Source organism: Neofelis nebulosa, chromosome 9 (assembly GCF_028018385.1).
Source record: "Neofelis nebulosa isolate mNeoNeb1 chromosome 9, mNeoNeb1.pri, whole genome shotgun sequence".
NCBI lineage: Eukaryota > Metazoa > Chordata > Mammalia > Carnivora > Felidae > Neofelis > Neofelis nebulosa.
In genome coordinates, this window is record NC_080790.1 from 27,497,053 (window position 1) to 27,641,231 (window position 144,179).

The 144,179-nt window shown below is 39.8% G+C and overlaps 2 protein-coding genes across 9 annotated transcripts; one reads left to right on the top strand and one right to left on the bottom strand.

Moving 5' to 3' along the window:
- Positions 1-405: 405 nt before the first annotated feature.
- Positions 406-108,456, top strand: RASGRP3 (RAS guanyl releasing protein 3). Of its 8 annotated transcripts, none has more exons than XM_058683016.1 (20): positions 406-700; positions 32,929-33,074; positions 44,928-45,010; positions 63,715-63,847; positions 67,429-67,623; positions 68,855-68,957; positions 70,150-70,212; positions 70,777-70,908; positions 72,155-72,302; positions 73,747-73,920; positions 74,302-74,418; positions 76,431-76,706; positions 83,054-83,131; positions 86,930-87,043; positions 91,566-91,681; positions 94,740-94,887; positions 97,823-97,859; positions 101,043-101,168; positions 101,494-101,858; positions 105,431-108,456. In XM_058683016.1, the coding sequence occupies exons 5-20, from the start codon at positions 67,554-67,556 to the stop codon at positions 105,437-105,439; spliced, it is 2,076 nt and encodes a 691-aa protein (XP_058538999.1). In that variant the 5' UTR covers positions 406-700; positions 32,929-33,074; positions 44,928-45,010; positions 63,715-63,847; positions 67,429-67,553; the 3' UTR covers positions 105,440-108,456. The 8 variants fall into 8 exon arrangements, with proteins under 8 accessions (XP_058538999.1, XP_058539001.1, XP_058539000.1 ...); XM_058683017.1 differs by having other exon boundaries at positions 408-700; positions 70,777-70,869; positions 86,927-87,043; XM_058683011.1 differs by having other exon boundaries at positions 410-700; positions 86,927-87,043.
- Positions 108,457-120,204: 11,748 nt separating this feature from the next.
- On the bottom strand, positions 120,205-136,205 carry FAM98A (family with sequence similarity 98 member A). The gene is made up of 8 exons (XM_058683019.1): positions 136,046-136,205; positions 132,727-132,875; positions 130,509-130,643; positions 126,693-126,877; positions 125,597-125,677; positions 124,925-125,041; positions 122,087-122,254; positions 120,205-121,997 (listed from the first exon to the last, which is right to left on the bottom strand). The coding sequence occupies exons 1-8, from the start codon at positions 136,096-136,098 to the stop codon at positions 121,329-121,331; spliced, it is 1,557 nt and encodes a 518-aa protein (XP_058539002.1). The 5' UTR covers positions 136,099-136,205; the 3' UTR covers positions 120,205-121,328.
- Between the last annotated feature and the right edge of the window lie 7,974 nt (positions 136,206-144,179).

Here is a 144,179-nt window from a genome sequence, read left to right on the forward strand (position 1 = left end):
CTATCCCTCATTTCCCCCAGGAAATTCTATTTTTAAGCCATTCCTTTGGGAAATGAACGAGGTGACACATGTTTGCTGATGGTATTTTATACAGAAAATGATACATCTCCAAACCCAAGCTTTCCTTATGGGAAATGTCAATTTAGCGAAGTGTAGATGATAGGAAATTAAACTTTGACTCTGGTACCATTACGAACGCTGAATTTTCCTCAGCTTGTATTCACTTGAAAGAAACACACACACACACACACACACACACACACACACACACACACACCTCAGACTTTTTGAAATCAAATGCATTTCCTGCCTTCTTCTTTCCTCAGTGCTCCTACGACCAGCCTATTTATAGCCCAGAAAAGGAAAAAGCTCCACTGGAGGCAGGAAAACTAAGTTCAGAAAGAATAGGAGGAAGTGTGCCTGCCATTTAGCCAAACAACCTTTAATTCATTGAGCTCAAAGCCTAGCAGCTTCACTGTCGTTGTTAGGCGTAAACAGCTTGCAAATTTGAATTTTTTTTCTCTCCCCACTTTTGACCAGCACTGGGGCATTGAAGGTGATGGCAGTGTTTCAGAAGCCAGAACAGAAATCTCTAGGTGTTTGCACACAGGGAAGAGAAACTTGTTAGGGGTTGGTGAAGTGGAAAGAGAAAATTCAAGAGAGGAATGAGCTTGATATGATTCCACGTCTGTGAGTTAAGGTAAGTGTCATTTTTAAGACTGTTCATTGTTATGTCTATAAGGGATATCATGAGCAATGGATAGTAGCCAGAGACAGTATATATGCTTTGAAGGCAGGTCCTCATGAAAAGCTCATAAGCTTATTTATATTTCTGAAGAAATATAGAAATCAGTCTCAGTTATGACATATTCAGTCTTTAACAATGATATATATATTTTTGAAATAGTATTTGTTTCCTTAAGATAGCTTTATCTCCATTAAGCTTTCTTCAGTTTCGTGATCACCAGGGGATTAAATAGTATAAATACTTTTGCTGAAGATCATTTTTGAAAAATGATTTCTAGGATTTGTCTGTTTATTCTCTTCAAAGTGCTGATTAATGATCATGTACCATTTCTTTGATCAATACTGGTTTAGAATATATTTAAATCAGCTCTCAAACTTGAGAAAAGTTACTTAACTAAAAGTTAAATTTTGTAGAAAAGTAAGTGAAGATAAAGTTGTTGTTGTTGTTGTTGTTGTTGTTGTTTTCAACACAAAGCTTCTTCTCTGGGACATTCATTTTCAGACAAAGGAGGACTTTCTAGAAGCACCAAAACAACACTGAACAGCTATGGTGATAGAAACTGTTCACCCTAATTTATTTACATTTAAGTTAGGATTTCAAAACATTCAATTAGCATGCATTTTCCGAGTGACCTGAAAAATGCCACTAGCTTTGGAAGTGGAAAGGTGGAAAGGTTAAATCCAAGAACAGTTGATGCTGCCCACAAAAACTTGGAAAGCTCCTAGGGACATTCCGAATTCTTTTAACATTCCTTGCCATCAGACAAGCACATTTGTTGAAATGATGCACCATATTTGCATCCACCACTGATGACTACCCCCCATTTGTGTCCTGCAGTAACTTGATTGATGCCACAATGACAACAAAGGGATACATCTCTAGTGGTCTGTTGAAAAGAAAGAGCAGAAGGAAACGTTGGCTGTTATTTTGGCTTATCCCAGTTCGAGACTGGTATGTTTAGAATCTGTTGCAAGAAGATAGCAAAGCTGGAAGCCAGAAAAAGCTGAGCCAGCCAGATTGTAACTGGTGCAAGGAGCCAAGACGTGGCTGTGGCTCCATGTGGACTTGACTGGCTGTTCTCCTTCCTAGGAGAGTTTAAGCGTTATTAGTATTTTTTTTTTGTTTGTTTAGAAAAATTACAATCCATTCCTTGGAAACTGTAGCAAAGTATAGTATTTTTGAATAGAGAGAACCAGTTTTCTTAGTTGCTCTGAAACCATAAAAATAAAGACAGAAATAACATAAATCTGGGTAAATATGATAGATCTGAAGAAACAAGTAAAACAAACTCTTAGCACTTGTTTCCAAGACACTCCAGTGCCACAAAGTCAGTTCTGCATCCATTGTATTTTTTCCACCAAGTGAAATCCAGGGTAATCTGATTAATTTCCACTCCACGTGAGACTAGTGATAGAGATGCTGCTTACAGTGGTCTTGGTTTCTGTGAGTGTTGAACTCCCTGCCCTTACAGTTTCAAAACAACCTTTTCATTTGAAAAATGTATATTTTTCTTTTTTTAAAACATATTTTTAATGTTTATGTATTCTTAGAGAGAGAGAGAGAGAGACAGTACAAGCAGGGGAGGGGCAGAGAGAGAGACACACAGAATCCGAAGCAGGTTCCAGGCTCTGAGCTGTCAGCACAGAGCCCGATGCGGGGCTCGAACTCATGAACCGGGAGATGATGAAACTGAGTCGAAGTCGGTCGCTCAACCGACTGAGCCACCTAGGCACTCCCAAAATGTGTATTTTTCACTTGTATATTTACATTTTGAGAATAGAAATGTTTTAAATACGATAGAAGATTTAACTAATAGAGACAATTAGGAGTTATGTGTTTTATTCTAAGAACATATTTTTTTTTCACTTTGAGAAGTCGTATGCTTGGTCATTGGTTTCTGGATGCCCGCAGATGGTCATAAATGTGTTCCTGCAATGCTAGTTATTTAAAATAGATTTGGGGGGGACTGTTTAATAGTTTCACCAGCTTCTTGATTTTTTTCAAGCTCCTGAGTGTATTTTATGTTAGAGTTAGCTAATTTTGAAAACAAAATTAGGAGCTTTTTTTTTTTTTTTTTTTTTTTTTAGCTTTTCTATTAATCAAATAGAAATCCGTTGTTTGGTTTCCAGCATGACTCTTTTTTTTTTTTTTTTAACATTTTTATTTATTTTTGAGACAGAGAGAGACAGAGCATGAACGGGGGGAGGGCCAGAGAGAGAGGGAGACACAGAATCGGAAGCAGGCTCCAGGCTCTGAGCTGTCAGCACAGAGCCTGATGCGGGGCTCGAACTCACGGACCGTGAGATCGCGACCCGAGCGAAGTCGGACGCTCAACCGACTGAGCCATCCAGGTGCCCCCAGCATGACTCTTATTTACTGTGTGTTAATAGGTGACGTTATCAAGCCACCTCTGGCCCTCACATTTAAATATAAGTGAAATCAGATTATTGAAGAGATAGTGTGAAGTGGTGACAAATTGACATGTCACCATGTGTAACCCATGACTTGTAGGATGCGTTGAAATGGAGTGTGGGGCGAAGCATGCCAAGGTCAGGCAGCTGGACCCACCTGGCCTGATGCTGTGGGGATGGGGGGGTTGCATATTGGTTTTAGTGTGTCTGGGAGCACCTCAAATCCAGGTAAGTGGCCTCTGGAGGTTTTCTTTCTCCTCTGCCCTCATCCCTTCATGCCCTATGTTACAGGTTTACAGCAGCCCCACACCACACAAGCATATTTATGAAGTTTTCCTACTTGCACTGCAAACTTTACCTTTGATAACTCAACATTTACTCAGAGAAATGGAATTCTATAGGACACAAAGCATCTTATACCAAATTAATGATTAATATTAACCAAATTAGGGGCGCCTGGGTGGCTCAGTCAGTTGAGCGTCCAACTTCGGCTCAGGTCATGATCTCGCGGTCCATGGGTTCGAGCCCCGCGTCGGGCTCTGTGCTGACAGCTCAGAGCCTGGAGCCTGTTTCAGATTCTGTGTCTCCCTCTTTCTCTGACCCTCCCTTGTTCATGCTCTCTCTCTCTGTCTCAAAAATAAATAAATGTTAAAAAAAAATTAACCAAATTAGTGATGTACATAGTGGGTACCAGTAAGGAGGTTCTCCTGACTCAGGCAGGTTTCACGGAGGTATGAGGTTGAGCTGACCTCGCAGGCAGAAGATCTGATGGTACTGTGAGAAATAAGTGTCCGAGACGAGATTGGAACTGTGTACGTGGGCAGGGATGGGAATATTCTTGGTGTGCCCAAGGAATAGTGTTGTCAGTTGAAAAACAGGATTCCCAGTTACATGTGAATTTCAGACAAACAACAAACTTTTTTTGAGTGTAAGTATCTCCGATTGCACTGGTGTGTATGAAGCCTACTGCATGGGACTTACTTATTCAAAAATATTGTTTGTTGTTTATCTAACATTCACATGTAACTGGGTGTCCTCTGTTTTCATTTCCTAAATCTGGCAACCATACCAGGGAGCTGTGTGTCAACAGTTTGACATAAGCAGGGGCAATAAGCATAAGGGGCAAGAGAGAAGCGTCTGGAGGAGGTTGGGGTCAGACTGTGGTGGGACTGTAATGCCAGACAGAGGGGTGCAGAATCTAATTTGAATCCCCTGGGAAGCCAGTGAGGGGCTTTGAAGAAGGAAATGACATCAGTGAGATTTGCCCATTCAAGGCAGGACCTGGTGGGTCAAACAGAGCAGGTTTCTGATGCCTGGTGACAACAGAGAGAAGGAAACCAGATGGAGACACATTAGAGAACAAATCAACATGTTTTGTAAACTAATTGGCTATGGTTATAGGAAGAGAGGAAGTGTTACAGAGGATGTTATGTTTTACTGTCTATTCTAAGAAATAGCCAATCAGAGAGGTAGCAGCAGGTCAGGGAGTTAGCGGGGAAGATGAGGATTTTGGTTTCAGGCCTACTAAATTTGATGCTGTGATGGGATAGTCAGGTGGAAAGAGTAAGTGAACAGCTGGAAATGGGAAACAGCTTAAGAGGGAGGTGAGAAGCAGAAGAGATAACGGCCAGCATTTCCTTTTCTGCTAAGCCTTTCATGTCCAGTGTCTTGTTGAATGCTTACAACCACCCATGGGCAGGTTGTATCACTGGCCTCATTTTATGAATGAGGAAACTGCAGCTCAGAAAGGTTAAGTAACACGTTCACCACCAGCTAGCTAGTGAGAGACAGGTAGAGAATGGAACGCAAGTGTGTAAGAGGCCAAAGCCCACATGCCTGCTAATTCCCATGGAGAACAAGGAGGATCTGCTCTGGATTCATTTTTTGCATCTGCAGAGATCTAAAGGAACCAACTTTCCATGCTGTTATCTGATTATTATTATTATTTTTTTTTTTTTGAGAGGGAGAGAGAATGCATGAAGAGGGGAGAGGAGGGGTAGAGGGAGAGAGAGAATCTTAATCAGCTTCCACACTCAGTGTGGAGCCCTCCGCAGGGCTCTGTCCCACAGCCCAGGGTCATGACCTGAGCTGAAATCAAGAGTTGAATGTTCAACCAACTGAGCCACCCAGATGCCCCACTGTCACCTGAGTTTTAACTGGATTCCTGGTCTTCAATTTTTTCTAAGTGTGGTAGCTCTCAGAGTTATGCACCTTTTAGTTAATCTCCCCGAGGAAAAGGGAAGAGGTTATACTCAGATTTTTGTGTTTATTTATTTGCACATTTATTTCCAAAATTGGTTTTCCCTTCAGTGCCTCATTTTTTACTTTTCGTCACCTACCTGGTGAATTAAAGATTATGCTGCAAACAGGCCAGAGAATGTTGAACTCCTTACTCTATCCTGGGTTGCCCTCTAGTGGCTGCCTTAGGTAACGACGCTCAGGCCAGGCAGGGACCACGCAGGCAGCCCCTGCTCCTTAGGAAACCAATAGTTCAGAGAATCACTGCAGAATCATCTGTGGGTTCCTCAGTGGTTTGGAGGCTAGTTGTGCTAGGAGGTTCTGGAAAAGGACTTCGTGGCATTACGTACCCCCTTCCAGCTGGCTGGCCTGAAGGGCATTTTGAATAGACCAGTGTTATATTTATCTTAAACTTCGTAATCATTAAAAAAAAATCACTTTTTTATCTTGTTAGGAAGGCACATATTATCAAGTTTGGTTATTAAATAGCTTTGAATGCACCTATGTGATTTTGTTGTTAATAAATTTTCCTTTTATTCCAAATATTTACTTCAAGATACACAATATAGTTTTTAGTCAAAAGTGAATAATCTGTCTTTGAGGAATACAGCCTAAGGAAATATTCATAGATCCAGACAAAACTGTATATAAAAGAATGCTTACCTATTTGTAATGGACAAATTTTGGACAAATATACAGTAAAACCTTGGCTTGCAAGCATAATTTGTTCCGGAAACATGCTTGTAGTGCAAAGCGCTTGTTTATCAAAGCGAATTTCAAGAACCGTTGGCACAGTTGTGATCATGTGATGTTTGGCGTCCCATACTACTCGTATTTCGAGACATCATTTGTTTATCAAGTTAAAACTTATTAGAAATGTTGGCTCATCTTGCGGAACACTCGCAGAAAAAGTTACTCGCATTCCAAGGTTTTATTGTACAAAACAAAAATAAGGAAATTGTTGAGTAGTATTCCACAATGTGGAATTTCATATAGGCATCAAATTACATTAAAATATTTAATGTTTATACTAAATGCTGAGTGAAAAAGAGAAGGCAAAAAAAGTATATACATGGTATGATCTCACTTTCTTTTTTTTTTTTTTTTTTTTAATATTTTTTTTTCCAACTTTTTTATTTATTTTTGGGACAGAGAGAGACAGAGCATGAACGGGGGAGGGGCAGAGAGAGAGGGAGACACAGAATCGGAAACAGGCTCCAGGCTCCGAGCCATCAGCCCAGAGCCTGAGGCGGGGCTCGAACTCACGGACCGCGAGATCGTGACCTGGCTGAAGTCGGACGCTTAACCGACTGCGCCACCCAGGCGCCCCTCACTTTCTTAAGAAATATATATGTTTACATGAAAAAGCTGAGAGCTGAGCATTTATATACCAAAATATTAACAATAGAAGTCTCTAGTTGGTGGGATAATGGGGATTTTTATTTTCTGCTTGTTTCCAGGATAAGCATGTTCCCCAAGATAAGCATGTACTACTCTTATAATCGGGAACAAAAAAACAGTTGTGTTTTGAAAAAGCGGAGAGCTGAGTGCCAGTGTTCTGATTTCTTGCTGTCATGGCTGACAATCATGTAGGTGCTAATTCAGCTCCATTTACGGCCTCTCTGCCCAGTCAAGAGCTGTATCCTGTTTGGGACAGCATAATTCATTGTAATGGAAAAGATGATGATGCACTAGCCTGGTCTATGACTTCACTATATTCATCAGCAACAGGAAACAAAGACACACACTTTTTTTTCATTATTGTTTTAGTAATAATTGACAATTGGAGGAAATGAATGGCAGAAAACAATTATGGGCAGACAAGATGGTCAGCAGATCAGACTGGGAAATGCAAAGGGGCCAGTCTCAGTTTTGTTCCTACAACGATTTCAGAACATTACAAAGATTTTATTGTTTTGTTTTCAATCCACTCCTGAAATCACTGTTGTTTTTACCAGCAGTTACACAATTCTTTGCTGGCAGCAGTGACCCCCCCCAATATGTTTTTGATTCAGTAATCCGGTAATCACACATCAAGGATTTGGAACTGAATTTTTTATGTATATCGATACTCAGGGCCAGTGTGAACTTCTCCCTGTGTGTGTCCACTAATAACGCTCCTTTTTAATAAACTGGCCATTTGTGGCCCATACATGAAATTTTAAATGCTTCATTTTCTATTAAACTTTAAAATATCAAATCCATATTTCTCTTTTCTGTGAAATGATCCCTAGTCTTCATTTGAACAGCAGAGGGTTGGGGGTGGGGGTGGGGAACAAACAACCAAAACTCAAAATAAGTGAATTCATGATTCACTCTCTGGTGGAATGAGCACAATTAGTAACCGCTGAGCTGAAAATGAAGGCTGCATTCTCAACTAGGAAAGAGCTAAGTAAGGTAGGTGTTACATACACTGTGGTAACATTTCTCCACCCTAGTGGCTTCTGTCTGTGAGCATAACTTAACTGTCCTGCTGGGCACTGTTAAAATTCTTAGCATGGGGGAACTACACATGCAGGGCGTGCTTTAACCTGTACTCCAAGTCATATTCTTCTCAGATTAGCCTGATTTGGAGTAAAATTCTGCAGCAGCTCTCGCTTCCAATCTTAAAAACCTCTCACTGGTCATGCTCTTTGTTGTGGAGACCTCTAGACCGGTGCTGCCCCATAGGAATATAATGTGAGCCACAACTGTCATGCTATGTTTTCCAGTTGCCACATTACAAAGATAAAAAGAAACGGAATTAATTTTTTAAATAGAGTTTATTTTACCCAATATACCAAAACATTATCATTTTGACACACAATCAATATAAAAAGCTATTACTGAGGTAGTCTACATTTTCTTTTTTCGGTACTAAGTCCTTGACATCCAGTGTGTACTTTGCATGTGTCTCAGTTCAGACAAGGCTCATCTTACATGCTGAATGGAGTCAGGTGCCTGGTGGCCACTGTAGTAGACAGTGGGAATCTAAACAGAAGACCTATAGTGCAGCCACAGTAATGTAAATGGCATCTGAAATTTGGGCTGTGAGATCCCACTGTCTGTCCAGGACTCAGCCTTCTCTTCTGTGATGTACTAGCAAGCCACTCGAACAGGGATCATCTGCAACTGAATAGTTGAATAACTGAAGAGCAAGAAAAGATGGCCAGTTTTTGACTTTTTGCCTATTAGATCCAACTATTTTCCCTGTTAGAACAATCCAGCTGTTCGTTTAGACTGTGTCTGTAATGGATTCCTCAGTTGAGGGTAGATAGGGGTAATAGAGGTTTTTAAAAACTCCCAATTTTTGAAATCTGGACTATGTAATTGTTAAGAAACTTTATTTTATAACAATGTTTTCAAGTGAAGTTAGGCATAGGAATAGATTCCATTACACAGCCTAAAACTAACTTCCAGAAAGCATTATGAACATCGTGTTTCTAATAATGCATGCAACTTAGCACAAAGAAAGAAATCTTTAGTAATACACACACACACACACACACACACACACACACACACGCACACACACGCACTCACACACACACACTCCTAACATTGTGATTGCTTGCTGATGTCTATTGTGCATTCTGCCTTGTCTTATTTGAAGAGAAGGAAGTATGCTTCAACAATCTTGTATAACTACTATGCCCTGGGGACTCTCATGCCAGTCAGCTGGAGCGATAAAGATAGCTCTGTGTGCTAAATGTAGGGATCCAAAAATAGAACTAGTGGAAGTGGATAAAACTACAAGACATTGTAGGTTCTTGTGGCCCCACCAATGGCAGGAACCTGGACACAAGAGCCCCAGAAGTCCTGGCGGCAAGTCCCAGCTCCCTAGAACGATCGTCGTTTGGGTTCATTGCTTATTCCGGGAGGGTTTGTTTAGGAAAGCCAGATTTAAAGCAGTCAGAAAACTCTAAAATCAAATGTACATGATGACCATCCATCGATTTACAAATTGGTAGTGCTCCAAAAACTTGTTTGTAAGAATTTTCTTGGCCTTCGGAAGTAACTTTCCATTTTCCCCATAGAAACAAAGTCATAAATAGTGACTGGGTATGTGCACCTAAAATAACATATATTCTCAATGAAATTGTTGCAATGTATTTACTATATATTTGCAATGTATTACATTAAGTAATTCTTCTTTATTAATCATTATTATTTTATGAATACATGTTAGTTAAATTATTACAAGGCATTAAAATTTTTTTTGAATGCTTATTTATTTTTGAGAGAGACGGACAGAGCACAAGCAGGGAAGGGTCAGAGAGAGAGGGAGACACAGAATCCGAAACTGGCTCCAGACTCTGAGCTGTCAGCACAGAGCCCAAGGCAGGGCTCAAACTCGTGAACCGTGGGATCATGACCTGAGCTGAAGTCAGACACTTAACTGAGTGAGACACCCAGGCTCCCCTATTCCTATGCATTTTAGTGAAATAAAATTATTGTATCACTTCTACATTACTATATCATACATTAATAATATGTTAATAATTACACTACATTAATCCATAAATAGTATATGAATAATTAAAACAAAAAATATGCTGAATTAACTCAGAGTCACCTTACATCCAAAACATGGAGCACTGGAAGAGGAGCTAGCAAATGTCTGGTGTTGCACCAGGCTCGGGAACAAGCATCAAAGATATATCCTACTTATTTTGTCCCTTAATGTTGGTAGGAAAGCAAATTCACCAAGGAAGAATGAGGAAATAGATGGAATTCTTTACTAAGGAGGGTGCCTTACCTATGAGACTCTTAGGGGGAGAAAGCCTTTACATTTGTATGTCTAAACTTAGGATTTGCCTTCTCCTTAAGGATGAAGTACCCCTAGCAATGCTTTTAGTGCGGAGCCATAATTAGGATCCTTTCTCACTCCCAAATAGGGTGAGATTTTCCTGAGTAACATTTGGCCAAGAGGGAAGGTGGAGAGGAAGGCCACAGTGAAAGAGAATATGTGGGCACATGATACAGAGATTCGTGCACAAATGCCCCGTTCTCCTGCAGGGAAAGAAAGGCAGAGAACGATGGACTCAACTTTGGATGGTTCTCTGTGCTTTTCCATGAAGCCTTCAGGGTGGGAAACAGGAGGGGAGGGAGGGGTGTGCAGGTGGTCTTTGCGTGTTGGGTACGATTTCCAACTCAGTTTTTTGTATCTTCGTGAGTGCCATGAACACTTGGATTCTGTGGATACCACCATGGCTCTTTCTAATCACCAGTAAATGAAGAGCAGGTGGTGTAGTCAGGCATTAACTGGCCTTTAGGCAAGGTCAAAAAGTCTGGGCTGAATGGGGCCACTGGTTGGCTTGACAAATCAGCAAGAGAATTCAAGGGCATGTGGGTCAGTTGACATTATGTATGTAGCTCAAGAACAGGAGTCTGGGCCAGGAGAACAATGGATTCCTATGACTTCTCTCTTTTGGAACACCTTCCAATAATTCCTTCTGGCTGTGAACTGGGGCTGTCTCTCTGGTAACGGAAGGCAACTAACAGAGATCAAGGCATGTTGTGCCACAGGCTGCTCAAAGAGGCATGCTACATCTGGGGCACTCACATCTGTGTTCTCTGTATCCCAAACTATCCCTACCCCTCCCGACAGATGAGCCCATCCTTCTTCGAAATCCTTTCTCTCAATTTATTTTGCTTCTAGGACATTTTCTTTAAAACATCCATGATTTGGGGGCACCTGGGTGGCTCAGTTGGTTAAATGTCTGACTCTTGATTTCCAGCCTTAGGTCATGATCTCACGATTTTGTGAGTTCTAGCCCCACGCTGGGCTTTGTACTGACAATGCAGAGCCTGCTTGGGATTCTCTGTCTGCCTCTCTCTCTGTCCCTCCCCTGCTCATGCTTTCTCTCTTTCTCTCTCAATAAATAAATAAACAAACAAACAAATAAAGCAAGCAAGCATCTATGATTTTTCTTTGCTCTGAGAACTACGACTCAGACTACCTAAATCCACTGCCCACACTAGGTACTCATTTGAGCTCTCAAATTCCACTGCTGAAATTCTCAGCATGTATTCTGGCACATACCACCTTCATTTTCTCATTTCTCTTTCAAAGTTTTAAACACATAAAATCAGATACTCTGTCCTCAATCCCATCATACTGAAAATATAATGTCAGAAACTTTCTGACTGATGTGGGAAATGATCTCTTCCCATTTTTATTCCTCTTGATCCCTGTACCATTTAATATCCTACAATTTTCCTCTGTTGAAATCTGAGATGCCACATTGTTCCCGATTTCTTCCAATCTTGATAAGGGTTTTTTTTTTTCTCTGCCCTCCATTGTAGCTGTTTACCAGGGGTCCTTGTCATCTGTGTTTGTCTAAATCCTTTCTCCCTCAGAGATCTTATTCATGGCTTCCATCTGTAAATAACTCTGAACTTGCTTATCTAACTCTGAGGGAATTTTAGCCTCCATTCTAGGTGCAGGTCTCTGTCTGTCTGTTTCTACTTGATGTTCCATCATCGTTTCAAACTTAGCACTTCCAAAACAAAAACCCTACCCTGTTTCCCTTATCTACCCGGCCTCCCTGTGTTCTTTCCTTTGATGGTGACATCATCCCATCTGGGTTGGAACCATTTTTCCTCTAACTTGTTCTTCACCTCCAGGTAACCCCATAAGTAGATCATCCTTCCTGTTAAATGTGTCTCATATTCCATTCCTCCCTTCCTGTCACTACTGCTTCCATTCTTGTTTGTTTGTTTGTTTGTTTGTTTTTACCTCAATCAAGGACTCTGTCAGCAGCCATCCAGCTGATTTCCTTCCCTCAGGCTCTCCCCTTCCCTCACACCCACCTCTCCATACTCCTGGGAGAATACTCTGTCTTGGAGAGTGTTAGGACTTTGTTAACAATTGTTAAGTAGACCCCTGTTGCTGGATGGTGAACAAAACGGAAGTCCATACCAGAAACTGAAATAGATTTACTACTCACAGGTCCTGGAGGAGGCACTCTGCATACCTTGAGGGTCTACACGGGGAGGTCAAGGTAGGGTACAGGTACAGGACGAGGGCACATGCCTTTATTAGAGTCTGTGAGTGGAATGCTTTGGGGTTCCTGGGCTATGGCCAGATTGGTCGATTCAAACCAAAAAGATTTTGGTAAGCTCCACCGGGGTCTTACCTAAGGGTAGCACGAGGGAAGGCCCTGGGAGCCTGGGGGGACTGTTTATCACAAGGGTCATTAGGGAAGTCCTGTTAGGAACTTACATGTACCTGTGACTCTGCAGGATATTATCCCCTCACATGAGGGGCTAGTGTAAGGTCCGCAGGCCACTTGGCCAAACAAAATGGATGCTGAGGCAGCAACACCGTGGAGTAACTTAGCTAAATTCCTGACAGAAGCCTGCAAACTGCCTGTGGTCTTAGACAAGCTTCAGTGAATGGAAATTCACTCAACGTAGCTATACTGGTTTTAAGAAAAATATGTCCTGGAAGCACCAGAAGTGAAGTTGAGAACGGCAAGGACCTCCCTCCAGAAACCAGGTGATCAGGGCCTGAGGCCGTGACTGCTGGAACGTGATGGGTTTTGCCATTCCTCAGAGGCTCTGCTCTCCTGGCCCCCTTGCTTTTCCTGTCTCACTGAGCACAGGAGGAAGGAGGATGTCCATCACCTCCTCAGTTTGAAAGTTTTTTGTTCAAGCACCGATAGAAATGGATAGATCTCCTGCTTTGAATTCCCAATTCTCTTGAGAAAGAATCTAATAATCAGACTGACCTAAACCTGCTTCAGGTGTATCAGTTCCTTGTCTGGTCATTTATGACCTTGAGAGAGGAGGCACGGTAGTAGTCCTGAGGACGGGGACAGTTTTCAGAAGAGAGGCTTGTGCTATGTAAACCATCTCTTACACATCTGGCCTTCGGATGTAATAGAGCATTTTATTTTATTATTTTACTTCTCTCTGCCAGGTCCTAACCAATAATGTGTCTCCTAACTTTGCCTAAACATGTCGTGTGTTTTCCCTCTCTGCAGATTTCCCTGTGCTGATCTAGGCAGCTCAGGTTCCACCACATCCCCTTTTTTCTCTCAATCCAAATCCTGCAGGCTTCCAGATGTGGTACACATCTGCCATTTTTGACAAAGCCATCAGCAGTCTTCAGGGACCTTGACCTCTTCAGAAATGCTATAACACACTGTCTATCTAATATATTGAATCACAGGATGTTTGGTATATTTGGGATATTTCATTTTTTCAGTCATTTTATGCCTCCCTAGTTAATTTTCCAGGAGTTTCTCCTCTCATCAATTTAATTATAAATTCCATGAGGTATAAGTCATATGAGGGTCACTGGATACCATCTTTCTGCAGGTTATCATACATGTACATGAAAATGAAATTTAAGAATGGTGTGATGACAGTCGATCTTATTTTTCTTCTTTGTGCTTTTCTGTACTTTGCAAATTGTTTGTGGTGAACATACATGAGTTTTGAAATCACACACGTACAAAGAACATAAGTCATTTTTTGAAAACCGCAACTATTCCAAATAGGATCAAGTCAACCCCTTGTGATACATTGACATAAACTTGGGTTATCTGTACTTTTCTAAGTTGGGTTGTATAAATAATCTTGTGAATTAAGGAAGTTGCCTGGAAAGAAGAATAGTTTTGAAATCTGGAGCATAAGACTGGAAAGGGTGGCCAAGGTAGAGAGCCTGGGGTGGGCCTGGCCCCCAGGGACCACCAAAGAGGGTTGCATATTATAGAGTGATGAGTGTATTATAAAGACCCTGAGGGGCGCCTGGGTGGCGCAGTCGGTTAAGCGTCCGACTTCAGCCAGGTCACGATCTCGCGGTCCGTGAGTTCGAGCCCCGCATCAGGCTCTGGGCTGATGGCTCAGAGCCTGGAGCCTGTTTCCGATTCTGTGTCTCCCTCTCTCTCTGCCCCTTCCCCGTTCATGCTCTGTCTCTCTCTGTCCCAAAAATAAATAAAAAACGTTGAAAAAAAAAATTAAAAAAAAAAAAGACCCTGAGTTTTTGGCTAAAGAAGGGTGTAACACAAAACTTTAAGTCTGAGATCCCATTCAAATGAGATCAGTGGGTTTTTTTTTTTAAGTCACAAATGCACAGTGACAATATTTTGAAAGGTGGAAAATAGACAGCTGACTAGTAACTCAACAATAGAAATCAGAAAATCAATCCAGTTTGCCCTGGAGAACCCAGGAATTCCCCTGAAACTGTAGGTGAAGATGAGGCTAACATCAGGAAGACTGGTTGAAAGTCTTCCTAATAAGCAGATTCCCAGATCCCTTCCCTTACTTTACATAGTTGGGAGTTGCCCCCTCCCTTGGTGTAGCAGGATTCTGGAGGTTTTTTTCTCTCAAGAAGTTAAAACATGGGGTGTGTAGACTGGGGACCCTGGTCTTTGGATGGGGTCCAGCTGAAAGCATGGATTTTATATTTAAAACTAGAGGGGTACCTGGGTGGCTCAGTCAGTTAAGTGTCCGACTTTGGGTCTGGTCAGACTTTGGCTCCAGTCATGATCTCACGGTTTGTGGGTTCGAGCCCTGCATGGGGTTCTCTGCTGTCAGCACTGAGCCTGCTTTGGATCCTCTGTCCTCCTCTCTCTCTGCCCTTTCTGTGCTTGCCCTCTCTCTCTCAAAAATAAATGCTTAAAATTTTTTTTAGTAACTAGAGGTTAATTGAAGTTTGACACCAGATTTCTACTCCCACTTAGATCCTAGAATGTTATGGGCAGAACAGAAAATGTGATTGCTAATAAGTTCTAGGTTTTGTATCCTAAGACTTAGCGACAGAAAAAAGATGTTCTGGCTCCATGTCTGAAAAGCATGGGGAAGTGACTCATAGGTTAGGGAATCATCTGCCTGAATCAGATGTTCACCCCTGAAACACTCGAATGTGGCCAAAGCAAGAGAGGTACTAAGACTACAGCAGTTTGGATCACATGCCTATCCCTGGACAATGAACTTTGCCCCAAATACCAAAGAGTTTCTCAAGGTGGGAGGGGCAGATGAGCTTGCCCTTGAGAGTGGGCATGTAGGCAGACATCACTGGAGATGTCAGCTGAAACTCCTCAGCCTCCCCTGTAGGCAATGCTATGATGGAAGCAAAGGTCCTATGAAGGCTTAAAGCTGTCTTCCAGTGTAAGAAATGAGTACACTTTGCATTTCTACAATATATTATGGGGTTTCAAAGTACTTCATTTCATTAGCTTTCCAGAAAAACCCGTGAGATGGATATTGTCATTCCTACTTTATTGATGATTATGGGGGACTCCTTATGGTAATGTGGTCGACTCACTCACTATCCCTCAACTAGATTGAGCAGAGCTGGTAGCAGAAATCCTGTCTTTTGCTTCTTAGTCTGATTGGGTTTGTATGTTAGCACCCCAGTGATCAGGCCCAAATCACAGATTCCTGGATAACTGGGCAGGGGAGGACATGTGGAGGTGCCATTCACAGCCAGGGGACTGTATGACTGACTGTCCCCTAGTCACCTAGGGTCTCCCCCACGACTGCCTGCACAGCAACCCCAACACGTGTCAAACCAGTAGAGGCTTGGAGGGCGCTTCTAAGCGCACACAGCCAGAGGAGCCACGTGGCCTCCTTTTGGAATAAGACTAAAGAATTAACTTCTGGGAAGAATTTTCCATCTGTTTTCCAGATAAGATTGATTAGAACCATCTACTCAGTTTTGCAGATTCCATGAAAGAATGGATGAATTGTCCCGTCTGGCCTGGCTATGTTTAGTCCGCATTTCTCAGAAGAGTGCTAACTCCTCCAGGCAGGGACGGCCTCTTTACCTTCAGACCTCTCGAGAAGAGGAGTTAGATGTCCCGGATGTGTGCTCCACGCTGGCCAGAGGGGAGCATGTAGGCTGGAAGGGTGGCCCCATCTGGTGTCAGCTAGACAGCTCCCTGTGCGTTTTATTCACCCTCTGGTGAGGTTATGGTGGGGAAACACTCTGTATTTGCCAGTCCTCTCTGCGTCCCTTACACCTCCCCCACCCTCTCCCCTCCCAACCAAGTCAGTTCTCTTTGTTATTTTTGGTGTAAAGAACTTTCCTCCCATTAATTTCAAGGCTTCAGAAAAGCAGTTAAAAGATTGAGTTGAAGGAAGCTATCTGATCCTGCTTTCTCTATACACACACACACACACACACACACACACCCTCCCTGCCTACACCTGTGAAGCTGAACTAATTAAAAATGGATCCATCCTTTTGCTTGTTATTTAATAATAGTCTTTGCATTTTAACGGTGAGTCCAGACAGTCTATACTGGTTGTGGTTATTGAGGAATTAATAATGCTGTTTTTTATTCCCTGTTTACCGCTCTTTTTCTCTCCTCTCCTGCTTCTTTTGGATCTTTCAAGTTTTCCTTATTCCAGTTTCTCTCCTCTAGGGCTTTGGAAGTTAGGTCCTCTGTGTCTGTTCTTGTAACTGGGTGCATGTAAAAGACATTATTTGATGTAACAGAGTCTAAAGTTAAGATCTCCATATTGACATCTTCTGCATAGCGCATAGATCTTGCAAACCTTTCGTTTTGATCGCATTCTCCCATCTGCCGTCTTATCACAGGAAAATTTTAGCTCCGCAGTTTTTCTCTTTTAAGCAGTTTTATCAAGGGATAATTGACATAGAATAAAAGGTGCGTGTCACAAGTATACAGTTTGATGTCTTGACACGTGCATACACCCGTGAAGCCATCACCACCACCAAGATCATGCGTGGCCTCTTAAAAAATAGATTCAGTTCACACTCGAGCTTAACAGGCTGCATGTTACCAACGTCTGCTAGTTTTCAGGGGCTTTGTTTTGCTTAAAAGTTCTGTGGCTTCTGGACAGAAGTAACTGTGATAATTACCGTTCCTCAAAGCCCACTGGGCGTTGTGCCAAGTGCTTTACAGTAATTACTTCTCATTGCTTTCTTTATTGCCTTTAATTTTTAATTATAAAAACAGTACAGGTTTATTGTAAATAAATGTGCTTGTCAAAAATGGATAGTGTAACAAAGGAAAGACTGGCAATTCTTGAAACCCTTTGTTTTCTTCAGAGTGGATATACGTTTATTACTTGTCACTGCAGATGTTTTCTATTGAAAGCATATATGATTGTGGTAAAAATGGAGCTAAATACATAGTGGAGGGGTTTGGGGGCTTAAAATAATAATCATTTATGCACAGTGCTTTCTGCAGCTTGCTTTTTTCACTTCTTACTACCACACCATCTGCCCATCTCATCTTTTTCACGGCCGTATGACATATGTAGCATTGAATTAATGGCATTGTGATTGTTTTTATTAACCTCTCTTTACTTTAGGCTATTTTTTTTTCTTTTTTTTTGTTGTGATTACAGGTGTCTCATGGAGTTTGTCTTAACATATGTCTTTGTGCACTTGTTGAATATTTTTATAGGATAAAATCCTGAAATACAGTGCATTATTCCCAGCTCATATAGCCATCTTTCGAGTTGGGTATTATCATTTCCTTTTCACAATTGACGAATTTTATGCTTAAAGGGTTAAGCTTACTCAGCTGGTGAGTGGCTGATAAGGGCATGAGAGCCCTGATTTCCCAGGGCTCCAATGTGTCAACATCCTCAACTCTCAACTCACTGCTTCTCCTACTAGTTTGGAAAAATGGTCAAAAAAGAAAAACGTTATTAATGTTGGAATTGTCAGAAGGATTAGCAGGGATTTTCAGCTAATGGTAGTTCTATGGAATTAGAATGCAGGACGTATTTCAAGCAATTTATATTTTCACCTGGCCCTTCAGCTGAGGACACTAATGTGAGATCTGAGGGGCTATTTTTAGCAGGTTGCTTTAAGCCCTTTTTGGGGGGGGAGGGGAGTTGTGAAATAGCCTGTCCATCACAGGCAGCTAGGAATTGCTTGCCCACTTTTTTGTTCCGAAGGAAAGGACACACACCTTCTGGGCCAGTAAGTGAGGTCCAAAATTGGACTCATGTTTATTTTACTTAATAAATGTGCTCTTGAATAATATGAGTTGAGTTTAGGTTGGTCAAATGCCATTTTTAATGCAGCAAGAGTGCACACATTTCTTGTAATCCTGCAGTGAGTGGCTTTCTAAAATAAAGAATGCTTTGGTAATGTGAACAAATTCCCTGAATTTATGTTGATTATAACTTATTTTTTCTTTTCTTAAGGCAGGGAACTCTATGCTTGGTTGCTTGTGTCTTAGAGTGTGTTGGATGGTATGGCGATACTCGTTAACTATAATGTGGAGTATATGTGCTGTTATTAGGAACGTAGAAAAATATAGTTCAACTTCTCACTCTCAAGTCCCAAATCAAATGACATGACAAAACCACATAATTTTGAAGAGGTGGTTTTAGAAAACCAACTTCCGCCGGGAGGAGTGTGGCTGTAGACCGTGGGCACTCCTATCCTTGTGTGTGGACTGTGGGCCCTATTCCTGTCTCACGGTGGAGCCGTAGGGAAGAGCTGGCTCTTCGCTTACTCAGGCCACAGTCCAGAGAATAAAACAGAAACAAGTGAGGTTTTGACTAATCCTCTTTCACACTAGCACCATCGCATTCTTTGAAAGTACACTGAAATATTTTTGGTCCAGTGTGAACATTTTTGTTCTTCATAACTTATTCACATTTGCTCATGTATTTTTTAATGTTTATTTATTTTTGAGAGAGAGAGAGAGAGAGAAAGAAAGGAAGAGGGGCAGAGAGAGAGGGAGACACAGAATCCAAAGCAGGCTCCAGGCTGCGAGCTGTCAGCCCAGAGCCCGACGCGGGGCTTGAACTCATGAACTGTGAGATCATGACTTGAGCCGAAGTCGGACGTTTAACGGACTGAGCCACCTAGGCGCCCTGCTCATATATTTTTTAATTAATCAGTAGTTGATTCTACAACTGGAATGGCCTTTAGAGTTTGTGGAATTTTTGGTGTGTGAAGACAATAAGGACTAGGCTCTAACTTTTAACTTTGACCCATTTTAGTTGATTTAAGACAATTTTGGTTTAAAATTTTTTTAAGGTTTATTTGTTTTTGAGAGAGAGAGAAAGAGAGAGAGAGAGAGAGAGAGGCAGAACTTGAGCAAGGGAGGGGCTTAGAGAGAGGGAGACACAGAACCTGAAGCAGGCTCTAGGCTCTGAGCTGTCAGCACAGAGTCCGATGCAGGGCTCGAACCCACGGATCGCGAGATCATGACCTAAGCTGAAGTCTGATGCTTAACTGACTGAGCCACCCAGGCTCCCCAAGACATTTTTGGTTTTAAAAAATAGTATTATTCGTGAAAAGGAAGCATCTTCAAAATAAATAATTTAGTTAATATACCTGGTGGAATATAATTCTGAGAGAAATTTTTAGTGCTTTTAATATAAAAATCTTGATCCTCTAAGTTGACATTTATCAGGTCTATTTTAAGGCCTTCTTAAGGCCATAGACCTTTGTATTGATTTTAGGTCAGCTTTGGGAAAATGACTGAAAATGTATAGTAAAATGAATAATTTTCCAAACCCAATAATCCCAGTTTTGGATATCTATACTTTGGAATTAAAAGCACCAGAAGCTAAAGATAAACATGCAAGGATGTTTAGTGCAACATTGCTTAGAGAAGCACAGAACTGGGAGCATCTAGAATGTTCATTAATAGGGTGAATAAAGTATGATATACACTGTGGAAAAGTATGCAGCTATTGAAGAGTACAAATTAAATTATATTATTGACCTTGGAGCCAATATATGTGTTCATGATACATTAAGGGGAAAAATCAAATACAGATTCTTTTTTTAATGGAAAGAATAGAACCCCATACATCTATGTATGTAGCAATACATTTTTTGTAGGTGTGTATTATCTTGGCAAGATGGGAGTGGACAGGAGAGAGAGGTTACTAAAATTTTCTTTATGTCTATCTCTATATCATTTGATTTGGTACAATGAGCAAATTTCTTTCTAAACTTAAATATTTTGGAAAGTAAAAAAGAAACATAGGAGTCTTGCTCTTCCAATTTTGCAAAAGGAAACAAGACTATTCTTCTATGTGATAATGCAGTTATTCTGACCATTAGAATAGAAATTGAAGAAGAATTTATAGGCATTCAAATACCTATCAAAGCATCATCATGTAGGCTGGTATTTTTCAGCTGTTTTAGCTTGAGCTCCCCTGCATTTGACTGCGCCCTCCCATGTGTTTATCTCCAGGAGCCAAGAAGTTTTCCAGAGTTCTTACTTCCTATAGTTATAAAGAAGCAACACCCACCTCTCAGTTCTGACCTCTCCCCTTCACCTGCCTCTCAACTAGAGTTTTAGTACAGCGTTTTTGGTCTATTGCTTTTCACTAATAAGAGTGGCAATCACAAAGATGAGCCCTGAGAACAAAAACTTCCTGTTTAATTAAAACATGAAGGAAAACTGGAAATTTTCATACCACTTTTTTTTATGTGCTTCTTAGAGTGCTTTCTTAGTTTACCCCCTCTGATGTACAAATGAGAAAATCTGGTTGCAGTAATATTAGATTCCCATTACTCAGTGGGTTCCTGCTCTGTCTGTGGTCACCTTGTGTGCTCCCAGGCAGTCGTGATGAAGAACATCTTATCCAAAGGCTTTCTATACACAAAGGGTGTGAGTAACCCCAAGACTGCAGCCAAGAGTTTGAGCAAACACAGTGTAAGAAAATCATGGCGATGTTTAGTGGAGCGTGTGATAAAAGGAATGAAACTTTAGGAAAAGATATGGAAATGAGGTTAGAAGCTCAGTCCTCACAGATTTATAACCTAGAAGTGGTGATGGTTGGATTAAAACGTGAGCAAGTAGTTTGGCACAGAGGACTGGAAAACAGGACTTGCAGTTAGCTAGCTGGGTTTGGATAATGTGATAAAGCGAAGAGCGGAAGCGATTACATAGAACACTGACATTGTTTAGAATTATAGATTTCCCCAGCTATTCAAAAGGAGAGAATTCCTAAGAAACCTTTTGTAAGCCAAAAATGGCGTAAAGCAATGAAGCACTTACCACTAACGTATATGGAAAACTTTTCCAACGTTCCCACACTCCAAAAATAACCTCTCTTAGGCTTTTCTGATACCACATCTTACTAATGGATGCACAAAATAAATCGAGAAAAAACAGAGGCTCACGGAGGCAGTTCAAAACTGCGGCAGCAGCTTGATACTGAGATGCTGGAGGCAGCTCCCGGGGAAGGAGCTGGGCAGTGCAATCTTACGCGCTGCGCTGCCTCTGTAAAGGCAATGTGCCAAATGCTGAACACCATTTTCGCTTCTCACTTTTTTTGGATTTCTGTTGGTAAGCAAAAGGAGGTGCTAATGTAGCTCTTTTGTAAAAGTGAAGTGGCATAACCTGAACTTTCAAAACGTTGGAGGCCCGCACGCACAATGTTAGCGGATGGATTTAGTATCAAAATAATATGGCTGTTTTATAATTACAACCATGGTGTAGCAATTCCTTCCTTCATACACTGAGCATCATCTTCCAGCCAAGGCTCGTGGGCTTTGGTATGAACCCAGTACAGTTCAGCAGACTCAGTGGAGGATGGGGAGAGGGAGGCAAGGGGGTGCCTCGAGTTCACAAATGAGAAAAAGAGGATTTGGAGCTCCTAACTGTGCTTTTCCTCTGATGCCTGCAAAGATCAAATTGTGCCCGCCCCGTGTATTTCGTTATCACATATTTCGAGAAGAAAAATTTTAATTTTTTTTTTTGGTCTCATTTTCCCTGAATCAGCTTTGTATTTTCTGCTTTGAAATAGCAACGATGCTGAAACTTGGATAGAAAGGAAATTATAAATCTGAAACTGCCTTTCTATTATTTTCTGTACACTAAATGATTCTCAGAAAAAATGCACAGAGGCAGGCTTAGGAAATTGTTTTTCTCCTCTAAGCAAGCAACTTCTTCAAGAAGTAAAGCAGTCCTGGAAGCAGCAGTGGCATTGTGGAAGATTTAGATTCAGATTGACCACTAGTCTGTGGTTGATGGGGGTGCGATCCTCAAATCTGAATGCCAGTTGGTGTCAAATCAGGGTTTAGAAATAAAACTACTGGAAAAGTTTGTTATGGAAGCAATTATGCTAAGTAAGGTGATTTGTGTTGAGGGTGCTAACCTTTCCTTCTTGTGTTTACTGAATCCAGCTTCAGCTGGAAAGCTAGCCTAGTTTAAGAAGCTGATTCGATGGAGGGAAAAAAAAAATCTGCCATAAAGGTAAATTTAAATTAATTAGATTAAGTGAACACAACTTTACCAATATGTAATAGGGTTTTAAAAACACAAATGAAATTTTACAAAAAGGGAGAGAGAAGAGAGATAAAATATAGGAAAAAGAAAGAGACCAAAAGTAGAAGTCCATTTTTAACCTGGGCTGGTTTGTCCAGAAATTTGGGGATTCTCCAGAGATGCTGAAGAGGGGAGGCAGGGTGCTGAGACTGGGCTGTGGGAGCAGTTTCTGGTGGAGGCTGTCCCCTTTTTTCAATCTCCTTTTTATTTCTATGCAGCCGGTCTCCAGTTTCTGAATGGCTTGTGTTCAAAAGGTTCCCTTGTAAATCTATAAATTACAACTACTGTTGTAATGCCAATAATTAGACCCCAAAGTGCATTACAGTTGACTTGGCTATTGCACATGAGTGTAAGCAGGTTTAATTAGAGAAGGATGGGCCAGTCTATGAAAATTTCTGTGGCCCCTAAATCATTTGGTGGGTGGGAGGTGGTGTTAAATGTGGAGGGTTTGGAGTCAGATGGACCTGGGTTCTTTTACATCCACATTTCTCTCTCTTTCTTTCTCTGCTGCTCACGGGTTGTGGGCAGGCTAGTTAATCTCATTAAAGGTCATCATCAGGGGTGATAATAGCATCTCCTTAGAGCTTTGTTGTCAGAATTCAATGAGTATTGTGCACAGATGTTAGCTTGTTATATATTAATACTACATTAGTATAAAATGTTACAGTATTAATAGATACTAATTGTTATATGATCGTTATTATTCCTTTATATGGCTTTCTGCATACTCCCCTTTTCTCCCAGAGAGATTATAACCTTTGAGAGTAGAGAGTTTCGTTGTGTATTTTGGTGAGTCTTAAATGCAATGCACTTTGAACATAGACCCTAGATGTGTTCATTTGTTGACAATGATTTGCTTTGTTTAAGGGCTTTAGAGACTAAAACTCTCCACTTTGATTTTTCCACATTTTCTTTCTCTTTGTTACAGGCATGTAGTGAACACAATTCTTATGATAACTCATTGTGCCTGGGTATTTATTTTGGCTCAAGGGGAAGAACAAGAGTGAGAGAGAAAATTCCCCATGATACCTAGACAGATGTTAGAAGAAAAAAGAAGAGAGAAGGAATCCAAAAAATGTATGTATTTAAGAAAGAGAAGACTGGGTAGAATTTGCCAAACTTGAGAAGTAAGAAAGTAATGTTGTGTACGCGGTCCCCTGAAAGGAAATGGAGGTGGGGTGGGGATACAATATAGCCTTAGTACCTCAATTGACCAGCAGGTGGTGTGTCCCCAACTCGGAGCAGCTTGTTTGGAATTTGGCACAAGGCGGACAGATAGATGGGCCGCTTCGGCAGGGGGCAGCTGGCAGAAGAGGTTCCTGCTCTCTGAGCATGTGTACATGGGATGGGTACCATTTAGGAATTTCTACCTAAGGGAATGCCTCGTGTAGGCATAGAGGCCCATCAGGGCATCTCTGAGAGACGGAATCCAGCTGCTCAAGCAACACCATACTTCTTTCCTCTTCCCTCATCCTTTGAACCTGGTGGTTCCACTACTTTCAGTGATTTGCTATTGAATATTGGGTCCAGGACCAGAAGGGTAGAGAATTGAGACTCGGTTGGGCAGATATGTGTAGTTTTATTAATGGATGGTGAGACTTTGCTGCTCTTGGTCCTTTTTTCTTGATCACATTTCTTGACAATGGCTTTCTCCTCTTTGTGGAGATAATTAAAACATTTAAGGATGATTGCATGTCTCTTTATATAAAAAAGATGTCATTTAGGGGTGCCTGGGTGGCTCAGTAGGTTGGGCGGCCGACTTCGGCTCAGGTCATGATCTTGCAGTCCATGAGTTCTAGCCCCGCGTCGGGCTCTGTGCTGACAGCTCAGAGCCTGGAGACTGCTTCACATTCTGTGTCTCCCTCTCTCTGACCCTCCCCTGTTCATGCTCTGTCTCTCCCTGTCTCAAAAATAAATAAACGTTAAAAAAAAAAATTAAAAAAAAAAAAGATGTCGTTTAAAAATGAACAACTGGGAGTGCCTCGGTGACTTAGTCAGTTGAGTGTCCGAGTTCGGCTCAGGTTCCGTGGGTTCCAGCCCCACGTCAGGCTCTGTGCTGATGGCTCAGAGCCTGGAACCAGCTTCGGATTCTGTGTCTCCCTCTCTCTCTGAGCCTCCCCCCTCGTGCTCTCTCTCTCTCTCTCTCTCTGTAAATAATGAATAAATGTTAAAAAAAATTAAAAATGAGTAACTGATACACATTTATAACAGAAACAGTAGAAAAAAGGTGATAAGTGCAAAGGGCTTGGAAAACACTGACCCCAGTTCCCAAAGATAATCACTATTAAAAACTTGATATATAGTTGACCCTTGAACAACACAGGTTTGAATCTACTTGCATGTGGATTTTTATCAATAAATACAGCACTCTAAATGTATTTTCTTTATTATTTTCTTAATAGCATTTTCTTTTCTCTAGCTTACTTTATGGTAAGAATACAGTATATAATGCATCTACAATGCAAAATATGTGTTAATTGGCTGTTTATGTTATGAGAAAGGCTTCCAGTCAACAGAAGTCTATTAGTCATAAGGTTTGGGGCAGTCAAAAGTTAAATAAGGATTTTCGACTGCATGGGGGGTCGGCACCCCTCACCCCTGTGTGGCTCAAATGTCCACTGTATAACATTTCAGACTTTTACATATGTTCACATGGTTTTTTTTAGAAAAATGAGATCATACTGAATAAACTGTTTTATACATTGTGTTTTCCGCTTAATCTATGCTGAATATTTTTCTGTGTTAATATACTGCAACAACATTACTTTATAATGATTGTGTAGTGCTAAACCTTACAAATGTATAGTAATTTATTCAACTATTTTTGGTACACAGATTGTTTCTAATTTTTCACTAGTATAAACAATGCTGTGAGAAACATTCCTGCACATATGAAAATCAATATTATTTTCTAGGGATATATTTCTAGGACAGGAACTGATGAATTAAAGGGTATACATATTTTAAAAAGCTTTTGCTACATATCACAAAGTTATCTTTCTTACAGCTGGTACCAATTTATACTCTTGCCCCCAGAGTATAAAGGTGCCATTTTCCAAAACCTCCTGCCAGCATTGGGAATTATCAATTTTTTTATCTTTGTTATGATTAGAAATACTAAATACTATCCTATCATTTATTTAATTTGTACTCCATTTTAGGAAGCTGATTTTTATTTATACTGGTCATTTATATTTCTTTACTTGAAAAGAGATCCTTTTTTAAAAATTTATTTATTTTGAGAGAGAAAGAAACTGAAAGTGGAGGAGGGCAGAAAGGAGAGAAAGAGAGAGAGAATCTCGAATAGGCTCTGAGCTGTCAGCACAGAGCCCAGTGCAGGGCTCAAACCCATGAACAGAGAAATCGTGACCTGAGCTGAAGTCGGATGCTTAACCGACTGAGCCACCCCGGTGCCCCAATATATTTCTTTACTTGTAAAGTCTTTTTTTTTAATGTTTATTTATTTTTGCGAGAGAGAGAGAGACAGAGCATGAGCAGGAGAGGGACAGAGAGAGAGAGGGAGACACAGAATCCGAAGCAGGCTCCAGGCCCCGAGCTGTCAGCACAGTGCCTGACGGGGCTCAAACTCACAAACCGTGAGATCATGACCTGAGCCGAAGTCGAACACTCAATGGACTGACCCACCCCGGCGCCCCACTTGTAAAGTCTTTATCATATTCTTTGCCAAGTTGTTAATTATAAACACTACTTATATGTTAAGGCCATTAACCCTTTACCATACAGGTTTCATGTTTTAATCTCATTCTGTCATTTGTGATTTAATTTTGTTTATAGTAGGGTTATTTTTGACATACATAAATTTTACATTTTAGTTATTTAAATATTTAAAACTTTTTAAATTGGCTTCAGCTTTTGTGATCATAACTAAAATAAAACAATTTTCATGATAAAAGTATTTAACCATGATTAAAATAAGTTTCAGATTATAAAAACAATCACATGATTTTGTTCAAATCTGTGTGTGGTCTTATTTTCACATTTAGCTCTTTTGCCCACTAGGCATTTACTTTGTATATGGTGTGAGGTAATAATTGCATCTTTAATTTTTCCTAATACTTAATTATTCAACCAGCTATTAAATAATCCATTCTTTTCCCACTGGGTTTAAATATCATATTTAACAAATAAACATTTTATTTTTTTAATTTTTTTTTTTTTCATTTTTGAGAGAGAGAGAGAACGTGAGCAGGGGAGGGGCAGAGAGAGGGGGAGACATAGAATCTGAAGCAGGCTCCAGGCTGCAAGCTGTCAGCACAGAGCCCAATGCAGAGCTGAACTCATGAACTGAGATCATGACCTGAGCCAAAGTCAGACACCTAACCGACTGAGTCATCCAGGCACTCCAACAAACATTTTAACATAGTACTTGTATTTATATTTTCTGGCTTTCTGTTCTGTTTCATTGCTCTGCCTCTTTTAGCAACAGAATCAAATCTTTAATCCTTTTTTTTTTTAGTTTATTTATTTATTTTGAGAGAGAGAGTGCACACAAGTGGGGGAGGGGCAGAGAGAGAGAGAGAGAGAGAGAGAGAGAGAGAGAGAATTCCAAGCAGGCTCCTCACTGTCAGTGCAGAGTCCCACATGGGGCTCAAACCCACTAATCATGAGATCATGACCTGAGCGGAGATCATGACCTGAGCGGAGATCATGACCTGAGCTGAGATCATGACCTGAGCTGAAATCAAGAGTGGGACACTTGGGGCGCCTGGGTGGCGCAGTCGGTTAAGCGTCCGACTTCAGCCAGGTCACGATCTCGCGGTCCGTGAGTTCGAGCCCCGCGTCAGGCTCTGGGCTGATGGCTCAGAGCCTGGAGCCTGTTTCCGATTCTGTGTCTCCCTCTCTCTCTGCCCCTCCCCCGTTCATGCTCTGTCTCTCTCTGTCCCAAAAATAAATAAAAAACATTGAAAAAAAAATTAAAAAAAAAAAAAAAAGAGTGGGACACTTAACTGACTGAGCCGCGCAGGTGTGCCCAAACTTCTTTTTTTTTTTTTTTTTTTTTTTAAATTTTTTTTTTTTTAACATTTATTTATTTTTGAGACAGAGAGAGACAGAGCATGAACGGGGGAGGGTCAGAGAGAGGGAGACACAGAATCTGAAACAGGCTCCAGGCTCTGAGCTGTCAGCCCAGAGCCTGACGCGGGGCTTGAACTCACTGACCGCGAGATCATGACCTGAGCCGAAGTCGGCCGCTTAACCGACTGAGCCACCCAGGCGCCCCTGTGCCCAAACTTCTAATTCTTGATGTTTTCAGCCTACTTAATACCCAGTACCCCCCACTCACTGTTGTTTTATAAACTTCTCTTTTAAAAAAAAAATTCAGGTTTTTTTCTTTCAAATAAACTTCAGGATTTCTTTTTGATCTGTTTTTTTTTTTTTTCAAATTTCTGGCATTTTAATCTAACTGTAATTACATTTATAAATTAAATAGAGGAGAATCGACATCCGTACAATGTTGAGTCTTCCAGTCTTGGAAAATCGTATAATGATCCATTTATTGAAATGTTTTTTTATTTTTTCAGTAGAGTTTCATACATTTCTTTATATATTCTTCATTTTTCTTGTTTTTCCTAGAAATTCTGTTATTATTGTTGCTATTGTGAATAAGATTTTTTTTTTCCTGATGTTTTCTAACAGTTTTAGGCTATTATGTGGGGCACTCAATTAATTTTATTTTGTGACTGTTCACCTCACTGACATTTCTAATTATTGAAAACAGTTTTAGAAGTTGAATCTATTAAGGGATTATAACATATGCAAGTTAGATAATTTTGTCTCTTGCTTTCTCATAGTTCTTTAGTTTTTTTTTTTTTGTTGTTGTTGTCTAGTTGCCTTGGCTTGAATGTCCAGAATAGTGCTAAATGATACTAGTGACAATGAGCATCGTTTTTTGTTCCTGATTTTAACGTTAATACCTCTAGGACTACACCATGAGGTATGATGCCTGTGTTTGGTTTGGGGTAATCTTGATCATGCCAGGAAAAATTGTCCTAACTCCATTTCATTAATTAAAAAAAAAACAAAAACTGATATTGAATTTTATCAAAAGTCTTTTCAAGAGTACCTACTGTGCTAATTCCAAGACTGTTTCCTATCATGGTATCTTAACTATTGAGATTATTCACATCTCTATGGTAAACTATGTTTATATGTGAGGTTCGTCTGTGGTTTCCATTATTAATCAGTTTGTTTGTTTTTACATCAGGGGTATTATGTTAGATTTCTGTTACTTTTGCACATTTGAACATTTTATACAGCCAGGAAATTATCTGTGGCTTGAAACTCAGGGAGAACTTGATTGTGTAAGTAATTTGGACTAAAAACTTTCCTCGGGAACAATTTCTCAATACCTTTTACATTGTTCCATGATTATTGATCTGTTGTTTTTCAGCTTTTTGAGTTAGTTTTCTTCTAATTAACTCTTTTGGCTCTACTTACAATATTTGGTGTGTGGTGTTCTCATTACTGAAAACTTCTAAGCATTTGATAATTGCCTTTTTGATTTTTTCTCAATCGATGATTTTTCCATTTTTTTAATGTTTATTTATCTTTGGGAGAGAGAGAGAGAGAGAGAGAGAGAGAGAGAGTAAGCAGGAGAGGGGCAGAGAGAGAGACACACACGGCATCTGGAGTAGGCTTCAGGCTCTGGGCTGTCAGCACAGAGCCCTACTAGGGGCTCGAACCCACCAACCACGAGATTGTGACCTGAGCCAAAGTTGGATGCTTAACCAACTGAGCCACCCAGGCACCCCCCAATGCATTATTTTTTAAAAGAAGAGTTATATAATTTTTCCAACAGCTTTGCTCTTTTTTGACTTATACTTTTGCAATTATATTATAGTTTTATTCCAGTCTGGTCATAGATTGTGGTGAAAATAATTTCTTTTGGGCGCAAATCACTTACAATTTTTGGGTGGCCTAATATAAAATTGGTTTTTGTAAACTTTTCTCATATCTTTTCTGAGCGGAATAAACAGAAGACCTTTCTCTTTAATCATTCATTTATTCAGTCAGCATTGTTTCAGCTATGTGTCTCCTGCAAGAGTCAGGCATGGTATTAGGTACTGCAGGATATAAAATGAACAAGTCACAAGCTTTCTTTAAGGTTGTCAAAGTTTGGATGGGACATAGATACATTAAGACCTAATTTGACACAGACAAAGAAATGCAATGGTAGCAGAATTTACAAAAGAAGGGCTTGAACCCTATCACAGCTTCTGGGAATGCAAAGATGCCTACGATTTTACCATGGTTTTGGGGAAGCTTTCAGCATGAAAGTGTAAAAAAACAAATGAATTAGTTGAGGTCAGAGGCAGACTTTTGGAGGCCAGACAATTAACTAGGAAACCACTGTAATCATTCAGTAATAAATTAAGACATGTAAAAACTGTTAGGAAACAGGAAGAAAAGGGGGGATTTTCACATGTGAGGGCGGCAGGTATTAGAAGAGTCCACACAGGAGGCTGAAGGAGGTGGAAGTGAAATGTTGCAGAAGCCACAAGAGGACACATTTGGGAATTCTTGGCCACTTAGGTTAAGTGCAGCTGAGAGGTCAAGTAAGATAAAAGCAACAATGTGTCCAGTAGCATCAGTCTTTGGTGACTTGGGGAAAGCAGTTTCGGTAAAGTTGGGAGAAAGAAGCCAGACTATAAGCAGATCTCAATGTAAATGGCTTGTGAAGATGACGGAGGCATGAGGTGTTTCTCCAGAAGCTTAGCTGTGAAGGGAATGAGCAGGTTAGGGCAACAATGAAAGGAGCAAAGGATCAAAACAAATGGCTTTTAAGACGTAAAAATAATGTGAGCATATTTGGATAATGAGGAAGGTGAGTGGACAGGGAGAGAAGGCATGATTGTTGGCCAAAGGATCCTGAACAGGTAGGGGTCCCAGGGTGAGACACAAAGTCCAAGGGCTGATGGCCTTTGATGGAAGGAGGGCTCTTTTTTTTGAGTTGAAGGAGATGATTGGTACCCATAGGCATTTGGGACAGAGAGGTGGGGTCTCCCCATTTCTTTGCAAGGCTGAGTGTGTTTGTGGAACCTCAGTTACACTGCTGGATATTGTCAGAAGGGTCCAGGGTCTTGTTCTGCACTGACAGTTCACTTTATATGTACGATTTGGGGTCCGTCCCTTCTTCTCATAGAAATGAGAGAACTTTTATGCTTGCCTTTCTTGAGGCTGTTTCTCTCTCTCTCTCTCTCTCTCTCTCTCTCTCTCTTTCTAATGTTTTATTTATTTTTGAGAGAGAGAGCAGGAATAAGGGAGAGACAGAGAGAGGGGGGATAGAGGATCTGAAGCTGGCTCTGTGCTGACAGCAGCCGGCTCGATGAGGGGCTTGAACTCATGAAGCGTGAGATCATGACCTGAGCTGAGTGGTATGCTCAACTGACTGAGCCATCTCGGCACCCTGAGACTGTTTTTTGAAGGATTTTCCAGAAGTCTCTGTCTCATTAACTATGTGGTATGCAATAGACCATCAGAATAACACTGTTAGTTGTAAATAAAGTGATTGATGGATGCCATAAGATCACAAAAGTTTCCAATAAATAAATCAAAATAACATTTCACATCTTCAATATGCCTCCTTTTCTGTGTCTGATTAATGATTGTCACACGAGGAGAAAGTTTTATGAAGGTGACATATTTTAGCACACTGTATTTTGATATCTGTAGTTTATTACTAACTTTGAACTACAGGGGATTGTTTTTTTTTTTTTTTAACTTTTTTTTTTTAACTTTTTTTTTTTTTTTTTTTTTTTTTGAGACAGAGAGAGACAGAGCATGAACGGGGGAGGGTCAGAGAGAGGGAGACACAGAATCTGAAACAGGCTCCAGGCTCTGAGCTGTCAGCACAGAGCCCAATGCGGGGCTCGAACTCACAGACCACGAGATCATGACCTGAGCCGAAGTCGGCCGCTTAACCGACTGAGCCACCCAGGCGCCCCCAGGGGATTGTTTTGAAGCTTGCAAAAAATTTCTGGATTTACACTTTGGGCATTCACATGTTGGTAGCAAATTAGTCCCCTGAAAAATTGGCAAGCCTGAGGAGTTTTGGTCTTTGTTATTCTGGAAAAACACTCTATCCTCTGTATGGAGGGAACTGCTGGTTTAATTCTGTAAATAATTATGAGACAAAACCCGCATATGAAAGATTTCCCACATAAACTCCTCTATTGAGTAAGAGCTCACTTATTAAAAATCAAGGTTGACAGTTTAACAGGCTCATTATGGTTCAGAAATCCCCTGGGGCATTTTAACCTTTTAAAATCTTTTTTGGATGTTCATTTTGCCAAATGAGCTGACTCCCTGCCATATCTCCATTCTGCCCTGCTTGGGCTCTGATCTTAGAAAGTGTCACTCTTACTATAGCAGTAAGTCAGGCGCTACCCAAAGTCAGATAGTCCGCAGGCTTTCCTTGGAGAGGAAGATGAAGAGGACGGGGTGGGGAAATCTGCTAAGGTGAGAGGTCTGAATTCAACTAGGTGCCCAGATGGTCTGGCACCTTCGTGAGCAGCACAGGAAACACCACGTTGGTTCAACTTCCTTGCGCCAAAGGGGGCAGCAGCACATCTATAAAATGGCTTGTACATTTTGTGATCGTTTCTGTTTCCACTCTGATTCCCTGGCTGATCATCTCAATGGCTCTGCTGTGCCCCGAACGTTGATACAATCCAACAGGTAACTAGAGTGTGTGGAGGTTTGGTCTTAAGCTACCTGCAGTCATTTCCAATGGCTGTCTAGACGAAGCTGTTTCTGATATTCTCCATTAACCCTCACACGTCTGCCCCTCAGCATCACTTGGCACAGCAGCCCTGGCCTTTGCAGTTAAACTTAAGCATTCTTAGACAGTCTGCTTTCCTCAGAACAGGCTGCCTTGTGAACAGCTCTACCACCAAAGTGAGCCCAGGATGTGGAGAAAACGAAACCAAGATGGAGCACTGCTTTGCTGTACTCCCAGGGGCACCTGGGATGCAGCACTGTTTCCACCTGCTGGGCCGTTCTGTGCTTCCTTCCTTGCTGTTCTAGAGCCCCAGTGAAGACCTGAGTGAGAGGGCAGAGCACAGGGACTGCCAGCCTCCCCACCCCACGCCCTACCCCACCCCCATCAACTTTCCACTTGCAGTGACCTGCCCTCCAGGGTGACTTATCAGATGTTTGGGGTTTGCCACTAAAAGAAAACAAACGGTGGAATGTCCTGCCCTGCGTGCTAATGAAACGGCTGAGCCAGCTCAGGGGTTACGAGGTTTGCGAATTAGGAGAATAATGATCTTCAGTTTCTGACCTCCTGGCGCAGGCGGCAGTATTTATCAGGAGGCGCATGTGACTGGTTAAGAGACAGAGCCCCAGCTTGGAGGAAACAGCTGCTTGCGGCATGCTCCTGCATTTGGCAGCTGGACAGGCAGGGTGCTGATGTGAGGACTAGGCGACAGAACCGCCCCAGTAAGTAACTGGAGAACTTTTGTGTGTGTGTGTGTGTGTGTGTGTGTGTGTGTGTGTGTGTGTGCATTTTGTAAGGCACTGACAATTTTTAATTTTGATTTTGGTTTCCCTCTGGCACTAAAGGAGGTATATTATTTGTGTTACTTTTGTTGTCTGTGGCAATAGCCATTTGTATTTTTACTGATTTTTTTTTTTTTAGAACCTGTCATTTGCAGCAATGTTTTCTGACTTAAAGTGTGAATGAGGCATACTGCTTGATTCCTATCTAGGAAAACAACAAGTTGATTTCCTGGTGCCTGGGATGTTCATGATCCGTGGTGTTTAGGTTCAAAGTCAAGTTTGAGATTATGAAGTGGAGAGTGTATTAAAGTGAATTGATGACTAGGTTTGATTTTAATCAATTTTTACCATTGAAGCTTGCAAAATAGTGTTTTGAGAAATTTGTATGTCTGACTTGACCATTTCTACTCAACTTTGAAAACTCTTTCATTTAACAATGCATAACAATCTGCAATATAGAAAACTAACAAAATAATATTGAGATTTAGATTAGAAAGCATGTTTGGGTTTCAGGCAAGCTTCATAACTCATCAAAGACATATTTTCTAGCTCTTCTCTTGAACGAGCTTTTTCAACTTCGTTGCTTTGACGCTGAAGTTTTTAGTCACCCCTGGTCTTCCTTACTTTAGATAAAGGAAAGTTAGTGTTTTGATGATGCTCAGTGTCCTTCCTCTTGCCTGGATTATTAAAAAATGTTACCTGAAGTTGATTATCAACTCTGGGGGTGGAGGGGAGGGCTTCCAAATAGCTGAGATCTCTTCTTTCTCGGGTTCATTCAGTGGTGCTGGGTCTTGCTCTTAGGAGAGCACAGAGCAGGCATTATGCTGGAATTGATGTGTTGTTTGGAGACTTTTGTCCTTCTGGGGTAGTTACCAGCCAGAATGTTTCAGAAAGGAAAAGGGGAAAGGGAGAGGACAGCACCCGTAATGGATGAGGTAAACCTCTGGAAGTGACAGGTCTCTGAATCAGAGCATTGAGCGAGATAACCAAATCAGTTCCTTTTTCTGGATTGCCTGGACATTAAGGAAGGTGGGGGGAGGGGGAGTAGGTTGTTTTGATTTGAATTCTTACCAAACAGTTATTTTGCTTGTGACGAGCACAGGGCACCCTGAAGTGTGTTTGCTTCTCCAGGTGACGGATGGATTGTCAGCTATGCTCAGGCTGTCCGGTTTTCTTGCAATTTCCGCCCCCTGCCTGGATGGAACACAGCTCTCCCCACCCCACCTCCCTGCCCTGGTATGTGGAGGGCAGACTGGAAATGACCTGGGGCACGCTGGTCCCGCTGCAGTTTTCCTCAACACACTTGGTCTGGAGTAGCACACTGGCCAAAGATCTGGGGTGGAAGCACTTTCGGATGACCCTCCGAGAAAGTGGCTAGTCTGGCGCTGGGAAGTTTCTCCCCTTCTTTCCCATAAAGTGGAAAAGATTCGACAAGACTCAGAGTGTTCAATGAGACAAAAAGTTATTTCTAACTCCGCCATTTCTTTTTATGACGCTTGTGTGAAGTCCTTGATTTAGCCTGTGGCCACATGGCCCAGTGACTTCCCTATTTGACTACAGGGCCCTAGCTACCCACTGGGCCACTTTTTTAGGGAGTTTGCTGCTGCTGTAGTTTCACTTTTACTGCGAGTCTGTTGGAAAAGAATTATGAGGTGAAGTTGATTTCTCCAGAATAATAGAGACACCTTCAGTAAAATGGAGGGTCTCACTGGCTATCTCTAGAACAGCCTTCGGAATTATTCAAGTGCCGATATTTTGAAGGCCCACAGACTATTTTGAAAAATCCAATGATATCTTGACTTTCAAAATATCAACAGAATAATAAATAATTATTTTACATGTAGGTAGTATGTCCATAGGGTCAAAGACTTTCAGATCTGGATAGGAATTTTAGAGTGTGCAATTGAGCGCATTTCAGAGTTGAGAAAATTCTAACCAATGTGTCTGGGTCAAAGTGTTAGTCGCAGAGCCAGGAAAGAGGGCTAGAGGCTTCTGCCAGGATTATTATATTATTATTATAACATTAACACTGATAATTATAACTTGAATTTATTGAGCACTTTGCCAAATGATGTGCTAAGCAAATGTATTTATTTTCTTATAATCTTCAGAGTAAGTCTATGTGCTATATATTATTATTCCAGTTTTATAGGCAAAGAAACTGAAGCTTGGGGACCCCCTTAGCTGGGCAATATGTAGCACAGACCCAACTGGCTCCTGGAATGGACACTGGAAACTGCACACATTAAAAGACTTAACGTGGAACACATACACTAATTCCACACATTTAAACTTAAAAGCTTAATGCTTAATGACATGCTTAACGGGATGCAAATGAGAATATTTCAGTGCAATACAATTAGACACACAAAGTGTGTTAAGGCTCTTTCGAACGGTCCCTGGCAGGAAGGGCGAGGTTTCCCCTTGTGACAGTCCAAGCCCAGGCTGTGCAGGGTCACTGACCTGCAGCCTGTTTTTCTCGCTGAGAGTAGTTCAGTGATGGCTCCCGCATTGGTCAGAACAGCAAGTTTGAGCTTTATGATTACCCTGGAATACACCACTCTTGTTGCCCTTTCTGGCCTTTTCTCTCAGCTTTTCCTGTCACTCCTTTCCTTTGGAGGACAGCCACTCCACCTGTACCCCACACCAAATAGCTGGCTTGGTGGTGATAAAACTATGAGGCAGACCTGTACATTGTTGTTCAACCTGGAACGTTGGTTGTCCAAGTAGGGGGTGGTTGTTCATGAACAGAAACAATGTACTCCTTTTGTTTGCTCCATTTGTTCTGAGCTGTGAGGGGAGATGGTAGGCTGGGGCACTGAGGTGAGGGAGGAGAGGTGTGCTTTTCTCTGCACACTTCCCCGACCTGCATATGGTCACCATGCTTGCAGGCCATGAACCTGCAGCTTCTCTGGCTCATCAGCCAGAGACCAAGCTTTAAAGAAATCTTAAAAAAATCTCAAAATTTCATTTGGCTCTCCATATTCCTCCATGTGGTTCAATGTCAAAATTAGGACTGGCGATAAGAAAGAGCACTGAGTAATGCACATGTAGCAGAAGGGTCCTTTGCTTAATCAGGAGGAGAATTAAGTATGTAGACCAGTCATGGATGTCTTTGAGAAAGTGGTCAATGTTTTTTCAAGGCTGTTATATGACAAAATTACACATTCTGAAGATCAAGCTCCATATAGCAAGAAGGGGGAATTTTTAATCGACTTCTCACCTACTGATGCTTCTAAAACTAAGCCCAACTCCAGAGAAATCAGCAATATAGTCTGCTAAAACAGAACCACTGGAAATTACCTCCAGTCCTTGGTGGGAATGGCTTATTTTCATGGCAGTTGGCATAGTCCAGTGGGTTATTTATACAAGAGACACATGAGACAGACTCAGAATCACTGCAGAGTCTGTAAGGTATACTCCAGAGCTGGTTTAAAGCAAGATAAAGTGTTTGGTTATCTTCTTGGGACCTTTTAGGATGAGGAAACAAAATTTGTGATGCCATGTCGGCTGCCTTTGTTTCTTTGTCTTTTCCAGACTGTGTATTCCAAAGAACCTGTTCCGGAAGAGTTAACTCCCTTGGGTCTCATTTTCCCTTTGCAGTGATTGCTCATTTACAAGCCGTAGAGTTGTTCAGCTGTTTGCATGTCACATTCCCTTTGTTTTAGGGATTTGAAAATCTGGGTTTTGTGGGGTGTTGTTGCATTTTCAGATGATCACAGCAGTCTCTCTGGAGTCCGTGGCGTAGGTTCACTGTGTTGGATCTTGAGCCCTTTTGTAGTATCGAGAAGACAGATTCCTGCATTTATGTAGGAATTTTCTGGTGTAAGGCGCTTCCTTGCACTTTGCCACAATTCTATGGAATGAGGGAGGACATCATCACCATCACCACTGTTTACAGTGAGGAAACTTAGAATGAGGGAAGGTGAGTGAACTTGTCTGTGGTCATGGGACCAGTAACTGGGAGCGCTCACCTAAGTCCTCTGTCTTCTGACTCTGAATAATACCTGTAGAATTGTCCTCTGTGATCAAAAGTGCTGTAATTTGTATTATCTTCTGATGGGCAAAAGTTAAATGAGAGACTGATTTGTGATGTACCATCCCATGCATGTCAGTGATGGTATTTCCAAAGCCTACAGATATTTGGCCTCAGAAACAAGGTCAGCCTTAGTTATACACATGGTAGTATTTGCTTGGGGTGGTATTTCTAAACAAACTTGGTAATTTTCCTCCCTGCAGATCCAACGTAAGTTGGAGTCATACTAACTACGGTATGATGTAATATTCAACTTTTATAAGGTATCTGGGTTTTTTGTTTGTTTTAGATATAAAAAACGCAGTCTGTTGTCCAGCATGCACTCCATTATCCCACAAAAATCATTATTGGAACAAAATCATGGAACAAAAGCATTATTAGAAGTTCTGCCTGGTTACATTACCCTTATTCACATGGGAAATAGTATACTCTGACTACTAGCAACAGTGCCCCTGTGACCATTTCCCTCTGCAAAGTTATCTGCCCACTACTGAGAGAGTCCTAGCTCTCTAGAATAATTGAGACTCTTCACTACTAGTCAGTTTTCTGGTATGGTAACCCAGTTCATTGTATAACAGTGCTATCTGTATGTTGGTAAGGTCATAAAAATGACAGCACAAGTGCCTGATGATTTTATGATGCAGCTGCACATTTTAATGGCTATGGCTTTGAGGTGGGGGTGTGGGGGGACAAGGGACAGCTCTTTGACCGTAACAGCTATTACAGTGTTGTTGTTTCTTTAAAGTAGCTTTTTTTTTTTTTAGTATGAATGTGAAAGGTAGCCTTCTTTTAATTTAAAAAATCCTGAACAACATTTAATTCATGAGTTGACACAAAGAGCATTTTTCCTTAGCAACTACTGTAGTAATCAGAACTTTCTGCACCTTTCAAGAAGACAAAGGGGGAAAAAAATTAGAAAGAAAGAAAGAAAGAGAAAATAAGATGGTACGTTAAAGGCTTAGCTTCCTGGATTCCAGCCTGTAGAATAGGAAGTAGCCCCTATTGTAAGTCGAGAGTTCAACTCAATATATGAATGATTTGCGTGCCTGCACATACCCTAACATCTTGGAAGTTTCTATGTGATCAAACCAGTCATTTTATTTCTTGAAGACTCGTCTATTCAAACTGCTGCTCTATCTTTACTCGTAACTTTGTGCTGCTTTAGGAGTATCTGTCCCCACCCCACAGAATATTCCAAGAGCCTTGCCTAGATCATTATGCCATTGATTTGCTTTTGCATTGTAAGTGTTGTAAGTGAATGTGTTCCAGGTACAGTCTTTGACAGAAAACTAGTGATGGGGAAAATAATGTGGAAAAAAGTTTGTCATTAGTTCCAGAACTTCACTTTAGTCACTTTGCTGCTGCTTCATTGTTTCAAAAATCACAGACAAGGGGGGTACCTGGGGAGGGGGGGGCTCATTTGGCTATGCATCCGGGGTTAAGCATCCGACTCTTGGTTTCAGCTCAGGTCATGATCTCATGGTTGATTTGTGAGTTCAAGCCCCATGTTGGGCTCTGTGCTGACAGTGTGGAGCCTGCTTGGGATTCTCTGTCTCCCTCTCTCTCTCTGTCCTTCTCCCACTCATGCTCTCTCTCCCTCTCTCTTAAAAATAAATAAATAAACATTTTTAAAAAAGTGTCTTAAAAAAATCACAGGCAAGTAACTACATTTGAATGTGTTTACATGATTTTAATTGCTTTTCTTTTTCCCTTCTGAAATATTTGTACTGTGATTGAGACCTTAGCAACTGATGAACTAGGAAGGCAAGGGGCTGGAGAAGAACTTAGGCAAAGAGGCCATCAATTTGCCATGGAATCAGACTCCAAATTAAGAAAGAGAGAGAGAGAGAGAGAGAGAGAGAGAGAGAGAGAGAGAGAGAGAATGGGGTATAGGAGAAAGAAAGAAAGAAAGAAAGAAAGAAAGAAAGAAAGAAAGAAAGAAAGGTGAAAAAAAAGTCTGTTCAGTCATGCCTCTGTTTTATTTTGAGAAAATAATTATTTTTCATTTCATTTAACAATTCAAAATGAGCAGAATCAATTTTCCTTGGAGACTTTTATATAAGTTCATTTTAGGAAGGTACCAGCTAGAGGTTCCTATTCAGGAACTGACACACTGGTTTGATAGAACTCTTTGGACCCAGAATCGAGGAGCTTGGAAGGACAAACAGCCTCATCTAGCCACACCCTGTCAACTTGCCTATGACTATCAAGGAGGCATGTTCTCAAATATCAAGTTAACATAGAATTCTGGAGCTCAAAAAGTACTCAAGAATTTAAAACTTTTTTAAAACGGAAGAACTGAGTATAATTTCTGGAAAAATCTGGAAAAATCATACCCTGGTTTCAATTTGACTGAACTTTGGATTCTGTCTTACTTTCAGTTCTGCTTTCTAAACGTAGAAAGTATTTCGTGTATACATGGAATGCTTGCCATTCAAAATCATATGAGTTGACAGGATGTTTTGCAGATCACTGTTTATGGCAAGGATAGTGCTCAACTGAATGGTGGTGCTCTAGGTTTCTCTGTTATCTCTTTCTCTCCCTACTCATTCAGATTCTAAGATGAATCTGTCTCTCTTTTCCTTCTGTAGTTGGCATTTATTTTTTTTTAAGTTTATTTTGAGAGAGAGAGAGAGAGAGCGAGAATGAGTGGGGGAGGGGCAGAGAGAGAGAGGGAGAGAGAGAGAATCCAAAGCAAGCTCCATACTGTCAGCAGAGCCCAACATGGGGCTCGAACCCACAAACTGTGAGATCATGACCTGAGCCGAAATCAGGAGTCGGACACTCTACTGACTGAACCACCCAGGTGCCCCTGTAGTTGGCATTTAAACAGAATCTGCTGCTGGGAGAGGAAAGAAACTGATGTTTATTTTCACAACGTCCAGAGGTAAACATTATCATTGACATTCTTACAGAAGAGAAAACTAAATTTCAGAGAGGTTGAGTATCTTGCACATGGTCACAAGCCAGGGAGTAGTGAAGCCAGGGTTCTGGTCCTAGTCTGCCTGTAAACAAAGTGTGTGCCTTTTCTACTCAACCACACTTGTCTCTCACTATGTTTATGTTAAAATCTGGTGCTCACTATGGAAAGGGCAGCCATTCTGTGGAGTCTGGATTCTGCTGGCCTTGTCATGTAACCAACATTACATCATGCCCAATACCTAGCCATTTCCATTAGAGGAGTGCCATAGCACAAAGAGACTTCCTAGGAATCTGTGGATTTATGATTGCATCCCGCAGTCTCCTTGTAGCCTGCACCCAGAAAACACTCATCCTGCTTGCATTGTTGAGGTGTTCTCTCAGCTGTGGCATTCTGCACCGTGGGCAGGGTTCTCTTGCAGAGCTTAGCCTCTGGCTACACTCAAAAATCATTACACGATCTCAGATGATGACAAGTATAAAGAAGATCATGACTGGAGGACCTGGCTGATTAACAAGCAGTGACCGTTTGCTTTAAGTTATATTTGGTTTTTATGAGAAGTGACATAATGTTGGCATCAAAAGAAGCAATCATACTCGCTTAATAAATTGTTTCTTGGGGCCATGATTACAAATAGATAAAAGGGCAAGCAGACCTTGAAGCAGGACCAGTGGAACATATCTCATGCTATTTTAATTCTCTATGTTTTAGAAGAAATACTTCCTTCACACTCTCTTGGAAGCTGCAGGAACTGTGGTCGACTTAAGCCAGTGATGGTGGTTTTACTGTGTAAGAATTGAGGTTTTATCTTTTCAGCTATCACGATGACTGAGAAATATATCACACATAGAATTCTGCAACTCTTTGGAATTTTCTCTCACATCAAGCTTGTGTAAGAGAGGCTAATACGTTCAAAAAATTGTTTTGAGTTTTAATTCTCAGATACAGAGATTTTACTCAACCAAAAGTTATTAAAACTTCAGTAAGTACAGTCTAGTTTATGGGACTTCTTATGTGGAAGCTGGAGTTTACATTTAGGTAACAAAAGTTAAAGAAAAAAAAAGCCCCAAATATATTTTCCTACAATTAATTTGGCAAGTATTTTTAAACATATGCTTTCTGTTGCCTATTGCACTAACCTGAATAATGGCACAAACTTTACCCTGTAGGATATTACCACCTATATTAAGCATACCAATATATTTTTTAAAATCACAATAATCATAACACACAAATATCTGGTCTATAACAAAGGCTTGTGTAGAGTTTTGTGGAAGCTGGGGAAGAGAAGATGACTATTTGTGTGAGTTAAGGAATGTTCCTTAGATTTGGTGACATTTGAACTAGGTTCAAAAGGACAAGTAGCCATTGTTCAAGAAGAAAAAACTGTATTTTAAAAGTCTTCTTTCCACAAATAACATGTAGCTTGGTAGAGCTGAATCAGAGGGTACATGTTGGAAGAGGAACTGGAGAAAAGGCTCAAAGATAAGGGTATTCTGATGGCTGAGGTAGTGTTTGCCCTTCTGCAGCATTTAGATATTTTTGAGGATGATTTAAAATTAAAAAAAATCTTTTTATTATAAAACATTTCCAACATATACACAAGTAGACAGAGTAATATAATGAACCCCCATGTATTCATTACCTGACTTCAACAATTTTTGATGACCAATCTTGTTTCATTTCTATCCCCATGCATGTTCTCTTGTTCCCATATTAGTTTGGACACGAATCTCAAACATTTAATCATTCCACTCATAAATATTTTAGTATGTATTCAGTATGTATTTCTAAAATATAAGTTTTCTTTTGAAAAATCCATAATGTAATTAATACATCTAAAATAATTAACAATTTGGGTGCCTGGGTAGCTCAGTTAGTTAAACTTCCAACTCTTGATTATGGCTCAGGTCATGATCTCACAGTTCATGATATTAAGCCCTGCATCTGGCTCTGCACTGACAGTGTGGAGCCTGCTGGGGATTCTCTCTCTCCCTCTCTCTCTGCTCTTCCTATGCTTTTGCCCTGTCTCAAAACAAACAGACAAACTTAAAAAATAATAATTCATAAATATTATTTTGGCTTGTCAAGTAAGGAAGTGATAGGAATATATTTGTAATCTAGAAAGAAGACTCTAGAGGCAATGAGGGGAATAGGTTGAATAGAAAAAAGACCAAACCAATAGAAGACTCCAGAGATGGATTTGAACCAAGCCAATAATGATGGAGAAGGTGGAAGAATTTTCAGAATACTTAAAAAGTAAATTGATAGTTCGTGAGATCAATTAGATACAGGGGTGAAGGTGAGAATGGAGTTAAGGAAAATTTGGACATTTTAACTTGCATAACCAGCATATGAATATGCCAATAACTGATACAGTGTAGGGATTCCTTGAAAAGCAATTTAGCCTGGTTTTTCATTAGCCAGAGATGTTTGGAAACAAATCCAAAAATATCTTCCTATTACCCTCAAACAAAGCTTTCAGACCTGGAACATTTGGAGTAATTTTGATTGTTCCAACTTAAAAAGTCATTAACAAAAATTAAAACATCCAGAGTAGCATCTAAAATGCTCAAGGGTCTACAGGAGCCCCTTGGACAGACTGATGACTGAGACCTCTTTAGTTAGCACACAATAATAGTTGTAAAATCACAAAGGCTAATAAACATGATTTATTCATCAAATCCCTGAACACTAAAGGTTTGAAAGATGTAAATTTAAAATAATTGAAAGAAGTTTTTCATACTGTATGATGAAAATGTTCAAACAAACAAAAAATCTTGGAAGAATTGTACAGTGTATGTCCATATACCACCAATTCAATTTTAACATTAACAATTTATCATGTTTTCTTTTTCACATCTATTCATTTATCTTCTATCCATCCGTTGTTTCATCTTTTTTTTTTTCCAAAATAAGTTGCAGACAGCAGTGCACTTCATTTATAAGTACTTCATCATACATATTATTAACTGGAGTTCAATATTTGTTTATTGAAAATTCATATTTTATACAAGAGTGATTGATCTTATACATTTATTTTGCCAAAAGGCTGGGACTCAAGAAGGATTAACACAATTCATGGCCGACTCTTACTGGGTTATTGATGAAAACAAGGAGCTGTTTGAGAACTTCTTGATCCTCAAAAGTTGTGGCCATATGGAGCAGCCATACTCGACCACCAAACAGTCTTTGAGGCAATGGCAAGAATTGACTTGGCAAAACTACATGCTTCCCAGTAAATGTTAACTGAATTTGAATGTGAAGAAACTGACCCCTAGAAGCATACACACTCTGCCAGTAAATGATTGGGCAGGTATGAGAACAGATCACCTCCAACAGTTTCACACTGAGCATCCCTGCCTGCCTGTAACAACTCTGCAGAACAGTGTAACAGAGTAGATGGTTTATTAGTCAAAACTGTAGTACAGGCGATGCATTCTATCTAGACCCATCCTGAGATTACTCAAGAGGAGCCAGTTCTTGGGCAATAGGAAAGAAGGTAACCTATTCTCACAAAAGAGAACTCTTGATTCACATATTGAGAAAAAAAAAAAAAGTACTTGTGTTCATAAGTCCTCTGACATTCTCCAGAAAGACTTCATGTGGCTTATGGTAAACAGCAAAAATAAAATAAAGCTGAAAATGATTAACATAAGAATAAAACAAGGGCCAAAATATGTCAGTTAGTAGAATGATAGACAAACTTAGACTTAGAAAGCTTTGAAATGTTCTAAATTAAGTCAAGTTCTGACATTTTAAAACCTTCCAATTGGCTCCAGAATTAAAAATCAAGTGGAGATGATGTCTAGAAGATGCATTTGTTCAAATGCTTATTGTTGATGAAGATGTCTAGGATTCATTTGAAGACCGAAAAATTCAGTTACATAATCAGGCTTTGCTTACACAAAAGGCAGACATTCTGATACTAGGAAGAAATTTAGATGTTTGATTAACTTTTTCAGTTTCCAGTTTGATGTTCAGACAACAGCCTGTTTCAGTGGTTTTCAACTGGGGACAATTTTGCCCTCTGGGGACATTTGGCAATGTCTGGAGACATTTTGGGCTGTCCCTACTGGGGATGGGGGTGGGGTACTACTGGCACCTAGTGAATAGAGGCCAAGGATGCTGCTAACCAGCCTGCAGTGCATGGGATGGACCCTACAACAAAGAATTATCCAGCTGAAGTATCTGTAGTATTGAGGTTGAAACACCCCGATCCATATATGTCAGTTATAGATCTAACTCTAGTATGCCTTGAAAACACTGTAGATGATTTACATGTGCCATTTCATCTTGTGACTTGTTGAAGAGTATGTGGTGGTGACCTATATCCTTAAGAAATGCTACTGCATTGGCACCATGGCAAAAACGGGGATGTAAAATGAACAGTCCTTCAGAATAAGATCCACAGAAAGCTGAATTGAGTGGTTGGCCATACAAGTCAAAAGCACTCTTTGGTATCTAAGAGCATCAAACGTTGGCAGGCAAGAATGTAGATATTTAATTACTAAAAAAATATTCAAAGGAATTGGGGCTCTGCTGTTTAAGAGAGCGGGGGAAGGGATCATTAGATCCTAAGTCATAGGACAGTTCATCCTGGGACTTCTCCCTCTGGGACTTGGAGAGCTCATTTCTCTGCTTCCTTCTTTCCTCTTCAAAATCTCAAGAAGGAGAACTGACTGTGTCAGAAGCAGGTGGATTAGATAAACTCCTGTTGGCAACCTGATGATTATGTCTCTGATTTATGTTCTTCTTCATCTTGCCCTTGGTAATTATATACTCTATCTATGTTTACAACCACGTTCTCTTCCTTTCTTCATTCATGTTCCAACAGGTGCTCAGACCCTTGGTTAGTCCTTCCTCCTCCTGATTCCTTAACGTCTTCTTCTCTACAAGATCATCCCCATCAGGATACAGGTATGTTTCGGCAGCTCTCATCTTGTAAAAATGACCCTTGATCCCCGCATCCACTGCCAATCTCTCTTCGATTCTAGACAGAGTTATTAAATTAATATTCTCCACAAGCTGTCTTTGTTTCTTGATCTGCCATTTACTCTTCAGCTCACGGCAACCTGGCTTCTGCCCACAGCTCCACTAAAGCTGCTCTTGTCAAGGTGACCACTAACCTCCTTGTAGCAAAAATTTAAAAAGCAGAGTTTCCCATCTCTCTTGTTTGACCTCTCTCAGTAGCATTCAACACAGTTAATGGTTTCAGCTTCCATAAGCATGTCCTTCTCTTGGCCTCATGGAGCAACTTGCTTGACATTTTCCTTCTGTCTCTCTGACAACTCCTCATGACGCTCTGCTGCTTTACCTCCTTTTTCTGACCTCTAGATGTTGGAATGCTCAAGGTGGAATGCTCTTGTCCTTTCTCTTTATACTTTCCTCCTAAGTGATCTGAATCATTTATGTAGCTTTAGATTCTGTTCATATGGGGACAATTCCCCAAATTAAATTCCATCTCAGGTCTTTCCATGTTTGTTTAAATAACTACACCTTGAGACCTGCACCCGGGAGTTCCACAGGCATCTCAACCTTAACACATTCTTTTTTGGTTTTAATTTATTTATTTTTTTATTTTAGAGAGAGTGTGAGTGGGGGAGAGGGGCAGAGAGAGAGAGGGAGAGAGAGAGAGAGAGAGAGAGAGAGAGAGAGAGAGAGAGAGAGAGAGAGAGAGGGAATCCCAAGCAGGCTCCATGCTCAGATCCATCCCACAACCCTGGGATCATGATCTGAGCCCAAACCAAGAGTCAAATGCTCAACCAACTGAGCCACCCAGGTGCCCCTCAACCATCGCACATCTTAAGCACTCCTGCCATCCTGCCAATCTTCTCTATCTCAGTTAATGGAGTTATAATTCTGACGGTTTTTCAGGCCTTTCAGTCTTTCACATCTCTTACTAACTTAATCTCCAAGTTCCAACTCTTCAAAGAGATCTGTCCTTGCTACTTACCTAAAATAATTGCTCTTGTCATTCTCTATCTTAGCATACTGGGTGAGTTTTCATTCCTAGCTCTTATAACAGCTTGTAATTATATATCGGTTTGTCTACACCATTGGGCAGGGATCGGGTCTCTTTTGTTCACCAGATACCCAGGCCCTGGCATAATATCTGGAAGGTAGAGGTATTGTGTTCAGTCATTATTTTTTTAATCAGTAAAGAACTATTTGGATACTAAGCCTAAACAGACACTTTTATCCTGATGAGATAAGAATCAGATCCTTTTGGGGCACCTGGGTAGCTCAGTCGGTTAAGGATCCTACTCTTGATTTCTGCTCAGGTCGTGATCTCACAATTCATGAGTTCCAGCCCTATGCTGGGCTCTGTGCTGACAGCACAGAGCCTGCTTAGGCTTCTCTCTTTCCCCTCTTTCTCTGCCCCTCCCCTGCTCATTCTCTCTCTTGCTCTCTCTCTCAAAATAAATAAACTTAAAAAAAAAAAAGAGTCAGATCTTTTTTTTTCTGTTTGAATCACACTTTTAAGTGGATTAACAGATAATAGTTACACATCATTCAGAAATAAAAGAGAAAAAAGTTAATCTTTAATAAATGCTTGTTGATTGGTGAATTGATTGAGTAGCTAATCGAAAATTTACTTAATTTCTTTGTAATCCTATTTATTTACAACAAAGAAATAATACTACTAACTCTTTTTCAGAATTATTTTGTAGAGTGAAGTTAGATTATTGCCCTCTAATTCCTTTTGAAGAAAGACATTAAATAGGCACACAACCCCATTCGAGATGGTGCAGAGATTACACGTATTATCAATTTCCTTTGTCTGAGAACTGCAGTGCACTGATGTCTGAACTCTTGTGGTTTGTGGGTCAACAAAATGTCATCCTGCTTCTTTGTCATAAGCCCCAGAACTGCTTCAGATGCCTAGTACCCACCAACAAGGGATTTTAGCTTCTTACTAAAACCTCATTATCATCTTAGGCCCCTGAATACAAAAAATATTTTGACAAAGGGAGATGATTGGTTAGAAGTCATATTTGTACAAAGAGCCAAAGTCTCTTAAAATTAGATTGCTGAGTAGAAATTCCATGACAGACGGCAGATAGCTGCCTCATTTCTCCAAGTCTAAGTGGCCAAAGGCTGCTTCATGTTGGAAAAGTTATACTTTTTAAGACAGATGCATTAGTTCAAAATCAGCTTTCTGACACATGTACTTTTTATGTCCCAGGGACCCCCGTATGAGGCTGGATTCTCTGGAAGCTCACTGTGATGATGTGTTTCCCTTCCTTCCATGAACTCACTGTTTAAACTTGGGCAAATTATGTTATCTATTTGGCCTTGGGGCTCTCCTTTAGAAAGTGAGGTAGTTTACCTGGTGAATAAAAGGTCCCCTTGAAAAGTAGAAATGTTCTCTGTCTCTCCTGCACCACAATCTCTTTCTCTTTTTAGAACTACAGGGTTTATTTGTAGTAGACAAAAAAGGCACTATCAGAAGACTTGAATGAGCACAATGATGAAATCAGGTGTTTAGAGACCAGGCCTTGCAGCTGCACTGACCCAGTAAATAACCCTTCCTTGGTTTCTGGTTTCTCCTTTTAGAGCAATAAACAACAACAAAGGAAGAATACCAGCTCAACTTGTATAGTCTCTAGTTACCCAAGTGACTCATTATCTAAGTGCCGGAAATTATCCACAGGAAGCTATCCTGAAAGCCCACAGTGATGAGTACCTGTGTATTACTCAAATCTGACATGGAGGAGTAAGCTGTTACTAGCTGTAGTCAATAGATCCAAAGCAACATAAGGAGGAAGTGGGGGAGAGTGAAACTAGATATTCACTATAATGTGAGGAATCTAAAAATGTATTATCCACTAAGCATGGGTAGGTACATTTTTTTAAAATATATAGACGTTCCAGTATACGTTCTATTTTCCCTTAATCTTTCCAGAATCTGCAAAGTAAAGCGTTGAGAGGGTATTGGCACCAAGTCCCATGCTGTTTGGGAATCATTAATGAACATCTATTTTACAAGAACTTTTCTACAAAAGGAAAACACAGAAATCTGAGGGAATTGCAAAACTTGGAAGTAATCTAGACATTATAAGCATATTATAAATGGAAATAAGTAATAATCTGCTAGCCACAGCAAGCCTGACAAATGCTGTAGAAATTCTCAAACTTATTGCCTTGCTTGGGTGGGAGGTGAAGTTTGTCTTGCGATCTGAACCTACTTTTTGAATGAAAATATGCCAGAAGGCATAGTAGCTGTGGTTCTTCTTTGTTTAATCCATGAGTAGTAACATTCTGAAGACCTGTACAATGAAGAATCCCCCTTAACCTTTGCTTAGCATCTGTAATGTCAAGAGGGAGCCTGATGTGTCTGAATTCGGGGCTCACAAATGCAAATATCTGCAGGCCAAGAAGACACTATAATGAGTGAAGTAGATTGGGATAAGAATCTTCTTTATAAATCTACTTCCTTATAAATCTGCTAAAAAGAAAAGGCACATAAATGGCAATGACCCTTGGCCTCAGCTGGGGAAACAATAGAGGGTAGTTGGAACTTTGGGGAACTGGAAGGCAGTCGCTACTCAGCTCCAGCCAGATGTTGCCTCATGGGGCAGATAAGATTTCTCCACAAGAATCTAGAAAACTGGATTTTTAAAAGGTAAAGTCTGGATTTGTACATTTTGCAAATAATGCAAAGATTTTGAAACTTTGTGAGGGCCTAACAAAAAAAATAACATTGATGGGCCAGACCTCTGTCCAAAGGGTCACCATTCTATAATCTGTGAATGCTAAGTAAGGAAGAACTTAATTTGCACCATCTTCAATTTGGAGAAAAAATAAAACTAGGACTTGTGGTTCAGTATTTGCTTTTAAATAGGTGTGCTTAGATAAAGAGAAAAATTTTAAAAGGGCATTTGAGAACAATACAATGTTTCAGCAGCAGTGTACTTTTATACTTAACTGCTATAGCATCAGATCTAGGGTTCCTTAGATTTTGTGGGAAGTATGATTTTGTATCAGGACCCACAAGAACATCTTTGTATCGAGATGTTATTGATGTCCAATATATGGCATCTGTTCAGTCATCTTGCTATAAACAGGGTTATCATAAAAAACTCATTGGGATGATTCAGATTGCTTCATATAACCACAAAGATGTGGAGATTTGGATACTTCTAAATGGCAAGAACAATTTTCCAGTTTTTATAAATAGATGTTTGGTACCTTGTAGACAGCACATTATCAAAGGCAAGACTCCCTTATCCAAAAGCAAAACTGAATGTTGGAAAAAGCATTATAATGCCTGAGAACCAAAAACACTTGTACAAAACTTGGGCTCTGTTCACAGTGCTTTAGATGCCTGAAGGTAACACATTGTGGGTCTTGAGTGTTCCTTCATTTTTCAGTCTAGACACTGTTTGAGGTATTCCAGTATTTTTCTTCCCAGTAATTGATGGCTTTATGGTGGCTTTTCCCCCTTTATCTCCCAAACCAGGTATTACTATGTAGTAATAAATTAATGAGAGTTTTAAACATTTTCTCTTTTTTTATTTATTTTTGAGAGAGTGAGAGAGTGTGGGAGGGGCAATGAGAGAGGGAAGGAGAGACTCCCAAGCAGACTTGCGCTGTCAACGAGGAGCCTAATGTGGGGCTCGATCCCACCAAACATGAGATCATGACCTGAGCCGAAATCAAGAGTTGGATGCTCAACTGACTGAGCCACCCAGGCACCTCTAAACATCTTCATTTATATTTTTCTGTTTTAAGAATGCAACAAATAATTAGCATTGCATTGAGTAGTGAGAAAATATCTCTTTACCCAAATGCTTGGTAAAAACTTTCAGGTTTTCTGTGATTAACGGTTGAAGAGTGCTAAGATAGTTAAATAAATAAATACGTGGCCTGGTTCCTGGACTAGAAATTAGAAGTGTTGAAAATATGAGATCTTGTGGCGAGATAAAGATTGGCGAGGGGTTAAAACTGTGTGAACATGGGGACTTGTGAAATCCCCACAAATTACCACAGAAGCCAACAAGGCTCTCATTCTATTTTTAGTGCCTGGCTCGGTTTCACTAACTATTTCAACTCTTCAACATCCTTATTGTGACCAGTATCTCCATCAACAGAACTTTAGGTGGAAATGTTTTTGTGTTCTATCTAATCTCAAGAACATTTTTTTATGGGTTTTGATAACCTGACATGCATTTATTCCCATTCTGGAGAAGAATGAGTTCAATGTCAAGACTGGGGTCCTATTCATGACCCTTTGGTATATATGAAATACTACTGAGATTTCTATATGTATCTACTAAAATTTCCTGCTCTTTAACTTCTCTGGGGACATGTATGTGTCTGTGTATCCCTGTAAGGACCTATCTTACATGCTTGATAGATATTTCTTTGAAAAATAGATTGTAACTGATGGGTAAAAATATAAATAGGTGAATATGAATAGTTGGGTTGTATGTCTAGAGACAGCTACTTTATCCTCTCCAAATAATGAATACTACATAGTAATAACCTGATTATGGAATCTTTTTAAAGTTTATTTATTTTGATAGAGACAGAGAAAGCACGAATGGGGGAGGGGTGGAGAGAGACGGAAAGAGGGGAGAATACCAAACAGGCTCCGCACAGTCAGCGCACAGAGCCCCACAGGGCTCGAACTCACGAAATCATGAGATTACAGTCTGAGCTGAAATCAAGAGTCCAGTGGATGCTTAACTGATGGAGCCACACTGGTGCTCCACGGATTATGGAATCTTTAAGAAAATATGGACTACAGTACAATTAGTAGAAATGGGATTTAAACTAGCTCTCATTTCATAATTCAGATTTCTAGCCTATGCTGCCTTTTCTCCTCTTTCGCCAAATGAGTATGTGTCTATAAAATACATGTGGCTTATAACTTTGAGAGACATGATGTAAATAGGAATCATTTTATTCCATAGTTAGAGGGCACTTTTTGGTCATTTACCAGGGAAAAAACAATAGTAGCTAACACTTACTGAGAATGTACTATATTACAATTAATTCGCATTTAACCTGTATTAACTCATTGAATTCTCATAATAACCCCACAACATAGATACTATTACTCTCCAACTATATAGATAAAGGTACAGAGGCACCATAAAGCTTACATAATTTGCCCAAGGCCACATACTAGAAAGTACAGGAGTCAAATTTGGTGTCAGTGGTTTGTCTGTAGAGTCGGCTCTTAACCATCAATCAAGCCTACTCAGAACTCATTAAATGAGTAAAATGTGTAAAGCCTGCACGGACCCAGAAGAGGGCTGCATTGGATTATATCACATGGACCTTCACAGTGGCGTTTAGTTGTGATGCTTGGAACACGACAGTCTCTCTCTCCCTGTCTCAATGTTGATTGAGTGAAAGGAATGAACACATGTGAATTTTAAATCCAGTTTTAAGAACCCCATTCTGTTAGTATTCCTGCTTCTCCACACCTCTCTGCCTTTTTCAGTGTTGTTTTCTTTGCATGCGGTTTCGCCTTCTTTCTCCACTCAGTGCAGCCCCCCTCATGCTTTAAGGCACCGCTCGATTCTGTGAGTCAGAAGTTATTACTTCTCTCGTGACTCTTTCATAATGCCCTGTATCATAATTTCTGTTCATTTTGTGGCTCCCTGTTTAGATTTTAAGTCCTCTGAGATTACAATCTATGCCTGATACAATCTTGTATCTCTGCCATGGTGTTAATCACAGTGTCTGGCACAGAAATAAGTGTTTATTAAATAAATGATAAAATGACTGGAAGAAGTTTTCCGTGTATTTTTATTCTCTATAACCTAAATCTGTAATAAAAAATCTAGAAGCATGTCTTGAAATTCCATCATGGGCATGTTAATGTAAGAGGAGAAAATTCACTGAATAAAAGAAGAAATTAAAGATGAAAATAAGATTAGAGAAAAACAGTGGAAAAGAAATCTGACGTTTGCAGATCATCTTGGAAGAAGAAGGTCGTAGAGAAAGATAACCATAGACAGATATCAGATGCATTTCTGGGTTGAGGGCTAGAAAGACAAAAGACACAGTTTGGTTCTTAAGAAATTACTGGGGAGACAGAACCACTTGGTAACATAAATCATACAAAGCCTAAAGGAAGTCAGTAAGCTGAGTACCAAAGTCTGCCTGGAGGAGCTGGGAGGGAGGAGAAGAATTCAAATAGGCATTTCAGAAGTGAGTGTGTGATTGCCAAACAGACTTATTGAGGGGAAGGGAAACATTCTAAAAAAGAAACAGTATGGGCAAAGCATGATGTCCTGGTCAGTGCAGGCTGCTGTAACAAAAACACCATAGACTGGGTGGCTTAACAAACCATTTTCATGATCTAATTATCTCCCAAAGGCCCCGTCCCCAAATACCATCACACTGGGAATTAGGGGTTCAACATATAAATTTGGGCAGGGGCACAAACATTCAGTCCATAATACATAGAAAAGAAGTTCATTTTATGGTAATATAACATTCTAGAATAACTGAGGGTCAATCTAGAAAACTTTCAACAGTGCACACTGCCATGGAGCAGGGGAAAGGTAATGGCAACCTGAACCCGAGAGTGGAAGTGGAGAAGAACTGCGATGGGAGCAGATGAGAAGCATTTGGGAGGTACATGATCAGACCTGCCTGTGGAGGGAGGGGGAAAGGAGGAGCTGGGAAATCTGGGATGAGTCCTCAGTGTCCAGCATGGAATGCCGGGGCAGATGAAGCCGTACATCAAGGAAGGAAATAAAACAGTTTAGTAGGAGGGTGAAGAGGACATAATTTTTAATTAATTAATAAATTATAATTGAAATATAATTAATATACTACTAGAATCTATCCTTTTTAGTTGTATAGCTTCATGATTTTTCATATATTCACAAGGTTATAAAGCAACCACTGTTATCAAACTTCAGAACATTTTCATCACCCCAAAAAGAAACCCTGAACTCATTAGAGTCACTCTTTATGCTTCCATTCCCTTAGCCCCTGGAAGCCCTAATTTACTTTCTGTCTCTATGAATTTGCCTATTCATTTCATCTCAATGGAATTATACAATATATGGCTTGTTTTGTGGTCTGGCATTTTATTTTATCTTTATTTTATTTTATTTTATTTTTATTTTATTTCAATTCATTTCATTTTATTTGTATGTTTTCTTCATGTGGCATCGTGTTTTCAAGGTATATCCATGTAGCAGCATGTATCAGTATTTTATTCCTTTTTGTGGCTGAATAAAATTCCATCACGTAGATACACTTCCTTTTGTTGGTCTGTTTAGCTGTTCATAGTCATTTGGGTTGTTTGAACATTTGGGTTATTATGATTACTACTGCTGAGCATTTGTGAATAAACTTTTGTGTGGACATAGTTGTTTTTTCTTTTAAATGTTCATTTATTTATTTTGTGAGAGAAAATGAGAGAGAGAGAGAGAGAGAGAGAGATCATGCACACATGCTAGCAGGGGAGGAGTGGAGAGAGGCAGAGAATCCCAAGCAGGCTTTGTGTTGTCAGTGCAGAGGCGGATGTGGGGTTCAATCTCATGAACCATGGGATCATGACCTGAGCTGAAATCCAGAGTCGGACACTTAACTGAGCCACCCAGGCGCCTCTGAACATAAGTTTTCAATTCTTTCAGGTATATACCTAGGAATGAACTTGCTGAATCATATGGTAACTCTCTGTTTAAGTTTTTCAGAAACTGCCAAATTGTTTTCCAAAGCTGTATCATTTCATATCTTCACTAGCAATGTGCGATGGTAAGGTATGAAAACGTACCCACGAGCTAAGTAAAACTTTCTCAAAGGCACCCCCAGTTAAGTGCCAGAGTTGGGATGTGATCCCAGGTCTGCCCATCTGCAGCCTCCACTCGCTGACCTCTACAGTATACCATGCATCTGGCCTCAGTTTCTTTTGGAGTTACCAACATGGAGTGGTAGTTGAAGCCATGGTTGTGGATGAGTTTGTCATGGAGAGTCTGAGGTGAGAAGAAAAGTCCAGGCATGGATACCTGTGGACCCCCAGCAGTAAGAAAGGAGTCTGTGTGTGTCTGAGGTGTGACCAGAGGCACAGGAGTAAAACCAGGGAAGAGAAGTTGCCAGGAAAACCATCCAAGGGGAGAATTTCAGGGGGAGTGTGGTCAAGAGGCAACGCAAGGCTGCTGAGCCTTGGGGTGAATGTGGTGTCTTCTGCCAGAGTAGTTTTGGTGAAGTGTGGGAGTAGGGAGTGAAGGGAGAAGTGGACAGAATTTGATTTGGGTGTTCTGAAGAGGGCATGGAATCAATCCAGCAAATTCTACCTGACTGTGAAGGATGAGAGCGATAGGAGAGGAGGCCAATAGAGAGCTGATGTTCTTTGTTTGTTTCTGGTTTTGGTCAGGAAAGATACCTCATATTTACTTAAACTGCTAGTACGTTAGCTCCAATTCATTAATGCTCCCTTTTTATAAGAATATCAACAAAATCCTTGTTTCCAGTCTTTTGCCTCCTCCAACTCTTTAATAGTGACTTTGTGAAAAGCTGTCTTCCTCTCCCTCTGTCTTTTTCCCCTCTTCCTGTGTCTCTCTAGATCCACTAATAAGAGAAAAATACCCATCTGAATCTGATTCATGTTTCTAGGAGTTACAAAATTTCCAAAGGGCAATTTGGTATATTCACAAAGTAGTACTATCAACCTCTATAGTCCATGAGAATTCTAAAAGTTCTTTTCGGCATTGATAGATACCCCAACCTCCTTATCTTCTGTATGTAATATGCTATTAATCCATTTATAATGTTGTTCTAATAGGGAAATACATTCTAAATTCCAAAATCACTTTTCAAATATAGTTGGGAACATTTCATAATTTCCTTTTTTATTTTCCATTGTGTTTTATGCTCTTAAAGCCTTTTTTTTTTTTTAATTTTTTTTTTTCAACGTTTATTTATTTTTGGGACAGAGAGAGACAGAGCATGAACGGGGGAGGGACAGAGAGAGAGGGAGACACAGAATCGGAAACAGGCTCCAGGCTCTGAGCCATCAGCCCAGAGCCTGACGCGGGGCTCGAACTCACGGACCGTGAGATCGTGACCTGGCTGAAGTGGACGCTTAACCGACTGCGCCACCCAGGCGCCCCTTAAAGCCTTTTTTTAAGTGGGCTTTTTTTGTTCTGATGAGGAAGGCACAGTAATATTGTTTCTCTCGTGTTAGGGATGATGAAAGCAAGCCTTAGAGAAGTTAAAGGGGACCTCAGACACCACTGACATTTATTAGTCACTAATATTTTCTCTTTTGTTGGTATACACGGTGAATTCCTTGTAGGGGTAAGGTGAAATTAGTTAATGCCTCAAATGAGAAGAAGAGAGATGTCACCACCTCTTGAGATATGTCTTCCTTTTAGAGAAAGGAAGAAACGTTTGCTGGAGGAGAAACACCTGAAATCATAGAAAATGACAGTCATTAAGTGGAGCCTTCTAATTATGGCCTTCAAGCTATATACGTTTAATGGAGGGTGCAGAACTAATTTTAAAAATGTTTTTTGTTCCTATACTTTACCTTTAATTGGTTTCAGTAAAAGGTCTCGCTCCAATTCAGAAGTAATCACAAACTGAGACTTTACCATTTCTCAAAAGAGTACTATGAACATACTGGTTTCTGAACAGGAGCAAAATGTTTTCATTTAGATGATAACATAGCACAGTTTCACTTACAAAGGAGAAATTAATATTACCTCTTCAAATGGGTCTGCATGTGTATACAGGAGTTAGCATTAGAATAGTGTAAGAAATTTAGTTTTTAAAGCTTATCACTGTCCATAGTAAAATTGGATAACAAAATTAATAACACTACTAATAAAGCAGCATTGTACAACCTCCGTTCTTCTTTTAGTATATCCATTTACTTATGCTTTTTGAAAAATCCAATGACAGTTCAGAACTCAGTGCATCCCTGAGTAAAATCATTTTACTGTCATCAGCTCTTGTTCTAAGTATTGTCGTGTATCTGTGTGTGGGGGTGTTTCCTGTGAGAGAAAGTTTCTTTTTTTTTTTTTAATTTTTTAAATTTATTTGGAGAGAAAGAGCAAGCACATGAGTGGGGTACGGGCAGAGAGAGAGGGGAAGAGAGAATCTCAAGCAGGCTCTGCACTATCAGCACAGAGCCTGACATGGAGCTTGAACTAAGGAACCACAAGATCATGCCCAAAGCTGAAGCCAAGAGTCAGAAGCTCTGACTGAGCCACCCAGTTGCTCTGAGGGTAACTTTCTTGGTAACAGGTTGATGATATCAATGTCCTGCCCAATTCTGGAATTAAGCTCAGATATTTCCGGCTACTTTGCTGATACCACTGAATTTAGCTGGTATTTTCTGTTCTAGTTTTGTGACCCATAAAACTTAATAATCCCAGAAGTGTCCTTGTTCAGGAAGCCTTCTCAGATCTCTTTGGTTAAACTTGATCCCGTATTTGTGCTCCCAGAATGCCCTGGGCATGTTTCCCTGACACTGGGTGTAATGGGATCCTTATTATATAATAACCAGTTTATGGAGTACCTGGGTAGCTCAGTGGGTTGAGTGTCAGACTCTTGATTTTGGCTCAGGTCATGATCCCAGGCTCATGGGATCAAGCCCTATGTCAGGCTCCACACTCAGTTTTAAGCCTGCTTAAAATTCTCTCTCTGTCTCTGTCCCTGTCTCTGTCTCTGTCTCTCTCTCTCTCCCCCTCTGCCTTTCCCTCTCCCCCTCTGCCCCTTTCCCCTGCTCATGCTCTCTCTAAAAACAAACAAACAGGGGCACCTGGGTGGCTCAGTCAGTTGAGTGTCCAGCTCTTGGTTTCAGCTCAGGTCATGATCTCATGGTTTGTAGGTTCGAGTCCCATGTCTGGCTCTGTGATTCTGCTTGGGATTCTCTCTCTGTCCCTCTCTCTCTGCCGCCACCCCCCCCCCCCCGCGTCTATCAAAAATAAATAAATAAAAACTTAAAAAAAATTAAAAAACAAAAAACAATAGCAACAAAAAACAGTTTGTAATCTGTATCCTGCAGGGGAAGTAGGCCCTTCAAATGGACTCTTTAGGGGAGCCTGGGTGGTTCATTTGGTTAAGCATCTGACTTCGGCTCAGGTCATTATCTCGTGGTCCATGGGCTCGAGCCCCACAGTGGACTCTGTGCTGACAGCTCAGAGCCTAGAGCCTGCTTCAGATTCTGTGTCGCCCTCTCTCTTTCTCTCTCTTAATCTCTCTCCCCTCCCCACCCCCCCCTCAAAAACGAATAAACTTTAAAAAATGGGCTCTTTACACCTCCAGTGCTTAATGTTTAACAGATACTTAATCATTGGCCTTATTTTTGCTCAGCCAAACAAATGCCTTTCTGTAAGCATGGACATACTTTTTAAGTCAGCCTTCCAGTATGTTGGTGGTTCTTACTGCATTCCTGTGAAACAGATTATACTGCTGGCTGCATTCCTGTGAAACAGATTATACTGCTGGCTGTGCCTTCCGTTCACATTCTTTTGCTTCTTAGAGGCTTTCTGTGTAGTACCTTCATTCTCTTTTGTGTAGATGCTAACCCCTGAGATTGTCATCTGGGCCCAGTGGCTGGTTCCCTAAGAGTTGTATTTAGCCATGCCAGTTACTGAAAATCTCTTCCTGCTCCTGGTGGGCACAGAGGCATGAGCCTGTTAGTGCTGGTACCAAGTACTGAACCAGCTCAGAGCTCATCTCACACGGCCTTTTTTTGGTAACAATTTTGGTAACAATTAAGGAACAATGTTTAGCTGTGTTTTATTTATTGCTAGGTTACTGGGGAGAATACTGGCCTCCCACAGTTCAATGGGTAAAGCACTTAGCACAATGAGGACCCAGGTAGCATTCAAAACAATGACTTCCTCCTCCTCCACCAACATCATCATCATCATCATCATCATCAAGCTCAATCTGGAGTAAATGAACAGTCAAAGGGTAAGGGATAGTGACTTTACTTGAGGGGATTTGGAATCAGGTCCTTCCAGAGCATTAGTGCCACAGATGAGATTCTTATGAATATAATGCTGGCATCTTGAGGAGAAAACATTGATCTTCATAAAAGCTGTTTTCCCAAAGTTTAAAATTTTAACTTCTAGGCTAAACATTTTCTCGTTCTGAATCTTCTTTTGGGATCCTATTTACAATTTGAACACTAGAGTTGCCATGGTAGGTCATAACCTTTCCAAGGAGTTGAATGTGTTCATCTGGAAACCAACTGATTGCAAATGTCTAATATGTGTATATCTCAGTTCTCTTCTGTGTTTAGCTTCAGCCAAATGCTAGGAAAATACCTGCTTGGTTGGACTTTGGAATTTCGTATTTATTGCTAAAGCTTCTTCAAGATTCTCATTTCTCATTTAACTCCTGTTAAATGTAAATATATTCGTTTGATTGCCAATAGTAAATACCAGTAACCAAGAAAAAATAAACAAAATGCCGCTTAGCCTTGTTACTTAATTGTTGACTGGAGCTACAAGGGGGGCCTTGTGGAATGAGCTCTGAGCTGGTTATTGACTTCCGTTCAGTATTTGGTACCAGTGAGTCCCTGAATTGCCAAACTGCTGTAATAATGATGGTTATTCATCTTGAGACAATAGAGTCAGTGATCGAATGCTTAGAAGCTAAACACAGGGCATAGTACACATTTGTTCTAGGCAATGCCTAGAAATTGATCTAATAGGCAAGTCTTAACAACAGCTAAAATTTGTGTGGGTAGTAGAAAAAATACAAATTTTCAGAGTCGGACAGACCTGACTTTGCCACTTAACTAGTAATATGACATGGACAAGTAATTTAACCTTTCTGGAGCTCAATTTCTTCATCTATGAAATGGGGAGAATGATATTTTGCTTTAACAAAATGATATTCTAAGATTTAACTATAAGTAATTTTCCCAACATTATGTGTATCATATTATATGCCACCAACAAGTAGTATTTGAAGAAACTATTATTACTTTGTTTTCTAAAACCCACAACATTGATTATTTATTTATTTTTTAAAAAATTTTTAACGTTTTTATTTATTTTGAGAGACAAAACAGGAGTGGGGTGAGGAACAGAGAGAGAGACGCACACAGAATCTGAAGCAGGCTCCAGACTCTGAGCTGTCAGCACAGATCCCAACACAGGGCTTGAACCCACAAACTGTGAGATCATGACCTGAGCCAAAGTCAGACGCTCAACCGACTGAGCCACCCAGGCACCCCACAACAACACTGATTATCAATGCCCTATCGATTTAGAAAAAGCTCTTTTTGAGAGAAAAACAAAAAAACAATAACAACAACAATTTAAAACTCAGGAAAACCTTATTATCACATTAGGTAAACCCATCCAAGACAAGAATGAAAAAAATTACTTTTAGAGTTGAGAAAAACACCGTTTTCCAGGGCTGCTTATCCTGTATGTCATTTGTTCAATTACCTTTGGGGTTATTACTCCACTGTCTGTAAACGTGGGATACTTTATTCTCTGGGTCACCATGGCCCATTTAAAATGTTGTAACTTTGGTCTAAGCACTGGGCTCATTTCCTTAGTATGCACTATCTGGGTTGGTTTGTGATAGAATCAACTTTGACAGTGATGACAGGAGGTTGTGACAGAGTATGATGAGAAAGAGTAATCAATTGGAGGAAATAAGGTAGAAAGAGAAATTCAAAGAGTTGAGAGGTAATGTTGAAAACAATGAGAAGGAAAATTAAAGTTAAAAGAAGACCAATGCAGAAAAAAGCAAAGGATGCCAAATATGAAGAGTGAACTGAGAAGAAACAGTAATGTATCTTGTTATTTGTGATCTTTTTAAAGATAATAGATAATGAGGAGATTGGTGTGTGTACGTGGTAGGGCAGAGATACAGAAATCCCGACTGGGAAGATAGAGGACATGGGAATGGTGGCTGAGGCTATAGTTGCCCAGAATGCAGTGTTCTGGATCAAGTCAAAGGGTGAGAGACAATTTCTTTATTATATCACATCCAATAGTATCTGTCTTCTTCCTCACCATTTGAAGCGAAGCTGGGTAAAATGGGAGAAGGAAGGAATGCCCTTGTGTGGAAACTACCTAGCAAATGCCAGCCGTGCTTTAGCTCTGAGTTATGGAAACCACATGTGACTGGACTATAACGGCATTAACTCAGAATTGCCTGCTCCATAAAGAAGAAACTTGCCATATAAGTTGTTCCAGAAAAGTTAAATAATTTCAGAAACGTGGCACGAATGATGTCACCCACAGAACAAGGAACACTAAACTCTCAAAACAAACTCCAGAAAAGAAACATCAGCCTTCTCAATGGAAATAATGGGAAATAGCCCAATAATTCTGTTTCTTTCTTCTGTGCTTTTTACCACATCTGTTGCATATTTTTTCCTCTTGATAAACGTCAGACCTTCTAGCAGATGACCTTGTCTCCTTCTTTTTAGAGTAAATAAAAGTGATTAGACAGAACCTTCCTTGACTTCCTGCTATCAAAAAGACAAATCTACATATATCTCTACCTATTTTGCCCTCTTTCCTGCTGTTACAATGAGAAAGCTGACCTGCTACATTATCCAAAGTAAATCCCTCCACCTATACATGGCTCCATCACTTCTGTCCTCTCAGGATCCTTGTTATGTAGGTTAAATTCTTCTCCTGTTCCTTAAATTTTCCTTTCCAACTGATTAGCACTTAAATATGCTCAGGTGTCAAATCAGAAGTCTGTAATGGGTATCCAGAAGCTAACTCAGCATTTCCCTTTGGACGTCTCAGACAGTTCTAACTCAACACATCTAAAAGTGAACTCATCTTTTGTCCACCATGAATTTCCTACTCCTTCCCCTTCCCCTCAATTTCTCAATCTCAAGGGAATGGCTCCATAACCCAACCAAATGTTTAGCTAGAAACCTGGGAATTATCCCTGATTCCTTCTTTCTGCTCATTCCCGAAAGCCATCAGATCAGCAAATCTTGTGTCTATCTTCAAATTATATTCTGTAACAAACCACCCCCCTCCATCTCTGTTGCCACACACTGGTTTAGATAGCAATCATCTCTTGCTTGGATGGTTATAGTTGACTACTGTTTTCCACATCATCAGTGTAGGTGTCTACTAATCTCTTTTCCACACTGCAGCTGGAGGGATCTTTAAAAAATCTAGGGGTGCCAGGGTGGCTCTATCAGCTCATATCAGGTGAATGTACAACTTCAGCTCAGATCATAATCTCACAGTTCGTGGGTTCCAGTCCCGTGTTGGGCTCTGTGCTGACAGTTCAGACCCTAGAACCTGCTTTGGATTCTCTCTGCCCGTCTCCCGCTCATGCTCTGTCTCTCTCTCCCTCTCATCTCTCTCTCAAAAATAAATAAATGTTAAATTTTTTTTTTAAAATCTAGGTAGGATCACACCGCTCTCTTATTCATCTCTGAAACAATGGTTTCCCATTGCCTTTCAGATAAAGCCCATACACCTTCATATAACTTACAATACTGTTCATGAGCTACCCCTATGGACTCTTTAGTCTCATGTCTTGCCATATTCAATACTTCAGTCATTCTAAATGTCTTTCAGCTTTTCATAATTGCAATATTCCCATCCACTCTTTGCCTAGCTAAAACTCGTTTCGCTCCTATACTAAAGTAGTGCCCCTCCCCTTCAGGGGATACTTTATTGTAATTATTTGTTTAATTCTTTGCTAGAGTAAAAGATAAGAATTATGTCTTTCTCATTTACCCATTTATCCTCTTCTCTGCTTGCCCCCAATCTTGTCTACCAGCCATTCCAGTACCTTACTTAGTATCTGGTGTCTAATAAATCCCCAGTAAATACTTGTCAAATAAATTCATTATTTTTCAGGGCTTTATTAACCTTTCTCTTACTCAACTTAATATTCTTGATTCTCCTTAGTCTTAGGGAATATAATCATAACACCTTTTGAATCTCATGTCTGTGGAGAGAAAGGGAGATTCAGCTTGAATGTGGCCAGAACAACAAATGCTAGGATGAATTAGTTGTTAATCCTTAAGGTTTAAAGGCTTGTAATAATTACCACTCATTTTCACTAAGGTTTTAGGCATTTAGAGAAACCCCCTTATTTCCATATGAAGGTCTTATAAAAGCCAAGACATATTTGTGGTCATTTATATATAAAGACAATATCTGCCATTAGGAGGGAAGAGTCTTTAAGGGTTTTTGTTAGTTTTTTATTGCAATAGAGATAATGCTATAGACAAGACTATCTTTCGAAGTTCTAACATGGCCAACATCATTTCAAAACTGTTTGTTGAATTTTTACTAGATATAATATTTCAACTTACAAATTCTGTAATCCTGGACCCAGGAGCAACCTTTGCTGTCATTTTGGCATGCTTCCTAGACACCTTCTGGGAATTAAGCCCACAACATCTCTGACAGTCATTACTTTACTTTGGCTCAAGAACTTTCAGGAATGGGATTCCATTGCTGATGAGGCCATCTGCCCCACTCTTAGAAGCTCTAGTGTCACAATGTTTTTTCTCCTATTTCTTTTTTTCTTCTCTAACTTAACATCTCTCTTCCTGTCACTTCAATCATATTGGTCCTGTACTTCACCTAAGTCCTCAACTTAAAGACCTTTAAATATTGGAAGGGAAGAGATACTGTGGGTGAAGGGAAGCACATTCTCTTGAGCACCCAGTATTTTACAGGACATATGGTGGGTGTATTTTATGTTACTTCTGTAACTCCTTCAACAATCCAGTAAAGTAGGCAGCAATATTGGCATTTTACTCAGACGTAAGTAAAACTCCCCCACATTTGCTTATCTAGGACTGAAATCCAATTTTCAAAGACTCTAAAGGTTCTGAGTCAAGAGGCTGGGGTGCTAATTTATGTCCATTAATGCTAGCTGCATGGAGCTGACTCCTTTTTACTATTTCTAAAATTGGGAGCATAGTTCTTTTTGTCCTAGGCAACCTCACAAGGATTTTTTGAAGACAGAGGCTTTCATGTTAATGAAAGACTTTTTGCTGCAGGCAGACATCATGGCCTTTGGAATCACACCCAACAGAACTCTATTGCCCTTTTGAAGTGAGAACTTTTCTCATAGAAGTAATTCAAGCCCTGGGGAAATTTTGGCTTTATTGTGTCCATTTCAGACTTGTGAGAAAATGTGTATGCTGGGGAGCAATAATTCTCATTTCAGCCAGAGAGTACCTATCAACACTAAAGCAAGTCCCAAACCATTGGGAGACTAAACAACCTGGACTAAAATAACATTGACACTCACATTGAGACAGTCAGGAATGATTTAGAGTCAGAGTTTGATGATCACCACAACAAACTGTTTTAGAGATTTACTAACATTCCAAGGTCAGTGTTTGGAAATTCGTAATGAGTACTCCAATGGTACAAGTGTATTTGGACTAAAATAGTATTTTACACTATGTGTATAAATTTTGGTTTTTGCCACATTTACAGCACTTTAATAGGCTGATCTTTAAAATAGCTATTTGATTTAAAAAATACCATGTCAGCAAATAATTATTTCGAATATTTTTCTTTATTTAATTGACTTTGAGATGGACAAAATTTCGAAAACCACCTATAACTCAAGGGTTTTGGAAATGTTTTAACACAACATGGATTCTTTGGGGTTTCTATTATTTAACTCTATCTGGGGATTTCTTTATGTTCTTTTATCAGGTTCTGCAAAGTACTTATTATTCAAGTTGGATAAACCAGTTCTGCAGACTGCATCCCCAGTGCATTTTCCAAGAATGACAACTGCCCTTAACATTCTTGCAGACCTGGATACCTATCTGTGTGAAACCAGTAGGTAAGTATTTATTTAAACCATTGTAGATTACATACGAAACTTGCCAAAATAAATATGCCTAGGAAAACTGAAAGAAACGTGCTATGATATTAACAAGAGTTATCTTTGGATGGTGAGATTGCAGGCAACTTTTTTTCCTTCCTGTCCTATTTTAAATGATGAATATATGTTGCTTTTATAATAAAGAAGCTTTACTTTTGAAAAAGCAGTTGCAGACACAATAATAGCCACACAAATAAAATGAGATCTCAGGTGCATGTGCAGGTGACAGAATGCTAAGTGGGGACACAGACACATCTACTGATTGCAGAAACAGATTGTAACTGGAGAGCCTGGCCTGCCTGGCTCTCATGTGCTGCCTTCCTTGCAGATCACAAATATAATCCCAAACATAGTGACAGGTCTTTGGTACCACATTATTTCTTTCTAACCCCTTATGGAAGGGTAATACCTTCCTCAAGAAGATCAGCTGAATAGAGGTGCCTGGGTGGATCAATCCGTTAAGCATCTGACTTCAGCTCAGGTCATGACCTCGCAGTTTGTGAGTTCAAGCCTCAAGTTGGGCTCTGTGCTGACAGCTCAGAGGCCTGGAGCCTGTTTCTTATTCTGTCTCTCTCTCTCTCTCTCTCTCTCTCTCTCTCTGTTCCTCCACTGCTCACTCTCTGTCTCTCTCTCAAAAATAAATAAACACTTAAACAATTTAAAAAAAAGTAGACCAACTGGATAATTATAGATTTGACCTGAGAAACTAGTTTAGTTAATGTAGGCCATTTGGTTCTAAGCAATATATTTACCATTCAGTAACAAGAGTTCACAAGATAAAAAGTGTCTATATATACATGAAGGGTAATCAAACTTGTCAATTGTCCAGTCTTGACTTTTAATGGAATTGACAGAATTTACATTAAGGAAATAAGAGAAGTGTTTCCCCCAAAATGTCCTGGAAGAGGTACCAAGTTCTTATTATGAATATAGACAGATCCTATTAAGTCTAGAAAGCTGGAAGGAACCTCTATCCCAGGCTGTTTACTAAAAGCTGATTTGAAGTACTAAAACAAACTAAAAATATTATAGTACATATTCATATAAATATGTACATATTCAAAGGTAAACTTTTTACAATTTTTATTTTATCATTTCTTCATCCATTCATCCACTCATTCATTAATTCATCAAATGCTTTTTTTTAGCATCTTCTCTATGAGAGACAACATCTTAGGAGTTGGGGAGTATGCCAGAGAACAAACACAAAAATCCTGCGTTCATAGAGCTTATGTTTATAGTGCTAGAAAGATTTAAAAACAAATAAACAAGTAAAATATATAGTACTTCAAATGGGGACGAGTGTTATGAAGAAAAATAAAGCCGGGAGGTGAGGTAGGGCATGCCAAGTGGGAGGTGGGTGTGAGGAGAGAGGTCTTGTTGTTTTAAATAGGGTGGTCAGGAAAGGCCTCACCAATAAGGTAAGTTGGTTAAGAGACATAAAAGAATTGCTTCCAGACATCTTTAATATTTCCCTTTCACAAATCGTTTGAGCAGCAGAAGTGGGATAGCATTGATCCCGTGTTTCTGTTATTTTTACTGCACATATGAAATAATCCTACTTTTTAGTCTCTAAATGTGGCACCGTCAGCACAAGAATATGGTTTTACACAGAAATAATACACGGTAAAAAATTTCCTTTGGAGTTATATGCCTACTGCACAGACCCACTCATATGTCACTCTTTGGTGGTCCCGTTGAACTAACACAACCATACACTTGGAAGTTAGCTTTTTTTCCCTATTCATTCATGTGTCTGCTTTCTGAAGTTGACTTTGAGCCTACTAAAGGCAGGGATGGGACAATGATTTGTTCGTCTCGGCAGCCTCAATTCTTAGCCCAGTGCCTGGCATCTGTCAGGTGCTTGATGATTGCCTGTTAAATAAATAAATTTCGAAAGTAGAAAAGACACTGACTTCAAACAGTTTAAGAGATTAATTCCCAGTGGGCACATTAACCTATTAAACTGCCCAAAGTGGATAACTGTCTTACATCATGATGAGCTCTCACCTTCTCTAAGCCCTATATGGAGCTCACATCAAGGACTCTGAAATAAAATGATGGTGCCTCCAACAGCAATGCTTTCAGTATAAGGAACTCTCAGAGGTGGTTTCCAATCCCATTTCCCCTATGACAGTGATGTAAAATGAGAAAGCTGTCATCCCCACATTTTTTCTACCTATGTGACAGATCATTTGGCTATGTCAACTTTCTGATATGGTGTGGAGGAGTGATATTCCTCATACTGGATTAGGGGCAAAATCATGACAATGTATGATATCCATACTTGGGAGAGCAATGAAAGGGGAAAAAGGAAACTAAAAGCTTCATTTTACAATGGAGTCCTGATTCTAGGCCTTAATAATTGTGTAGTTTTAGACCAGTTGCTGAATCTCTGCAAATCCCATGACCTCATCTGTAAATTGGGAATAATAATTACTATTTTTATGAAGCATTGTTATGAAATATTATTTTGTTGGTCATAACAGTATTATTATGAAGGTCAAGTTGGATAATATCTAGAAAGTGGTATGGTGATTGATCTATAATGTGGATATTCAACAGATTATTGTTAATACTTTTATTACTATTCCCACTAGCACTAAGGTCACTATTAGAGAAATCATGCAAATAAGACTTTTTAAATCAATTGTTGAATGTTTATATGATCATTGAGGATAATTCTCACAAATATATTTGCACTTTACAATTTACCTCCTTTGGGGTACCTGGGTAGCTCAGTCACTTAAGCACTCTGTCTCTTGATTTTTGGCTCAGGTCCTGATCTCACAGTTCATGAGAGCGAGCCCCACATCAGGCTTTGCTGACAGCTCAGATCTTGCTTGTGATTCTGTCACTCCCTCTTTCTGTGGCCCTCCCCTACTCATGTGCATGCTCTCTCTCTCTCTTTCTCTCTCTCTCTCTCAAAATAAAATAAACATTTAAAAAAATTTACCTCCTTCTGTATGCTTATAATAATATTAAACCAAGTAACATTTATAATATTCTTGAATGTCTCTCTTATCTCTTAAGAATATGAAGAAAGTTGGGGCACCTGTGTGGCTCAGTCAGTTAAGTGTCTGACTCTTGGTTTTGGCTCAGGTCATCATTTCACAGTTTATGAGTTCAAGCCCTGCATCAGGCTGTATGCTGATGGCGCAGAACCTCCTTGAGATTCTCTCTTCTCCCCTCTCTCTCTGCCCCTCCCCTGATCATGCGCATGGTCTCTCTCTCAAAATAAATAAAAACTTAAAAAAAAGAATATGAAGAAAGTTAAGATATTGTATCAAGACAATGTCGGCTGCAAAATGGGCTGGTATTTAACAGAACATTTCTGTGGTCCTGGGGCACCTGCAGGTGAAGGAACAGGTCAGCAGGCATTTTGCCATCATGGTGGTTGACATATTATCTCTGTCACTTTGATACTTTTCTGGTCGAAAGATGCAGTCAATGGAAGTCATTATCTTTTTTGGTAGGAAAGTAATGCTGTAATGAGGTCTGAACTCTAGTCTAATAACTTTCTTTTCTTGTTTCTTTAGAGTCTTGGAGTATAACTAAGGACAGACACCGGTACTAGCACAAACGTTACCAAGTTGCATGATTATGGAGATGGTCTACCTATTGCTGAAAATGTATCTAGTTTTTTGACAACGGCTTAATAACCATGGGGTCAAGTGGACTTGGAAAAGCAGCAACACTAGATGAACTGCTGAGCACTTGCATTGAGATGTTTGGTATGAGGGTTTTCTCCCTTTTACGTATCTTGATGCTCTGACATCCCCCTTTTCACGTGCAAGTGTTGCTGTGAAACAGAATTCAATCTCCACCTCTAGATTTGAGTCCTTTGTGATTGACCCCAGTCTGTCTCCCCCAGGATCACTGCCCTCTCTGCATCTTCTTCACTTTACTTCCCACAGCTAATATGCCAGCCACATGGTCCACTTAATGTTTCTGGGACATCCTTGCATCTTTCTATGCCTACACCTTTATTACACTCCTTCACTAAAATTTGCTTCAGGGACCATCTCAGTTGCCATTTCAGGTGTTCATATTACCATTCCTAATCCCCGCTGTCAGCAGTGTGGATTGCTTCCTCCCACAGCCCTTTGGGACTTTCTTATGGTACTTGGTATATGGGGCTATGGTTATTCCTCAGTCTTTTGTCTCAGACAAGCATGGGTAGCACAATCTGCTGCATTCTATATTTGTTTATATGACTTGTACCTTCTACTAAGCTACATGCTTTTTATGTTGTTTATGTATCCACTTCAGCATTTCAGGATATTCTTTGCACAAATGGAATCATAAAGGGGTTGTTTTTTAATTGTTTTTTTTTAATTTATTATTATAGGAAGTGTTAGACCAGAGTCGGGTGGCCAGATAAAATATGGGATGATCAGTTAAATTTGAATTTCAGGGGCGCCTGGGTGGCGCAGTCAGTTAAGCGTCCGACTTCAGCCAGGTCACGATCTCGCGGTCCGTGAGTTCGAGCCCCGTGTCAGGCTCTGGGCTGATGGCTCGGAGCCTGGAGCCTGCTTCCGATTCTGTGTCTCCCTCTCTCTCTGCCCCCCCCCCCCCCGTTCATGCTCTGTCTCTCTCTGTCCCAAAAATAAATAAAAAACGTTGAAAAAAAAATAAAAAATAAAAAAAAATTTGAATTTCATATAAGGTACATTTTTAGTGTAAGTACATCCTAAATAATGCATTGGATATACTTATGCTAAAAAATCTAGTTTTGGTTTACCTTAATTGAGATTAACTAAGTGTTCTGTATTTCTATTTGCTAAATCTGGCAATCTAACACCAGAGGGAGGGTGAGACCTACCTATTCACTCAACTTGCAAGGAAGACCCAAACAATAATTGGGTCTATGAGACGTTTTGACACTAATGTTTCTCTACTGATATTAGAAAAAGAGTAATACTGTTGTCTCCTCACCCCCACTTTATTTTATTTTTTTAACAGATGACAATGGAGAGCTGAACAATAGTTATTTGCCAAGAATAGTTCTACTGATGCACCGATGGTATTTATCTTCCACTGAATTGGCAGAAAAACTTCTCTGCATATATCCTTTCAACTACTGCATAATTTTTACAATCATAAATCAAGTTCTGTATTTAGTAGAGTATCTAACAAAAGCTGGTAAATTAAGATGAATAAACAGTCTTCAGTCAGTTATCCAGCTCTTTTGTGGATATATATATATAGATGTCTACACAAGGCATCTGCGTGATGGACCAAAGAGTTGACTATCCATCTGGGTGTTTTGGCTGTACTTGAAAATAATCACTAGATATACAATGAAACGGAAGCTTAGGCTGAATGTTTCTAATTTGTCTTAAACATTTCTGCTGTTAGTATAATGAAAGAATAGTCAACACTTACTTAAGACCTAATTTATTCCTTTTAGGATGGCAAAATGATGGACACAGAGGATATGGTTTAGACATATGGAAATGCCAACCAAAATAAGGCACAAATCAGGCACACATGCCACCTAAGTTTTCACATTTTCCCTTGTTGACAAGACACAAAGAACATTCTAACAGGTTTATTGCAGTCGGTTGGTTGATATTAATTTCAGATTTCCTTCTGATACAAAAGCAAGCAAAGAAACAAACAAAAAGACCCAGAAACCCCATTCTAGTAAGAGCTTTTAGCAATCTACCACTTTTGTACACCGTGCAGTCCCAAAAGGTGATTGAAAGCCAATGACACAAAATGACAAAATAGCCTCACATGTATAAGGAGGTTTTATTCCTGGAGATCTAATGTTTATTATCAGCCTGCTTCCAGCCCCAGGGGCCTCCACATGACTGGGAAACCTTACGGGGTAGGAGCCTGATAGGCAGAGGGTCTGTCAAGTATTAGGGCCATGTGGGCTTCCATTGGCTCATTGCAAGCTTCCTCCACTTTCTACTTTTCCTCTCCATCCTTTCTACAGCCTCAGGATAGAAGGGAATATTGGAGAGGGTAAGGGGACATTTACCCTGAGCAGAGGTTCTTGAAAGCGAGCAATATCCCAGTCCTCAGTGTAGTCTGAGAGTCTCTAGGACTCAATATGGGGGTGTAATAGTGCATAGGTTACAATTATTCAGTGCTGATATCAGAGCTTGTTGTCTCCCCATTTGAACATCCATATAACTCACATGTCCCTGGTATGGACTTCTTATTAGGAATTCATCTAAATTGGTCAAACAGCTGCAGGTGTGGGCAAAGGAAACAAGGTACAAGGATTTTTTCTTTAACTAGTGTACGTATCGAGATGCCAGTGGAGAAAACTGTGATGAATTTCGGTTAAAGATCTGCTACTTCATGAGGTAAATATACTTATACATGTAATTTGTCTTCTACTTTATGGTTCTGGAATTGTTGATAATTTCTTTTTCCCCAAGCGGCAGACCTAGTTTGGGAATAGAATGGACTCCGATCCCTCTTTTACTGATTTTGATTAAATTGGCTCTCCTCTGTTCCTGGGAGTTGAATTTATCTTTCTTTTAGAGGTCAAGCCATAGCAAATGTGATTAGGGAATGAAACTAGCTGTTGGAAAGAGTAAATTCATTTCTTTTCTATTTCCCCACCATATACTTTCCCATGTAGTTGCCATGAACTGGGAGAAGAGTTTCCTGCACTTAGATGAGAGTAGAGACACTCAGGACTTAGGGTCAGAAAGAGAGACTCAGAGAGGGAGTGGTAGACTTGGGTCCTTGATTGAAGGAGGGAAAAGTGAGAGCTGGTATCATGCGGAGGGGAATAGGAGATGGCTCATTTGGGGTATGGTCCTGGGTTTATGGTGAAATGTAATCTGTAAAATGATACAATAATTTCCATAAAGGTCTAGCTTGAAATCTTCTCATCGTCAAAAATATTTGATGCCTTTCAGGTACTGGATTCTCAAGTTTCCTGCAGAGTTTAATTTGGACCTTGGTTTGATCCGTATGACTGAAGAATTCCGAGAAGTAGCTAGCCAACTAGGGTATGAAAAACACATCAGCCTCATCGACATATCCAGCATGTAAGAGTGGCACAAGCTTCTTTCAAACATGATGAGTCATGATAAGGGGATGAGATAGTGATGGTCCCGCTTGACCTCAGTCCATACTATTTCAGAATCAAGGTGTGCTCTTGTGAAGAAAGTCTTGGTGCAAAATGAGCACAGCCCCACTGGACATAGTTCATCTTTCCAAGCCTCAATTTCTTTATGTATAAAATGGGGATAGTACCTTGGTCATGGGGCTACTATGAGCATCCAATAAATGCATAGTAAGATAGCATTTGGCATGTAATAGATGCTGAGTACTTAGTTACTAAGTCTAATTCCTGTCTCCTAAGTCCTTGCCACTCATAGTGTGGCCTGGAGATCAGTAGCACTGGCATCACATGGGAGCTCAGTAGAAATTCAGAATCTCAGGCCCCACACTAAACCTGCTGAATTGGAAACTGCATTTTAATAAGAGAGCACTAGCTGATTCATGTGCACATTCAAGTTTGAGAAGCCCTGTGCTATGTGCTTCTGAGATCAGCCCGAGGCTTTACAAATGTTGACCATTGTTTTGCTATGAACTGGTTAGCTCATTTACTAGGAACTCAGTGCTAATTAGATTCGCATTTTATATATACTAGTTAACTTTGTACAGAGAAAACTATGCAATGGCCCTAAGTATGGTTATCCATCTTGTGTTTTTGTGTCCTGGGCATTCATACTCTGGTCCATTTTCCTAGAATACTTCTTTAAGAGTCTTGATCAACAGTGCATGATCCAGGAATCATTAGGGATGTTGTTAAAAATACAGATTATTCAGGTTCATTCCTAGTAAATCAGAATCTCTGGCAGTGAGGTCAGTCCTCTGTCTTTATAACGAATTTTTCAGATAATCCATATGTTGCTGAAGTGTAAGAACCCAACTTCAGGTGGTTTTCATGTGCCTTCAATCACCATCGTATATATTGATAATCTGCCAAATTTATACACCTAACCCTGACCTCTCCCCTGTGATCCAAACCTTACTGGTCACAAGAAAGAGCAAGTAAGAAATTCTGGATGGATTGGTGCAAACCCACCCTGTCTGGAAAAACAACTCAAAGTTTATGTTCTATTGGCAGTGGGTCAGTGGTTTTCTCTTCAAATATGAAGGACAGGGTGTGTATTTTGCGCAAGCTCCTGGAAGCAGGCCAAGAGTTACAGAGTCAGTAGGTTAATAACTTCCATTGAGTGAAATGGCCTTTCAGCACATTGACCAGACTCACTGTTTCTTTTATAGTCCTTCCTATGACTGGATGAGAAGAGTCACACAGAGGAAAAAAGTATCCAAGAAGGGAAAAGCCTGTCTGCTGTTTGACCATCTGGAGCCCATTGAATTGGCTGAGCACCTCACTTTTCTGGAGCATAAATCTTTTAGAAGGATCTCAGTAAGAAACTGACGTTTATTCTTCCAAGGATAATAACCACCATGCCAACTTTCCCAAGAGCTGCGTTTTCATATTGGCAGCCTCTGTCATTGTGCTCCACTGGAAAAGTGCCCTTAATTCACAGGAACAATCCCTTTTAACCAAAGATAAATATTATCCTGCCTTTATTTTATGGCTTAGGAGCTATATATCTGTCGCTATTTTCAATGTCTCCTTTCATACGATTAAAGCATGATTTTCTAAATACTCAGTGGAGATTTAACCATTCAAGGTTTATTTAGCTCCATTGACTTCTCCCAAGTGAACATGTTTTGCTAGGCCCTCTATTTGAGGGAAGACATATTTATTTAGGTTGGGATTTGTATAAATGCCTAATTACGGGCATAGGTTGAGAATAAGAATTGTAGGCTTTGATGAGACTCTCACATCAGGTTGTTTATTTCCAGATATAGAGAGCCGGAATTAAACTTTTCTTTCCTACTCCGTCTTAATAGTGTTCCTTCTCCACCTCCTTTCTCTTCCTCTTGACTGTGGTCTCTTCCTAGCCACCTACTCTCTATTTACTTGTTATTAGACTATTTCCACAATGGCTCACGATCAGGCTTTGTCTCACCAAGCTCTGGGGCAATCACTCCTCTTTCTTTTCCAAGGTTCCAGGAAATTAATTACATTATTACTTGCAAAGAAGAACATGAGGTTAGAAGTATGGATTTCTGAAAGACTGATTCTTTTCACAAAATAATCCTATTTGGAGAGGACCTTAATGATCCCTTCCTGGCAGGCCATCAGAGGGAACCCCCTGCATTGTTTACATGATAGAAGGCTCACATGTATTTGGTGGCATCCATGCTGACTCCCCCAAAAGGTGTCTGTTTTGCTAAGGAGCTGCCTTACTTCAATTATTGTTTTCTTCTTCTTTTTTCTTAAAAAACTGTACAAAACTATTCTGACTTGAAATCATTATATTTGTATTCATTTCCTTTTCTTTAATGTGTCATTGTATCTCAGACTTGCCTGGCTGTTGGAATCACAAGTAGTGGGTGAAAAATGAAGATTCTTGGGTTCTTTCTTTGGAGATATTGATCCTTTAGGTCTGAAGTGTCCCCAGAAACCAATATGTTATAATGCAAATGCCTCAGGTGGATCTTATGATCCAGCAAATTTGAGATTCACTGGAATGTGACTTAGACTCTTGTCCCTCCCCGCCCTGTCCAACACTGTGATGTGTAAGCATGTATCTGTGTATGGCGGAGTGAAAGACAGCAAAATAATATGTTAAGGGTACATGTATATTCAAATGTGTAAGATACCATCATAAATGTTAAATGAAAGAAATCATCATGTTGTTATGAAACAGCGTCTCACATCTTCCACACAACGTTCTAATTTCTGATTTTACAAAGACTCCATTATAATTCAGAGTCTCTGAATCTTCCTTTACTAGTTCACTGATTACCAAAGCTATGTCATCCATGGCTGCCTGGAGAATAACCCAACCTTGGAGAGATCTATTGCTTTATTTAATGGAATCTCTAAGTGGGTCCAGTTGATGGTTCTTAGCAAACCAACCCCCCAGCAAAGGGCAGAAGTCATTACAAAGTTTATCAATGTTGCCAAGGTATGTATGTCTGGGCATTAGCCTGGGGTTCTTAAAGGATTCTAGATGTTTGTTCCCTCTAGAGAAAAGTCATCAAAGAAATTTGGGGTTCACACCATAAAGGACAATTAAAGTATTCATAATATCTGGTGGTGAACATCATACTTCTCTCATGCACGAAGACTGCCTTTAATTGGCAGTACTTGGAAGCATTTGTTGTAACGTTTTCTGTAAAATGATGGATATATTTTCCTGGTGGATTGCATTTGTGCTTCATGTTAAATTGATATTATTTGTCCTAGATCCTTGTTATTAAAATAGTGCATTCACCTGTACTTCAGAGAGGCTAGAATAGTTGAAAAATTTTTACAAAGTATTGATGGTAATTTTTTTTTATTGCAGAAGCTCCTTCAGCTCAAAAATTTTAACACTCTGATGGCAGTGGTGGGAGGCCTTAGTCATAGTTCTATCTCACGCCTCAAGGAGACCCATTCTCATCTTTCTTCAGAAGTTACGAAGGTATGGTGGATTAAATTCCAATCCTGAGTACAAAAGTCATTTGTAAATTGTTTAGGGATAGGATGCTCCTATCAGAAGGGGAAAGTTCTCTTCCTAGACAATGGTTGGTTACACATGGGGAATTAAAAGGAAGGTAATAGGCACACCACTGGCAAAAACAGGTTGGAAGTGGCGGCAAGTGTCCCAATAAGAAGGCCTTTAAGAATACCAAGTGTACCAACAAGAATACGATTAACATATGGCGGTTGTGAGTACTCCACAAATATGCACTTGGTGCTAACTATGTGATATGCACTGTGACACACACAGGGCGTACAAGGCAAATAAGACAAATCATTCCTACCCTACCCTCCTCAAATCAAGTCAATGAACACCTGCTCTATTCATAGCACTGTGTTAAACACAGTGGACAGATACAAAGGAAGAGAAAGATGTTGACCTTGTCTAAAAATCCCTCAGATTTATAGCTGAGTTCTCAGGAAAAAAAAAAATATATACATGTATATATATATATATATATATATATACATATATATATATATATTTAAAAAAAACAATGTTGTTTGTCTTTTTAAACTGAGCTTTTTCTGCCATATTTGTTTCCAGACCACAATAATAATATTTTTCCTTTGTCAGTGAAAAAGAACATTTCATCTTTAGGAAAAGATTTCTTTGTAAGCATGTAGTGTGCTGTATCAGTAAGGACACCTTCAGCTATAAGTTTTAAAAAATCTTGAAATTGCTTAGACAGTAAGGCAATGGGTCATCTCACATACCTGGAAGTACAAAAAGCAGGGCCAACTCCAGGCATAATCTGATTAGAGCTCTGGCTCAGTAGTTCTGCCTACCTTTCAGTATCAGTTTGTTTCCTTAGACCAGCCTTTCTCCTGATTGGGCTGTCTGCAAGTTGGAGACAGGGAAAACTTCCGCCTTCAGCCCTGCCCCCATGGAATGAAAGACGTTGTTTTTAGGCAGATTGGACCATCTCAGGTCACATTTTCACCCCTGGACCAATAACAATTGCTAGAAGAATATAATGTACCGAATGGCTTACCTCTGTGTTCTTGAACCAATCACAAACAAGAGGGATGGAATTATAATGACGGTAAATCAGAACCCAAACTTGGGCCTAGGAATGGAGACAGCTCCATCTGAGTCACAGGGCTGCTTTCAGAAAGTTGTAGACTGATCAAAATTGAGGAAGGTCTGGTTGCTCTTAGGCAACCAGCGGTAAACAGGAGGTTGTAAGCCAAGAAGCATTGCTCTCTGACCTAAAACATATCACTCGTTCTAAGCATACTGGGGTTCATTATGTAAGTGTCTTATTTTCCTTGAGCTTCGTACTGAATTTCAAGTAAAGAACAAAACACATTTTACACATTGTGATGAGTAAGAATTCAGTGGAGGCTCTTAGAGGCTTGGAACCACCAGTGGATCTTCAAAAATTATTTGAATTCTTCTTTCTTACAAAAAAGGAAACTGAGACCCCTCAAAATGAAGTTACTTGCCAAAGGTCACCTGTCTAGTTAGTGGCAGAGTCCCAAACCACAGCTATCTCATACCTCGGTGTGGCTTTTCCTACCCCATCCCATTCCAGGTTAACCTTTAAGTAATATCTTGAATGCAACTTTCTTAGAAAAACAACTGTACTATACTACATACTGTATTTTAATACAATACATGCTTATGTTTATGGACTGTAGTATTTCCATGAATTGCCAAATACTTCTAGATGATTGATGCTTTTTAACACCCTACCAGCCCTAGTACAGGGCTGAGGTGCGGGCAGTTTCTGTTTTGCAGTAGAATAGAACACACTGTCTAGCTCATATAGCCAGGCCCAGGACATTTTTCTAATTTTCTTTTTCTAGGTTAATAATTTCCCTGCATCAGTGTTCGTGCAATTGATACTTCTCTCAGTGGCTGAGGAATTTCCTAGCCACACACAGCAGGGCCTGGGGGTGGGTAGGAGGGAAGACTGTTTGAAAATCCTACTTTTCCATCTGTTCCAGAACTGGAACGAAATGACAGAGCTGGTCTCCTCCAACGGCAATTACTGCAATTACCGCAAGGCCTTTGCTGACTGCGAGGGCTTCAAGATTCCCATCCTTGGCGTCCACTTGAAAGACTTGATAGCAGTCCATGTCATTTTCCCAGACTGGATGGAGGACAACAAAGTTAACATTGTAAAAATGCACCAGCTCTCCGTTACCCTCAGCGAACTGGTGTCTCTGCAGAATGCCTCCCACCACTTAGAACCCAACATGGATTTGATCAACCTGCTCACAGTGAGTTGAGGAGACAGGAGTTTGTGCTGAGAGCTCTTCTCACTTCCCAGGGGATGCGGGAAAGTCCTTGAAGGTCATTCACCAGGTTGCATGCAGGGCTGGTAGATGGGGCAGGATCTGAAAGGGTGGGTGAGGGGAGGGGAGCCCAGCCCCATATCCGGCATGAGCTGAGACTATAATCACGGGGCAGAGAAATTTTCCTTTGTCCTGAGGAGCCTAGGTACCACCCCTATAGCTCTGCTCCTAGAGCTCTTGGAGAGGCCCTCTGCCCTCAGCCCCTCACTCTCCTTTGTCACACCAGTCTAGCTCATCACCACCTTCTACGTGGCCTCACCTCATCCATTTCCCTTTGCCCTCCCGCACAGCATAGCTGAAGCCTGGGATAATACCTGGTCCTCCTCCATGATCTCCCTTTCCCCACTGCCACCCTCCCCTTGCCAGCCTGGCCTTTGAGGCCCTTCTAGACTTGTTGTCTATGTATCCTGAGTTGTCATCACTTGATGCCACATCACACTTGCCATTGAGGAACACTGGGCTTTCCACCACAAACTGCTGCCTTCTGCTTCCTGGCCTTTGCACTTTCTTGGAAAATCCCTTCCCTATCCACCCCTGTGACTAGCTCAAATTCAAAACCTTCTGTCTTTCTGGAGCATTCTCTGTTCCTCTCCAGAGCAGTAAGTGTCTGCTTCATGTGTGGCTCTTGACCTTTATACTTTCTTAACCATAGGGAGGTATGATTTTGTATTAGATTTTTTTTTTCCTGTTTACCTGCCGTATATATCCCATATCCCCACTGCCTCTCATGATACCTGGCATATGTAGGAGCTCAACAGATGAACTGAATGCTGTATTTAGGAATGTTGTGGGTCAGACAGATGAAATTCGACTAGCATTCATATTTTTTGTCATTCGTGGCTGATCTCTAGGTCCCGGCGCTTTTAGACACAACAGGTGTATGGGAGAGAATCTACCCCATTGATGGCTGCCTTGTCAGGGGGAAGAGGCATAACCAAATTCTTTCACCCTTGTTTAACAAATGGAGAAGCAACTTCCCTGTTTGGGTTTATAATACGGAAGCTTCAGACACTTGACTGCAATACTGAATTGACTCTTTTCCATTCGTGGCCATGGAAAATGAAAACAATTTCCTTCTGAAGCTCTGAGGGCCTAAATCCTCTGGGACCACTGCACTGGCATAGGAGTGGTTCCTAGACCTTCTCACACACTGTTCCTAGAACACATGATTGTTTACCAAGGCATAGAACCCCTGAAGTGCATGGAGTAATACCAGCTGTACCTTAGCATAAAGCAGAAGTGGCCGACACACACAAAAACAAATCTCTTGGGACTGAGTTTGTATGACAAACAGTAAACACACAGACGTTCTCTACTGGGGGGGAAAAACCCTCTCAATAATCCAGGCACCTGCGCTTATGAATCATTTGCCATGTAAATCTGTTTCCACGAATAAGTGACCAGAGTTGCAGCCCCAATCAGACAGCAAAGCCACAGGCACAGGTGATGTCTGCAGACCAGCTGAAGTTCCACCTGTCTGTGTCCAGGCTACCTTCACTACGTGGAGGAGAGTGTCATAGAGCAGGTGCCTACGCTTGGGCATTTTCTTATCCCGACAAAAGATGATGATGGAGTAGGGGAATTAATTTTGAGTTATGAATGAAGCAACATAATGACAGATATTTAGAGAAGTATCAAAAGATTTTGAATGAAATTTTTGGGTGCAAATGGAAAATTTGAACCCTAGAAATAAAGGCTAAGAAATATATATATTTTTTCTGCCTGGGAAGGAAAGAAAAAAGAAAAAGGATGACAACACAATCAATCCCCGCCCCACCCCCTCTCGGGTATTAAAAGAAAATATAGAAGCCACCAAGCACTGTATTTAGGACAACAATGTTATCTAGTGTAGTACAGTGGCAAGAATCCTGGGCAGGAGATCAAGCTTTTAACTCTGTGTGTGCTTACTTAGTTTTGTCTCCTTGTTAGCTAGACCTGCCCTTGGTCTTTTCATAAGGGATTTTGTGCGCATTTGTGAGATCTCTTCCAGCTCTAAACTTCTGTGATTCTAGATATAAGGACTGGTGGCCCCTTGAGAATAAGGAGCCTGGTGTCAATCTGCTACTGTGGTTCCAGCCCAGTGGCTCCTCAGATAGCACAGTCCCACATATGGACATCGATCAAGGCAGTTTCTATTTAAAGCCAAGACCCCTCCTCCTTCCCTACAACCAAGAAGAAGGTTCATTGCCCAGGAATATACATTCATTCTTCCTGGCCACAAGCAGATTAATCTCTTCAATGCAGATAAAGGAGATTCCCATCAGGTGTTCACTAGAGCCCAGTGGCCATCTCATGAAGCAGATATGTGTTAGGATTAGAACCATTTGACTGACAGAAGCTGTGAGGGCATCCATAAGTGCAGCATTTCTCCATTCATTTTTCCCCAAGATTCTAGGTCAGGTTTTTACCTGAAGTGATTATTTGCCTCTAAACATGGCTCTAGGTGAGAAAGCCAATACATGATTGAGAGCCCTGAAAGATGGAAAATGAGAGCTCTTAAATAAATCAACAATTACGGAATGTCTGCTCCATGTGGTAGGCTACATAGCAACCTTGGGACTTTCTGTAATAACTGATTGCATTTTTCATAGCATTTTCACATATATTTCATATACACAGACACCCTGTGAGGGACCCTGGGAAGGGCAGAGAGTGTAACATCACCCCTGTCCCTTTATATTTTACAAAGGAAGAAACAGATTTCTAAAGGACAAAAGGCTTGCAAAGGGAGAACTTCTGAATCCCAGCTTGGGGTGGGGGTATCTCTCTCTCTCTCTCTCTCTCTCTCTCTCTCTCTGTCTCTCAGTGATGGGCATTTACTCTGTTTGATTTATTTTACATCTATTTTATTTATTTTATATATATTTTATTTTGCATCTGTAAAAATTAAGTAATCTCTCCTTCCCTCTTCATGGGTGGCTAAAGAAGGAATTAATTACAGAACAAAATCTATGAGTCAGAGACTCTGTGTGCCATTTTTATCATTGTAAATTTAGCCCCTGAACAGCCCTGGGCACATGAAGGAAGGGAGACCCCAGCACTAAACACATGGATTTTGGATTGTTCCTCTTTTCAGGGACAATCTAGAGAGGCATTTTCCACTGTGATCCTAATCCTGGAACCAGAAGCTTTAAAAGCTGATGCTTCTTACTTTATGGTATATGAAATCATCTGATTCTTTTCATAGTATTTTTAGATCTATCAGTTACTTTTACCATTCTGAGTATATGCAAATAACTGGAAAGCCCCCTGTATTTTTACAGTTTCAAAAAAAAGAAGAAGAAGAAGACGAAGAATTGCAAAAATGGTCAATAAGATAGTTTGATGACCAAGTGTGTTTTATTTTACAGTTCTCTAGTCAGGGCGACATAGGTCTTAATGTGCAGACTAAATCCACAACCATCTTTGCTGATAGGCTTGGGTGTAAATGCAGCAACATGAAACAGTGATTCAGACCATTCTCCAAGCTCAAAATATGTTAGACACAAGCAAGCATTCTTGAGATTCCATTGACAAGTTGCCTCTAATTATTTAAAAAAAAATTGTGGAAGAAGTAAAACATGTTGCTCTGCACAGGGCTGTAAAATCCAGAGGAGATGAGAGAATGCATGTAGGTAGGATCATGGCTGGGAAAGCAGAAGATGGCAGGAGTAATACATTCACTGATGAGCACAGTGGCATTTGACTGGAAGCCAACCATGCAATGCCCATCTCTATGGCCCGCTACACAAACCCCACTGAATGCATGTTAGCTCATTTAATCTTCACAGAAGTCCTGGGAAGGAGCTATTATTTATGCCTCCCATTTTAAAGACCAAAAGACTGAGTCCCACAAAAGCTAATAACTTGCTCAGGATCAAATCACCACTAATAAATTAAGGGCAAACATTTGGAGAAGACATTTCCATCATAGGATCTGGTATCTGTCCATCTGATGTATGAAAATACCACAGATGTTCTGTGTCTTTCGAGAGAGCATCTCCCCTACTCAGTGTGTGGTTTATTTGGCTTTCTGGTCAGATGTTCTGGCACTGTTGTCATCCCTTTCCCAGCAGGCGCCACTGCCATTCATTATTAAAGGCCGAATCAGTAGGACAGGGTCATGCTCATCGAAGTCCAGATCAACTCCTGATAACAAGGAATCCAGAAGGAAACAGTGACTTGATTTTCTCCCTATGGAACGTTCACAATGCAAGGCAGCAAACTGTGGCTGGGATTATAGAGGCAGAAAAGATGGCAATGGATGCACTGCCTGCTTCTGTGAGGCTTAGAAGCCGGTAGAGTTTTCCATCGTGGAATTTATAAAATAGCAGGCAACTGCCATTGGCAAGATGTGTTTTATTTGGCCTACACAGAATCATAAAAATTTTATGTTGGTTGCCAGAATTTAAAAATTGAGATATTTCACGTAAAACTCCAGATTTCTGGCTTCTCTTGACAAATGAGAAGATATGTCAATTGTCAAGCTGACAAAAATTGGCTGTACCTGAGCAGTGGCTGTCTCCCATTCATCAGGGACCCCACCTCTCCCTGTCACCTCCCTAACCCAGAGATCCAGTGTCACATTCTACTTATCACACATTTTTATTATTGTTGAGCTCAGAGGAAAGGTCCCAAGGTAATTACATCTGCGAAGATGGTTTTGGCAAATAAGACATTATTATACCGGTGTTTCTACCAAAAGATCTTTTTCATGCATTTCACTTCATTCTTTTATATTATGAGCTGCCTTGTAAAGGCATTTGTTTGTAAAGGCACTAGGGGATGGTTCCTCTCCTCCCTGGAGGTAGGAATGACTGTTTAATGGAAGATGGATATAGTGTCTGTTGTTTGTGGGTAGGATTTTCAAGATCTGAAATGATGATGGGGCAGTTTTATAGTCAAGTCAATTTCATTATGTTTAGAAAAAATCTTTAGGTGACAAAGTCTAGATAAAGCAGTATATGACCTGATGTGTGCAATCCTTAATTTAAATGTTGTAGGGGTGTCTGGGTAGCTCAGTTGGTGAAGTGTCCAACTCTTGAGTTCAGCTCAGGTCATGATCTCATGGTTATGAAATGGAGCTCCGTGTCAGGCTTGGTGCTGGGCTTGGAGTCTGCTTAAGATTCTTTCTCTCCCTCACCTGTGTCTCTCTCTCTCTCTCTCTCTCTCTCTCTCTCTCAAAAAAAAAAAATGAAAGCAAGATAAATCCTTGAAAGACATCTTTTGCCTCTGAGTTTTCTCCCACTTCATCCTTCTTGTGCTTCTCCCTCACTCTACACCCATACACATTAAGTTTTTATTTTTAGGCCAAATATGTTAAATAGAATTTTTCATCCCCAGTGGTCGAAGAAAGGACAGGGCACCTGGTTATGTTCACTGCTGATGAAATGGCATGATTCATCTGACATCTTAACATTAAAGGGTGTGGGTGAGACTCATCCAGGCTGATTTTAAGTCTCATGCCTTCTATTTTAGATGAATGGGACCATGCATTTTAGTTTTTACTGATTTCATTCATGCACTCCAATCTTGGTCTAAGTTGTTGTCCCTGCCTGTCCTGATCTTTCTCTCCTTCTTTCTCTGTCCAAATAGTCCCAGTTAGGTCCTAGTTCACAAGGTCCTCTGTGACTCTGTCCTGATCATTTCTGTTTTCAGTGACCTCCCTTCCCCGCCCCCCCCCAACATGATAATAATATTAGTAGTAACAGCTGTCATAATAATAGTAACATCAACAACACCAAATAACATTTCTTGGCATTTTACTGTGTACCAGGTTGTGTGTGTAGTACTTCACATGAAGTATTCCATTTTATCTTGATCAAAATTCAATTCAGTAGGGATTTTTATGATAATTTCCATTTTACAGATGTGGCAAATGAGTGTCAGAGAAGATATAACTGGCTCAAGGTGCCAGGCTAACCAGTGGCAGGCTTAGGACTTGAACTCAGGCCCAACTGACTCCAGAACCTTCCTGCATGCTTTATATGCTGCCTCTCTGAGCAATTCCTGTAGCATTGAGAGTGGGGGCATCTTACTTCATAGCTCAACTATGTTGCCTTTTGTTTATATAAACACATCTGATATAGCACATAGGATGCTGGTGACCATGCTAAAGTGTTTGGTTTTAAAATTTCATGTTCTGCCTCTGCATGCTATCTTTTTAATGTTCTGCATTCTCTCAAATTATTAGACACTGAGCTTCAACATTTGGTTTGAAAATATTTCAGCAATGTAAATAAATAAGTAAATGTGATCCAACATCATCATTTATCCTTTCTAATTTGTTGTAGCTCTCTCTGGACCTCTATCACACAGAAGATGATATTTACAAATTGTCACTGGTGCTGGAGCCTAGAAATTCTAAATCGGTAGGTGGATTTTTTCTGAGGATCAGTGCCAAACACCATTGATTGTCATTTACAGTAATTGGCTATTACATTGATGCTTTGTGATCTGAAGACTGAAGAGTTTAAAAAATCTGTATTCCATTTTGCCAGTGGAACAGCTTAGCTCTGACAGTTTGAGTATGATTTCTTCATCAGAGGCTAACAAAGAAGACCATTATTTCCAATCACTCTGTTTTCTTGTTATCATCTATGTGTTGTGTCTCCTCTGAGAGACTGCCTACCTATAGGTCCTCCCCCTCAACAAAAGAGAATGCATCTTAATGTGAAACAGCGTTTTAGATTCTTCAACATAAAATCCCATTCAGCATAAAATGAAGTTTAATCAATTTTAAATACCCTGATCATAATTCACAAATTTCTCTGCTAATGATCGACTCAATTCAGAATTTCAGTATCACTTTGGATAGTGTCTCAATTAATGGCTGACTCTTAGCAAAGAAACATTATATGATAAGATTGAGGAAATTGCATTACTGAATGTACACTGATTATTAGTTTTAGTGAGCGGACTGTATCTTAGATCTGTTTTGCAATCATAAAAGAATACCTGGGTAAATTTGAAATTTGCAGCGAGGATGAGGTTTGCATGTTCAAGGAAAACATGTCTGTACTTGCCTCTTGGACTCGTATCCTCAGATCAGGTTTCTGATAAAGATCTCATGACTTACCTCCTTACCAGTTGAACTCTGTGGGATGTTGCCAGTGACTTGGACCTTCAATCTGTCCCTGTATTCTGACTCTGCAGCATCAGCCCCAAAGAGGCAGGGCTGTTCTCTGGTACAGGGAGGGTGTGCACTTGAGTCTGAGTTAGTTGACCTGGTAACGTCTGTTCTTAAAATTGTGAGTGTGGTGGCTCCATCAGCATTTTCAGCTCCCCTACCAGAGGCCCATCTCCTGGGGACACTGAAGAACAGACCCATGTGGGAAAATACAGCAGAGGTAAATGGAGGCATGAAGGCTAGCCTCTGAAAAGTTAGCATGAGTAAGAGCTAGAGAGAAAGGTAAAGTTACTGGAAAAAAGCAACTTGTGAGCTCCTCATTCCTTTGCTTTGTTGTGAAGAGGCTGAGCATGGTGTGGCAAGCTATGTGTGTGCCCATGGCATTTCCACCTGCCCACACCTTCCTTTACCTGGAGCAGGGCACTTTAATTGCTACCAGTTGGTTGTTGGGCACCTGGTGGGGCATCATATCCATGTTATCTCATTAACTCTGTTAAGGAAACTGAGTCTGGTGAGCATTGGTGTCTCACACGGAGCACTAATAGCCAGTAGGTGGGAGAACTGGGATGTGGCTTCAGGCCTGTCTGTCTTCAACACCTGTGCTTTTTTCTTTTAAATGTGTATCTATTTATTTTGAAAGAGAGAGAGAGAGAGAGAGAGTGCGTGCGCGTGTGCACAAGTGGGGGAGGGGCAGAGAGAGAGAGTGAGACAGAGAATCCCAAGCAGGGTCCACACTGTCAGTGCAGAGCCCAACGTGGAGTTCAATCTCATGAACCGTAATATCATGACCTGAGCCAAAATCAAGAGTTGGACGCCTAACTGACTGAGACACCCAAGTGCCCCAATGCCTAGGCTTTTCTACTGCGTGAGGTTGCCTGTCCTTTTCCTGCCACCTCTTATATGGGAACATGGTAAGAACAAGGCACACTTGCCTGAGTTGTGCCTTTTACATTTGTTTTCAGGATAGATTTTGGCCAATTTCAGAAGATGTTTCCATCAAATACAGAAAAATCTTTTTATCTTTTGTAAAGCAGAATCTTTGAAAGTCCCTTCCAAGTGCTAAAATCCTATGAATCTATGAAAACACATTTCCCAATCCCTTACTGTCTCTTATCTTAAGTGGCTTGTTACCCTGTTTTGTGCTTAGGTTTGACACATGCTGCCACTGGAGAACAAGCTCCTGTCAGGATGATGGTACCAAGAGCCTGTAACTTCAGTGTGCTTACCATTGGTGCTGGTGGACCTCACCAAAGTCCCACCATGAACCTTTTTCTCTTCACAGGGCATGCTCGTGTCTCACTGGTTCTTTGTGTTTTATTTGGTGTCTCAGTTTTTTCACTCTACCTCTAGGTCAAAAGAAATACCTCACAATTCCACATATAGAATAGTTAGGTCCAAACAGCTTAATATATATTAATGTTCTAATGACTTAGAACCCACTTTAAAAAGCAATACATATATGTTGAAATCAAAATAATATTTTAGGGGCACCTGGGTGGCTCAGTCAGTTAAGTGGCTGACTTTGGCTCAGGTCATGATCTCATAGTTTGTGAGTTGGAGCCCCGCATTGGGCTCTGTGCTGACAGCTCAGAGCCTGGTGCCCGCTTCAGATTCTGTGTGTATGTGTCTCTCTCTGCCCCTCCCCTTCTTGCACTCTGTCTCTTCCTCACTGTCTCAAGAATAAGTAAACATTAAAAAAAATAAAAAAAATATTTTAATTCTTTAAAAACCACAATTACTTACTAATGGATGTGTGTGCCTGTTGGGCATGAAACAATATCTTAAATTTTGTCATCAGATTGAATATGGCTACCTTTTTTCTTGTTCCACATTGATTTTTTTTGCTTTGGAAATATTTGATACCATTGAAAGAAATACAGCATGATCTAATGGGTGAACTGTAAACTATTTCAAGCTGGTAGTTTACATGGTGTCTAACAAATACTGAGTACTGCTGTATTTCCCTTGGGAGTTTGAAATATCTTTTGGTATCCCTGAGAGTCCACTGCAGTGTTCTGGATGGACACCTCGTTATACAGTTTGGGAACCGTGGCTTTATCCTTCATCAGATGAACAAAATGAAAAGCTTGATAGAAAGAGTCATGATGTGTGAGTGAGCCTATGTGTTGGTGATCATATCCAGATGGCAAGTACTTTCTGGTCCTGTTGGTAGCCCAAAGGATACCAGCAACACCCACCTCAAAACATTGCAAAGGGTTTAAATCTAGTACAGTCACTCTTGCAAACATGTTTGTCCCCAATTTAGTATCAAATAAACACCTGTTAAAACAGATTTGCATGTATGCACCAGCAAAAATATTTACATTTAATGAAGGTCCTGGGGAGAGGAATAAAGTACATTGCACTCTTGGCTTGTCTCCCGATAGGATTGTGTTTTGCCTCTGTGTTGCGTAAACACGTTATGCATTATTGCTACCATCTTGGCCACATTATTTAGTGAAAATGTCTTGCAGGAAAGTGGGAAAACATATGGAGGAAGCAAGTTCACAAAAGAGGCTAGAAAGATCTAATTAGCCAAATAGTGAGAAGCGATTAAGCATATTGAAAGAGATGCCAGCATGAGAACATAAACTTGGCCATTCACATGGGCCCATTTACTGCAAACATCTACTAGTTTATTATCAACACCAGGTATTAAAGAACTAGATAACAGGTGTTTTATATATTTTGCATTATACAAAAAGCTGTATGGATTATTATATAGGTTTTAAGGATGTTTTAGTAATATTTGGGGAACTTGGATAGAATTTTGGAGTGGGATGAGAGAACAGTATCTTTTTCCCACTTAAAAAAATGGAATCTAGACTACGGCTAAACAAAATACACTCTCCAAATATGTATTTAGTTATAGATTAGATTCTATTGACAAAACATGTTTGTTTTCAGAACATTTAAGTGATACATATGTACGTTTTTACTGTATTATTAACATAAAAATGTGTATGTCTTTCTCAGTGTCCCCTAATTACTTAAGGTCTAAGATAAAGTTGAAAAGTATGTTTTTCCCCCCTGTCAGCAGCCTACCTCCCCGACAACACCCACCAAGCCTGTGGTGCCCCTGGAGTGGGCATCAGGAGTGATGCCAAAGCCAGACCCCACAGTCATCAACAAGCACATAAGGAAATTAGTTGAGGTAAGTGATTGAGAGAGAGTAGAGAGTTAGCACTAGAAGGCCCTTTTCTCTTCCCAGAATATTCTACAGTTGCCCAAGAATCAACTGAAGTCAATGAAAACAGCCCTCTTGCAGGTAGGATCAATTTAGCAGACACTGAGCTCTACGTGGCATTGGCTTATGGGGGAGATTCCCCCAGAATGGCCTTTTTCCCCTTCCTGTCATTCTGTTCTCATTTACCCAAATACCCTCAGCTACTTCCAACTTTCTTTCACCAGCATTTGATGCCTCCATCATTGCCCCTGCAATTTGAGGGACTGTTTGGGGATTAGAATCTACTCATTAAAAACCTATATGGGTCCCAATAAAATGCCCAATAAATTGATTACCTGAAGGTAAGAAAAGATCCTGTAGGATGCATAGTTTCTCTTGCTGTTTATATTGAGGTCTGTGACACACCTGCACAGAGCCATTTACATCAGAAACATTACTTAATTATGGGAAAGTGTCTATCAGAGTTTTCATGTAGAAAGAAGAGTAGAAGCACCATTGTGGGGAAAATGGAAACAGATTTGGCAATAAAAACTATGACATCTGATTAAACACTCTGCTTTAATGGATTGGTATGATACAATAGAATCATATCTTTGGGATAAAATAAACTTTTTTCTGGGGGGTGAATGTTTAAAGAAAAAGAGGGGGTGCTTGGGTGGCTTAGTCGATTAAACATCCAACTCTTGATCTCAGCTTGGATCTTGATCTCAGGGTCATGAGATTAGGGCCTGCACTGAGCTTCATGCTGGGTGTGAAGCCTACTTTACACACACACACACACACACACACACACACACACACACACACACACAAACCTAAAGAAACAGAAAGAATTTTCTACATCTTGGATCATCAAGGAAACCATGATGCATTGGAAGAAAACTACTACGCAGCATGTGAGGCAGCAAGGAAAGTTCAGAAAGGGTGAGGAAAAGGTCTGAGAAGGCCATAAGATTCAATGGAGGCCTTGTGTTGTTGTGTAACAGACCCAGCTTGGAGCCAGGGAAGGTGGGGAAGGAATCCAGCTCCAAGGGTTGCAGCTCAGGAAGGTCTAGAACCGGGAAATGAAAAGACACAACTATTTTCTTTTCCACTCTCTTCTCTGCTTTTCTCTGAATGCTCATTCCATTATCTGCAGACAGACTTTCTTTGCTACACAAGGGGGAGTCTGTATCTCCCTCTCCCCCTTCCTCTCTCTCTGTCTCTCTCTTCCCTTTTACCTTCTCTCTTATTTTCTCTCCAGTTCCAATTTTATGGTGGAAGATTGGTCCAATTTGGATAAATTGCCTACTGTTGGTTCAATCAAATGAAAGATTGGATTTTATTATGCATTTCCACATTAAATTTTATTCTACAAAAAGAATTGCATCCTTAATATGGATATAAATATGGATATTAGATTATAAAAGTAGGTACAAGTAGTTAATTTTAAGCAACTTTGATTGTAGGTAAGTATTGGTATTGGGACTTGCAAAAAGACTGTATATATTTTGTGATTTTGCACAATTCAGTTTTCTATAAATAAACTTACAATGGGTTCTAAGCAGTCATGTTTTTAAGTAATCTGTTCATTTATACCTTGTTCATCTCCCAAAGTACCCCTGAAGCAGCTTGCAACATAGGGCAATATGGATCAAATAGAATAGAGAGAAAGCATTGGGAAAAGGGAGAAAGATTCATTATAATCTGTTTGCATACATCTGCTTCTAGGGAGAACTTAACAAACCTTTTGGAAAACCCAATTTAGCAGAGGGCAATGGAAAAATCCTTTTATTTTTCAATTATAAAGAAAGTCAGAATCATTGTAAATATGCAAGCTTTTCATAAAATACGGAGAATACAAGTTTTACTTTTAGGCCTTGGGAATTCTGCTCTCGAAGAGGAACCACTGATAATTTGTAAACTATCTTGTATGACTTTATTCCCCCATAAACACATACACCCACGTATGTCTTTGAGCAGCATTGTTCAATTATTTTCCTAGAACAGATTCCCATCAGTGGAATTGCTGGGTCAGAGAGTAAGCACTGACTATCTTCCAGAAAGACTGTGGCTATTTACTTCATCAACTAATATGAGAGTGCCTATTTTCTCATTCCCTAGGAAATTACCCATTATTTTAATGTTTTCCAATCTGAGAGGTTTAAAAACGTTTTGTTTGTGTTTCTGTAATTACTAGCAGAATCGAGCATTTCCCATGAATGTATTGGCCACGTGTAATTTTATTTTGGTGGTCTCCTTTTCTCCTGAGCTCTCCTGAGCTGCAACAGGTCTCCTCCTGTTTTCCTTTTCTGTCTTTGCTCTCAGGTATATTGCAAATAATCTTCTCTGACATTTATCTTTACATTTGTCAGCTGAGTTTTTTGATTCAATTATTTTGCATTTTACGTAATAAAATATTTTTGTAGGGGCTCCTGTGTGACTCAGTTGGTTAAGCATCTGACTCAGTTTTGGCTCAGGTCATGATCCCAGGATTATTTGATCAAGTCTGCATTGGGCTCTGTGCTGAGTATGGAGCTTGCTTGAGATTCTCTCTCTCTCTCTCTCTCTCTCTCTCTCTCTCTCTCTCTCTCTCTCTCATTCTCTCTCTCTCCCTTTGCCCCTCTCCCCTGCTCAGGCTCTCTCTCTCTCTCTCTCTCTCTCTCCTTTTGCCCCTCTCCCATGCTCAGACTCGCTCTCTCTCTCTCTCTCTGTAAAATAAAAATTTTTTAAATTGTTTACAGCTTCTGACTTTGATGTAATGTTAAGGAAGGCCTTTCCCACTCAGAGATTACAAAACATAAAAATTATTTTTATCTATTTATCTTTCATACTTTTACAGCTTTCTTATTATTAAAATTGTTTTAATGTTTATTTTTGAGAGGGAGACAGAGCATGAGTGGGGGAGGGGCAGAGAGAGAGGGAGACACAGAATCAGAAGCAGGCTCCAGGCTCTGAGCTGTCAGCACAGAGCCCAAAGCAGGGCTCAAACTCATGAACTATGAGACCATGACCTGGGTTGAAGTCAGATGCTTAACCACCCAGGCATCCCTATAGCTTTATTTTTGACATTAAAATATTTAATGCATCTAGAATTTAGTTTTGGGCAATTGATTTTGTAAGATTATTAGCCACTTAATGGCACTTATTGGATAATCTTTAATTTCTCTGTGGATTTGAGAAGGTACTTTTTGATGCTCTAAATGCCTATATATACATAGATCTATTTCTGGACTCTGCTCTCTATAGTAAGTTGTAGTACCATGTTGTTTTGATTCATGTAGCTTTGTAGAATATTAGATTTCTTTTATTTATTTATTTATTTATTTATTTTTTATTTATTTTTGGGACAGAGAGAGACAGAGCATGAACGGGGGAGGGGCAGAGAGAGAGGGAGACACAGAATCGGAAACAGGCTCCAGGCTCCGAGCCATCAGCCCAGAGCCCGACGCGGGGCTCGAACTCACGGACCGCGAGATCGTGACCTAGCTGAAGTCGGACGCTTAACCGACTGCGCCACCCAGGCACCCCTAGAATATTAGATTTCTGATGGGGCACATTCTCTCTCATTTCTTCTTATCTTAAGCAATATTAGGCTATTCTCAACATGTTTACTTTAATTTGAACTTTAGAATCAATTTGTTCACTTAAAACAAATTGCCACTGGAATTCTGATTGTAATTGTGTTAAAAGTATCTTTGAATTTTTTAGGAGCACCTGGGTGGCTCAGTCAGTTAAGTGTCTGGCTCTTGATTTTGGCTCAAGTCATGATCTCATGATGGTGAGATAGAACCCCTCTTCCTGGAGCCTGCTTAATCTCTCCATCTCCCTCTCCCCCTCCCCTGCTCATTCTCTCTCTCTCTCTCTCTCTCTCTCTCTCTTTCTCTCTCTCCCTCCCTCCCTCCCTTTCTCTCTCAAAAAAAAAAAAAGTATACTTGAATTTTTTTTAGATAATTTAACATTTTAAAACTTCATTGTCTATTGTTATGGTTTTGGCATTTGTGAGTTCACCAAACTTAACTCTTACCAAAACTGAGGTCTCGGTTTAGACCTCACTTTCTCCAGGAAATGTTTTTTTTTTTTTTTTTAATATTTATTTATTTTTGGGAGAGTGCAGCTAGGGGAGGGGCAGAGAGAGGGGGACAGAGGATCCAAAGTGGACTCTTCACTGAAAGGCTGACAGCAGTGAACCCAATGTGGGGCTCAAACTCAGGAACCGTGAGATTTTGACCCAAGCCAAAGTTGGACGCTTAAGCGACTGAGCCACCCAGGTGCCCCTCCAGGAAACCTTTTAAAATCTCCCTTAAAATTCCCCCACAGCAGCCTATTTTTTATCCTCAGCATTGCACTTATCTTGTTATACCATAAAGGCTTCTTGATTTCATTATTTCCCACTGGATTCCAAGCTCCTTGATAGAACAATATACTAGTTATCACTGCTTTCCCAATAACAAGTTCAGAGCCTGACTCATACCCAGTTATTCAGTAAATATTTGTATTTCCTTTGCAGTCTGTGTTTAGAAACTATGACCATGACCATGATGGGTACATCTCCCAAGAGGACTTTGAAAGTATAGCTGCCAATTTTCCCTTTTTGGATTCCTTCTGTGTCCTGGACAAAGATCAGTAAGTTTTAATTTTGTTATGTTTTAATGCAGCTATCCTGAAACAGAAAATTGGTGTCAGAGGAGAACAGGGATACCTTTATTTTTATTTTTTTTTTAAGTTTATTTATTTATTTTGAAAGAGAGAGAGAGAGAGCATGAGCAGGGGAAGGGGAGAGAGAGAGAATCCCAAGCAAGCTCTGCACTGTCAGCACAGAGCCTGATGTGGGGCTTGAACTCACAAACCATGAGATCATGACCTGAACTGACATGAACAGCCAGAAGCTAACTGATTGAGCCACACAGGTACCCCAGAGATACCTTTAATTTGCATCTTGACAGCTTCAATCCTAGTGTGTTGATGAGACAAGTGTAATGTTTCACTGATTTTTTTCTTGGTGTTCACAAACCTGACTGGCTGGATGAGATTATAGGGCAGGCTACATCATCAGTACTGAGTGTAAGTGCCCATTTGCAAATGAGCCCAACTCTCCATATTACTTCTACTTAGCTATTTCATCAACCCCAAAACCTCCATGAAGAAAAAATGGAGGAGAAATATAGTTACATCTAGGCTGGTAGAGTCCTCAGCATCAGTGGACCTGAGGGCAATACTAAAACTAAGGAAGGAAAATTATTTTAAATTACTTACAGCTTTCAGAAGAGCAGGTGATGTCTGCAGATAGCCAAGAAGGGTCCTTGCTTTGTTTTTCTCTCCACTAGCTCAAAAGTTATTTTGGTTAATGAAGTAAAAATATATTTCTATTGAGCTTCAAATGATTCCTGGAAAAGTAGATGACTTTGGAAGCTAATATCCAGCTCACTGGAAAATAATGATATGAAATATATATTGCAGAGAAACACTGACATTAATAATTTGATTGCTTCATTTAAAAAAATTTTTTTAATGTTTATTTATTTTTGACAGAGAGAGAGAGAGCAAGCAGGGGAGGAGCAGAGAGAGGGGGAGAGAGAATCTGAAGCAGGCACCAGGTTCTGAGTTGTCAGCACAGAGCCAGATGCGGGGCTCGAACTCATGAGCTGTGAGATCATGACCTGAGCCGAAGTCAGCTGCCCAACTGACTGAGCCACCCAGGCTCCCCAATTGCTTCATTTTTAATTATGTGAGATTAGTTCTTAGTTTAAAAATCATCTATAATGAGATGCTAGATTTTATACTGGTGGAATGTCCAAATTATATCACTTTAAAATTCTATAATAATTTTGTTGGTGTGTGAAGTTTGTTTTTTTTTTTTTTAATTAAATCTGTAGGTAATTCAGTACACTAAGGCTTTCCTTGGTACTGTATCATAAACATCTTAAAACTTTAATTCATCTTCATTGTATTTCTAGAAAAAGGAATCCTTTAAAATAAGTTAAATTATTAGAAATAAACTTCTTTTACAAAATGAAATTTAAGTTACCTGCTAACTGCCCACCTCCCTTAGTATGTTTCTGTTAGTGATGTGTAACCTAAATTCAGTAGGGCATGAATTTAAAATCAGTTCCTACTCTTCATTTCTTTTTGTTTTTTCAGCTGATTCTTTAGATGGACCTTACACTGTGCCAGCAAAGATATAAATACAATACAAAGATATAAAATATCTTTGTATATAAATACAAAGATATAAAAAAAATTTTTCCCTAAAAATGCAGGTTTGAAATATTCATACTGTATATGATTTCTTCTTTAGATATGTTGATTTTGCGAGGCCAGTAGACCATCCAGGAAGAGATTCTAGCAAGCTCTAGATGTGGTACCAAGATTCAGGAGAACAGTTTTGGAGACATAGATTGCTAGGTCTTCAGCCCAGCCTCGTGGGCTGGAGTCCTGGGTGTGGGAGCAAATTCAAAGTTTAAAGGAAGATGAGCTTGGGCCCTGAGGAATGTAGCTTCAGGGGCTCTTCTCCCTACATGCAGCTGAAAGAAAGAAGTAGATCCCGCAGGAGAAGCATGGGAGGAAGGAGAGAAACTGGCTACTTAGAATCACAGGGTCACATGGAAGAGAGAGTGTCAAAAAAGGAAAAACCCTGTCCCCAAGTCATGTGCAGCCAGGAGGTCAGCAACATCAAGGAGTGAGAAAAGGCCACTGAGGATGTCCTTGTGACAGTTTCAACAGATAGGTAGGGTCAGAAGCCTGGTTATATGGAGTGAGGAGTAATCAAAGGAAATGAGAAAAAAAAAAGAAAAACCTCTAATGAACATTCTTTTTGAAAAGCTTGGGAGGAAGAAAGGGAAAGGGAAAGATAGGTGCTGGAGTTGGAAGCGAGGTTGAGGAAAGTCGTTTTCCAAGAGAGGAAGTCACGAGTGTGTTTGTACATAGAGGAAGGAGTGGGTGAAGAGACTGAGCAGAACCCAGAAGGAGCTGTGTCTTGGGAGGCTGGAGAGTGGGGGATGGGAGCATGACTTCCTCAGACCAGGAGGACCCAAGAGAGGACAGATGAGATACAAAGGAATTTTGAATTGTCACAGAAGGGTGTGGTCTCCAGCGTGTGCTGGTGTGGTGAGAAGGCAGCATGAAGATCACCTCTTATCAGGTGGATTTGATCTTGGTAAATAAGAAGTCTGATTATGTGTGGGTGGGTGCCACTGACTGTGAAGATCTGGAAGAATCCCTCTGGTAAATGGTCTGTAAGCCAATAAGACCTGAATGAAAGATTACCACCACTGGCAGTGGCCTGGATGACAGCAGGCTGAATGAATTTGAGACTGGTGGGCCCAGTCATTACAGTTTTCTGCCTTTCTCCAGCAGCCTGATTCTTGCACACCCTATTGTTAGGTTAGGGCTAGAAAAGAGATGTCCTTCTGAAGCTACTATTTGGTAATGAAGGAGACTTTGTGTGCTACGACACACAGGACACACACACACACACACACACACACACACATCTTCTTACTCTGAAAGCCTCTGGCACTGAATGCTGTCTTTCGAGGTCCCCTCCTTTCAAATAGAACAGAAAAGTAAACACTGCCCACCTGCTTTTGGCCACAAAGGTTTGGGAGGTTGGGTGATTAAAGTGTGTCAGCCACTTAGCAACGTGGTCTTCAAAGATCGTTCCCTTTTTTGATTCTCTTTACAGGGATGGCCTAATTAGTAAAGATGAAATGATGGCTTACTTCCTGCGAGCTAAGTCCCAATTACACTGTAAAATGGGACCAGGATTTGTCCATAATTTTCAGGAGATGACCTATCTCAAGCCAACCTTCTGTGAACACTGTGCAGGATTTGTAAGTCTGTTTTCCATTATTTCTCTTGTGTGTAGTTATTTGTACAGCATCCTGAGAGTGTCGGAAAATAATACACCAACAGAATCCATTGTGTGCTTTAGATCAGAAGTAAAGTATGATGGCTCCCTGAAATTAAAAAATTAAGTTTAAAACAAAAGCAATATCTGCAGGTTTCACTATGTTCTTTCTAGGATTGTAGGGCTGGCAACAGGGGAGGATGGAGAGGCTTGTTAACTCAAGAGAGCAGTTTGTCTGTTAATCCCTGCCAGGGAAAGGTTCTGCCCAATGAGTCTTGGCATTCGTCACTAATACTCGTAGCAGGTGCAATTAAGGGGAGTATTTATCTTCACCAGTTCCTTCACCCAGCTCTTGTTTCATGTGGTAGCAGTCACCAGACATCCATCATGGCATGGCTCAATAATTCATAACTCAAAAAGTAAAAAAAAAATCTTTTTGGAAGGAAGATGGTTGTAATAATAAGTAACGTTTATTTGGCACTTGACAGTAATGAAGTACTTCCATAGACAGTATAATTGATCCTCGTAACTAGTTCATGACAAGGACATTTTATTCTCCCCATTTGCCTATCAAGACAGAGAGGTCCAGAGAGGATAAGTCCACTTTCCCAGGATCACACAGCCAGTAGTTACCAGAGCCAGGATTCAAACACGGGTGTTTTAACTCTGAATCTGGAACCAGGAAGCTGGTTCACTTCTTTTCCCCACATTTGATAATTCTTTGTCATCTAAAGGCAGCTTTGGCCTTGGTATTGAACAAAGACTCATGGGCTCTGAAAGTCTAGTTGATACCCAAGTTGTAGAAGATGAAAATGTGATCCTCTAGGACAAGATGGCCCTGCAGCCAGCATGCCTATTACTCTTTGGTCCAGATGCCAGAGCTCAGTTTTGTTAGCTTCATTCAGCCATCATGTTCCACTGGTTCCATAGTCTCTCCAAATCTTACGGCAACCTAAGGTCCAAAATCAAAAGACTGTGGGAAATATTGCTCTACGCCCATCTACATGAGGTCACCTGTCCTTGTCTGGCACCTGACCCAGAGCCTCTTCCTGCCTTGTGCTGTCTGCTAGTTATTAAGGAAGCATTAGCAAGTGATGCCCTGATTTGCCCTCCTGATAGGACTCATGCTTCACTTTATTTTTTCCAGCAGTTCCTGCAGCTATGCTAATAATGTGCCATATTTGGATATTAGAATGCTTCTTCTTAAATCTTATCCTTTCTTGTCCTAGATCAGTGGCTTTTGCTCACACACAAAACTCCCAGGAGCAGTGGCTTCCTGTCTTTCCCTCATGTGACACAGTCTTCTTTCTCTACTTATTAGTGACAAGACCTTGCCAAGTGACTTCACCTCTCGCTAGCCCAGTCTATATATGTATAATGTTAATACATATAAAAAGCTTAAAACTGTGTCTTTCGCACAGCAAAAGTTCCATAAATGGTAGCTGTTAGGATTATTATTATTACCATCACCAAGGTCTTGGGGAGGAAAAATTTCTTATCACTGCAAAGTCTCCATGTCTGGGACCTTGCAAATTATTTAAATTTTCTGGATCATCCCAGTCACCTTTTATAGAAGAGACGCAAACTAGATTATCTTTAAGATCCCTGTAGCTCTGACATGATGTCATAGTCCTGACACCACTTCCGTTTTCTGGTTTTCTGTATGGACTGCTCTGTAGGGATTCCTCTTCCAATCATCCCAGGCACCTGAGGCCTTGCTTCCAGTTAGTTGTCTTAATAATCCTTCCTATCCCAGGGCACATTTGAATCTTAATAATATATTCTGAAGGACCCAATAACTTTTAAGACTCAAAGGAATCGCTCTCCACTGGTGGAATTTCCTTCTCAGAAAGGGGGTGAGAATCAGTCTTCCTGATGCCCTGAGTCACTGCACATTGGCAGCTATCTATTCTTCTCATAGGTGAACACTCAGGGCATTGTTCCCCTATAATACCTGTAAGTGATGCCCTCATCAGCCCCAGTAAGCCACTGGCCCTGTTTCTTTCAAAATCATTTTATTAAATAGGTATCAGTCACCTAACCTAACCACTACAAGGTTAAAAGTGGAGTTTTTCCAGCTTGAGCGAAACCTGCTGAATTGAGCAAAACAATGCCGACGCTCCTGTGTCCCTCGGCCGCACGTCTGATGCCGTGGGAGGCACGGGAAAGAATGTGGTGTATCAGGAGGGTGGACACACCACCACCAGAATGATCCCCTGAACGACCTGGGTGACCACCCCCTCCTTACACTGGAGGCCCTCACATCTCTCCTGAGACACCTGTCACTTCCTACATCCTCCTTCCTACTTGATTGGCAGAATCTGAACATTATTCTGCATCTCCCACAGCCTTGGCACAGACCAAACACTGAGCAGGCCGAGAATGAATACACGAACAAATAGATCTTTTCCTTTTCTGTATTCTTTTAAGGTACCAATGCTACTTGGAAAAGAACCTTGCACAGTGCAAATGCTTTAGTGGGATACGCACTGTGTAGGTTGCTTATTTCCCAGGGGGCGTGCCAAGAGGAGCTACTGCGATGAAAAAGAAGGCAGGGGGAGCTGGGGGCTTCCAGACACAGTGACAGCCTCCCCGTGGAATTTTGCTGAGAGCGCATTATACCAAAGTCCAATAATTGTACCAACATCAGTTTCCCATCCCAGCTCCCATTTGGCTTTCAGAAAGAAAAGGGAAGCAAAACTGTTATCACCCCAGCCCCCAGCTGGAGTGAGCTAGGAGCTGGTTCTTCTATCTGACAGGAAGGGTGTCAGGATCTGCTACATCCTGTTTGTGCGCCACCGAACATCATGCCTCCCAGGACTTCCTTCTTCTGGTCTTCTTTCCCACCCCACCCCCCACCCCCCCACCCCGCCGATTTTAATTCAGATTCTCTGACATTCTTTTGTCTTTTGTTACAGCTCTGGGGCATAATCAAGCAAGGATACAAATGCAAAGGTAAATAAATGTAATGTTGCTAACATTTTTTTTTTTTAATGTATTTTATTTTATTTTTGGGACAGAGAGAGACAGAGCATGAGCGGGTGAGGGGCAGAGAGAGAGGGAGACACAGAATCGGAAACAGGCTCCAGGCTCCGAGCCATCAGCCCAGAGCTTGACGCGGGGCTCGAACTCATGGACCGCGAGATCGTGACCTGGCTGAAGTCGGACGCTTAACCGACTGCGCCACCCAGGTGCCCCGTTGCTAACATTTTTTAATGTGATATTTGGGGCAGGAATCAAATTTGACTGATGAAACCACAGAAACTCTTGGTGTCATGGAGAACTTGGGTCTTTGGCCACTGGCAGTTGAAGAGTTAATGTTTTTGGTGGGGCGGGGGGGGGGGGGGGGGTGGGGGTGGGTGGGGGATCCATGGAGTTTTGGAGATCCCAGACTGGAATTTTATAGTTTGTTGCAAGAGCCAGCAAACCACCCCTATCAACCCACACACCTGTCGCCCCATCTCCAAGATGTCTTGTGAATCACACAGTCTTGTGAAGCACACAGTTAAGGTGGGACTTCTGAAGTGTGCTGAGTGTAACTAAAATACTGTATAAAGGAACTGCGTCCTTCATGGGAATAGAGCCCACACTCATTCCCGTAATACAGATGCCTTTCTTTCTACTCTCACATCTAAGCTGTTCCTTTCTCACTAAATCACAGATGCTGATGAGAAAAGAGAAGCCTTAAAAAAATTATTTTTGTCCCTTTTCAATGAATTTGTTCATAAAGTGCCCCATTCAATAGGAATTTGTAAACAAATAAATATATACTTGATGAATGCAATACGCATGCATATTAATAGGCACTTAGGAATATGTTGCTCTTTGTACATATGATCATTACACATTCTTGGTGTTTAATTTCAGAAATTGCTGGATAATTTATGCAGACTATTTGTACTGATGGTTTTAAGAATCTGATAATGCTCTTGAAAGATATAACTACAAAAGGAAACATCTTAGTCACAGAATGGCTTTAGATTAACACTATTCCCTTAGAATGCCTTTTTTCCCCTGTAGCTATCTTTCAGGATTTGGCCCTTATTTTGCGTGAACAGAGAGCTTCCCTGAACCTCAATGGGAGCCAGTCTCAAAAACCTTCCCTTTAGTTCTTGGTATCAGTTGTCTTAGTGTAGCTTGGATTTCTACTTACAAGCAGTAAGCAACTGCAATATCTTACTGCCCAGCCATAGTTTTATTCTGGTTTCTGACCCTATCCCCTAAAGACACCCCCCCACACACACACACATATACACACAATTTTATGAAGATTAAAATCAATTAAACCCTTGGATCATCTTTGTGCACATGGTATTTTCTCTTCTTTTTTTAAAAAAATTTTCTTATGTTTTTATTTTACTTTTGAGAGAGAGAGACACACAGAGTGCCAGCGGGGAAGGGGCAGAGAGGGAGGGAGACATAGAATCCAAAGCAGCCTCCAGGCTCTGAGCTGTCGGCACAGAGCCTGATGTGGTGCTCCAACTCCCAGAGTGAGATCATGACCTGAGCCGAAGTTGGACGCTTACCCAACTGAGCCACCCAGGCACCCCTGGTATTTTCTCTTAAAGGCACATAGAGTGAAAAGATTAATTGAAATAGACTGAACCTGTCATTATAATTTGGTCTTTCCATGACGTCATTAAAGGATCATTTGAAATAAGACCATTTGGGGGAGAAGTGAGTATTGGAAAGAATTAGAAAGTTCCTCTTTGATAGTGAGAGAGAAATATACTCTTTATTTATTAAAAAAATTTTTAATGTTTATTTATTTTTGAGACAGAGACAGAGTATGAACGGGGGAGGGGCAGAGAGAGAGGGAGACACAGCATCTGAAATAGGCTCCAGGCTCTGAGCTGTCAGCACAGAGCCCAATGCGGGACTGGAACCCATGAACTGTGAGATCATGACCTGAGCTGAAGTCGCTTACCCGGCTAAGCCACCCAGGTTCCCCAAGAGAACTATACTCTTTAAAATAATCATATTTGTTCAGTGATTCTAAGGGAAATGTAGGACCCTGTATAGGAAATAATTATGTTGCTCTCTTCCAAAGCAGCCCAAATTTTCTGCCCCAAGTAGCAATTAATATTCTACTCTTTTAAAAAATATTTTTAAAATGTTTATTTGTTTAGTTTTGAGAGAGACAGAGAGAGAAGAATCCCAAGCAGGCTCCATGCTGTCAGCACAGGGCCTGATGCGGGGCTTGATCTTAGGTAACATGAGATCATGACCTGAGCTGAAATCAAGAGTCAGGCGCTTAACTGACTGAGCCATCCAGGTGCCCTAATTCTACCTTCTTAATTAAAGCATTCTAATGGGAGATTTCACAGAGTCTGCTGCCATTTCAAAGCCACAGTCAAGTCTGGAAAATGTTATTAGGCATAAGCCCACCTTGTTTCCTGTTTCTATGCAAAGAAAAGAAGGAGGAGATAAGATCATTTGTTCTCAAGAGGCACCTGGGTGACTCAGTCAAGTGTCTGACTCTTGATTTTGGCTCAGGTCATGATCTCACTGTGATGGTTGAGCCCAACATTTGGCTCTGTGCTGACAGTGTATAGTCTGCTTGGGGTTCTCTCTGTCTCTCTGTCTCTCTCTCTCAAAATAAATAAGTAAACTTAAGAAACTCAGTTGTTCTGGAAAAGATCTGGAGGAATGAAGAAGAATAAAAAGGTGTAGGCTAATACTGAATGAAGGGCCATCTCGCTGTAAATGATCAGAGGCAGCTGTTGGTCCTGGGAGACACTAGATGCTGGGGTTTCTTTCCCTCATTCTGGCTCAGGGAGCCTCTTGGTGGAAAATCCATCTTGGCCTGGGAGAGCCCCAGTCCCGTGGAACTGGCATTTAGTTTCAAGCAAAGGCAACTCTGCCTCGCCCCTACTTGTTTGCTTCCCAGCGCCTCAATGAATCGTGTAGTGGAAGAAGTTGAGCAAATGTGAGAGGAACCCCAGGAAGGCTAGTGAGTCCCACTGGCCCTTTTCTAGCCCCTGGACAGATCCTGTGGGCCTGAGCTGGACTCTGAGTCAACACGGGAAGGAGCATGGGGAGGACACGGCCCTGGCTCAGATGCCACCCTGGAAGCCCAGTCAGCACCAGGTACACATGATTCACACTAATCGTCTGTGATATTTTGGGATTTTTCAGACTGTGGAGCCAATTGTCACAAACAGTGCAAAGACCTCCTGGTTCTGGCCTGCAGGAGATTTGCCCGGGCACCCTCCTTGGGCAGCAGTCATGGGTCGCTGCCTGGAAGTCCCTCATTGCCCCCAGGTAATGTCCTCTACTTTCTTACTTTTCTTTTCTACTTTCTTTCTTTTGGCTTGCCTTCCCACACTTAGACCTCCACTGGGTCCTGGATCTGAACCTGGTCGGAATCATTATAAACACCAAGGCCAACTTCAGGTGAGAGGCATGGCGACAGCCTTGACTCCCGCTTGCTTCTCTCTGCTTTCAGGTCTCACTTCTCTGCAACTCACCTGCAGCCAGCTTGGGTCTGCCTCTGGTCCGTCCCTCTAGGGCCTTGCCCGCCAGACTCCTGTTGTTTGCTGTGAAGTGATCAGATGTCACATAATCATGACAGTCTTCCCCCTTCCAGTGCAGGATGAAGTGTTCGAGTTCCCTGGCGTCACTGCAGGACACCGAGACCTGGACAGCAGAGCCATCACATTGGTCACAGGCTCTTCTCGCAAGATCTCTGTGAGGCTGCAGCGTGCCACCACCAGCCAGGCCACCCAGACCGAACCCGTCTGGTCAGAAGCTGGCTGGGGGGACTCGGGGTCCCACACCTTCCCCAAAATGAAATCCAAGTTTCATGACAAAGCAGCAAAGGACAAAGGTTTTGCCAAGTGGGAAAATGAGAAGCCCAGGGTGCAGGCGGGTGTTGATGTTGTTGATCGGGCCACTGAGTTTGAGCCTGACCAGGATGAAGCAGATGCTGGTGAGACCAGACAGGATGGTGAGGTCAGTGCTGGGTCAAACCACAAATGAAATCACTAGAGGGAGGCTGAAAGGGGCCGACATGAGCATCATAGCGAGCCTGGGAGGCAGCCTATAGTTTTGAGGGCTGAATGGTTGGGCATTAACACATATCCCTTTTTGTCTTGCTGTTGGCAAGGTACATGATCATGGGCATATTATTTCTTCTCTTTGCACCTGTTTCATCATGTATAAAATTAAACCAGATGGGGAGCACCTGGGTGGTGCAGTTGGTTAAGCATTTGACTCTTGATCTCGGTTCAGGTTATGATCTCATGGTTTGTGGGTTTGAGCCCCACATCGGACTCTGTGTTGATGGTGCAGGGCCTGCTTGGGATTCTGTCCCTCCTTCTCTCTTTCCCTCACGCACTTGTGCTCTCTCTGTCTCTCTCTCCAGATAAATAAATAAACTTAAAACAAAATGGAACCAGATGGATTCTAAAGCTAAGTGAAGTCTGCCATTTCTGTGTCCTAAAATGATGTCCTAGGGACCCATAACTTACTGTGTGTATCCAATAGACCAGTACTCTTTACCAATCAGCTTAGTTTTCCAAGCTAGAATCAGGACCCAAACTTGGGGGAGGGGGACAGTGGAAACAAAAAACCTGCAGAAAGAGAAGAAGAGTTGGAAACTCTTGCCCTCACACACACACACACACACACACACACACACACACAAGCATTTGACAGCACTATGGAGAAGGGGGTGGTGAGAATCAGAGACATGGCAGACTCAGGGTTCTATAAGCCAGGCTCTGGCTCCGTGCAGAAATTATACTCACATCATCCGAAGCAGATTGGGAAGCATATGGAATTTGTTAGAATAAGCTGAAAATATAAATTGATTCAAGATAGACTTAGATAAATTTATTAGTCAACAGTCCATAGTGTATTCAGAAAAAAGATTTGGGGAAATTGGTGTCATATTCTTAACCTTTCAAGCTGTGCCATGGAGGGCAGCCATTGCGTCTCTACGGAATCATTCTCATAAACAGAATTATTGGGTTAGGCAGAGATCCTATTGGATCGAGCCAGTGTTCTTTATTCTTATGGGTGGTCCTCTACATTCCACTCTTTAGGAGACCTAAACACACTGTCTCCATAGTTCCCCCTGATGAGAAAATCTCCAGTGACCTTTAACCAAAATTCCTCTAGTTCCTTCCTCATTGAAGACAATTAATAAGGAGGCCACATATTATTTTCAGTCTTATGCAGTTTCTTGTAATTCCTGCTGAGCCATTTCTTTTCCTTTCTTTATAATACCAACTTTTAAAAACAGCTGTGTTGAGACCTAATTTATGTACTATAAAACATACTCATTTGAAGTGTATAATTCAGTGGTTTTTAGTAGTCACAGAGATGCACAACCATCACTGCAGTCTAATTACAGAACATTTATGTCATTCCCAAGTGTATCCATTAGCAGTCACTGCTCGTCTCCCCTATCTCATTCTGGCCCTAGGCAACCAACTAATTTACTTTCTGTCTCAATAGGTTTGCAATACCACCTGTATTTTTAACATTTCTTCATTGATCATCTTGGCAAATCTTTCAGTCCTATCCTTCCATTTCTTCAACTGGCCTAGCATAGTTCAAGGTGGGAATATAAAGGTGAATAAGAAAAAATTCCTGATACCAGGACAGAGGAAGATATCCTGGGGGAAGGGTCTTCACTTGGGGTCTAAAGAAGGGCCTCAAGGAGTTTACAAAAATGTATTACATTTTATGTGAAATTATATATGGACATATGCTCATTTCTGGGGAAAGGTCCACAGCATTGAGCAGATTCTCAAGGGGATCTAAAAAAAAGCCAGAAATCGTTATGCAAGATTTTTTGGATGAAGCCTGAAAATTGTGCTAGTCACCCCATTACCACCCCAGCCTGTGGAGGCTACTTCCATGAGTGCTGTGGCTATGATTGAAATCTCAGGAAAAACAAGAGCTTCAATGGGTAGGGTCATAGGATGCCTACCTAGAACTTTCTAGATGGTGCTCACCTCATGGACCATCTCTGAATTCAGAGGAGTACCTGCTTTTGCTTAATAATGGTGAAAGTAGCCATGAGCTCACTTCTGTTCACCTAGCACTGTTCAAGTTACCTCAACCTTGCTCCTGGCTTACGAGAAATTCACAACCTGTTAGATGTAGGACAATTACTTACATGAGTAAGAGTTCTGGATCTTCAGCCTCTATAAGCAAATAGAGACAAAGATCTGCATTTTTTTTAAATTTAATTTTATTCTTTGAAAATTGAACGTTTACATTCAGGGTTTGTCTTACCCCTTCAATTTTCTCATGTATAAGTCATAGAGACAGGTCACTGACTACTAGTATTGAATTTCATGTGTGCTAGTTGAAGAAGACAGTACGTTCATATATAAATAAAATGCATATGGCATACAGGCTCCTTCTCATCCAAATCAGTAACTAATGAAGACATTTACCCTTGTTTAGGGAAAAAAGGAAAAAGGAAAAAAAAAGGTGACAAAATTACGCCACAGTTGAGTATGTAGACAAAGGCGTTTCGTACTTAGGATTTTTTTCTGCCCGGCAAGGTAATGAATGGCATTCAGAGAAATGATCTACACGTTTATTATTTAGAATCAGATGATGTTTATGAGCCCCAACAGTAAAAAGGCCCACTGACAGAAAAGACAGTTGTGTTTGTGATATGCATATTTCCTTCGGCTGAGTTGCAGGATTCACCCTCATTTTAAAATACAAGGGTGTGAATATTTTTTTGTGACCGTGGATATCATTTCACCAATGATCATTGAGCCCTGGATCGCAGGGACAAGATGGCAGATCATAATTATTCTCTTGGCAGTAAGAACATGTATATTTTCTTTACAATGCGTCTTTGTTTTCCATTATCTTCTGCTAGATTAGATCTAATCAACAAATTTATAAGGGCTAGGGATTGCTGGACTAAACAAAGTTTAATATGTTTATATCTTTTTCCTCTCTCTCTCTATCTCTCTCTATATATACTTATATAGATATATATCTTTTTCCCTTACAAGTTTTCTCAGTGCCCTTATGCAAATTTACATTGTGGATTTCTAAGAGGGAAGCCTCGAGAAGAAGCATTTAACGTTTATTTTTGAGACAGAGAGAGACAGAGCATGAACGGGGGAGGGGCAGAGAGAGAGGGAGACACAGAATCTGAAGCAGGCTCCAGGCTCTGAGCTGTCAGCACAGAGCCCGACGCGGGGCTCGAACTCACGGACCGTGAGATCATGACCTGAGCCGAAGTCGGACGCTTAACCAACTGAGCCACCCAGGTGCCCCTCGAGAAGAAGCATTTAACAGACCAGTGTTTTGTGGAGCACTCTTTAGGGAACATTAACATAAGCATCCTTGTTGGACTCTGTAAGATTTAAGATTTCATGTGCTATGGGACTATATGACCTTTTAATTCCCTCTAAATCTTGAGAGTCAAAGTACTGATCATCTGAGATGTTCCCTCAAATGTAACTGATAAACTGCTTTCTAGGAATATTCTTATTTTGTTAAATGCAACCCAGACATACAACAGGTTCTGATTTGTATTGCAGGATGGCTGACTTCAGGCCGAGGACACTGGAGGCAATCATATTGGCATTTGGAAGGAGCGAGATGAGAAACTCTGAAGAACGCTCCAACTCAGGAAGTTATCTGAAAATATACCTTGGACTTTTATTGACTGGTGACACCATGGGATCTCCCTGATTGGACTATGGGACAGAGGATTTCCCCCGTGAACTATTTATTTCCTCCTCCCTGGGCTCTAGTTAGGTGTCACAAAGATTGGGTGATGTAGTTGGTAGTTTTCTCATCTATCTTTTTCTAGAGACATTTATCTATGAGTGAAGTGAAAGCTTTTCTGCATGTACTTGATACTCCTTCTCTAAACTCAAACTTTAATTTTGTTGTGAGAATATTATTTCAGTATTTTTATAAACTTTTGGTGGGGGAGGAGTCAATTTAGAGGTCTTTTTTTTTTTCTTTTGTGCTTTTTGGAGGGGACCAGGACTTATTTTCTAGAAGGACACAGAAGCTCTTCAGATCCTGGAAGGTGATGGTTCTACCAACCTAAGGAGAAGATGTTTACATTGTTCTTACCATACAGTTGCTATTAGGATATGTAACGAGTCATACATTTATATTCAATAAGTCTTACCTATTCTGCATCATAAGGAAGCTATGAGACAGCCATGAAAACTCTCCTGATATTTATAATTGCCATGGGGGAAAATTAAGTATATTTGTCTTATCTGACTAGATTTAGCTATCTTTCCTAAAACTCCTGTTAAGACTGCCAATAAGAAATGTGGATGGTGATTACAAAATCAATTAAAATTTTGGGGGATAAAATTTAGGAGAAAAACAAACCACCAGAAAAGCAAACCACTTAGTGAAATGAAAAACACCCAGCAGTCTTTAAAAAGTCAATATAGTTTTGAGAATTTTATTTGTTACAAAAGAAAAGTTTGGGTTGTGACAGGGAACTTTTGTCCTCTTCTGAAGAAACCACCATCCATAATTAAATAGTCATAGAAATCTGATAATCAGAAACCACCTTTGATTAATATTTTATTTCAGCTTTTCATGTATCAATATTTTAAATATCTTCCTTTGACCTAAATAATTAGATGTGGGTCTGTTTTTTACATGATTAGAAGAGAGAGAACTTAGCTCAACATGTTCAAATATAGAGATTGGATTGAGCCAGTGGGCAAGGGGAATGACCTGGTGCCTCGTGACCAGAGAGAAGCTGGACCCACAGAGGTGCCCTGCTCTGCATTGGGAGTTGAAGTGTGTATACCACATAAGACTGAATCTGTTTCTGTGAGGGGCAGTCCCTTCAGCAAAGAAATGCCTTTCTTCTCTTTCTGTTAGGTAAAATTGAGGACAGTTCTATTCCGCAGTTGACCACCTGCTCTGGGCAGGTCCTGTGCTAGATACACAAAGACAAGTAACACCTGATCTCTGCCCTCAGGAGCTGAGAGCCTGTGGGCGTTAAGGCAAGATGGTTCCATAAAGTACAGTTCCAGATTTGCTAGAACTAATTGTGCCAAACAGACTGAGAAATCAATGTGCAAATTAAATGAAGTTATTAGTTGAGGGAGCTTTGATTAAACTGTGTAATAAGAGAACTCACCATGTACAAAGCCCCTCAGAAAGCCAGCAGCCATCCCTATGTGTTGGCTCTATGTATATATACTATCTATTCCTATTCATAAATGCAATGAAATACATGTTCACAAAATTAAAAACAGAAAATGGCAATTTCAGTACATGAAACATTTCTTGTATATGTTTTTTTAATTTTAAGAAAATTCAGGAAGAAACTTGGATTCTTCTTTTTCTCCTCAAAGCAATTATTTCACTCATCAGTGAGTTTGGGTTAGTTTTGAGTTTTCATATATAAGAAGAGTTTTATATTGTCAGCCTTCCTGTGACAAAGATACCAAATGTACCTTGAATAAAAAAACAAATACAAACAAGAAAGGAAATAAAACAAACATATTTGTGTGTGTGTATGTGTATTCATACACATACACATGCATACACTCACACACACACTACTATTCTTACTTTGCTGAAGAGGAATCTGTGTCCACAATGAAGCTACCTTATAATTTTGATTATATTATTTACTCACAACCACTGGTGACTCTGATGTTTCAATCTGTCAATTTCCCACAATCAGTAAAATGAGTAAATTAGGCAAACTCATGGAGAAGCAAAATAAACTATTATATCTGGTTTCTCCAGACCTTCCTTTTGTAGATTTGATGGTCACTATCACCTTTTAGGTGAAAGGCAAAAGCAAAACCAAACTCTTAACAGTGACTGGTATCAGGTACCAGGACAGAATATGTTATATACTGCAATTCAGTCTTCCTAGAGGGATGTACAAATCGGACTGATGCTGTTTTAGGTCGGCCTCACCAGAGGGTGGCCCTAGTTGGTATTGAACAGTTTTTGTTGAGTGGCTGCCTCCTTAAGCAATAATGTCTCCCCCTGTCCATGGTAACAGTCTCTCCAAAGATCCAAAGGGCTTGCTGTTTAACTTGCAAGGCAGGACTCCTGCAGAAGGGAGCATCAAACTGTTACTGATGGTAGGAACCTTAGCATTTCTAAACTAAACACATTGATTTTTGACTGAGGAGGTAAATTCAGTCAAATGAAGAGAGTGCAGCCTGTCTCTGGCATGCGATCTGCAGTCAGATTTAAATCTCATTTCTGCCAGTTGTAGTCATGAGACCCTGGGCAAGTCAGGTACCTCTATGTGAGCCTCAGTTTCTTTCCTCCTGTGAAAGGAGAGATTTCCCCACCTTCCTCAACAGACCTCATAGAGCTATTGTAAACATCAGGTTGAATAGTACATGCAAATATCAGGTTGAACAGTATATGTAAAGACCTTACAAGTAAGTTAATCTTACTCTGCAGTTAAGCAGGTTTCTTTTCTAAAATTGTCTGCAGGATCCCAGACTATATGTTTTCATGACTGTGTACTTTGGAGGCTCTAAACCCAACGTTTAACTAAATTCTGCATGATTTAAACAACATGAAACGCATATTCTTATTCCTGACATTATGTGTGTGGAGGGTTAATTCTGGTCTGTTTCCTAACACTGGCTGTTGTCTCTCTGTTTGAAAATAGGTAGACAACATAAAGAAACCAAATGCATAAAATGTGAGTTTAGAGGAACATAGGTCAACGCATAACTACCCTTAAGAATTTAGTGTTAATAGAGGCAGACAGAAAAACAATTAACTTTTAAAATAAAAAGTACACCATTTATTTGACAGCCAGAATGTATTTTACAACTACTGAAGGTGGTAATGAGTGGAAACTAGTTGGAATTTAAGACTCCTCAGGAAATAGCTTCCTCCAAGTTGCATCCAAAACTTGCTTGCTGGAGTCTAGATGGTACTCAGACCTCAAACAAAAATATCTATTTTCTTTTAAAAATGTTAATAACAAGCACTTTGGAATTCACATCTATTCAGAAACTAAGTGGCTTGCAGTTTATACAAAATAGCAAAAGGAAGGCATTGCTGGGGGGCATTCTGTAAGGCAGCTGGCCTGAACACTTCAAAAATAAACCTAAAAGGGACCAAGCAGTTCTGGATCAAAGGAAACACATTAACCAAATGAAACGCAACAAGCAAATGCAATGTTGTAAACCTTGATGCGACTTTTAAAGCAGACACTTTGCAGGCAGCAGTTAGGGAAATCTAAATACGAACGATAGCAGTCCCCTTTATCTGCAGCTCAGTTTCCAGAGTTTCAGTTACCTGCAGGTGATACCATTGAAGCAGGTGATTCTCCTTCTGACCAATTGTCAGGAGGTCATAGGTCGATAGTAGCCTAATGTGACCCCTGCCTCACAACATTCAACCTCACTAGCTTGCTTCACTCACCTCACTTCTCCTCGTGCGGGCATTGTGTTATCTCACATCATCAGAAGATGAAAGGTGAGTACAGCCCTGTAAGAGGTTTTGAGAGACAGGGGCGCCCGGGTGGCTCAGTCGGTTAAGTTTCCGACTCCTGATTTTGGCTCAGATCATGAGCTCAGGTATGTGGTTTTGAGCCCCGCGTCGGGTTCCATGCTGATAGTAGAGTCTGCTTGGGATTCTCTCACTCTCTGCCCCTCCCCCACTCATGCTCCCTCTCTCTCCCTCTCTAAATAAATAAGTAAATAAATAAATAAAAACTTAAAAAAGATGTTTTGGAAGAGAGATGATATTCACGTAACTTTCATTGCAGTATTTACGTTCTGTTTTATTATTAGTTGTTAATCTCTTACTGTGCCTAATATATAAATTAAACTTTATCATAGGTATATTGTAGGAAAAAACAGCCTATATTGGGGTTCAGTGTTAACCGCGGTTTCAGGCATTCGCTGGGGGTCTTGGAACATATACTTTGCTGATGGAAGGGGACTACCATATGTTAAATAACTTAAAGTTTATTCACTTCAGTATGAAAATGATTTCATGGTTCTATAAGAGAATGTCTTTATTTTTAGGAGGTGCCTGCTAACATAGGGATGAAGTATCAATATTGCTATTTACTTTAAAATGGTTCAGTGAGGGGCACCTGGGTGGCTTAGTCGGTTTAGTGTCTGACTTCTGATTTTGGCTCATGAACTCGGGGTTCGTGAGTTCGAGCCCCACATTGGGCTCTGCTGTGGTGGGATACTCTCTCTCTGCTCCTCCCCGACTCTATCTCAAAAAAAAAAAAAAAAATAAAATAAATAAATAAATAAATCTTAAAATGGTTCAGTGAAAAACAAGTTTTTGTGTAGAGAGAGAAAGTGAATGTGGCAAGATGTTAACAATTGTTAAATCTGTGTAAAGGGTATATGGATATTCATTGTACTATTCCTTAAGCGTTTCAGCAGTTTTGTAGTTTAAAAAAGCTGGGGGTGGGAAAAGAAATGATTAATTCTAATCTTGCTGGAAATCGTTTAGAAGCAACAATGAGAAGAACAACAAAAAGCAAGTTCCATTTGCAGAGTGCCTAGGAGGGCCCAACAGGAAAGATGGCCAAAAGCATCAGAGATTGATCAGAGGCTTTCAGGGGAGATGTCCCCGTAGCAGAGGGATTATAAACAAACAAACGCAGCTACAAGCACCCTCTCAACAGAGGCAAGTTCTGAAGTGCATCTCCTCAATCCTTTGTTCACAAGGGAAGGAATGCATGTACCAGCCCGGGTCGGGAGCCTCCCGAACCTGGTTTGGTTCTGAGAAACAGAGCACAGCACACAGGGAACATTTGCAAGAACATGATCTGCTCTACCACAGCAGGCTGCTACAGTCTTGTGACAAAACAAAACCAAAAAAGATCCGCGGTTGCCAGTCCTTGCCAATTAGCCTTTACTAATTGAACTTAGTGCAAACCCCAGGATGGTGACAGATTTCACCTGGTCTGGACATTATCGTGGCTCCTTCCCTGCATGAACTTCCCATAGATTTTGGATAAAAGTTCAAAATTACAAACAGTTAAAACAAAAACCCAAGGCATACCAGAGGGGAAAAAAAAGGATATAGCTAAATAGGTATCAGAAGACCTCTCACCTGAAAGCAAGCCAACCAACCACACTGTTACAGAGCAGATGAAAATTGTTTCTGCACGTATTAAAGCCACTTCATGAATTCCTAGTCCACAGAAATCACGATAATAGTAAATGCTTAGCGTTGTTTTAAGCTACTAAGTTTTAGGGTATTTTGTCACACAGTAATAGAGAACTAACACAATATCCTGCTGGACAGTTCAGCGCTAACGTTTAGATTATCTTCTCTACTGTGCAAAAAGTTGTTTCCCTACCAGATAAAAATTGTTTGCATTCTTAAGTTTTCTTCAAGTGAGAATCTGGATCCTAATCCATAAAAAATAGTATAACAAACAAAGTTCTGTTCCCCTAGAAGAGAGTTTCTCAACCTCTGCTTGACTGACACTTGGTTCCAGATAATTTTTTGTTGGGACAGGGTGGGGGCTCTGCTGTGCATTGCAGGTCACACTGCTAGATGCCAGTGGCACATCCTCCTCTCCCTTAAGTTGTGACAACCAAAAATGTACCCAGACATTTGCACATGTTCTCTACGGGGCAAAAGTGCCCGTCTCTGAGAACTACTTCCCAGAATTATTTGGAGGTCTTGTTCAAACACATGGCTGGGGGCCATCCACACAGTTTGATTCTTTTGGTCTGGGGTAGGGGCTGAGAACTAGCATTTCTAACAAGTACCTAAGTGATATTGGTGCTGATCCTGCTAGCTGGGTACTACACTTGAGAATCATTGCTCTAGAAAGTCAGATAACCTTTATGTACACTTGTTAGATACTACTTTAGAATGAAACCCAAAGGCCATGAAGCCCTCTTTGGCCTTAATTCCAGGTTTCCAATGACTTTTCTTAGTATTTCTAAAGATATAGAAGGTGAAGGCAATTCTGCATAGTTATAAAGGTAAACACTGGAACAGAACTCTAAATCTTTCTAAATACCAGAATATAAAAACCAAAGCAAAGAGACCTTGTAGCTTTTAAAAGTCTAAAAATGGAAAACACATCCTAAAATAAGAAGAGTTCAAATAAGTTCAAATATATCTGTCATATAAATGTAAACAGGCTAAATTCAACTATTAAAAAGATTCTCAGACTGGTAAAGAAAAACCCAGTCCTAGGCTGTGTATGAGAGGCTTGTCATAAGTGATTCAGACACTCAAAAGTTAAAAAAAATGGACAAAGATATATCAGGCAAATGAAAACAGAGGAAATATTGGTCATAGATATAGTATCACATAAAATTAAATTCAAGGCAAAAGGCACAAAAAGAGACAAAGGCGGGCCTATTTTAATGCTAAAGAGAACAATTCACAATGAAAATATAATTACAGACAGATGTTTTTCACCAAACTATAGAACATCAACATTTATAGGACAAAAGTGTAGGAGATTCAATGAGAAAAACACAAATAAGTGGAATAAGACATTTATTTTCACCTTCTCAGCTCATGATATACCAAATACTGAGTACAGAAAAAATAACTTGCCAGATGTGGACCATCCAAAATGGTAGGCACCAGCCAGTGTGCTGTTGAGTACTCAAAATGTGGCTAACCCAAATTAAAATGTGCTGTAGGTTGAAAACATGTCAGATTTCAAAGACAGTTCACAAAAAAGGTAAACTACATCCTTAAGAAATTTTGAGTATTGATTACATGGTTGCAATAACATTTTTGATATAATGGGTTAAATAAAATATATAATTAAAAATAATTTTACCTTTTTTTACTTTCTTAACATGGCTGCCATAAGATTTACAATTGCATACATGGGGGTGCCTGGCTGGCTCAGTAGCAAGAGCATGTGGGTCTTGATCTCAGGGTCGTGAGTTCAAGAGCCATGTTGGGTGTAGAGATTACTTAAATAAACTTAAAGAAAAAAAAAGTTAAAAAATAAAATAAAGTGCTCCTGAGAGACACAAAAGAAGATTGAGATGAATGGAAAGCCACTAAATTTTTGGGTAAGAAGGAAACATCATAAAGATTTCAGTTGTCTTCGAATGAACCTTTGAATGTCTTACTTCAATTCCTAAAAAGTGCTAAGAGGCAATTTGTTTTTCATTAGCAAATCGATTTTAAAGTTCATGGTCGGGGAGGAACAAACATAAACAGCAAAGTAATATCTGAAAAATACTAATGAGTGAGTACTAATTAGCTCCATCAGATATTGAAGCACAATATTATAAAGGTATGAATTCATAGACAGAATACCAAGTCCAGAAATTGAGGAAGCAGTAGGATAATTAAGTATATGATAAAGTGGTCATCTCATGTCATTTCAGAAAATAAATATAATTCAGCAAAATAACTAGAGACCACTGGGAAGCAAGCTTAAAATAAATTTGGATTTACAGCTCAAAACTTATACCATGATAATTTACAAATGAACGAAAGATTTACATGGAAAAACATAAAACCGTACTATAAACTATGGGATAAATATTTTAAATTATTAGGTCAAGCCTTTTTTTTTTTTTTTTCAACGTTTTTTTTTTTTTTTTTTTTTTTTTATTTTTGGGACAGAGAGAGACAGAGCATGAACGGGGGAGGGGCAGAGAGAGAGGGAGACACAGAATCGGAAGCAGGCTCCAGGCTCTGAGCCATCGGCCCAGAGCCTGACGCGGGGCTCGAACTCACGGACCGCGAGATCGTGACCTGGCTGAAGTCGGACGCTTAACCGACTGCGCCACCCAGGCGCCCCAGGTCAAGCCTTTTTAAGTAGAATGCAGTACACAGAGCTACAAATTCATTAAGACAAATTCAACTTCTGGGTTTCAAATAAAATGGGCAAAGGAATTGAAAAGATAATTCACACCAAAAGAAATGCAGAGGACGCAATATGTTACCCTTCTCCCTAAAAAGAAATATAACTTAAAACTGTACTAGAGTAATAGTTTTCACTCCTCGGATTCAAAAAATTTGAACACTTTCTTGGCATGAGTGTGGGGAAGTAGACATTCCATTCACATATCACTGTTGGGAATATAAATTTGTGGAACCTTGATGAAGACCATTTTGGCAACATCTGTCAAAATTCAACATGTATTTTCTTTTTGACCTAGTAGTTCTGTGTCTGGGAATTTATCCTAAAGATGATGATGATGATGATGATGATAACGTTAGCAGTAGTAGCAGCAGCTGAAACAGGATTTACTGTATGTCAGGCATTGCTCTAGGTAGTTTACACAGGGCCATTCATCGAATATCTGTAGTAACTCGAGTTCTTACCAACAATGAGAAACTTGAGGCACAGAGAACTTAAGTAACAGGCCCAAGGACACACAGCTAATAAGTGGTGAAGCTAGGCTTCAAACCCCAGCAGTATGGATCCAGAATCCCGGCTCTTACTTATGACCTCTCAAGATCTCCTGGGACACAAGAGAAATACAAAGTGAACACGGCTTATCACAACATTATTGTTCAGGATAGGAAACCACTGTAAATAATCTAGTATCAATTAATAAAGCCCTGGTTAAACAAATAAACGCTTATATCTATCCATACAATGTAATGCCATTTAGACATTTAAAAAAAAAAAAAAGGAAACTCTTCATGAATTGATATAGAAAGGTCTGCAAAATAAATTTTAAAGAAAAATCAAGGTGAAAACAGTATGTATGGATGTATTGCATGCCATCATTCGTGTATAAGTGGAGGGAAAACATGAGCTTATTTATTCTCTTTATATGTGTAAAATATCTCTGAAAGAGGACACATCCACACACCCGTAACAAATTAGATATCTATGAGTGGGTAGGGGGAGGACTGTGTGGCAGAGGGACACAGAGACTTCAGTGAAAAACTTTCTATGTTTTGAATTTTGAGCCATGTAATAGCTATTCAAAAATAACTGGTTTTTGAATTCCAAATATAGCATTCTTTCCAGTGCCACATACCATCTCTTTTTCTATAGCTAAAACACCTTCAGAGGGGTTGTTCTACACACCCCAGTGCTAGTAAAGATCATACTCTCAAAAAGAGGCTTCTCTAGTATACGATATAGGCAGCTACTTCTGGTCTAGGACAGTGCATTATTAATGAAGTAAGTCCTCAGACATACATGAAGACATTTACCAGCTTATGGTCTTTAAGCCTTTCTGCTCACCTGCACATTTTTAAGTTTATGTACAAAATGTTTTATCATAAGTTTAAGTAAGTTTATTGCTTGCTGTAAGATGAAATGAGCATTGACTGTGATCGGAGTAAATATTTCAGGACATGATTTGATAAAATAGGTTCTAGGTACCTTACTGAATAATGACCTCCAAGTCTGAAAGAAAGCATTTAACATTTTGTCTATGAGTTTTATTCAATGAATCGTAATAAGATTTGGTTTTTATAAAATAGTCTGGTGATATTTAAAATAATCCACATAACTAACCAATACTCGTTTGGTTTCTCTGAATTCAGAATTTCCCTAGACAGGGCAATTTGATCCTTAAGGGAAATAAATATAAAGAGATTTAAGGGGTGGGAATGCTTTGAATAGATATTAACCAATATATTTTAAGGTCTCTGTGTTTGGTACCCAGAGGATTTTACACCTGGTGCAATTCACAAGAGGAATATATCAGAGATATATTGTGGACTTTTTGTTTGCTTGTCTGTCTTTTGGTGAAGTGGGAAAAGTTATTTTCTCAGCTAGGTTTGGGAAGGAGTATTTGTGGAAGACGAGGATTGGGAATTTATTCCTTTACTTAGAGCAATCCATTCGAGCAGCGTATCCTTTGCAATGACTGCGTGTTCTTGCTAATTCCATTTTGGAAAACTATGCTAAATCAGATGCATCATCCTACCTTCTTAGTTTACCTTGTTTTTTTTTTTATCATTAGGGAAAAAAAGTGCCCAACTAGAGGGAATATTTGATAGAAATGTAAAAACAAGGAGTCTCCTGATCTTCACCTCCATCCCTTTGTTGTCCTTGATGCTGCTGCAAAGCTGCTCTGTTCTACACACACACTGAATACACTGGAAAAGATTTCTCTTATTAGACAAAAACTAGAATTAAGAAGCATCATAGGTCTGTATGTAGGATATCAAGATAATTTAGGCTGTTTTGAAGTTGTAATAAGGAGAATTGAAACATTTATTCCAAACTTGAACCAGGAAGGGACGAGATATATTCTCCCTTCGGTTCTGTTTAAGGTGTTCCTGAGAAGTAATTACTTATGTATTGATAGTAGCTAAACATTGAGTTTATACCATGTACTGTACATCATGGTGGACATTTTATACAGATTATTATACTTAATAATTGTTAGTGCACTCAAGTTCTGAATCCAGAACACCCATCTCCCGGTGCTCTAAATGAATTGTTAGGCAAATATTTGTTGTATCCACACATTGCTTTTCCACTTTTAATACAGGTATACATTTCATTGCCCTAGTCTGTTACAGATGTGCCTCTAGGGGAGACATGCTTTCTATTACTCTTGTTTTTCCATGGGAAAGCACTTAAATAACAGGGAAAGAAGGTAACTGTTAGCAGTGCAATATTTAAAACTATTATCTCAGCATCATTGTAAATAAGATTACAAAAAAGCCCTCCCTTATCCCTTTCAGTTGGGATTTCTGAAAATTGAAGGTTAGAATAAAACAAATTTCTTTATAGTTTTGCACTAATGTAGTTGACTTTAAAAATAAATTTTTTTAAATGTTTATTTTTGAGAGAGAGAGACCGAGCATGAGCAGGGGAAGGGCAGAGAGAGAGAGGGAGACACAGAATCCAAAGAGGGCTCTGAGCTCCTAGCTGTCAGCACAGAGCCTGATGAGGGGCTTGAACTCATGAAACATGAGATCATGACCTGAGCTGAAGTTGGTTGCTTAACCCACTGGGCCACCCAAGCACCCCAATGTAGTTGACATCTGATTGGTCTTCTGTACCACTGGTACATTGAGTGAGAAAGGATTTTGTAGGAATCTAATGCAGGAGACATTAGAGCCAGTGCTGGCTAAGGCTGTGTTAAGTGCTGGAACCTATGCTGGGAGTAAACCTTTTTGTCCTGAGGAACTGATTGTACTTTTCAAAACTTTCCCCAAGAAAATTTCTCAACTATCTTGTAAATGCCGCATTTTAAAAAATGGCATTAAGATACAGTCAGTGATAGATAGGTTTGCTTTGAATTCACAGAGAATTCTGCTATATCTTGAAGATACTCATTTGAAAATTTCCTTGAAATTTCCTTGAAAATTTCCTTGGCTTTTTGTAACCTCTCAGGGCACACTTCATTCCATTAAATTTTACATTGTTATTTTACTGTCTTTCTCCTCTAGTGAAGATTCTGGAAACAGTCTAAATTTACTTTCATGTCTTTCCTTCCTCAAACTCCAGTAAGCTGGCTTTAGTTCTGAAAGTTCTATTGAAAAGGTCACAAGATATAATGGGTATTTTAAGCTCTGGTTCACTGAATCCCTGTAGTATATGGAATTGTTGGTTACTGAGCTCTGGAGCCTAGGTTTGATTCTAGCTCTCCTGCTTTCTAGCTACATGAATGTTGGTAGTCTACTCAACAACCATCCTGGGCTTCATTCTTTGTGTGAAACTGGGGTAACACAATGCTCTTGATGAAGGGTAACAGACTACTGCCCTTATTACTAAACCTAGATTCCCATGCTGCTGCTGTTTTCCTCTTGCTTCTGTGACCCTGATCCATCACTCCTTAAGTGGTTCCCTGAGATTCTGTCTAATCTAGAAAGATCTAATGCCCTTTCCCCCTCTTTGGTGATTTAATACAGAGTCCTTATTCTGAATATCCCAATGCAAAGTCAGTGGATGTTGATCATTCCCAAGTCTGTGTCCTGACATTTCCCCAAGTTTTGGATTGAAATCATCCCCCTCCCTATTATTATGTGGGATATAATATATGCTTCTGATTCCAATTGTTGCCCTCTCCTTAAATCCATTCTCTTCTCCGGTCAGTGATTTATATAGAATCCAGATGTTGCATATGTTGGTATACTGAGGCATATAAACTAGGTCCAAATTACTTAGGAAGAGATGAAGAGCCGTCTATTAATTGGCTTCTACCATGTTTCTACTTCATAGGAGCAATACTAAACACTGTGTTATCCTAGTACCCTGGTGTAACTTTCATTTTTATTATATTCTGTAATTACCTGTTTCTGGCTTTGCCACTGGACATTTTCCAAGGCAGGACTAACTTACCTCCATGTTTTTCAAGGTCTTCCCTCAAATTCCTAGGGAACATGTTTAAAAAAAAGTTTTATTCTAGTTCCACCCTAGGTTTCTTCATTTACATTTAGTGGGAAGTAAATGATTTACTGGGAAAGTTCTCATGCCAACAGCTGTGTTTATGCAACATCTTTACCAACATACTTTTACAGGTGACTAAAAGTACCCAAGGTGAGTGAGTTCAAACACTGACATGCGTACCTGCCTCCATCAGTGATTTGAACTGTAGGAACACATTAATGTATACAACTGTGGAAACGGAGCACTGAACAACAAAAAGAACATTTCTAGTGATTATAATTATGTTAGTGAGCAACGAGAAACAAGAATAGCAGGGAAAAAAGACATTTTATATAACATTAGGTACCCTGTGATGAATGTGTTTTGTAAGTAAACCCAATGGCCCTGTTAAAAAATAATGAATCAAATACCATCCAAAGTACTTAAGACAGAGATGGTTAAGTATTATGAATATGTCTAAAACCTATTTTCAAAAGGATATAATATAGGTAAATAAAATATCCAGAAAGGTAGAATGGGCACAACATAAAAAAATCCAATAGAATGTAAGTGATTTGGGCAGTGGGAAAATAGGTTAGTATATACAGACATGATTTCAAATGGTTTCCCTTAGCAAGAACTTATTTAACTCTTCTGTGTCCAGCACAGTTGGATGGATACTAGCTCAGTTTGGATCTAGAGCAAGAAATGAGAATGATAGTGGCAGATCTCAGATAATCTGCACAGAGAATGTGGACATGCTAATTTAGTGTCTGGTTCAGAGAAGAAACAAAAGCACTAACAAAAGGTTCTTTCTCAATCTAAGTTAACAGTATTTTAAGATTTCATATGTCAAAAATTCCCATCTAAACATTTTATCTTATTTCTTCAAGAAATTCCCACCTTCCCTACTCTAGTAAGTTATTGTTTACTGCAAGTTAAAGTTACGAATATGTGTAAAATCAATACACGCTCTACACAAAATCTCAGAACTTTATTTTAATATAATGACAAACTGGTGGTTTGAAAGATACCCTATTCAGAGAGAACTTAATCTGTCAAAGAGGAGAAACTAAAAGACCATCTTTTTGTGGGTTTATAATGGGGGGAAAAAGCTAGTTTGAGGCAGAAAATGGAGATGCAAATTTTAGAGCCATCATAAAAAAAATGTGTATTTGCTTGCTTACATGCTCAAATTTGAAAAGCAGTCTATTAACCACAAAAATAAATCAAAATTATGTTTGTCAAAAGAATGAAACATATTCATTAGCTATACTGTGGAGTCTTTGGTTACAAAACAGATAAAGCAAACGTTAAGGTAACTACTGTGAATACATTCTAGGTTAAGATGTGAAACCTTGACAATTTTATTCCCGATAGGACATCCCTATACATACTAAATATATTTAATAGCATAGAGACACCAATAATTACAACGTTCAAGACAGACCTTAAAAATCTTTAATGATAAATAAGAGTATTTTCAATTATCTTCAAGTTTGAACCTTTTAGGATGGTAAAGTCTTGCCAAAAAATCTAAAAAAACTGGTAAAATTAACAAAATGATCAAGGTAGGTTTTTAAAATGGTTTTTAGGTGCCAAAAGAATGTGCCTATCTCAATAGCAAAAAGAATATTGCTATTCTATGGCAAGACATTTAGTAGGAAAAGGAAATACTATTCCTGCTTTTACAAACATATTTTCAATTCACTTCCTTTTAAGAAAAATGTCCCTCATTCGTAGGAAGAATGGCGAAATAAAAAAAAAAAAAAAACCCCTGAAAGATTAGGGTCATTAATTTATCTTTGCCTAATACATTGTGTAACAACAGCTCCCCACAGTGGCCAGAAGTGAGTAGTGACTCTTTCTAGCTGTAATGTTCTAGTGAAAGGTAAATTTGGAAATACGTATTTTTCAATTATTTGTGGCCTTAGGGTAAGGATTATCTTTCATTACAAATTATGTTTTAAAGAAACACTCAATAATCTTTGGGGAAACAAACTATTAGCTCTTAAGCTGGAAACAAGTATCCACAATAATTCAGTTTTTAAAAGTAGCTAAAAGAAAACTCAAACCAGAGAGAGAACATACAGATACTTTATTGCTCACCTTTCACACAAAGCACACCTCCAGCCATTTTCTTTCACAGCTTGACAATGTTTACGTTTACAAAAACCCAGCCCGAAGCTTCATGTAGATTTCAGTAAAGGAGAATGTAAAACATCAACTCAGCCAGGCTTTTGTTTTCTGCAGCAATAATAAAGGGCCTCCTGCACTAAGCAAAAATCTGTCCTCTTACTTGGTAGTGCATTTCTTCCATTACAAAAAAAGTCTCCTGCCCCAAGCAAACTAATTTTGTATTTGCTGAGCCAGTGGTATTAACTCGTGCATAAAACAAATTTCAGTTTGCTGTTTCTTCTAACAGATTTCAAGTAAAAATAAGGTTTAAGGAGGAACTTGTTTTGAATGGATGCAGGTCAGTTTGAATTGCTATACTATATAAATGCCTACATGTATTATAGGTTCACAACTTAGTTTGCTTTTATAATCTTTACGGATTTTGGCCGTGTTCAAGGTTTTCAGAGTTGAGCATATGGTACAGTATTCCATCAAAAGAATAAGGCTACTGAATGTGCTATCTGCAGAAGAGCTCATTTAATAGGAACAGACCCAAAGTTCTATCATGAAGCAAATGTGGCATAATCTCTCTGAATAAAAAGCCAATCAGGGCAGAACTGTGCTTGGAAAATAGGCATTAGAATACTTCAAGGAAAACACATATAAATGGACTGTTAATATGAGGAAGCCTTCCTAGTTGTAAATCTAAAAAAATCTAGGAGAATCCTCATTTTCAAAACTTTTTGAAAACTACTTATTCAAGTAATTTCTTCCCCAAAAAGTACACGTGTTCTGACTGTGGAATTAGTCTACTGGTCAATTAAAGGCAATTTTAATTACCTTTTAAAAAATTCTTCATACAAAGGAGAGAGGTTGTATATGTTTCTCAAACAAACTGCATTATGTAAGTCCTTAAAAAAAAAAAAAAAAAACAGAATTGAATGAAGACCTACAAATACTTATGCCAAGCAGGAATCTGCCTGCCACCTGTGGTCTCACATTAATTCAAAATTGATGCTGGACTCAGAATTCTGAAACTAAGTTTCTATTACTTGAGCTCTAGCAAAATGTAAGGTTCCGTAGCCTCAACTAGTATAATGTCTTCCCTGTCCAAAACCAGAATGATTATACTGATAACCTCCATGCTGGAAGTGCTGTTCAAACTGTCCCCCTTGGTGATAATTCTGGCTCCCCCTTCCTCCCCAACCTCCTCCCTGGCCTCCACGTCCACCCCGGCCTCCACGACCACCTCTCCCTCCACGACCACTGCCTCGATCACTATGATGCCCACCATCTTGGTATCTATTGTCCTGCTGGTATCCACCACCCTGGTAACCACTTCCTGTATATGTAGATGTTTGGAAGCCACCATAACCACCACCTTGATAACTACCACTGTGGCCACCACCATGATAGCCACCTGGCTGGAAACCTGAATCTCGATAACCACCATCTTGGTAGCCACCTCCTCCTCCTCCACTCCCTCCATCCGTCCAGCCTCCTTGATGCTTATTTCCTCTTCCTCCCCCGCGGCTACCATGGTCATAGCCACCACGTCCACCTCTCCCTCCTCCTTGTTCATGACCTCCTCGTCCTCCATATGAGGAATGTTCATAACCACCTCTCCCTCCTCCTCGGCCTCCTGCTTGCTGCTGGGGGCCATCTTGCCTTTTCTGCCATGGTGGCATCTCTGGAGGTGGAGGTTCAATTTCGTTGGGTCTACCTCCTCTGTCAGGCACCCTGCCCATCAACACCTATGGGGTAAGAAAGAGGTTTTAAACTGCTGTATTTTTATAAATAGAAATAAATGTATGTGAAAGAAAAGTGAAGATACTTTAATCACCTTATTGATGGCACAGGCAGTCTTTTCTCTTATAGAGCCACTGCTTGTCCTTAAAATCTTCGACAAGTCCTGTCTTGCAGCCAGAAGGTGGGCGACAGAAATAGTACTTTTAGGAGATAAGACTGAGCGTTTTGGCTGGTAAACCTTTGCTAATTTTTCTGTCTGACTCTGTTGAAACAAAGTGTTCAAAGACAAAAGTCAATTTTCAAAATGAAAAAGAGACACTGATATTAAATATGTTCAAGACTTCCCAAATGTCTGATAATGTTACTAGGTTTAAGGTTGGAGGAGAAACATACTCACCACTGCTCCAACCTAGTCAATAACTATCTGAAGATACAACTGTGAGACCTGCTAATAGAGCAAAGAATAATGTTGGGAGGTGGCTCGGAGGGAGATACAAAGGGTCAAGGGGCTTCCCTTTAGGATTGTGGGGCCAAAAAGGTAAAAAGGTTCCCCCCCTGCCATTGGTCTCAGATCAAACATATTCGTTTTATCTAGGTAGATACAAGGATGTAAACCATTTCAGTAATTTTGCTTTTTAATTTTCCCATCTTTACTTACAATGAGAAAAAATGTTAGCTATGATTAATTTGTACTAATTATGTTAACAGGACACATTTCTTCCAAAGTGATCCCCCTGTGTAATACTTTCCTCTATTGTAAGTAATAAATAAGGAAAAAAGGTGTACATTAACCATTTAGTAGAAGGATAAGTTAATGACTAAAACTGTCAGCTCCTGAGAGACAAAACACTGGGAAACTGGGACACCGGGGCAGGCCACTTAGATGTGTGTGAAACACAAGACTGCAAAAGATAAATGAGCGAAGGACATAAAGAGAAATTTCACACACAAGAAAGTAAAGTTCAAACAAATATAAGAAATGTTTCCCAGACAAATTAATCTAAATGTGAGAAACAACAATCTCCAATCTACTAAATTTTGGAAGCAACAGTTACAAGTACGATACACAGTAAAATAGCACAAAGACAAATAATATTTGGTGTCAGTTATATGCAGGTCTTAAAATGTGGATGGTAAATGTTTAAATTATGTGAAAAAATAGAATGTAAAAAGGGTTGTTATGATTGTATATATAGACAAAAGAAGGGAGATAATACTAAAAATGAAAACAGCTATTGTGGTTAAAACAATGGGATGATCAGTGACTTTTTATTTGAAAAAGTTTTCTTTAATAATTAATAGGATAAAGAGATTGTCATTCCATAGTTTGTCTGGAGGAATGTTTCCTGAATGTCTTGTATTTCTTTCCACTTGTACCTATAGTAAGTGCTCGACTTACTGTTTGTTGAATGGAAACAAACACTTTTGAGAAAATAGTTTTATGTTGCAAATAAAACTGATTTAAAATGCAATTTCAAAGTGATACAAGTACATAAATTTCATTATGTGAAACAAGTTCATTTTGTGCATATAAAGTAATTTCTATGAAGTTATTTAAAAACAAGTTTCAAAATGAGATAGCAGTACCTAAATTCCGTTAGAGGAAACAAAAAAAAAAGATTTGTGTAAGTAATCTGTACAATGCTGATGTTCCCCAATACATTTAATATAGTTTGTAAAATCACTGTGTATTATGGTTCAAAAGGATATTAAATATCACTTAGACTAAACATGATTATTTTAGAGATGTCCAAAATGGGGAGAGAAACAGCAGCTCCAACACACAGGGTCAGGATGCCCTGTGCTGTCATGCCGATGCCAAACTCAGGACCGCGGTTTGTCAGTGCCTCAGTCAGTGCACTGACGTCAGTCAGTAGACGTTTTTCTAGCTACAAGAGGTGCAAGATTTTTGTTTTTCAAGTGCATGGACCCTGCTGAGAGTGAAATGATTGTTTCTGGTATTTCCTACAACAGTCACAGGAGAGAACCATTTGCTCCATGTGTTGCTACCAAGTAGCTGTGAGGTCTCAGACAAAGCCTCCATTTTCTTTCAGTTGCAAAATGAGGGGAATTAAGACCGATCTCTAAAACCCCTTTCCAACACTGAAGAATTATAAGTTGATAAATATCTACCCCAACAATGTAGCAGCCAAATAGGGCTTTGCTAAGGTTTAAAGATTTCAGGTGAAAATAACATATTATTAGCAAATAACCGGAGAACTAAATAAAAACCATTTCAGAGTCAATTAACTAAAATTCAGAAAAAAAATCTGTTTTCAAACAGGAATATACTATTAAGGGAATACCTCATACACATTTGGACCAACCTCCCCATAAATTCAAGGATCAGCTCCACTTCAGGGTTCTAAGGAGGTCAAATTAATCAAGTGTGCCAATTTCTTTCCGCTTACTGATCGTATAGTAGATATTTAATATTTAATAAATATCTGTTGAATGACCAAGATCTTTACCTGGATTATCTCATTTAATCTGAAGTAAAACTGAAGTCTTACCAGATTCTCCAATTCTCTATAAATGCACAGTAATATCTGGTCTTGCTAAATCCAGTATTTCTCACTTTAAGTAGCAAATTAAATTGTTAGCTTTAAGTATAGCAAACAAGTGATTTCAAAATTTATTATTTTAGTGATTTTTAAATACTCTATCCATTTCTCTTACAAATGGGTACTCTTAGTAGGGTCTAAAACATACGGTTTTGCTAAAAAAAAAATTGAAAAGCCTGAAAAAAATGTTTTCTTCATTATTGCTGAATAGCTGGAAGAGTTGCTACTCAGCAACTCACTAAAGAAAAATTCCTGTATGTGTCTCCTATGCATTTCTCTTGTAGTCTCCACCATAGCTAACCTGTGCTAGGAATGTTTAAGGATCATGTCTATAAATACTCTGCTCTTTTAAATTATTTAGTATGTACCTTAGCTCTGTCAGACCAGCCAAAAGACTGGACAGTGACATCCAAACGTTTTATTAGCAGCTTTCTCCGAACTTCATATTCATTGGCTACGGCTTGGTTAATTGCTTCTATCTTTTCCTAAAAACAAAATTTAAAAGACCAGTTAGAATTTAAGTCTGCTTGACCCCCTGTTCCAAGAGGGCAGAAACTTGTGTCTGCTTCATTCATAACCAATTAATTCCCCAGCACTTAGCACAAAGCAAATTACTTGATATAGTACTAAAAGTTATAGTAAGTTGATGAAAAAATAGGCAAAACAATGTCTCAAAACATAATAAAGAATAAGCACAGAATTCTCATTAAGCCTTCCCATATTTCACTGTGTGAAGCTTAGCCCAGTGACATTTTTGGCTTGAAGGCAACCCATTTGGCAATTAGAAACATACTTGACTGCAATTTATTTTTTACTAGCTATGTGAAATATTTACAAATTATGAGGTAAGTGCTTCTAATCATACACAAATAAAATTATTCTGCCTAAATCTTAAGATTCACAAAACTGATTCTGAGAATGTCCAGCTAGGATATTACATATCAGAAAACATAACTTAAACAACACAAACTGTAAGTGTCAACACCATGAGAGAGGCAGATGGTTCTTTACCGAGTTTATTCAAGATGACTGCTACTCACCCAGTGGGCTGGTCCCATTGGCTTCTTCAATAAAGGCTTTCCCACATGGTTAGGTGGAACTTTTGCTAAGGTCTCCTTTAACTGACACAAACACATAAATGAATGAATAAACAAATCTAAAAGTAAAACATATCTTCCTCATCTTCCCATTTCCCATCATATCTTGCCATCAAAAGAAGATTCCTGACAGAGGCAAAGGTGGAGGATGTTTTGAAATGTACAAGACCCACACGATAAAGACACTCACTTGTCCCACTCCTCAAGTACCTATGGAAGCATGATTCCTTCACTGTACCTAGAACAGTGCCTGACAACAGTAGGCACTCAATGGGTATTTGCTGAATGGATGAATGAACACACAGAAAATATAGACTATGGATACAGTGCTGCTCCCCTGTAGAGTTCAGCCGAATTTGTGCATCATGGTGTCCACTGACCCCACAATGCAAATGTACCAATTCTTAGAGTCCAGCAGATATGCATACAGAGAAGAACTCTGCTATAACAAATACCATTCTCTTATATTTATTTATTAAAATTGCTTATTCCTAGTCAATTATATTTTTAAAACCTCTTAACTGTAGATTACGTGTGGCATAAAAATAATTCTGACTTATTTTCACATACTAGGTTGTTAGTAGTGGTCAACAAACCTAGCTTGCCATCTGAAACATGTAAGACTCAAAGTGACTGGATTAAAAAAACAAAAACATTGACATCCTTTTCTGTCCAGTCAATGGAAAGGAAGGTGATAACATTTAATGATAAAGACCTTAAAAATTAATTGCCTCAAAGTTCAGTGATAAAATTTTAAAGAGGACTTAAGTCTTAATTCTTTTTACATTATACCTAGCTTATTTCAGTTTGTAAGTCAAAGCGTAAAGCTTCCTTTTTGAAAAAGAAACATGCTCACAAGTTTAAAAAAATAGTAAAACACTAATTTCTCTTTAAGGTATCTAGGATTTAAAACCCAAAACTCATTTAGTAACAATAATATGCACATTAGGTTCCCATTTAGAGAAATTAACTTGCTTCATTTCAAACAAATGTAGGACTATGCCTTTAATACACTACAATCTGGTACTAAAGGTCTTACTTTTTTTTCAATCCCGCTGAAGAATTGGAACATAGTTATATTGGCTGGAGGTTTGGACATTCCTAGAGCAATACATATGCCTTTCAACTCTTGAAAGACCTCACTACCGCCTCCTTCTTGAGCTTTTTTTGGAGGAGTATTCACACAGAGCATTCTGGCAGCTTCTAGTTCTGAGATGAGGTATGCTGAAGTAAACAAAATAAGATTTCAAAATGAGATACAGCTACAGTTAATAGTCATAAGTCTGGAGTCACAACTCTATAGACCTAGTGATACGTAACTTTTAAAGCTGCAAGAATGGATAAAAACAAGAAAAGAAAACCATTTTTACCTGCAAATGACATAACATATAAACTGGTTCTGTAATTCAGGTATTTAATCAATATATGTTTAAAGGGTGATTTAAAATAAATGATTCTTCTTTGAAACCAAAGTAACAAGGTAGATCACATCTAAAAATCTGGATCTGTGTTATCCCACTATCCAGAACAGGGGTTGGCATCTGCTAACAAATTTACCAAAGGTGGCAGGTGGCAATCCTCAGCAACAGTTGGAACTGGTTATTATTTTTTTTTTACTTCTTACTACTGACATGCAGCAGTGATGGAACTCTCTTGCTCTCTTACGTTCCAAAATTTAGGTAGTCTGTTCAGAACTGGCATAAAACATTTTCAAGTAATAAAAACTTAACTTACAAAAGGGGAAGGGCACGGAATTCCCCAAAGATCCTTTCTCACAGCCTCCAGTAGCCTAATGCCACCCTCTCTGGCTGTTTAAAGAAACCCCTCTTCCATCTTTGATCTTCTCAATATTCCCTTTCCCCTACCTTCCTCCTTCTCTCCCCACTCCCCCCAACTCCCCTGAAAAACATCAACAGAACTTTCTAAGCTTTCCTTGGCAGAGTCCTTCTGTATCAATATCATCCCCTTATGTGTTGATTTCAGCCAGGTATAATGAGGGCTGCAATCTGCTTCAGGTGACTGAAGGTATAAAATATTCACTCTTATTTCTTTAACCTTCCCAAGGACATTTAAATTTTTATGCAAGATGATTAATAATCATTTGGATCTTAGGATTTCCGGTTATGTGACAAAGTGAGAACCTTCTGACATTAGAAAGAGAGTTTTGGAAAAAGACATTTTCTGGGCTCTTAAGTCCTATGAGAAATACCAAAGAATGATCAGCTTGGGTATTTCATTTCCTATACCCAAGGTGTTATGCTAGAACAATAAATAACAGCCAAGCTGCTGGAAAGGTCATTCTAAATGGTTTTGATAAAATCTTAATGTGTTCCATACAGCAAACTGTATGAGTTAAAAGACCAAAAAAGTAAAACTCCATGGTCATGAAAATAACCACTGTTTTTCTAAATAAAGTTTTACTGGAACACTACCATGATCATTTCCATAACCTCTCTGGCTGGTACATGCTACAACAGCAGAGTTAAGGAGTTGTGACAAAGACCTTATGGCCTACGAAGCTGAAAATATTCACCGCCTTGTCCTTGTAAAGAAAAAGTTTGCCAACCCTTGTTCTAGAAAATCATATGATTTAATAAACTGGTTCTCCAAATTTGGGACAACATAGCTCAGGCATCCATAAAATTAGTTCACCAATACAATTCCCATCAAAAAAAACATTAACTGTAACTGAAGTTCAAAGTACTAGGAAGGGTACTGGAAATATAATACAAAACAAAACAGATGATCTCTACTGGCAATCTAGTTAGGAATAAAGAATATATGCATAAAAAGATGAATAATTCTTCATCTATTAAGAACTCCGATATCTGACTTATTTTACCTAAGGGAAATAATTGGACAACCAGACAGGCAATGAACAGCTAAAACTTCTTAACCGGACACAGGAGAGTTTTTTAGCCACTCATTCAAAGTCTAGTCTACTAACAATTCTAACGAGATTGGTTATATTCCCCTTTGGAACACAATGTATTAAAAGCTTCATATTAAGAAGTTCAAGGGTGCTGGAGAAGTAAAATTATAGCATTAAGATGTGACAACTGATACTTGGAAAGATGAGAAATATTTATACAGAGCGAAAAGAAAATGAGCACATGTACATAAATACTAGCATGACAGAGGGAATACAAACTGAGGGGAATATTTTAAAGGGGAAACAGCAGAAGCAAAGATAGAGGAGGGAGTAATGTATATGTGCATGAATTCCAAGAGCAGCATAACCTTTAGTTGGTTTAGTCATTTAGTTGAGAAGCAAACAGTTGTATATTACTGAGGAGCTTTTGAGTTGATAGCACATTAAAATAAAGTCTAGGGGCGCATGGGTGGCTCATTCGGGCTCTGACTTTGGCTCAGGTCATGATCTCACAGTCTGTGAGTTCGAGCCCTGCACTGGGCTCTGTGCTGACAGCTCAGAGACTGGAGCCTGCTTTGCATTCTGTCTCTCTCTCTCTCTCTCTGCCCCTCCCCCGTTCATGCTCTGTCTCTGTCTCAAAAAATAAACATTAAAAAAAAAATTAAAGTCTATAAATTATGACCCTGAGTCCAAAATAATATTCAGTGCAGTCTGCTTAAGAAACAGGAAAGAGTCAAAGGCATTTTATAAAGATTTATATTCAAAGTGGTTTTTATAAGTATGAACACTAAAAAGGCCAAACTCTTAGCTCTTTGAAAACATTAGTTATTCATGATCATTACTAAGCTTTCCATAAAGTTCTTATCTTCCTATGTAAGATAACATATCTCGAGTGCCAAATACTAGGTTTTGGTAAGCAGTGTTACAAAGGAAGAACGAGTGAGTACACTGTGGCTGAGCCAGTTCTAGAAATTGCACAATTTGAAGGATACTGAATGCACACCTAAGAACTACATGCAGCAGTATTAGTATTTCAAGCAGTATCTAACCTTATGTGTATACCCCCCTCCACCCCCCAAAAATCATTCAACAAAGGGGAAATTATGAAAGTGATTCTGGAATAACTCAGTGTCTGGGTATAATGGCTATGAACACCATTTTTAAAAAACTGAACTTTCAAAATTAGAGCTGTCACATTATTCAGAAACCACAGTTATAAAGACAATATTTTAAAAACCCCGACCTATTTATGTCATAATAAGAACTATAATACTCACTTAACCAAAGCTTAATCTAAATGTGTCTCAGATGCTAGAAAACTTGTGAGTTAAGACTACTGGCTGTGTTTACTGCAGGGTTCACTTAAGGCAATAAAATTTGTGAGTCTACTTACTGTTTTTCAGGGTGAAGAAAGAAATCGTAGTTAGTATACAAAAAACATGGAAAGAAAGAAGTTTTTGTAACAATTTATTTCCCAGAATGATCAGTAAGTGCAGGAAAAATTCAAATACTATTCCAGAAAATTTTACATTGTAATTTGATAGATTTACAAACAAAACCAAAACCCCCAATTACCCAGCCACAAAGAAATACCCACAATATACAACACTTTAATTTTTTTAAAAAATCTTCATTATTCCCACACTACCTTCCTAGTCTGTTTTAAAATGTGCTTCCAGTCCAGAACGCTAAGGTTTAATGATCACACACTTGAATACTGGGCACTACGTACGGTCACATTAGGTGAAGCATAATACTTCGAGTACCAGGAAAGTTAAATGATAAAAGAGGAGTAATTACAAAACAACGCTGCTACCAGTGCACAGGACCACGATTAGCTTCTAAGTTGAAAATGTAATAGTTTTCTTTAAAATATGTAGCATTCTGATTTCAATCCGTAATGAAATAGTAAACAGCCAGTTTATTAGTCAAAGAAAACATGAATAAAAAATAACAGCTACATTCTAGTAGCTATGAACTTACTGAGCAAAAGGAGGCAGTTCTTCTGAACGAGAAGGCGCTTGGTCACATCCCCAGATGTCAGTGAAAGATACGGACAGTTCATCTCCCCTAGTAGCCCACTCACCTCAAGCTGGAATTCTTCAGCTTCACTCGGACCTTTTAAGAATTAAAATAACCTTGTTTAATAAAAATTGTTTTTCTTATTAGCATAAAAGTTATATATGTAAGTTGCAAGTTTTAACAGGATATTCCTAACACAAGTTACTTTGACTTCTAAATCCTTCCTTTCTCACACCACTGCCAACTTCTGTTCTTGAGAAGTTTTCATTAGGTTATTCCCTTATTGGAGAATGTTTAATGGTTTCCTAATTTCTACCTCACCTAATCTAATTACCTGTCTGCCCTTAAAGATTCTTCTTCACAGCTTCTCCACTTTACCTTCCCTGCGAACTGCTATGTAGTAGTACCTATGACATATATATAGTAGTTACCCTCTACCTCCACAAATATTCCATTTGTGCCACGCCAGTCTCCTCACTGTCGAAGGAACAGGCAGACTCATTTCCACGTCTGTGCCTTCACTTAAGTTATTCCCTGCGATTGATATGCCCTCTATGCGCTTCTCATCTATCAAACCTCACCTGCCCATCAAAGCCCAGTGGTCTTGCTCCTTGATAGAACCTTCCCCAAGTGCTGCTGCGCTCACTGATTTCCTCCTGCTGTGAACCATAAAGTGAAGCACTGAATTACTGTACTAACCTCCAGTGGTTCCATTTGTGCCTAACATTCCCAATGAGATTAAATCTGAAGTTAGCAAACATGACTTGTAATTCTGTATTCCCATAACATGTTAAGTACAGAGTTTATCTCGTGAACCAAGGAAAAACAATGCCCCTTCTTCCTTACCATTCTTTCTAATGGCTTTCTATCACACACAGGGGCAAAAATCAACAAACTATGAATCACTTGATCTGAGTTCATTTTCTCATCTGTAAAATGGGAAGGCTGTATTACTGTTTTGCAAACTGTTCTGTAAACTCAAATTCCAAATAACTCCTTTACAAGGAGCCAGGGAGGAGGAGAGACTTGTGTTAAACATACTCCCTCTTAACTTCAACCAAATAGGTACAATTTACCTGTTTTGTATGTTGGCTTCTATGAGATGTTTTCTTTTGAAAGGGGCTCCAGGTTATAGTTATCATCTAGTATACATGTTTTCACAAGTTCCTATAGTCTCTGAAATGTGAGGCCAAGAGGCAGTATTAAGAGTGCTGACCCCCAATCTTGACTGCTGGGGTTGAACTCTGGTGATATCATGCACTAGTTGTGTGACCTCAGACAACGCATTTAACCTAGCTGTGCTTTCTTGTTTCATGTATAAAAGAGCAATAAAACCTGCCTCAGGTTTTAAATGAGTTAACACATAGAAAATGCTTAGAACATAATGCTCAATAAATGTAAGCCATGCTATCATTACTGTTACGCTACAGTGTCCTTAATAATTGCAAACGGCTGCAACTAACATGTGCACATTAAATATACTAAACATGTAAAAACGTGAGCTCTTCAAATGGGATTGTGTCGGGTGTGGGTGGGGAGTATGTGTATAGTTCTCCATGAGCGTAGGTTAACAAGTAGGCATTTATCTTTGTCTCCCATTGTAGGTTTACCTATGGTAGGAGGGAGCCAGATGGTGTACTGTTAGGTTCCAAGCTTCTGTCTGTTTTGCAGAATAAACAAAGTAGTGCTAATACAATAACAAAATTGGCAAGTATAAAACAGCTCTCAACACTGTAAATCTGATGGTGCTGCATCTGATGGTGGTGGATCTAGTGATACATTTCTGCAATACAGAAAACTTCTTAAGAAAGTGTTCTTTCTCTTTCTTCCCGTGTATGAAAGAATTGTAATGCATTTACTTTACATGCCACATGTCCTCCTGGAATCTAGTGGTCCTAAGAAAAACATTCCAACTTTGAGTTCTAGCCACCAATTTAAGAGCTCACAAGTCATGTTTTACAAAGAATGGAAAGTTCATATATGCAATATTTGTCTCCCATTTCTGTATCTCAGTAATAAGAGCTTTTCAACTTTCACTTAACTTCAACTTTTAATGTTTTTTTTTTCTTTTTACACTTAGAAAAAACTTAAAACTTCAGGTTTAGTACTAATAATGTTCAACTGACAATACCCCAATTTTACTTTTATGTTTTGCACCTAAAACTGAATGTTTACTTACTGTTAGTTGCTTGCACATTTTCCTCTAGTTTACAGAACACTCTTAATTCAGACACCAGCCAAGCACAGAGTTTGGTAAACTCAGGGGAACTGGCTCCAGCACAGACTGCCTGAGACAGAGCGCCATCTTCCAACAATGGACCCTTGTAACTGGTAAGTAAAAAATTATACTTCAGAAGAATATAAAATCACACCTAATATTTTATACAATTTATCTATGTATTATTTGTAGTTAGAGGACCAATTTCTAAACCTGCAAATACAAATAAAATTTACAGAAAATAAAATTTAAGTTTTTAATTTTAATCTAACAAAATAGAAAAATAAGCTACTTGGTAATTGCATTTCAATTCTTCAAAATACATAGGAGTATTTAATAGAATCATATACACTACTAAATTATGTCAACTTCTATCCATTCACTGAAAGCTCTTATTGTACAAAGATTTTCTTACTTTAACTTAATTGAAATTAAAACATTAAAAAGTGATAGCTCATTATACTATAGTTTACAATTTCAGAAATATAACTTAGGTTATCTTTTCTAGAAATTTTTCCAGAAATGAATTAGATAATTTTTTAATGACTTTCTTTAAAAGCAAAAACTTGTCAGTTAATCAATTATTTGCTTTTTCTATATTTAATGACAGTTAAGACTATTAAGACATACTAGTACTCAAGAAATGTCTGGATTTATTTACAACATGAATAACTGCTGGCAAGGTGATGTCTGGGCAAACTGGTGCATCTGAATCCTAACCCTTTTTAAGTGATTCAAGCATAATCTTAAAATATTATTAAATGTTCACATATTCATAAAAGACAACAGTAATAATGAACCCCAGCCTAGAATATAACTAGAACCAAAGATCCTGTCATTCTCAAAGCAATTTTAAAATATATGTTCTTCAGAAGATTATTTTATCTTTTAAGTGAAATACTGATAAAAACACTGTTATTAAAGATGAACATTAAGTATGCTTAAGATAATTTGAAGTTTGGAGGTACAGAGATGTTCGAGAAATGACAATAATTTGGTTCTTTTAAAATGCACTTAAGTGTTTATACACTGAATTGAATGGGAAAAAGCCTTACACAAAAAGTGAGATTATATAGCCTGGCATCTAGATTCAACCCACAAATTATTAGATACTGCAATATAGAGACTAGGCCTACAAATGTCTCCTTGTGTTACACATTTAGAATTTGTTAGTTTATTCTACAAATAGTTATTGAATTTATACTGTGTGCCAGATTAAAGATAAACGATAGTCATTTAAACTGTAATAATTCTCAGTGAATCCTTTAAACGTACATGTCAATCAATTAGGCCTGAATTTTAATGACTGAATGTCATCAAACTCAGTAGTTTTGCTTAAAATTTATAGCAAAGTTTTCAGAAAATCTGATGGTTCAATCTGATGGACTGTACATTACAACCCATCTCAAATGTTTACTTGATTACAATGATTACAGTAACAACTACTTTTTTAGTACTCCAGAAAATACAGTGAAAAGGGTAGAACAATAATGGGAAGAAACAGCATCCATCACCAATTCTTTAGGCAACATCTACCCAAGCAGAATGACTACATTTAAATAAGGCTCTCTTCCCTCAGTCTACTACTCCTTCAATGCTAACCTTAAGTGTCATTTCTTCTAGGAAGCTTTTGGGACTTTATTTGCTTTCCAGGTGTAAAGAGACCCTCGTCCTCAGTTCTAGCAGCATTTTCTCACAGTGTGAATTTCTCTTCTACCTCACTTTGGGCTAGTAAATGATCAGCCCAACACTGCCCCAGAGCACAAGTGCTCCTTAAAAATGTTTACTGAATGAATGGATTCATATGTGAGCAATCAATTTAGTCTGAGATGTCTGCCAAAGAGACCATTTTGCTGAATGTGCCTTTTACCTATACTCTAATCAAAGAAATAAGCCCTCTGAAGTCTGGAATATTCTGAAAATTCAGAGCAAGCTCCAAAGAGAGAGACAATGATAATTCACTGTAACAAAAAAAGATAAACACCACCAATTCTTTTCTCAAAAATTTCTACCAGGACAGCAAGTTACTTAAATGGGCAGACTCTGAGAACCTCATGGTGTCCTTTCCTTTCCTTTTTTTTTTTTTAACTTTTTAAAATATTTATTTTTGAGAGAGAGAGAGAGAGAGAGAGTGCGAGCGAGCGCAAGTGGGGAAAGGGCAGAGAGAGGGAGACAGAATCTGAAGCAGGCTCCAGGCTCTGAGCTGTCAGCACAGAGCCCAATGCGGGGCTTGAACTCACAGACCATGATATCATGACATAAGCCAGAGTCAGAGCTTAACGGACTAAGCCACCCAGGGGCCCCGTCGGTGGACTTTCCTAAAGAAAGGTTCCCCCAAAGGTTTCCATGTCATGAACACTCTTGGGGAGAGTTTTGACAAAGGACTTGTTATTTTATAAATACAGCTAGCTAAATCTGTATTTTTTGGACACCATTTACCTGTAGACACATAATGTAATTCCACAGTTTATTTCTGGAACCACCCGTAGTCCAAAAGGTTCTAAATTCTCAAGTTTTAATAGAGTACACTGATCTCAGTGAGAGATCAGAAGCCCTATTCCCAGCTTCTAGATACTAAATCATGGTTGGGTAACTGTAAGAAGAGACAAAATGCACAACAAACATGCAGGGGATGTGGTGGCTGAAGAGGACTCTAAGGGTAGGGACCAATGGTGGCTTAAAGAAGTAGAGTGTCACTGTCAGGGGAAACAGCAAGTGGTTCCCATGAAGATGGTGACAGGTTAGGTACATAAGTGAGGTGGCTAGCGGAATGGATGCAGGCATGTGGCTTAGGGAAGCCTGAGTGCATGCAGAGATGACTGGGCAAAGGAGATTTTTTTGAGAGAAAATGGGGTGGGGTAGGAGCAGGGGCTCAGGACACGAGCAGAAGTTTGGAGAACGAGTAGGAAAAAAGAGAATCAACTTTGGCAACCTCCAGAGTGAGGGGGTAGGGCAAGACGATGGGGAGCAAGAAGAGAAGCTCGGGGAGGGGGGTGGCGAGAACCCAGAGCCCAGACAATGACACGCATGACTGACAAACGCTGCGGGTAACTCGGCTGCAGGGAGTACAGGGCAGGCCTACGGTCGTCGCGTTAGGAGGGCCCCGACCCGGCAGGGCAGACAGTGGACGTGGCATTGGGGTCCGGGAGCCATATGGAGGCGACAGCCAGGAGCCACCGGGTGCGGCGTGTAAAGGCAGGTGTCCCCGACTGGGGCGGAGGAGGTGTTCCCGGGGGCCGGCAGTGTGAGGTTTAGGAGACCTGTACCCTGGCAGTCTTACCCCAGATCTTCCAACGACTCCAAGATGTCAGTCTCCATGAGGTCACACTCCATGCTACTGTGGTATTCAAATTTCCGAGTCGTCAGGCTCCCCTCTTCGCCGGCAACGCGTACACTCGCGCATGCGCTGCCTCCCCGGAACTTCCAAGTCGACAGCTGGCGCCTCAACCGCTGCACTGCGCATGCCCGGAGCGTGCGCAAGAAACTCGGTCCCGCCCTCCGCCCCACCCCTGCCGGCTAAAGGGGTGCTGGGCGGCACCGTATTACACATGCGTATTAGTGAATAGCGAAGCCGGTGGCCCGAAGAAGGGCAGGAGGACTGGCTGCGTGGCAGCTGGGCGTGGGGACCTACCTCGAGGGGGAGCGCCCTAACTTCTCTTTATTGGGTGTACGCATGTGCGAATATTGGAGCGTGATGGGCGCAGGAGGAGCTTGGGGGGTGGCGGCTCAGGACTTGGTGGGTGTTGGCTGTGAAGCGGAGTCTTGGGAGCCCGGGGAGTCATCCGGGTGGATGCCCGCAGCGTGCTGGCGTGTTCTCGCCTGAGCTGTGGGGCGTGGGGAAAGGGAAAACTCTAATTCCTTAGGACAGGCGTAGACGGGCCAGTGCCGAGAACGCCAGATAGCGTGCCATTTGATTTCGCTGTGGCTGCGGTAGCTTTATTACAGGCTTAGAGAGGCGTCAACTTTCCCTTGACAAGGAGGAATTCAGAAAGTTGTTTCATTCCCCCTGTTGCGTTCTCTACCTGATTTCTTAAGCCCTTTCCAGAGCTTTTATTCCCAGGCGCCTTATTTTAAGGAGGCGGCGGGGGTGTGGGGGAAGGGCTTCACTCCGTATCAAATAGAATAGTATATATTTAAATCCACGCAATTTAAACAGCGAATAAACTTTTTTGTTGTAATATCATTGTTTTTGACATTTGGCTCCGTGTGACATTCAGTTCACTATGGGTTATGATTCTTCGGCAGTTATTGATTGGGCATGTATGTAGAAGTTACTGATAAATGAGAAAATTGTTCTCAAAGTGACGGCATATTTAGAAAATTACACTTAAACATGTATTGGTATAATGTTGAATTGTATAGGTCTTTAAAGAGTTTCCACACTGCCAGCAAATTTTATTTTGTAGTTCTCAACATTTTTGTGTCTAATGGATACATGCCCCTATCTTTACCCAGTTGCCCCTCTTCCCCTTATTTTGCATCATCTGGAGTGGGGGAAGGAATGAACATTTATTATGTGCCTTTGGTATGTTTGACATGGTATTACGCCCTTGATCCATATTATTTTATGCAATCATTATAAGTTTGTGTAAGTATTACACCCGTTTTACCGATGACACTAAGACTCAGTAGCTTAATGATCCTTAAAAATAGTAAGGCCAGTAAGGATTTTGATACTGAGTCATATCTGAATTCCTATTTCTTCTTATTTGACTAAATAAGGACATATATAGGATATGAAAAAATAGGAACATCTAGCTAGTAGAATTTGTTTAAGCATCTATGTATTGTACATAGTTACCTAATTATAATGAAAATGGAATACTTATTTGTTCTTGTAGGGTTGTTCAAGGTGCTAACTAAAAGTAATGTTTAATGCAAAATCAATTGGGGGAAAAGAAAGGGTTTCATTCTTTTTTTTTTTTTTTTTTTTTTCCTTAGGTAGTCTTCATGCCAAGCGCTGAGCCCAAGGCAGGGCTTGAATTCAGGACCCTGAGATTAAGAGTCGGAAGCTTGACCGGCTGAGCCACCCAGGCACCAAAGGGTTTCATTTTTGACTCACTGCTTGATGTAAGTTGTAGCACATAATATTAGTGAGTGAGCAAATGATGACTCCCCTGAATTTCTTCTTTTCTCTAATGCAAATCATTAATTTAAATGGAGAGTAGCCAACATAGTTTATAAAAATAATTTTATAATGAACTTTGCTGCAATAAAAACAATGCTTGAAAAAGTAAATATTGTCAGGGTGCCTGGGTAGCTCAGTTGGTTAAGTGAACAACGCTTGATTTTGGCTCAGTTCATGATCTCATGGTTGTGAAATCGAGTCCCAAGACAGGCTGCATGATAGGCACGGATCCTGCTTAAGATTCGCTCTCTTCCTCTCTGACCCTCCCCGTCTCGCACTTAGGCTTTCTCCCAAAACAAAAAAGTAAATGTTGTCATAGTTTCTATAAGATTTACTAGGAATCTTGTGCATTTTATTTTGAAATTGTTTGTATTTTAAACTGGGTATCTAAAGACCTTATTCAAGCTGAATTTAATAGAATGAAAAGAACACTGATCTAGGAGTTAAGGAGCCCTGGTTTTGGCCTCAGATCAGTACAATAATGAATTTTCTAATACTTAGAGGTATCTGAAGTCCATCAAGTATCTTTGAAAAATGAGTTTTCTCAAACTTTGAGAAATGAGTTTTCTGTGTAGAAGGTACTTAGCTAGAGACTGGATAATGACTTGTTGTGGGTGCTCTTGTGAGGAGGCATGGGGGCTATTTACCAATGCTGGTAACCTTTGATTAGACTTGTACCCAGAAACAGTGTAAAATTAAACTAATAATAAATAAAAAATAAAATAAAACTAATTAAAAATGCTCCTAGTGTCTATCCCTGAAGAGGCCTAGTTACTGTCAGTTTTCGTTTCCTGTTGCTGCTGTAACAGGTTACCACAAATTTAGTGGCTTTAAATAAGACAGATCAATTAGTTATCTTTCATTTCTGGAGGTTGAATGTCCAAAAGGGATATTGCAGGCCTAAAATCAGGAAAGCTGCATTCCTTCTGGAGTGTCTAGGGGAAAATATGTTTTCTTCCCCTTTCCTGCCCCTAGGAGCTGCCCTCATACCTTGGCTTATGACCCTTTTTCTTTTTCGGTAATCACATCACCCCAGTCTCTGCTTCCTTGATGTCATGGCAACTTCTCTGACTCTTAGTCTCCTCCCCTTCTTGCACTTATAAGGACCCAGATAATCCAAAATAATCTCCCAATTTCAAAATTATTAATTTAACCACATCTACAGAGTCCCTTTTTGCATGTAAAGTGACATATGAATACATTCTGAGAATTAGAACACAGATAACTTTGGCGGGTTCATTGTGTGTACCACATTGTCTTTCCTGGAGAGTAAAAATCTTGAAGGATCTTAAAGACCAGACTTTGTAAATCTTGAAAAGAGTAAATAGAAATCATATGTAATACTTGTGACAAAAAAATACAGAGGGGAAAATTGAAATGAAAACTGATTTCAGTTTTTCAGAGGAACATCTTTTTATGTCATAATCTTAAAGATTATTATAAGGGAGGTTTTGAATTATGTAGTAGGTAAAAATTTATGCAGCTGAGAATCTTAAGAAAGTTACTTATAGAACCTATACAAGGGTAATTTGGATAATGGCAATGAAGTAGGTACAAATTTGAACACAAGTTTTGTCATTTGTCAAAGAACGGTTTCTAAGAGTTGACTAAACAGGCACTTAAAATAAGTAATTTTTCTTTCTCAAATAGAAGAGTTTGAGAAATAACAGCATATTCCAGTTTTAATGAATTTGCCTTTAGAATAACCTTGCAACAAGGAGAAAATAAGAAAGACCATAGATTTGTTCATGTTGCTTATGAAGTGAGTTGTACATGCTACTAAATACAATCCTTGTCAGCTTGCACAGTAAAACAGTGCTTTCACAGTAAAATATTAGCATCTAGGATTAACCTTGTAGGGTCTCAAATACTTTTACTTTTTTATTTTTTATATTTGATTTATTTTTTTAAAGTAGGCTCCACATTCAACATGGGGCTCAAACTCATGACCCCAAGATCAAGAGTTACATACTCCACCAACTGAGCCAGCCAGGCATCTCTCAAATACTCTAATAAAGAATGCTTGTTTTCAAATCATGCCTCTGGCTATGTTAGTATATTTTCAGTTTGTGAATAGTACATGTTAGTATACATTTCTGGCCATGTTAGTATATAGTCAGGCAATTTTTCGAGAATGTTACAAAGTTTGAGAAAAATACATTGTCTGTGTTTAAATTGTGGAAGAGATATAGATATGGAGGATATAGATAAAGATATAACCAGATCTTTCTGAACGAAAGCTCCAAATTTGATTTCTGTTGTCTCTCCAACGATACTTCAGCCTACTTGCCCTGTCCTGCCAGCCTGTAAATCAGGCACATGGTGAACCAGACAGATACTGGTCTCATCTGAGTGCAGTAAATAGTTTTTTTGGACTATAGCCCAGAGGTAATAAACTAGTCTCCATATCATCCTGAGTTATGTTTTTTTTTTTTTTTGCCCAATATTTTTGAGTCATATAATAGTTTGGAGATATTATCTAACAATCTGGATCGCTCTTTTCTTGAAAACATAAATCAGGTGGGTGACTGGGTGGTTCAGTTGGTTAAGCATCTGACTTTGGCTCAGGTCATGGTCTCATGGTTCGTGAGTTCAAGTCCTGCATTGGTGAGCTCAAGCCCCACTTCAGGTGAGCTCAAGCCTGGCTTTGGGTGAGCACGAGCCTTGTTTTGGGTGGGCACAAACTCCACTTCAGGTGAGCCCCACTTCTCTCTCTCCGTCTCTCTCTCCCCCTCTCCCTCTCCCTTCCTCTCCATCTCTGCCCTTCACTCACTTGTGCCCTCTCTCCAAGAAAAAAAAAAGAGAAAGAAAAAGAAAAAAAGAAAAAGAAAGAAAGAAAACATATATCAGGTAACTTGGCAGCACTGGACTCATATTGCCCATCGAAGCAATGATTGGCTTGGTTGAGAAGGTTGCCCCTTGTAGATGGGATGTGAATCTACCAGTTCTCTATGGTTTTTGGATGCTATCTCTCAGGCAATGTATAATATACACGTACACCCAGCAATTTACTTGCCCTCCTGTGAGTTTGTATTTTCCAATTCTTTTATTCTTTCACTTCTTAATGCTATTGATCACTTCTCCTATTCTACCTCTCATAGGCCTCTGCTCCTTCCTCCTCTGCCTATTCTAGTATACGGGAGGGAAAATGTTTCCTCTACCCTCTTAGTTAATGAATGGGGCCTGTAAATTAAACTGATAAACACAGATTAGCAGGAAAAAAGACATACACATTTTTATTGATGTTACTTTTTAAATTTTTTTTTATGTTCATGGTGCTTCGCAGAAAAGAAGTGAAAACCCCAAAAAGGTAGTTAGATTTGAGAGTTTATGTACCATTTTAACAATGGGTGATAAATGGTGGAGAAGTAACTAAACACAGAGAAGGGATTTGAGCTTCTAGGGGTGTTAAACTGTGGGAAGATAAGTATATGGGGAAACTACTGGAAGATAAGGGTTGTTTCAGTAAGGTTTTTTTGTGCAGTCCCACCTTGGTGCCAACTTTCTTCACGGCCATAAAACTCTTGGGGTGGTGTTTACGGCAGGCCTAGTTTCTCGGAAGTTTGTTTTTAGTCAGCTAATGGAAGTTTAGAGAAGACTTCTTTCTGCATCTGTTGTGTCCCACATTCCTTCAGCTCAAAATAATCTGAATGCCAAAGTGGCATATTTTGGAGTGGCGTATTTTGATTCTTGTCGGTAGTCATGTGGAACTTCTACTATTCACTTAATACCCCTTGCACGTCTGTTCCTCTGTACTCTGTATAGGTGGTATCCTTTGCCTGGAATCCCCTTCCCCTCATTCTCTGACTGGCAGCTCAGTCTTTAAGACTCAGTTTGGGGGAAGTCTTCCCTGCTTTAGGGACGCATTCTCTACTTTCCAAAGATTCCGTAATGCTCTGTCCCAGGTAACATTCCTGCTCTAGATCAGTGCCCAGAGATCCCCTCTGCTCTCTCTGCTACGTTGCTCATGTTCTACCAGATCCTCAAGGCTTAGCTCAGCTTCACTAAACCACAAAGAAGGTGTTCCCTCACTGCGCCAATTAAAATGAATTTTTCTCTGTGAATTTCTGAGGTGATGGTGCCTCACTTGATTGACTAGCATAACTATTGACTATCATAACTAACTTAAATGCAGATTCCTGGGCCTTGCCTATGATACATTTTAGGTCAACATTGCAGGGGTGGATTTAGAAATCTATTTTTCTTAAAAACCGCTTCAAATAGTTTCATAATTAGTCCTTCGTAATTTAACATATACTAATGTTATATTTTTATGTTGCTTGTTTAACGTGTTCTGATCTTTTCTACCCAGTTGCTATAAAACCATCCATGTCCTACATACTGCTTAGTATGTTGATGCATACACAATAGGCATAAAGAAATGTTGATTAGTTGATTGACAAGAAAATTTTTCCTTTCTCATGACCAGATTTTGCTTTCTTTTGAGAGAATAAAGTGATTCTTTGTAGGAATAAATAAGTATACAACGATGAATTATGCTCTGAGCTCTTGTATCATCCTGGAACTCAGTCAATGCCTATTTAAAACTAGGCTATTCTGGTAGGGTGATATGTTCTCTGCTGATTTAGATTGTTATTAGCAACTTTGTCTCTTATCCCAGTGTAGTGATTCTCTATGGTATGGAGGATTAGAGTCTTCAAGGAGATTTTTCAAGCCTCCCTCCTGGCATGAGTCCCCAGGAGAATCACAGCATTGTGATGAGAGATACTGATTGGGGGTGTGCTGTGAAGAAAATAGGGCTAACACAGAATAAGGGCTGTAAATCACTGTCCTAAGGAGAGCTTGTCAATATGACCATTATGATTAGATTAACAAACAGGCTGATTTTGAATGTCCTCAGCAATCTTAGTTTCCAATACTTAGCAACAGTTATCTACTTATTTCCTTTTTTAAAGTTTTAACTTAAATTTCAGTTAGTTAACATACAGTGTCATATTAGTTTCAGGTGTATAGTATATCGATTCAACACGTTCATGCATCACCTGGCGCTCATCAACACAAGTGCACTCCTTAATCCCCATAACCTATTTCACCCATTTTCCCACCTACCTCCTCCCAGATAACCATCAGTTTGTTCTCTATAGTTAAGAGTTAATTTCATTATTATCACAAAGGGATCATGGTTTACAAACACAGTAGAGATAAGAATAAAGTATATTTTAAGCAGAAATTATTATATTTAAATTTTTGTGTTGGATTACTTTATGTTTTGGAAAATCTGGATAAAGTCACATAAATTTGACAACTGTAGAGAATCTTGGGACGTTATTCTAGACCAGTTCTTTTCAACCACTTCCAAGAGAGAAATAAGCCCTAATGCCCTAAGGCATCCAGCGTATATAATTTGCTTTTCTCCTATGCATCTAGAATACCTTGTATGTACCATATTTGGGAGAAATAAGAAAAGACTCACTAAATCATTTTCTCTAGGGCTCATATCTCTTCTGTGATTGAGAAAGGCTAAATTATCTAGAGCCCAATGATTTTCAAACTTCTATGTGTATCAGAATTACCTGATATACACCCTACCCAAAAAGGTTCTGACTCAGTGGGTCTGGGAGGGTGCCCCTACATTTGTATTTATTTCCTTTTATTATTATTATTAATTATTTTAATGTTTATTTCTAAGACAGAGAGAGACAGAGTGCAAGTGGGGAGGGGCAGAGTGAGAGGGAGACACAGAATCCGACTCAGACTGCAGGCTCTGAGCTGTCAGCACAGTGTCTGATGCGGGGCTCGAACCTGCAAACTGTGAAATCATGACCTGAGCCAAAGTTGGGCGCTTAACTGACTGAGCCACCCAAGTACCCACCCCTCACATTTGTATTTCTAATAAGTTCCCAGATAATAGTTGACACTGCTGTGTAGAGACCACAGTGTGAGAACCACTGATCTAGACCAACTCTTAATCTTATTTACAAAGACTCTTGTCGATCAGTAAGAAAATAAATTTATATCATGACCCAGTATACACAGGTGTGTGCACACAGCTGAAACAGTTTCATGATAAAGACATACTTCTTGCTAGGTGCTGTGCACAGGTTTGCTTGTTTTAAAAACTCTTAACAAATGCTGATTAGAGCCACTAAATTGATTTTTCATGTTACTAACAGGTTGTGAGCAGCAGTCTAAAACACAATAGATGAGGACATCTCAGTTTTTTTCAGCTTTAGTATTTCCACCCCATGGCTTAACTATCCTTATTTTATAGATAAGTACAAGAGGTTCCAAGTACAAGAGCCTAGGCGATGGCCACCCACTAAGG

What these genes read in the sequence shown, in the direction of transcription:
- RASGRP3 (XM_058683011.1), top strand. Translation starts at nt 67,554, where the DNA reads ATGGGGTCAAGTGGACTTGGAAAAGCAGCAACACTAGATGAACTGCTG. An exon ending in AATCTTTTAGAAGGATCTCA is followed by an intron (nt 72,303 to 73,746) that starts GTAAGAAACTGA and finishes TTCCTTTACTAG; the next exon opens with TTCACTGATTACCAAAGCTA. An exon ending in TTTCTTCAGAAGTTACGAAG is followed by an intron (nt 74,419 to 76,430) that starts GTATGGTGGATT and finishes CATCTGTTCCAG; the next exon opens with AACTGGAACGAAATGACAGA.
- FAM98A (XM_058683019.1), bottom strand. Translation starts at nt 136,098, where the DNA reads ATGGAGTGTGACCTCATGGAGACTGACATCTTGGAGTCGTTGGAAGAT. An exon ending in AAATGTGCAAGCAACTAACA is followed by an intron (nt 130,644 to 132,726) that starts GTAAGTAAACAT and finishes AATTCTTAAAAG; the next exon opens with GTCCGAGTGAAGCTGAAGAA. An exon ending in TCAGCGGGATTGAAAAAAAA is followed by an intron (nt 125,678 to 126,692) that starts GTAAGACCTTTA and finishes TGTTTGTGTCAG; the next exon opens with TTAAAGGAGACCTTAGCAAA.